The 114063-nt window shown below is 38.3% G+C and overlaps 2 protein-coding genes across 2 annotated transcripts; both read left to right on the forward strand.

Annotated features, from left to right (window-relative positions):
* Positions 1–3404: 3404 nt before the first annotated feature.
* Positions 3405–76084, forward strand: LOC118240059 (calcium-activated potassium channel subunit alpha-1-like). The gene is made up of 21 exons (XM_035533438.1): positions 3405–4280; positions 25321–25482; positions 37137–37198; positions 39845–39938; positions 40356–40467; positions 49900–49975; positions 50846–50921; positions 51170–51340; positions 52453–52544; positions 54483–54593; positions 54968–55073; positions 55583–55665; positions 55776–55845; positions 56535–56690; positions 57227–57336; positions 57420–57488; positions 57914–58000; positions 58922–58998; positions 60110–60258; positions 75386–75479; positions 76007–76084. Exons 1-21 carry the CDS (start codon positions 3999–4001, stop codon positions 76024–76026), a joined length of 2259 nt encoding a protein of 752 aa, XP_035389331.1. The 5' UTR covers positions 3405–3998; the 3' UTR covers positions 76027–76084.
* On the forward strand, positions 76059–85772 carry LOC113576350 (calcium-activated potassium channel subunit alpha-1-like). Its single transcript, XM_035533554.1, has 9 exons — positions 76059–76103; positions 76205–76429; positions 78659–78851; positions 79479–79589; positions 79894–79977; positions 82493–82623; positions 82785–82979; positions 84198–84316; positions 85637–85772. Exons 1-9 carry the CDS (start codon positions 76059–76061, stop codon positions 85770–85772), a joined length of 1239 nt encoding a protein of 412 aa, XP_035389447.1.
* Positions 85773–114063: the final 28291 nt, after the last annotated feature.

The raw sequence follows: 114063 nt of genomic DNA on the forward strand, positions 1-114063 counted from the left end.
TTCATTACCAATAATATTAAATGAGAGAAGTCATTAAACTCCTTTACAAAATACCAAATTATTGTTGTCTGTAGGAAATTAATATTTATTTTATCAATATACACATGGGTTAATGTTATATTAGAGAAGCATATAAGTTATTGATTTACATCTGGCAACAGGAACAACAATGGACTTTTTTCCACAAGCTAGGATTTTTTCCTTGTTCCAGAGACCATTTAAAAATATAATAAAATATAATCACTTAGTTGCTCTGCACAAGCATTGAAAAGTTTAATTGAGATATTATCTTACATTTACAGCATTTAGCTGAAGCTTTTATCCAAAACAACTTACAATTATGAGTGAGTACAACTTGAGCAATTGAGGGTTAGGGTTGCATCTCTATCCAAATGTGTTGGTTTACCTAAGCTTGTTATTTCCATATCATAGTCAGTGTCTGTAGCCATAAACCAGGTTTCTGTAAAGGCCATAGCCTGTGTTACTATAGTCTGATATATACTTGATGTTTGCTTGAAACTCATCTACTTTGTTTCGTAGAGACTGAACATTGGCAAGGATGATAGATGGTAAGGGATTGTGGCCGAGGCCATATTTTAAAATTCTAATCCTAACACTACCTATTTTCTCACACTTACACATTTTAAAATTATATTTCCATAAATTAGATACTGATGGCAAACTGTCAATCTTAAATAATTCAGTATCTGGATCATTTTTCCAAATACTACGGATCTGTTCTGGATTGTTACATTTCAGCAGAAAATCTCAAGAAGAACATCGACTTGAACCTCAGAGTTCTTACATGATAGAATGTTATCCAGATGAGGACTGCTGCAAATAGTTCCATTGTGCATATGATTAGCCCATAAAAGTTTGCCTTAAAAAATGGTAACTTGATTTTTAAAATGTTTAAAAATTCACTAAGTAACTTTCAGAAAAACTTCCCAAAAAACAAGATGTTCACATGCACAAAACACACCACACCTCCGCACATCCCTGCTGCCGATCATTACTAGTGCAGCGCCCTTGCCCATTTTAGGTTCCTATGCATTGTTTTCAATTTACAAAGATGTATGACATTGCAAGGATTTTCATTACATGTATGAGGACAGACTTGGAATAAAACAGCTAAAAAATGAACAAACATAAACATGGAAATAAAAAGGCTACTCATATAACAAACTAAAGAAGGGGTTCCCAACCTTGCTCTTGAACAAATCAAGCAGCTAAATATTAAATGTAAATACCTACTGCAGTAAACAGAGATATTGAGCTCCACCTTTTTAAAACTCTGGAGGTCAAATAACAATCTTATATCAGAGTTCTCTAACAGCACTTGTTTTTCCTTGTCCACATGGCAAAAACAGCCGAGTTTTCAGAATTACCCACTTTGGAGAGTGGATGTAAAAACAACATATTTTCAGTGGGTTTTTTTTTTCTTCAGTTTACCTATGGTAGTGTAGACTGGTTAATGAGCTGGATCTAGGCCCATATTCAAAAAGCTTCACACATTAGGAGTGATGAATGGGGATCAGATTTTTCTTATTTACTCTAATCTTGCAGACAAACAGATCACAGATCAGCACCCTAACTCTGAGAAGATTTGTGAACATGGGTCCAGGTGTGGATGCAGGCAATTCTTGAAAGTTTGTGAGAGGGTTGATTTAAGGGAACCAAGAAGTGGGACAGGAACACATACATTTACAAAACATGGATACTCCAGTACCACTAACACTATTTTCAATTTGTTGTTTGGCATCTTTGTAGCGCTGTAAACAGTAACAAAATTACTAGTAATAACTGCTTGATCATTGAGATTTGGGTCCTGATGATTGAATTTGAGGCATTATGGATATTAATTGCATTACAGGTTGATTCACAACATTGTACATCTTTCTCAGTTATTAAGGAATCATTTATAACGTTGCTTACCATTGAAAATGTCCTAATTTACCTGATGCCTTTTTTATACAAAGCAACTTACAACTAAGTATAACTTGAGGGTTAAGGGCCTTGCTCAGGGGCACAACAGTGGCAACTTGACAGTGGTGGGGCTTGAACCAGCAACCTTCCAACTACAAATCAAGTATCTTAACCACTGAGCTGCCCCTGCCTAACTTTTATAGCTTCCTAAAATGATTTGAAACCTATGGAATATTATCATAATATTAGAATCAGTGTTGATTTTATGCATATCAATTGTTGAATGGGCTTCTATCCAACACTGGAAAATTTGAATGATAACAGAATCAGAAACAATCAGAAAATAAACAAATACATATAAATTCCTTCACCAGTTAAATTAGGTGATAGTGTTAAGTAGGTTTTACCACTACAGAATCAAGCATTTTTAATGAAAGTCACTGATCTTCTGGCTATCATGCATTATGAACACATATCAGTTAATTACATCTTGTGGTCATTCTGTGAATTCATCTAGGTTCTAGTTCCAATTGCAGTCCATGAATACACCATGAATGTCAATTTCTCATGTATATGAGATGGTTTTGCTTTTCACTGCCACAGCATGGTAGAATTATGTATAACCTTATAAACATTTACATTTAAGCCAACAATCCATAGTTACCATAGTTACATTCCAGCAAGAAGCACCACTGAAACCAGCAATCTTTGGAAACCTAACCAAATATCTATATCCATAAAACACTTTATCTTGCTATTTGGGAACACATATCTTTAACATTACTGAACTTTAACAAAGACTAAATAGTAATGTTTACTTGGTAGCAAACAACCAAAGAAATAACAGACATTTCCATAAATATCTAAATGAATGGGAACACATTAATAGGAACACAACTTGTTCTAACAAAAATTAATATGAACAGTGCTTTCGTAGCCACTAGAGTCTGTACTGAATTGGTCTGGTCTTACCTGGTTTGTCTGTGATTGGGTGAAGAAAGTTCAAATGTTCTGGCTGTCAATAATTGGCAAATGGAGCCCATTACCTTATTAGGCACTTTTATTTCATTTCATAGTCAAATATGCCAGCGTATTTCATGAAAACTTCATTAATACTATATTTCACACTGTAAAAGATAAAATGCATTTGCTCTAAATATTTACCTGTTTGGCTTTCCATAGTATTGTGACCAATTTGTATTGTGACCAATTTGGTTTTCCATATTCCTCAGCTTGTAGAAATAAAAGTATAAAAGGTGTCCATTATAAAAGGACTGGAACAAAATTACACAACAGAGACGTTCAGTAGTCCTTCGTTTTATGTTTTATCAACCTGTTTCCTTTTGAATAGAGGACAGTTTAGAACAACAAAATACTTGTTGCGCGGTGTTTATTTTTGCTTTTATGTTATTTTTATGTTTTCCTGTATCACATCCAACTGTGCGATGAGGAATGTTTGCCATTTGAAGTGGTTTGCTGATTATATTCCGGGCAATAGATTCCGCCCTCCTACCTGTACTGCACCTTGGTAGCCTCTGGAGTACAACTGCTTCTTTGTAACAGCTGCCCTCTGTCAGCACAGTCGGTGAGAGACAGAATACCTGCCAACGTGCTACGCTCAGCTTTGGTGTTTTTAAGCAAACGACAAATAATCAAATTACAAGAACGAAAGACAAGAGCGATTGACAGCGTTCAGTCTGTCAGAGAACAGCAAGAACATCAGTGCATCGGTTAGAGTCAACAAACGTTGCTGGATCGCTACTTGACAGACTACTTGAGGACTAACATGAGATCGATGTATCTGTGCTGAGAAATAGTAGTTCGTTTTACGGTGAAGAATGTGAAACGCTTCGAATAAGTTAGCGCTTTAGCACACGTCTTGGGAGAGAAATTTAGTTTTCGAGGATTTTCTGCTTAGCCAAAGCCGTTCGTACGTTACAGGTTGCAGTCTTCTCATTTATCGCGGAGGTAATCGTGAGAGCGGGTGGCCCGCGCCCGGAGGAGAGTGGTGGCCGAGGCAACAACTGGATAACCGTTTCGGGCGTGCTGGTGCGTCACCTAAAATATCGTACATGTTTCCATCCGAGGATGACAACTTGTGGCTCGACACCAGTGACATCTTGGAGATAAAGACGGAAAAAGAAAGTACACTAACGGATCAGTTATCAGAAAGCCAAATGGAAATCCTCATACTCTACTCGCCAGATATTCCGTGCGCCGAGAGCGGGCAACGGATGTGGTGGGCGTTCCTCGTCGCATCCTTGGCCACTTTCTTTGGAGGTCTATTCATCATACTGTTATGGAGAACGCTCAGATATTTATGGACCGTTTGCTGCCAGTGCGGCAACAAGCAGGTAAGATAATTAACACGTGTTTATAACCAGTGAAACATTTATGCTACAGCTCGTCTACTGTAGAATCTAATTACCGACTACTTATTTGATGCTCTATTGCCCCTGGTACATGTTGGCTCTGCACGTAGTTGTTTTAGCATCAGCCACTATTCATAAAATGTATACAGCCTGAACAGGGAGACTTTATCTGGACCTTTTATATACCAACCTCCAGTCCTCTTCAAACACCTTAGCCATGTAGACTGACCAAGGTGTACTGATTCTAAGAGTGATTTGTGGTAAGGTTGCATTGGGAATGGTCATTTGGGTGTTTTGAATAGGTGTAGCCTTGTTGTCCAGGTTTTACATGGATTTAGAACCACAGCTGTAGAATCAGGCATCCTTACTGATGACTGTCTTTTTTTCTAGCAAATCACAGTCCTATAGGTCATGGTCAAACTCCAAACAGGGTTGTAAAATGACCACAAATGTTTTACAATGATTTGGTGGCAAACAGTTATTTGGAAATCATCAGTCTCTCTTTTTTTTTTTTTAAATTTTTTTTTTTTGGGGGGGGGGGGGGGGTAGATGTAGCATTAATTAGCTACATTTTTCATGATGTCCATGTCCCTACAAGGATAGTAAAATGAATGTGTGTGTGTGTGTTGGAGAGAGAGAGTATATGTGATTGTATTCCTCTGCAGAAATGAGCTGACCCTAAGTGTTATTACAGCATAATTAAAAATGATCAGTGTACCATATATAATAAGGATAATAAGGAAGTAATCACAACTGCTAAAATAATCACACCATTTACATAACTTGCTGGTATTTGTGAAAGAAAGAAGACAGAGAGAATTTGTGCTTATTGGAATTGCCATGGCAGCGAGAGGAAGGGACTGCTCTGATAACTTCTCTAACATACTAGAGCTGCTTATGTGTCCCATGTTTGACATCTTGCCAAGAGCCATAAATAGGTTTGATTACCTTATCCATTGTGCATATTACACGCACACACATGAACATACACCCACCCTCCATAGCTGCTGGTTTCATTGTATGCCCTGTCATACATTGAGTGTAAATTCTGTGAGACAGACCACAAAGGTCCCATCTGAAATGTGGGCGGGGCTGAGCATTCTCAGTGTAATTCTGGTGGGTGGGATGGAGCATGTTCTGTATATATGTTAGTAGTACTGTGCTGAGGGTTGCCCAGGCAGTACTAGAGTGTAATTTTATACATTGCCTTTTTGTTTCTCTCTATCACTGTTTTGAATTAAGGCTAGCCTTTTTTCTTCCTATGGTTATTAACTACAGCAAAATGGGGCATCCACTTCACTGGTTTTTTTTTTTAAATAATACTTGTGCAATAATGCACAAATTTCATGTATCATGACTGATGTTATTCAGTTGTTATTTTAGTTTGTCATTTTAGTTGTTGTTTTATTTTCTGGAGTTATGTGGAGGCAGTGCACAATTGCGTTCAGCTAACTTGGAAATAATTTATTAAGAATGAACCTTAATTGTCCTGTTTATTAATTAGTATATATTAATTCCCTTTTTTATTATCTCAACCTGTAGAATTAATGTTGAGTGTCACTGATTAGTCACTGAGTTAGGATTGGCCATATGAATGAATGTTATTACAATAAAATATGTCCCAGAATGTTTTTTAGCATATTGTCAGTTTTCTCATTAGTTCTAGAAACAGTGATCCACTGTATGTTTTATGAAAGAAAAATCATATATTGCCTGTAAACAACAAACAGGTGTCACACTATCAAAATAAAGGTGCATTAATATTTTTCTTGCCAATTCAAATAAACTGTGAAATGTGTAGAACATAAAAAGATATATGTGCCATCAGCACATGTATATTAGAAGCCTGAGGAAACCTGTTTGGAAACCCCTGAATTACAGGATGGAACCTTGTTTTGTGTTTACATTGACCTCCTGTTAGTTTCCATCTGTTTGGAAAACATAACAGAATTCAGTAAGCACTCTGCATCGCCAAGTGCTTAAACTATTTATTATTTATAGGTTTATATTGCACTACCATGTAACATTAGTTTGAAAGTGTAAATGTAAATGTAGATAAAAGGAAGAAAGATTAAAAAAAACTAAAAATTTCAAAAGAACTAAATGATGGAGTTATTTATTAGTGTCACAGAATGCTTACCTCCCACGAGTCACATGGTTTGGCCAGCCACGTGTAGTGGGAGGATCTGTTTGTGGCCACACCTGCACACACCTGCACCTTGTTTGTTTTTAAACCCGTGTTGAAGTGTGCAGAGTGTTGGTCATTGTTGACGTAACGTGTTGTTGTTGTTGATGGTGATGTTAAATGTTATACTCATCATTGTTAGATGTGTACGTGTTTATCGTGTTCGTTTATTGTTAATCGTTTCATGTTCTTTGTTTGTAACATGTGTGAGTGCCATTGTCTCTAAGTGTTAATAAATGTTCGTCGCCGTCGTTGGAGCCTGTGCATCCTGCCCCTCGCCCTGGTTATTATGTTAATTGTATAAGTTAATCTGTATGCTTTCATTTTGCAGTTAGGCAAAAAGGGTTACTCTGTAGAACAGGTGTTTGTATCAGACAGTACAGCTCACTTCACTGGTGGCCTCAGTGTGTTTAATTGTTCTACCAACACAGCAGGTTTTCATAGTAATGACAGATTTGGAATTTAATGTGTGTTTGCCATCACACTCTCCTTCAGAGTGACCAAATGCTATGCTGTGTAGTCACTGTATTAATGTCCTATTTTGTATACCCACAAAACAACTAAGGGTTGTTTACATAAACTAGGAGCTACTTAGTATCGCGGGGTGATACACATTTGGTGTGAAAAACCTGTGCTGTTATCATGAAATATCAGCACGTTAGAACACATTTCAACCAGACTGTGAGGTCTAAACTAACTGGTATAATGGATATTGGCCCATGCTCCCCATAGTGCTTATATTTCAATATAATACTTTACTTCTTTTAGTGTCTACTGTTTTGTATTTATTTCTTGTTTAAAGAAATATCATGCTGATTATTGATTTAATTTAGCCTCATTAGAAGCTTTTCTGTATCTCTGTGTTCATTGATGAGTTTTTCTGCTTTAGCCCCGTTTAAAAGATCAGGCTGGATCAGTTAATTCGTTTATGTCTCATGACCCTGCAGGAGTGGCTGGTCCTCCTCTGTGCTCTGGTCCAGCGCTAAGCCTTTCGTTTCCACATAACAGGATCTGCCTGTTATCTTTGGCACCACCTGAGATTTTGTTATTATTCTTAAGGTAAAGCACTTCGTAAACCTTGTGTTTTATAAGTAAAGCTTATGCTGGATGACAAAGGCTTGACCTACTTAAAAGTTCAGAGACCACCTAGAACCGCCTAGTGGTGTGTGTGTGTGTGTGTGTTTTGCCTTAATTAATTTATTTGGGTATCTTGGGCCCAACACACACAAGCAGAGTAACTCAGATTACTCCAGGCAATCCGTATCTTTGCAGATATCAGTATCCATTGAAATACTTGATCTGACAGTGTGCAGGTATCATTACACAAATGAGATCATATTAAATTCACTGCACTAGGTTTTATTCACCTACAGCCACATTAAAGTCACTGGATATATCATGTCCTTTAAAAGAGTTCAGTAAATTCAATCCCCTCTTTTACAGGGCTAATGTGATCTGTGAGAGCTTGACAACAGCAGGTGCTTCTTGTTGTCCAGTTCTGTATTATTTATTGATATTAGAAAGTATTTAATGTAATGTAATTAATAGAATAGTCATTGAAAAAAAGCGTATAAAAGTATATACAAATGTGAAGTACCTTTATATGACTACCAATAACACCTCCAAACATCAGTTTGTCTGTCCAAACGAGTCCGTTAAGCATGTCTTGAGTTTTATGTTTGGAGGTTCTGGGGTTTTTTGGGTTAAGGATTTACCATTACACACACACACACACACACACACACACACACACACACACACACACACACACACACACACACACACACACACACACACTGTAGTTTCCTCCATGTGTTCATTGTCTTTAATTACATTAGGAACATTGTCTGTGGTAATGCAGACTTGTGCATTATCAAGTTTCCACAGATCAAGTGCATCTCTGAGGCCCAGTGCAATTGTTTCTACAATATAATCATCTGGCGTATAGCTTGTCTGAAGACAGATACTTCATCTCCCAGTTATCAATAAAATTATAAGGCTCATGTACTCATATTACAACCAGTCCACAGATTGGATGTGGTTAAAAATAGGTTTTGTTTTTAAATTGATTCACAACTTTCTGTTTCACCTTGTACAGACTGTGCAGTGCTTCTTCTGCAAAGTATTTCTGAATGGTAAAGTCATAATTCAGATCCATTGTTTACATTTTTTACAGAGGCAATGGGAACCATATCTTTTGCTAAATGGTACATTATAGCAGCTGTTATTTCTTTTCATTTAACATTAATCTTGTCATATTCTATGTTGTTGCTAGTGTGGTTGTTTTTCCAGTATATGTGTGCTTATTCCTACCTTATGAAGAAGCATCACAGAATTTAATGCACCCCTTGTAGTTCATAAAGTGTTTTGTTTTTAAATGGCTGAATAAGTTTGTGTTGCCGGTCTTTGTTCCTTCCCTTTGCAAATTTAGTAGATAGCAGTTTGTTGTTCTATATCACTTTCACTTTTTTGGCATCAAATAATGTTTGACAGCACTACACATTTTTTTCCTTCTTCTCAGCCATTGTTTTTATATGTAAATGAAGTAGGCAGTCCCAGTTAAAATGTGGAGTTGGTGATGCACAGTAAATGCACAGACAGAATTTACATGCTACAAACTACCTTCTCAAATCTTCTGTTGAACCTCAAAGGAAAATAAATTGTGATAGTTTCCTTTTCAAACAATGCATAAAAAATATATAATTCACATCGTGTTACTGTGATGCAGGCCTACTGTGGCTGTCTCACAGTACTGTTTTTTGGCCAGTGGCCTACACCAGCAGGTTTGCCCTGTTTACTTCCTACTTCAGTTTGTGAAATGAACCACTGGTGCCTCAGTGGCTGCTGTATCATGAGCAATTCTGTGAAACAGCTTCCAATTTACTGTTCTTTATTTACACTTCTCTTACTCTTACAATCGCTACTCCATTACAACCAGTGACTTTGCTGGAAAGATCAAATTGCACTTTATTTAAAATTACTTTTTTTAGTTTTAGTTTTCAGTGTTGACTGCTGTAGTTGAGTTTGTCTGATCTGTGTATAGAGCTGGTGAAGGTGAGGCTGTAATACTGCATAAACTACCTGCTCTTCTGTGTAATTTGTGTAATTCAAAATGAATGAATTGTCCCAGACTACCACAGCAAGGGTGTGTGTGTAATTTTATTCCTGACTGTTGAAGACAATGGGGACTTTTCTAGAATGTTTTTGTTCGTCAGCTGTCCACAATGTTTGGTGTCAGATGCCCTCTTTCTCCTCCAGCTTTTACCATTTGTGTGCGTGTGTGCATGTAGATAAAATATCTGTTCTGCCAAACCATGCACGCAATCACCCTGTCTCACTTATGTCAGGAGTCCATGTACACAGAATGTCATTTAAGAAAGAAGTCAGCTCTAATGCCAGAACCAACCTACACAATATTTTTGTCTTTCTTAGTAATGATGATGGTGTCTATGTCAGATCAAGCAATAATGTACAACGTTTTAGTTCTGGCAGAGAATTTTGATAAAAATCGTAGAATGAGACCACTTCTATGAGGCTTGTCTACAAGCCACCAATGGTGGATGTCATGAGGTGATGTGAAATTCATTGGACAACTACAAATACTGGCCATGGCTTGGTCGTTGATGATGTATGCTGAATGTCATTTCCTTTAATCACACATCTATCGTTACAGAATCTGTAAAGTCAGTCTGACTTTAAAACACTCAATATCACAGGGTCGGACATAGAATTCTGCCAAGATTTCAATGGCACCATCATACACTCTAACATATAACAGTTTTATAAGACCACTGAAATTGCACAGTTTAATCCCAAGTTTTAGTCAGGAGACTGGCATCAGAATCTATGATGTTGGCATTTTTGTGTTCCAAAAATTTAAAGACAAAAAACAATTTTTAACCCGTTCTTGTGTTTCATGAAGCGGATGGTATGGACTGAGATTGTTGCCACAGCTTCTGTTCCTGTTTTCTCTGTCTTGCTGTTTGACCTGACATCTGCAACAGCTCTTTGTCTTCACAGTGGTTACATATGTGCATCAGAAATTCATCCTATTGGTCAGCATCAAGGAACACATTGTATGAGTTGTCAAACTAGGCAGGAAAATACCAAAAAATCTGACATGCTAAGCTTTTCCTCTGCATGTTTTGGGGCGTCCCATATGCTACATCGCTGTCCTTTCATTATGTCACACTATCAGGCATGTTCTTCCTTCCCAATGCTCATATTTGGGCCCAACACTGGAAATTAGTCAGCTACAACAAAATCATCTCAAAATCATTCTGAATTTGTGTAGTTGTATCCCAGCGTGAATCTGCCAACTCCACCCCGAACTCTCTCTCTCTTTCTCTCTCTGTCACAGATCTCTCCTACTCCCTATTACCACAAATCTAACTACAACCCCTAGAATTCCAAGCAAGGACTCACACAATCATCATCAGACTATTAATAATGCCGTTATCAAATTGTATCCTTTCTATTTATACATGTCTGTTTGGTTTCTTCCTTGCAGTGTATTGCCACGATTATGCATACTGAGCATTTTTTATGTTATTACTGCTGATTATGGTAACAACCTTGTTCATGTTTCCTGACTTTTGTCTATGCTTTTTTCTGCCATTTTGGATTTGTTTGCCTGATCTGTTTGCTTTGTTGGTATGAGAACAAAGACTGTTCTCATATGAGAAGAATTTTAGCCATACACACCAGCATGTTACATACATTTTTATTCTTTCTCCTTAAACTCCACAAAGTTGAGCTTATTAACCTTATGTAACAAACGTCTATTGCCTTTTATGCACAGACTCAGTTGAACACAGGAATTCACTTTCTGTTCTATTTATTGTAATGAACAGAACTGCACTTGTGTAGTAAAAGTAATGTCACAATTGGCCACTCCCTAGCATCCTGTCTTCTTGGTTACCCTGTCTCGTGTCTTTGTTTTGTGTTGGTTCCATTCCTTAGTTTCATCTTCTCCGTTCCTGTTCGGGTCCTTGTTTTGTTTTTCACTGTTTTCATTAGTTATCACCTGTTCCTTGTTAGCCATCATCAGTCTTAAACCCTGTGTTTTTCCCTGTTAGTTTGCTGGTCTTTGTTAATCCATGTCTCTGTGTTCTCTATTCATAGTTGAAGATACTGTGCCCTGTCAAGTTTATGTGTTCTTGTTCTAGCTGTGTTCTGTGTTGTACATTTCTATTTAGCCTGTGTCTCTTATTGTGGATTTGCCCTTAATAAATCTCATTCTTCTCAGTTTTTGAAACCAGGCATTGCCATTGGTGCTAAACTAGCCAAGCCCAGTATTTCAACAACTGACAACCTTACAGGGTTTTCACATGCAATGGTGTTGAGAGTATACTGAGAATTTTGAACTATGAAAAATGTCCAGCAAAAGGGGATCCTGTGGACATATACATCTCGTCAATGAAAGGGGTCAGAGGAGGATGTCAAGAATTGTTCTGAAGAACAGGTGGTGCATTGTCAATCAAACTGCAACCAAACCCAATGCTCCTACTAATGTGTCTGAACACACAAATAGTCATTGCTTAACATGGATGGGTTATAACAGCAGATGACCAGTTCACTGCCTTTGCTGTTTAAAGAAAATAGAAAAGCAAGACTCCAGTGTGGGTGAGGTAGATAGATTTAGTAACATAACCAAAATTTTACATCTAATTTTGAGCTGGGGCTTGATACATTACTCCAAAAAGTGAAAGTAAGGCAGCTGGATGATGAGTGGGTACAATGTTTTTACTGCAAAGCACTGATAGACACCGGATCACCCTTTGTATTATCACACTGTTATAATTATTAAATGTCATGCACATCTTAATGCTGCAACCATACTAAGCTAGTATTTAATGTTATTCACAGGCATTAACTAGCTGTATGGGGGCAGCACAAATCATGATTTTGTTCATGATAAAGCTTGTTGAAACAAGTTATTGCTTTATAGTTATAAATAAAGATGCATGTAATGCTAAAAAGAAGACTTAGTTTGCAAGTCAGTACTATAAACAATAACTCAAATGGTTTTTTTTTCAATCATAATGATACCTACAAGATGTTTTTTATTAAACTGTCTATTCTGTACGGTTTGTAGAGTCTATATACGTCTGTACAGAGAAATGTATAGCATCAGTAGGTTTTGGTGTTTTCTTTTAAAACCTTTTAATAGATAACCCATTTTTCTCAGCCACTGCTTGTGGAAGAGAAACAATATTCAGAATTTAATATATTTCAAAATATAAAGTCTCAAGTCACTGCCAATATTTACATCAATGCCACTCTAGGGTATGTAAAGGAAGACCACGATTCATCAGCATGCAGATGACCATACATGCAGGCTACCTGTACAAAATCATGCTCTAGTGCATCTAACTGGGAAATTTAGTCTGGAGCACTTGGTTGAGGTGAAGGTCACAATTGATAGTTATGGTTATGGTGGGGGTTACAGGTTATATTTGCAGTTACAGTTTACAGTTACAGTTGTAAGTTGAGATGATGGTTATAGTTGTGATTGAGGTGATGGTTACAGTTATAGTTGTCACGATTAGTCCCTCCCATCTTCCGTGTTCCATGTTTTCCCTGTCTTGTGTATTTTAGTTCCATGCCTTAGTTTTGTTTTCTCCACCCCTCGTTTGAATTTCCACACCTGTCTGTCATTTCTAGTCTTGTTAAGTCCATGACTTTAAACCCTATTGTGTTCACTGTGTTTTGGCTCTTCATTGTTTATTTGAATCCGTGCGTTTTTGTTTCTTGTGTTCATTTGAATGTCTTAATGCCTGAAATCCTGTATCTGCCTGTTTGTAAGTTTGTACTCTGTGTATCCTAGCCTTTGTGTTTGTTAGCCTCTGAATTCTTCCTAGCATCTTTTGTTATAGCCTGATTCCCCTGTTTCCCTTTGTGTGCCTTTGGTTCATTTATCCTAGCCCTTGTTTTGTGTATAATGTATCCCCGTACTCTCCGTGTTGGCTCTATGACCCTGGACTACTCCAACGACTCTGATTTTGGATTTGCCCATAATAAATCTTGCTCTTCTCTGCACGTGTCCACCATTTTACCGCTCACCGTTACAGAAGTGGTTATGGTGAGGCTTACAGTTTTAGTTATGATTGTATGATATAGAGTTATAGTTAACCTTGCATAAAATGGAGAAAAGTGTTAGTATATACAGAAATGTTATTATATGGCTACACACTACAATGCAATATACTTTGTGATATATTTAAGAAAAATTGATGCCTTCATATTGGCATGATTGGCCTCCCTTTTTAGCCCATTATGTATCACACCTGTCTTTTGTTATCATCCTTTTTAGTGCATGTATTTAACCCCTATGTTTTAAGATTATTTTTTGAATGATTTGTACTTCAATTTAACACTAGTTATCTGAACTTGTACATATTTCACAATGATCATTCAGGATTCAAATTGAAGTAGACACTTAGGACAAGACATCCATTCACATCCAGGCTTATTTTTCTATCATTAGGTTCAATCAAATTCCATTTGAGCTCATCTAATAGAGCCGAAGATGTCAAAAAACACAAAAAACCCCACCTTTTTGTTTTGGGGGTTTATAATGTATATTTGGATGCTGGATCTTCATTTTCAATCATGCTCTACATTTCCTGATTCCCCAGGGTCTTGTCCAATAAAGTAAACATTTTATTCCTATCTAGATCTTGAAAACTAAATGTCCATATTTAAGCTTTATTATTAGCATTTCAGCAAGTGGTGAAGTAGTAAGAAATTTGAACTCTGTAATGGCTATTTATGTGTTTTCATATTGTTTTTCACTTGCCCTTTTGGTGATTGCTAATTAGAGTGACAGGAGCTACGATCATCAGTGCAGTGGTTGCAGGTCCTGGTTTTTTCTCTAGCAGAGATGGCTCTTTGGTCTGGTGGTCAGAGCTCACGTTTACCTCGTGTCAGGCCTGTCAGTCTTGGGTAGGGTGGCTGCCTTCACCACATTGATGTGTTTCTTTTTGAGATTAATTGTAAGCAAAAGTCTAATTTTACACCCTTTATTTACAAATGGGCAATTAATTTTTGTTGAACTTGGACACCAACTCTTCAGTCCCAAGAGTCTCAACACACATCCTCCTTTTGTGGTGGTACGCTATGTTTCATGGTGATGATGTGCAACACACTGCAAGCCATGATTATCCTACAAACCAAAAATAATGAAGGTGCCCAAAGATTATAACATTCAAAAAGGTATGACAGGTTTTGACAATGGTAGTCTGTTTCTGCAAGAAGAAAACAATTTCACAGTCATTCTATTTATACACAATTTTGCTGGTTTGGAAAGCAGTTTGCCACCTGCTGTGTCAAACACATCCAGCACCCTTTTAAGATGCCAGTTGTGGAGAGAGTATGTGAGTGCTGCTGATTATAGGACACCTCCTGCTGAGACTGAGATGAGTGGTGTCACTAACCTGGGTACCAAGGGAAATCCTCAATCCCCTAATAAAGCAAGTCATTATAGGAATAGAAGCACACTGTTCTTGGAATTAACAATTATTCCAAGATGCATACCAATGAGCTATGCATCTCCAGCAGCTCCTTGTTCAAGTCATACGGCCTATTTGCCGTTTGGTACTTTCCGTAACCTTTAAAGTACACTCAGTGGGCCTCAATGTTGGTGAGAAAGCAGAGTTTTTGAAAACAGTAGCTAGGTTTGATTTCTCAGAATACAGACCATTTTAGTACTTCCTCAGTGTACAAAAGGTGATTCGCTAACAGTACATTTGTTAATTAATTAATTCATTCATTCATTCGAAATACGATTGTATGTAACATTTACTATAATACCTAGTGCATAGAGCCAAAAATGTAAAATGTAATGTCTCCGCCAATAAACATGACAAGAAATTGCTCTGGTATAATTCAACAATCTCACATAGTTAGCAAACTTGCTACTTTGCTAGCTAACCCGGCATAAAATAGCAGTACCATGACCATGACCTCCCGAGTCATGCACAAGCACCCTGCTGTGGACTGTTTGGACTCTGGCTAGGCATGATGTAAACATAATTGTTCTGTATTCATTAGAACCTGCTTGGCCTTACTGTTAAGAAGACACTGAATTCTGGGAGCTTATTCATAGCCTTGCCATAACTTGCTAATGACGTCAAGAAAATATGAAATAATACTTCAAAAAGTCAATTTTGACTTTTTCTAATTACCCTCCTTCCCTTCTACAATAGAAACAATACACTGTCACCTCGTTTTAATATTGTTTTGGTCTGAGCCCATCCTTTTGTTGTTACCGAGCCTAGTTTTTAACTATTTAATCTGTTTTCATCTTGATGGATATTTTGCACATATTTCACACAAGGCACGATGGGGTGTAGGAATATTGCATTTATGATTTTTAGGATTTCTCGAGGAATCATGTCAGCCCTACAACTGCAGAATTGAAGAAAACACATTAACCACTTATTTTGCAGAAATATGTCAGAACTCAGACGTGCTATTGAGTGTGCATAGATTCTGTTCTTACCTAAGAAAAAAATCTCTTCTTCATGAAAACTGTGCAAATGGGTTTTAAGAAGAAATTTATTCTTAAGAGCAGTTGAGCCCCATGAAACTACAAGTGGTTTCTATGGTATGTGCTGAATATACCAGCAGTGTTTCCTCTCCATTTACTCAAATGTAATGTACCTTCACAACCACAACTGCATGGAAACCACCAAGTTACATAAAAAATAATGAAATATGTCTCCACTTTCACCAAGTTGCACAAACAAGATGGGGCCAGTTCTTAGATCTGTAACCTGAACCAAATGCTGAAACAGACAAAGTTTTAGTGACTCAGTCCACTAAAACAAAAGACCAACATTTTAGTCCTTCAACCACTAAAGCAAAAACTAAGGCTTACAGCATTGAGCATGGACCATATCAGGGTACTGTATGATTAATTAGATTTGTCAGCAAGGTGTTGGCATTTGTTGCTTTAGATTTTCTTCAGTCTTTCCAACTCCACTGGTTTCTAGCTATCCACAGATTAAAACTGAATATGCACAGCACGAATAACAGAAATGAAATGAAAAGCAACATTTAGGTATGTTTCTGAAGAATATTGTAAAACAGCAGTAAATGAGCAGAACATGTAAATGAAAAGACTATAATAATCAGGGGTCAATTTCTTTTCTCAAATGCTTATACCAGCAGTTTCCAACCAATCTGCCATAACATTAAAAGCACTGACAGGTGAAGTAAATAACACTGATTGTCATTACAGTAGTCAGAGATGGGATATATTAGTCAGCAAATGATTATTTTATTGAGGTTTATGTGTTGAAAGCAGGAAAAATGGGCAAACATAAGGATGAGTGACTGACAAGGGCCAAATTGTGATGGCTAGACAGCTGGGTCAGAGCAGCTGCAAAACAAAAGGATTTGTGGGGTGTTCCCGGTATACAGTACTTAGTACCTAGCAAAACGGTCCATATAACTCTGATTTCCTGTGAACAGAGTATACAGGCCATAGAATAAAGCTTCTGGCATTTGAGAAACCACAATGCACTCACAACAAAGACCATTTACAATGTTAAAAATTTGCGAGGAAAAAAGGTGTGTGTGTGTGTGTGTGTGTGTGTGTGTGTGTGTGTGTGTGTGTGTGTGTGTGTGTGTGTGTGTGTGTGTGTGTAATGTAAAATGAACATTCAGGGCTTAAATTCAAATCAGAAACTATGAAAACCTTACTAGAAAAATGCCTTTCATTGGCTTAAATACCACATGATGGAGCTCACTTATTGGACTGTGGTCAAGATGGACAGTGCTGTCAGAGAAAAATGGATTACTCATTTCTGCACAACTTTGGGGAAAGCTGCATGGAAGCTTTCCCAGAGTGTCAGATCACTGTATTCTTAGGTATTATTGCTCTTTTGGTGATGCAATATATTTTCATGGCTTTTCTTACACTGCTATGCTGATGCAACTGTAACTAATCTTTTCCTTCCCACCTTTTGACACTCAGGTTTCCAGTCGTATCTCAGCATGCTTGAGTGACATCTCTTCATGGATGACAACCAACCACTTGAAGCTCAACCCCAACAAAACTGAGCTTCTGTACATCCAAGGAACTCCAATTCTTCACCATGACCTCACTGTTTCTTTCAAGAACTCCCTGGCCTTGCTGTCTGAAGCTGATCGTAGTCTTGGCATAATTTTGGACGAGTTATCATTCTTAACTCAGTCATGCAGATTTATCATTTACAACTTGTGTACAATTAAGTCATAGGATTTTTCTCACAGGAAGCTATCCATGTAATTGTGCATTCTCTTATAATCTCAAAGTTCAACTACTACAACTTGCTACTTGATGGTCTTCCTCTCTGGGCCATCAGAACTCTACAACTGATCCAGAATGCAGCAGCATGATTAGTCTTCAATCATTCAAAGTTCACATATCACTCAGCTTCTGCTTTCCCTTCACTGGCTTCCAGTAGCTGACCACATCAAATTTAAGACCCTGATGCTTGCCTACAAAGCCAAAAATGGACAAGCCCCTCCCTACAAGATGACAATGGTCAAACTCCGATCCATACCTGAAGTACGGCTCAACTTGAACCACCATGCTTCAAGTTTCATCGGAAACAATCATCAAGACAATTCTCTCTCCTGTCTCCCAGATGGTGGAATGAATTTTCACACTGACTGTCTAAACAGCAGAGTCCCTTGCTGTCCTCAAACACAGACTGAAGATTCATCCATTGTTGGAGTATATAAATGATCACTAATCCTGCACCTATGGAAATGTTGTACTACTACTAATTGACTAAATACTTCTAGAACTTATTGTTTGGTACGACACTTATTGTTGCTTGATATAGTACTTATGCTCATTTTGTATTTCTTCTAGAGATCAGCTTTGATTTCTTGTATTTAGCAGTATTATAGCCCAGTGGTATCTTTAACTGTAACCAACTGTGCTGGCAAGGATACATTCCATGAATAGATGAGAAAACACTTTTGGATAGTGCTGGATAGGAGTGTTTTCTAAATGCCAAAAATGGAAATGGAAATGATCCAGATTTTTATAAACCTGTGAAATTTGAGGTTTGGACAATTGGATTGCACTGGTAATAGTTGATAAATTGTATGAAGAACTCTGGGAGGCACTGAGTATGTGATATTGTGTTGTGTTTTTTATAGATTAAAATGTATATTGAAGTATAATGCATATTGTGGGGAAAAATGCAGCAGTATCATGGCTGTCTGCCTCATGACTTCTCATTTGGGTCTTGGCCCTGCATCTCACAGGAGTCACACAACATCACTTTCACTGATTGAAACTGAAATGTAAGTCAATCTGAAATGAGTGATTAATTAAACAACTATGTGGTAAATATAGCAGAGTTCACAACTCGGTCACAGAAATAGTGATTTGCAAGTTTGGTTAGTACACAGCAATATTGTGGAACCTCGCAATAAAGTGGTATGTAAGCTACAGCTAGCCTACCATTTCAGCACTAGCAACCTGAGGGTACATCTTGAAAATATGCACCCAAATGAGTATGGCCCATTAATATATATATATTTTTTTATGTTAGCCAGCATAAATATTCTTGTGTCAATAATTTAGCTAAGTAGACTACTTTTCCATTTTAACAGCACATTATTGTAAATCATCCTTCAGGGTAAAACATTTCTCTTAAATTCTTGCCTTAAATTATTTAAAAATACAAAAGTGTAGTCTACTGTACTGGACTAAACAGCTAGATATTGAAGGCTACAGACAGGAGGTTCATGCACGACAAGTCCCCAATAGTTTATTATTTCCTGTTTCATGTCAAGGAAAAGACATGTTTATATTGAAATAAATATACCGATATAAATAGCTAATTATGTCACTCTTTACACTCTTATGGACACAATATGAAAAAATAGATATTCGCACCATTTGAACCCATGTGTTTTCGTTGAAGGAATAATACAATTTGACCAATTTTGACAGTACTATTATAAATTTTGGGCAATTTTGAGAGCACTATTAGAAATATTGCTAATGCAAGTGTTGCTTCTATTACCACTACTGATAATATAGTTTTTTTCTATTTCTTCTTTGGAATTACAGAACAAATATCAATGCTGCTTCAACTGTTACAACCACATCTGTATTTTGGTTTTCCTGATCTGCCCCGTTATTTGGTTTCCCCACCTGTTCTTACCTGTTTCCTGTTCCTTGTTGGCTTGTGTATATATTCCATGTGATTCCCTCATCTTGTTGTTATTTGCTTATGCTTTCTTGAACGGCCATCTTCATTTTTGGACTGGAAGTAAGAGCTGTGTTTTCCACTCATATGTTTTCTCTGGGTTTCTCTAGTGAGTTGCATTTTCTAGAGATAATTCTGCCCAGGTTAATAGTTCCTCCCATCATTAGTCTATTTAATAACAGAAATAAGAATCTCCTCCCTCTCAGGCAACTCTCCAGTACCTAGCATTGTTAGCTCTTTGGATAGGTTAGTCTTAGCTAAGTTAGCACCATAGCTAATCAGTTCTCTGGCTTACACAAAGGTTCTATCCCTCTGATTTAATTTCTTTCCTTTTGTTGTTTTGTTTATTATTATTTTATTTATTTCTCTTGTCTCCTCTTTTTCCCATTTTCCCCCCCTCAGTTGTCATTAATTTGGGATTTGGTACACCTGAGCCAAGTCCACTATATTAGCTTATGACACCCGTTTCACGACATCAATAATTAGATTTTTCATTAATCAATAAACTTCACATTTACTCATCCAGTTAGTCATTGTGGCAAATATATTTGAAGCAATGTTATTCAGTTATTCACAAAATCTGAACTAATTTGGAATTGAGAAAGATATAACATCAATAAACCTTTGGTAATTCACTGGTAATAGTTGATAGTTTTCCCTAAATGTAGGGTGGTGCTCCCTTACAATAATTCATAAAATTATATATTTTTGCTACACTGCATTACAGAATAACCAGCCAACCAAGGACACAGTGAGAGAGTAAGACTCTGGTTTGTGGTTGTTCCACTGAGATGAAACTCTGAATAGTCAGAGTTAACCATGTCCCAGTGCCACCAAGTCAGAGAATCCCCTGCGATTGCAAGAAAAAGGGCATCATGTCTTTCTCTGAAAGCACTGAGGGAAGTTTCACTTTCTGATGATTTTTGTGACAAGAACTCAGGTAAGCGATATAGGCAAAGGATGAAAAATGACCTGAGGAGCAACCTGTACTGCAAGATGTGGCTAGATGGAAGGACTGTACAGAAAACCCATTCTATGGGTCTCAGCTCTCAAGCACCACTGCAAGCTTCCCATTGCCCAGCCTTCCTGTAGCCCAGGTGAGCCTTGGGAGCTCCTGAGTGGGTTCTGTTTCTGTGTGTTCCTCCATAATCACCCAGCCTGTTTCCATGGCTGTCACACTGGCCAATCATCCTGTTCACGTCCCCGGCGTTGTGGACGCCAGCCCGCCTGTTCCTGTCTTGAGGATGCTGCCAGACCTCCTGTCCCCATTGTTGTGGACGCTGTCCAACTTCCTGCTCCCATGCCTGAGATTAAAAATCAGAATGTCATGGAAGGCTGTCTGCGTTATACTGTTCAAAGTAGTAAAGTGAAAGCTTTTCAAAGGGCTCAGGTGAATAAAGAAGACCTTACATCCAGTCATTACTCCAAAGACTATAAAATAAATAACTTCTAGAATGTCTAGAATGGAACACAAATTAAATATGGTCAAGTGGCGTTTGACCTTATATGTGAAGACTCAAACATGTCTGTTTTGTTAATGAATCCGTGAATGCACATGTCTGTTGCAAATGGAGTTATATTTATATAGACCTTTTCAGTGAACCCTTGAAACACCACATGGCACCAATAATTTATGGTCAAGAACACATTTCACAACTGTGCAACTTAAGGGTTGGCTGGGCTGCAGCTTGGACTTTGGGAACTTACTGTAGTGCCCTAATTTCCCTCTTCTTGTGACAATTTACTCAAAACTGTCAAAATGCCAAGATGGACAAAAGGGTATCAGAGTATTGCCCAGTTATTAGACAAACCATAAAAACCATTTTAAAATGTGCCTATTTGAATTGAAAGGATATTTGTGTTGGTGGAAACTGTTAAGAAGGAACAAGTTTTCTGCTTCCTTTTGCATTTTGCAGGGGCCTTGGAATATCTGTTCTGGCAGCAGGTACAATCAAAGCAGCATATTTATAAATATATTTGTTGGATCACCATGAAATTGTCTAAAAATGTTCATGTTGGCATTAGACTTAGTGACCACATGATCAGTAGGTCTGCAGGGTATATGCTCTGCTTTTGTTTAGAAGGCATTTGAAATGTATTTGCAACTTCAGTGAGAAACTGAAGTTTATGTAGATGTTAGCAACTCTGAGAACAGATACATTTTAGTATTTATTATTGCATTTGATCACAGCAACAAATTTTTGATATTGTGCAGGCTCATTTATAAGAACTGACATATATAGAATTAAAATTCAGTGCAGTGAGAATAAAATGTTTTAAGATCTTTAAGATCTTAAATTTCGATTGGTCAGAGTTAAGAGGAAGGCTATTTTGCAGGAGCTGAATTTAAGGATGAGAAAGTCAAAATCTCATATTGATGTTAAATTGAGCTCAGTTATGTCTAGGAAAAATAGGCTGGACAAAGAAGAGAATTTAGAATTTTCCGTTCCTCATGGCAGTTCTTTGCTTCCAGGTTCTGGAGCACTAAAAATGAATACAACAGAGATCAGTTCTAATTCTGCATTCTGTGAAATATGTTTTTGTTTTGTTTTTTGATGTTTTTTGTGAAGGAAACATTATCAATGTGTGTCTAATTTCCTTTCCTGTGCATTTTCCTATATATAATTGAGCCAGTTCATGTTTTTTTAATTATAATGAACAATTATAAATTTCTGTAGTATAACTTGATTTCTAAGAAGTAAAATATGGAAAATTGTGATCCAGACCAAGCATTAAATCTCTGCAGGTTGACTGGTATTGATACCTACCTCTTCCTGGTAAGGCCTGGATGCTGGGTAATCCATTCAGTACCTGGGTAATCCATTCAGTTTTATTTTAAAATATTCTAATTATGAGGCAAAAAACTAAATTAAAATACAAAAAACATAAGGAAGGAAATTTCAGACATACTCAGAGGAAAAGAGAAAAAGTTAGCATGTCGCAAACCATTCATTCTCATTCCTGTGCTCTTTAATATCTCACAGGTGAATTGTGCCCCAGGGAAGTGATGTCAATTGGGCTCATCTGAATAAATCAATCTCTATGCCTAGCCATGTGACATGAACCTATTCTAACTAATATAAATCCTTGCCTTTAATGCAAATACTTTGTTTATGATGTAGGTGCTATTCAAAAAGTAAACAGTTTCATAAAGTTACTTATGAATTGGTGGAAATTTAGATAATAATATAATCAATTTTGATAATAAATTGAGCAATCAGCATTATATTAATAGTAATATTAAATTTAATAGCGCTAAAGTTCCAAATACGTGTTATAATCTTATCAGCCAGGTTAAATCTTTACACTCGGTTTTACTGTAGATAACATTAATAACATAATTTAATTCAGAAGACTATAGTTCAGTAATAGTTTTGGCTTCATGTTGTAACTGAATGATAACCACCCTGGTAACAGAGTTCAAACAAAAATACATTTATTAATCAAAACACATCAAACAGTCATAACAAATGAGTAAACACTGGTGAACTACTAGGTACTACTTCATGTGTGTGTATATGTGCGTGTCTGTGTGTGTGTGTGTGTGTGTGTGTGTGTGTGTGTGTGTGTGTGTGTGTGTACGTGCAAGTACGGATAGGATCCTAGCACATCAAGGGGGAAATAATGGCGCTTGATTCAAATACACTATAATCTTGTGATGGAGCTATGTCCATGAACACTTGGTGTGTTAGAACAATGGGTGGGTGTTGGACGTGGACCACACTGTGCAGCACAGAGAATTATGGGAAACATTACAACTATTCTATAATGTGATTACAGGAAAAACATAGACACAAGCTTGAGAAAACATATTGATTTGGACACTAAAGACGATTTAGCATTTATCTTTAACAAAACAAAAAAGAGATGGGAGATCAAATGGATAACACTGGGGTAATCATGAATTATTTGATGCCACATGCAGGGCTGAGGACTCACACGTGACAAGGAATGAAAGAGAGAGGTAGAGATCAAAGCAGCAGAGAAACAAATGTCTTTATCTATGATCTACTGTTTCATAACATTAAACTAAATCTCTACAGTTAACAGAACAAACCAAAAACAAACGTATATTTATGGATAGCAATGGATAACAATAGAGGCAATATTCTGACATAGTTCTGCCCAGACGTATGGTCGTTCTTCCTTTAATAGGCCAGTAGGCCATAGTAGGCCAGGTAGCTTTGTGAGGAGAGCCCTTTTCGTGCACTATGAGATGAAAGTTCCACAGAAGCACGTTATTACATTTGTGCTTTTGTTGTTTACCTGCCGGACGATAGGTGGTTTACCTTAAAGAACAGATTGCTGATTTATCCCCAGTGGAAGGTTGTAGTCATCATGGATGAAAAATTTGTGGAAGTTGGCTTCTTGGCGAACTTCTGACACAATTCTTTTCACTGTCTTTTTAGCAAAAATATCAGTTGAATAAACAAAAAAATGGTCAAAGACATAAATGAGCAAATTTGTTAAATGTCATGGAGTTTTTCTTGTCACACACAGAGTCCAGGATTGAGACATGTTGATGTGTTGTCTTCTCCTTATTGTAGCGACTAAGTGGTATCCAGCTAGAGAGTCCAGACCATGGGGGATTCCTTCTTTTAAATGGGTCCAACTAGTGACGTATAGGTCTACGTATATCCTATACTTAGGGTGGTACCCATCTTGGAAGAGGTGCAAAGCAGAAGAGCAGGGCTTGGGTGATTTGCGGAAGGTGATTTTCCGCAGGTGATTTGCGGAAAGCATTTAGTAAGGCCATATCACCAGAGAGAAGATGAATGATTATTAGTTTTATTTGTGAGCAGGGAAACAAGGCATGCAGCAGCAGCTTTGCAGGGAAAATGTAGGCAGACATAGATAGAAAACTACAGGGGTCACAGGGCATTGCTTTAACTTCACTGAGGCCAGATATGGTGTTGTACACTGGAAGTAAATAGATAATGTTAACAGTTCTATTTGAGGACACAGTTGATGAAGCTGAAATATGTAGACTTGGTGGCTGAGGTGTTGCTAGTAGTGCGAATACGACTCATTTGGTGAGGTGATTAAGCCTAATGGGTTGCTGTTGACTAGCTGCTAACATTAGCTGTGGTTAGCTTGATAGATAACGCTAGTTGATTTGACTGTTTTTAAGCACAGATATACACAGTAGATCCCACATTGGCAGTAGCGAGATGCATATCTACAGCTGCTGTCTTCCAGAAGTACAGTGCATACAGACAACATGCTCTGTTTTGGAAGAGAACCTGTTTGAGAGCTCCAGGCCTTCTAATGCATATCACCAGCTCAGGAGGATAACAGAGCTGTATGGAGGAGCTGGAACTCCAAGTGTCCATCCTCTCCAGCTCATACCACTCACTAGCAACAGAAACGCTGCTCATCCTCACCCACTCAGTTTAGCTAAAGGTGCCATTACACAGCAGCTTCACACTGTTATGTTCACAGCCATTTTCTATAATCTTCAGAAAGCTTGAAGTTTAGAGGTTTCTGACTGAATGACTGAAAGTATTCACTTTTAGTCATGTTTGAAATTTGAAGTTTTATGTGTTTTGTTGGTTAGGAGTTTAAATCTATGTTTAAATATATTCAAAATGTATATACATATTTTTGTGTGTAGGAGCCCCAGCGTGTCAGTGACCCCATAGAGGCTGCTAACTGTACAAGTGAGAGAGGGGGGGGGAAAGGCCAGGAGGTGGAGGTCCCACCTGACTGGACGACTTCAGTTAAGGACTGGGCTGAGGTCATGATCTGCGCACAGAACACAACTGGACGTGTGATGGTGAGTCCTACCTCTCCTGACCTCTGACCTCTACAGAGCCTACATAATTAATGTTTTGCCTCATGACTCCTATATGACCCCTGCATTCTCTCTCTTTTTCTCTCTTTCTCTCTCTCTCTCTCTCTCTCTCTCTCTCTCTCTCTCTCTCTCTCTCTCTCTCTCTCTCTCTCTCTCTGTGTATGTGTGTGTGCACATGCTTTGGCCTTTTTCTTTTGCTTTGACATTGTATATTCTTTCTGTAGACTTGCTCGAAAACCACAATAAAAATAATAATTTTTTAAATGGACAATGTGACATAAGGAAATCTGAATCCTGAAGCTGAATCCTTTTTATGGCACTAAATAAATACATACATAAGAAATGTTAAGAATGAGAAAGTGTACAATTAGTTTTCCCTGTGATCCTTGTAATATCCTAAGTGTGGGCTATGTGAGGTTCTAAGCTAACCAGCAGTGTGAAGAACAGGCATTTAGCTGTACTTTAATGTGAAGAGCTCAGGAAGACTTCAGCATTATGAGACAGGATCAATTAGTTAAAATATTGTACAGCTCCACTTAGAATTTTTGCATACCAGCCTTATAATTTTAGCAGTGAGTCTAATGTAGCCCTGGACAAAATTCAGAAATGAAGAGACAGAGATAAAACAAACTGTGTGTGTGTGTTTATTCTTCCTGCTAAATAAAAGTAATTCATTCAAGTTATGGTGTCTGAGATTCTTAATACAAAGAATTACGAAGGAAATATATAGTTCTGAAGTCTTGTCTTCTTCCCCGACTAACAGCATTTGTTCATGTACTACTAACGCTAAAGCTATCACTGTTGCTAAGAGACCAACGCAATATAAAATCACTTCATCTGAAGAACAGATTTGAACCACTTCAAAGCCTCAAAGAAAGAACAGTAAATGCCTGCCAGCCTGAGCGCTCCAGCAGAGCCACAGGGTCTCAGCCTAAGGATGCAGTTGACCTTATAATAGGAAGTGAAATTTAAGAAACTTATATTTCACTGTGAGCAAAACATAACAGTTTCTGAGTTAAATGATAAACTGCAAAAAATATTGGCTAACTACACAATGGTGAAGTGGCATTTTGTACATGTCAGTAAGAAAGAAACAAGAAAACGGGAGTCTGAGTTATTAATAAGCGAGTTTAATAGCTGCTACAGCACACTTAGCTTGCTGTTCAAACATTTATCAGTGGTCCTCTGCCTGCATTGAGATCAAATATTTTCTCAAGGTGATTTAGATTAAACACTTGGGTACAAAAAGCTGCAGGTATGCAAAAAAAGGTATGCATACAAATGCACGCAAATGCTCACACAAAATAAATACAAATACTGTATCTTAGAGAGCATAGTCTGGCCTTCAGAGCTGATGATTATTTTGGTTATGAATAAAATGAACATCATTATTACATAAGAGATTACACACAAATTAAGTAAGACCTACAAAATATGCTATCACTTAAATACATTTGTGGATGCTAATAAGATAGTTGGTGTCCTGACAAGTTTTAATGTCTAGGGTGATGGTAACCAGAGCTCTGAGATCATGCTCAGTGACAGCCAGCTCTTTTGACTTGAGCTGGACCAAAATAGAATGGTAAGAGTGTTTTGAGTGTATATATTCAGCCCTCACATTGTTGCACCAGAACTGTGGGAGGCTTACCAAATGTATTTTTTAGTGCCTGATCAAATGACAGCTGTACCAGCTGATTCTCTTCATCGCTTGACAACATGACACTTTTGATATTGGTTCTGAAGGGGTCGTGTATCTAGTAGTCATGCTTCTCTGGGAAGTAGTCGTGAAACCGAGCTTTTCGTTTAGTGAGATGCACCATGAGAGTTATTTTCAGGGCATTTTTGGTTACAGTGTCCAGCTGTTGTGCTTAATGTCATAATGTCTTTGGATACATGATTTACCCACATGATGATCTTCTTTGTGAACGCAGCAATTTTTATCAGACTGTTCAAAAAATATTGAGTTCCCTACCTTGCAAAGAAATATTTACGCTCTCACAAACCAGACTTGGCCATCAGACAGCTCAGTATAAGGTGAGTTATTCTCTGAGAAGAAGGAGGCGATTTCTGTTTTCTGTTTAAAAGTGTGATAGCAATTTTCCCTCAACAGCCAGCGAATGCTACAACACCTGTACATGCTCAGGTCTTTTGAACACCTTGTAATAAGCCCCCTCCCAAGCAGCCTCTATCAGGCATCAGCAACTTCAACGTGGCTCTTTGTTTACATTCTCTTTCTGTTTCATATATGCCTTGTCTGTTTTCATGTGATGCCATGCCTCCCTCTGGTGGTGTGTGCTGTGCCTCATTTGCCACACCACCTGGGGGCTGCTATGTTATTATATGGTGCCTTGTTTAAGCACTTTATGTTTGTATGACTGTTTGTCTGTCATTGATGTTATATTGGCTTCTTTTGTTATCATTAATGCACAAGTGATTCAGTTGGTGTCTCACAATTGCTTACAACTTTTTTTTCTCTGCACATTCTTCGCCCATGACAGAATGACTGATCATTTAAGTAAGCAGTAGTCCTTTTGGTTTTCTATTTTCGTTCCCCCTGCATTGTGGGCTTGCTCTTCTCTTCTCCTTCAGCAGGACTAGTTGGCAAATGTGGGGGGAATTTGTGGGGGACTCATTTTGTCCGGGACTTTCCATATATGCTGCGAAGCCATGTTCCTCACCCAGGAGGCATGGTAGTCCCACAGAGGGCTTGTCAGGGACTTCAGTGTCACCTCCAACATCAGCTAGGAGTCCTGTCATGGCTTCCTTGTGTGAGGCAGCAGGCCGTCATACCATCAAGGAAAAGAGGCCCCCATCCAAAGCCTGCTGAGCCTACCCCTAAAGATTGAGGGCTAGATATCAAAAACCCCTCAGTTCCAAGGGGTGTCCTCCCTGTAATTTCTTGGTATACTGTAACGATGCCCCATCTTCTCACTCCACATGCCAGCAGCCTCCATCAGGTGGCAGTGGGGTCCACTTGGCTGTTTGTTTACGTTCTGTTTCTATTTCATTCATATGTGTTGTGCCTCATTTGCCATACCACCTAGGGGGTTTTATGTTATTATATTGTTCCTTATTCAACCCCATTTTGTTTTGTATGACCATTTGACAGTCACTGATGTTATGCTGATTCTTTTGTTCTCATTAGTGCACTTTTATGTCTGGTTTCTTTTTTTGTTCATTTCATTAAATACATCAGTTGGGAGGCTCACATTTGCTTCCTCTTTTGCACCCACATTCTTTGCCAGTGACTCAGCTGTTTTTGGCTGTATAATGTGGTTAGCTACTTTGCTGAGATCTTTCAATGTTTCATCAAACACCAGAAAAAATTGGTTCAAAAAGCAGTTGTTCCATGTCGCATTCAATGTCTCCTCAAGAATTCTCATCATCACCCCTTGTCATGGAGGCATGTCATCAATTGTAATTCCCACACACTTTACTGAGCTCTGGCTCCCAAACCCAAGTACAAATCTACAGTGCTAAAAATGTTATTTGCATTTTTAGTGGTATAGATGGGTCTACTGTTCCTGGAAATCTCCTTCCTATACTTGTCTCACATAGTCCAGTAAAATTGAATGGTTGGCAATATCTGTGGATTCAGTCAAGGCATAGTAAGCTCTTGCCTGGATATAATCAGTGGTATGTTGTTTTATGTCACCAGACATGTCTTCAATGCATCTAGCTATGGTATCATTCTACAGTGTTATGGTCTTCAGCTTTTCCACCATTGAGTGATCCAGCATCTGTCTGACCATGTCTCTGGTGACAGGTAAGAGACATTCTTCTTCTATTGTATGGGGTTTCTTGGCCTTTGCGATATAGTGAGCTACATCTTAATATGAAGTGCCTGAAGTGCTTTTAATGGTTTGGAACATGATAATGTCAGGCACTTTTGTGGTGCCCTTCGATCCTAAAGTCATCTTTGAAACTATTCTACCAGTTTGTCTTTGCATATGAGATGTTTTAAATCTAAATAACATTTTAATTTTGATGGTTTCATGCTCTCTTGTGCGAGCACTTTCCATCACAAACTGGGATGTATTTTACGCATATCTATCAAATTAAAATTATTAAGAGTTCTACCTAAGCAATTAAAATAAGATTGTTTTTCTTTAGTCACATGACCCAACCCTGCAGAGCGAGTCCACAACCCACTTTTGTGTCACATCAGCTGAGAAAGTGGATTAGAGGAGTGTGCTGAGGTGTTTTGTTTCATAGGTTGCTATGGGCCAGAAGCATTTAGAATCACCATCTGTGAGTGGACCCAAGGCCTTCTGGCCCCTATAACCTTAAAGATAATTTTATACTCTATTCTCACTGATTTCATAAAATAACTCAATATTTTGTTCTGTATTCTCAGTGAGCCATTTTAACTTGTAATAAAAAGTAAACTATTTTCAGATATAAAACCATCCCTGTTTTCCCAGGAGAGGTGCTATGATTCATTTATATGCACACTAGGAAATGTGCATGGCCAACAGGAGAGGACGGGGCTATTGTTGTGATTATAAGATTGGTGGGTTGTGTTCTGCAAGCACAAAATGTGTGGCTTGGAGCTTCATGAAAGCTGAGGCAAAAGTCTAAATTTTTCGGTGTGTGTATGTGTGTTAGTGAACTGCATATTTGTGCTTACCTCACAGACAAGGTTTGTCTTATCCATAATGTATGCACTGAGCTGCCTGGGTGAAGAGGCAGGGAGGCAGCCCTTTGTGTAATTATAAAAAAAGATCCAAATAGGCCAGGCCTTCCCTGCTCATTACATACATTATGGAAAAAGACCAGTTTTCAGTGACTGTGTTATAAACATTCTCTCCTACCCACCCTAGTCGGATCTGTTTTGCCCTCTTACACTTCTTAATTTTGATCTTTCCTACACTGTCTTGTCTGATCTTTCTAGTACTGTTGTGCTCCATCAAGCACTGTTTTATCTTAACTATCCTTCCTTATCTGGTCTGACAAATCTAATCTCTTCCAGCATTCCCTGTCTAATATCATCTGTGCTACAATGTGTAGTTTACTTTGTCCTACACTTATCTCCATTCTTTTCTATTCTTTTCTACCTTACAGTTTTCACATGCTGTCTTGTCTATCTTCCCTGCTTTTCATTATCCAGTGTGAGTCATTGTTTCTTTTGTTTTGTATTGCCTGTTCTCTCCTTCCTTGTCTTGGCTGATCTCTTCACCTGACTGTAGGTCTATCTCTGTGTGTGAAATACCAATTACCATAAAAAAAGGGGAACAGGGAAATGTGGAGGGGAAGAGAGTTAAAAGGAAAGAGAGAGAGATGGGGTGGCTACAGAGAGTGATAAGGGGGAGAAAAGAGAAATGGAGTAGACATAAAGAGTGATAAAAGGGAAGGGAGGAGACAGGGAAATGGGGTTGGTATAGAGAGTGATAAAGGGGATGAGACACAGAGATGGGGTGGGTATAGAGAGTGATAATGGGCAGAGACACAGAGATGGGGTGGGTATAGAGAGTGATAAAGGGGATGAGACACAGAGATGGGATGGGTATAGAGAGTGATAATGGGCAGAGACAGGGAGATGGGGTGGGTATAGAGAGTGATAATGGGCAGAGACACAGAGATGGGGTGGGTATAGAGAGTGATAAAGGGGATGAGACACAGAGATGGGGTGGGTATAGAGAGTGATAAAGGGGATGAGACACAGAGATGGGGTGGGTATAGAGAGTGATAAAGGGGATGAGACACAGAGATGGGGTGGGTATAGAGAGTGATAAAGGGGATAAGACACAGAGATGGGGTGGGTATAGAGAGTGATAAAGGGGATGAGACACAGAGATGGGGTGGGTATAGAGAGTGATAAAGGGGATGAGACACAGAGATGGGGTGGGTATAGAGAGTGATAAAGGGGATGAGACACAGAGATGGGGTGGGTATAGAGAGTGATAATGGGCAGAGACACAGAGATGGGGTGGGTATAGAGAGTGATAAAGGGGATGAGACACAGAGATGGGGTGGGTATAGAGAGTGATAAAGGGGATGAGACACAGAGATGGGGTGGGTATAGAGAGTGATAATGGGCAGAGACTCAGAGATGGGGTGGGTATAGAGAGTGATAAAGGGGATGAGACACAGAGATGGGGTGGGTATAGAGAGTGATAAAGGGGATGAGACACAGAGATGGGGTGGGTATAGAGAGTGATAATGGGGATGAGACACAGAGATGGGGTGGGTATAGAGAGTGATAATGGGGATGAGACACAGAGATGGGGTGGGTATAGAGAGTGATAAAGGGGATGAGACACAGAGATGGGGTGGGTATAGAGAGTGATAATGGGGATGAGACACAGAGATGGGGTGGGTATAGAGAGTGATAATGGGCAGAGACACAGAGATGGGGTGGGTATAGAGAGTGATAAAGGGGATGAGACACAGAGATGGGGTGGGTATAGAGAGTGATAATGGGCAGAGACAGGGAGATGGGGTGGGTATAGAGAGTGATAATGGGCAGAGACACAGAGATGGGGTGGGTATAGAGAGTGATAAAGGGGATGAGACACAGAGATGGGGTGGGTATAGAGAGTGATAAAGGGGATGAGACACAGAGATGGGGTGGGTATAGAGAGTGATAAAGGGGATGAGACACAGAGATGGGGTGGGTATAGAGAGTGATAAAGGGGATAAGACACAGAGATGGGGTGGGTATAGAGAGTGATAAAGGGGATGAAACACAGAGATGGGGTGGGTATAGAGAGTGATAAAGGGGATGAGACACAGAGATGGGGTGGGTATAGAGAGTGATAAAGGGGATGAGACACAGAGATGGGGTGGGTATAGAGAGTGATAATGGGCAGAGACACAGAGATGGGGTGGGTATAGAGAGTGATAAAGGGGATGAGACACAGAGATGGGGTGGGTATAGAGAGTGATAAAGGGGATGAGACACAGAGATGGGGTGGGTATAGAGAGTGATAATGGGCAGAGACAGAGAGATGGGGTGGGTATAGAGAGTGATAAAGGGGATGAGACACAGAGATGGGGTGGGTATAGAGAGTGATAAAGGGGATGAGACACAGAGATGGGGTGGGTATAGAGAGTGATAAAGGGGATGAGACACAGAGATGGGGTGGGTATAGAGAGTGATAATGGGGATGAGACACAGAGATGGGGTGGGTATAGAGAGTGATAAAGGGGATGAGACACAGAGATGGGGTGGGTATAGAGAGTGATAATGGGGATGAGACACAGAGATGGGGTGGGTATAGAGAGTGATAATGGGCAGAGACACAGAGATGGGGTGGGTATAGAGAGTGATAAAGGGGATGAGACACAGAGATGGGGTGGGTATAGAGAGTGATAAAGGGGATGAGACACAGAGATGGGGTGGGTATAGAGAGTGATAATGGGCAGAGACAGGGAGATGGGGTGGGTATAGAGAGTGATAATGGGCAGAGACACAGAGATGGGGTGGGTATAGAGAGTGATAAAGGGGATGAGACACAGAGATGGGGTGGGTATAGAGAGTGATAAAGGGGATGAGACACAGAGATGGGGTGGGTATAGAGAGTGATAAAGGGGATGAGACACAGAGATGGGGTGGGTATAGAGAGTGATAAAGGGGATAAGACACAGAGATGGGGTGGGTATAGAGAGTGATAAAGGGGATGAGACACAGAGATGGGGTGGGTATAGAGAGTGATAAAGGGGATGAGACACAGAGATGGGGTGGGTATAGAGAGTGATAAAGGGGATGAGACACAGAGATGGGGTGGGTATAGAGAGTGATAATGGGCAGAGACACAGAGATGGGGTGGGTATAGAGAGTGATAAAGGGGATGAGACACAGAGATGGGGTGGGTATAGAGAGTGATAAAGGGGATGAGACACAGAGATGGGGTGGGTATAGAGAGTGATAATGGGCAGAGACACAGAGATGAGGTGGGTATAGAGAGTGATAAAGGGGATGAGACACAGAGATGGGGTGGGTATAGAGAGTGATAAAGGGGATGAGACACAGAGATGGGGTGGGTATAGAGAGTGATAAAGGGGATGAGACACAGAGATGGGGTGGGTATAGAGAGTGATAATGGGGATGAGACACAGAGATGGGGTGGGTATAGAGAGTGATAAAGGGGATGAGACACAGAGATGGGGTGGGTATAGAGAGTGATAATGGGGATGAGACACAGAGATGGGGTGGGTATAGAGAGTGATAATGGGCAGAGACACAGAGATGGGGTGGGTATAGAGAGTGATAAAGGGGATGAGACACAGAGATGGGGTGGGTATAGAGAGTGATAAAGGGGATGAGACACAGAGATGGGGTGGGTATAGAGAGTGATAATGGGCAGAGACAGGGAGATGGGGTGGGTATAGAGAGTGATAAAGGGGATGAGACACAGAGATGGGGTGGGTATAGAGAGTGATAAAGGGGATGAGACACAGAGATGGGGTGGGTATAGAGAGTGATAATGGGGATGAGACACAGAGATGGGGTGGGTATAAAGAGTGATAAAGGGGATGAAACACAGAGATGGGGTGGGTATAGAGAGTGATAATGGGCAGAGACAGGGAGATGGGGTGGGTATAGAGAGTGATAAAGGGGATGAGACACAGAGATGGGGTGGGTATAGAGAGTGATAATGGGCAGAGACAGGGAGATGGGGTGGGTATAGAGAGTGATAAAGGGGATGAGACACAGAGATGGGGTGGGTATAGAGAGTGATAAAGGGGATGAGACACAGAGATGGGGTGGGTATAGAGAGTGATAAAGGGGATGAGACACAGAGATGGGGTGGGTATAGAGAGTGATAAAGGGGATGAGACACAGAGATGGGGTGGGTATAGAGAGTGATAATGGGCAGAGACAGGGAGATGGGGTCATAAAGGGGAGGGGAGGGGGAAGATATGGATTGGATATAAATGTTTTGAGGTAGATGGTGGCTGGACTTTAAAAGCCTGGCCCTTTTTAGACTTCTAAAGTACACCTCTAAATGGCATTTTATGTGCTATCTTACCCAGCCAACTTCACATGGCAACTACAACTGAGACAGACTTTGCAGTGTACCTATACATGAGCTTGGCAACTTGATATACAGTACTGTGCAAAAGTTTTAGGCAGGTGTGAAAAAATGCTGTAAACTTTCAACTATACAAATAATTGTTTATTTTTTATCATTTTACAAAATGCAAAGTGAGTGAACAAAAGAAAAATCTAAATCAAATCAATATTTGGTGTTACTACCCTTTGCCTTCAAACCAGCATAAATTCTTATAGGAACACTTGCACAAACTCAGGGATTTTGTAGGATTATAGTCAGGTGTATGATCAACCAATTATACCAAACAGGTGCTAATGATCACCAATTTCACATGTAGGTTGAAACACAGTGATTAACTGAAACATAACAGCTGTGTGGGAGCCTTAAAACTGGGTGAGGAACAGCCAAACTCTGCTACCAAGGTGAGGTTGTGGAAGACAGTTTCATTTCACAGGTCATACACCATGGCAAGACAGCACAGTAACAAGACACAAGGTAGTTATACTGCATCAGCAAGGGCTCTCCAAGACAAAGATTTCAAAGCAGATTGGTTTTGAGATGTGCTGTTCAAGCTCTTTTGAAGAAGCACAAAGAAACGGATAATGTTGAGGATGGTAGACGCAGTGGTTGGCCAAGGAAACTTAATGCAGCAGATGAAAAACACATCAAGCTTATTTCCCTTCAAAATCGGAAGATGTCCAGCAGTGCCATTGGCTCAGAACTGGCAGAAACCAGTGGGACCCAGGTATACCCATCTACTGTACGGAGAAGTCTGGCCAGAAGTGGCCTACATGGAAGAATTGCTGTCAAAAAGCCATACCTCCAACATGGAAAGAAGGTCAAGCGACTCAACTATGCACATAAACATGGGATCTGGGGTGCAGAAAAGTTGCAGCAGGTGCTCTGGACTGATGAGTCAAAATTTGAGATATTTGGTTGTAGCAGTTTGTTTGCTGTAGGACTGGAGAGCGGTACAATAATGAGTGTCTGCAGGCAACAGTGAAGCATGGTGGAGGTACCTTGCAAGTTTGGGGCTGCATTTCTGCCAATGGAGTTGGAGATTTGGTCAGGATTAATGGTGTCCTCAATGATGAGAAATACAGACAGATACTTATCCATCATGCAATACCATCAGGGAGGCGTGTCATTGGCCCCAAATTTATTCTGCAGAAGGACAACGACCCCAAACATACAGCCAATGTCAAAGAACTATCTTCAGCATAAAGAAGAACAAGAAGTCCTTGAAGTGATGGTATGGCCCCCACAGAGCCCTGATCTCAACATCATTGAGTCTGTCCGGGATTATGTGAAGAGAGAGAAGGATTTGAGGAAACCTACATCCACAGAAGATCTGTGGTTAGTTCTCCAAGATGTTTGGAACAACCTACCAGCTGAGTTCCTTCAAAAACTGTGTGCAGATGTACCTAGAATTGATGCTGTTTTGATGGCAAAAGGTGATCACACCAAAGATTGATTTGATTTAGATTTCTCTTCTGTTCGTTCACTGCATTTTGTTAATTGATTAAAATAAACTATTAACACTTCCATTTTTTGAAAGGATTCTTAGTTTACAACATTTTTTTTTCACACCTGCCTAAAACCTTTGTACAGTACTGTATAAATTTTAACGAGAAAGGAAACGTTATGTACATAATTTCTGTGTTTCTGTAAAATGAACTACAGGGTTGATTTGTCAACTGCATTTTGAGGACTACTGGTCAGGAGGTGATGCAAAAACATGCCAACAATATTACATATAACAAACACATTATCCAAATAATCTAGAATCATATTAGTTTAATTAGTCTGACATCAATTATATTTGTTACACCAATTATATGATGTTAACATTTAGGGATCTTTCAGTTTCGTTGACTGGCTAACCCAGTAAGTCCCTACCTAAATCACATTTAAAATGGTTCATTAAACCTTTCATTAAACTTTCTTCACTGTGATTCACCCATTCATATCTGGGTTGTTTACCTTTCTCTTTGAATGTCAGCCACAACCATTGTTTATAAATCTCAGCATAAATTTAACAACAATTAAATGTACTGAGCTTAATTGCAGGTCTGTCTCACCATGTTTGTTAACTCATGCATCTCTGAATGACTGGAAAAACTGATTTACTTGGTCTTCACTAAAACCCCATCTCCCAAATGTTTTGTGGCTGGCCACTACCAGATTTGTCAGCTTTTCTCTAATAGTAGTATCGGATATATGCTTTGGAATGTCCAATGCAATTTACATGTTATCTAAAGTGTCCTCAGCTCAATGGGAGTCCATCTTAGCAGATGCCGGCCCAGAATAAAATGTATTATCTGAGAATTGTTGCCTGATATTCATCAGTATATTACCAAAGCATTGTAATACAAGCAGCATCTTAAGCAGTGTTTCTCAGGCCTGATGATTATGGTAGTGCTGTCCCATCTCCTAACATAATGATTAACTCCTGAAAGCACTTGTTTATTAGCTTATGAGACAAGCCTGGCATTGTTGGCAGCCACGCTGAAATGTCCTGTGCAGGGGGGACCTTCTGTGCCAGGGCTGGGAAACACTGCTCTGCAATGTGGTATATCACTGCCAGCTTACATGTTATTGGACTTTAAGTGAACTGCTTTGTTTGTGCTCCTGCAGGTGGTGCTGGTGTTCATCCTCAGCATCGCAGAACTGATAATTTATTTCATCAACTCATCAGAGTGAGTACATCTATGCTTGCAGGTGTCCTTTCAAACATATTTTTTTCCTCCTTCTCATTCTCAGCAGTCCTAATCTCAGTGTTCCTGTGCATACATCCTGAGAGCTCTTAAAAGGTGATTGATATAAATATACATTACAATATAGTTTTTTTTTATGTGTGTGTGTGTGTGTGTGTGTGTGTGTGTGAATGAGAGAGAGAGAGTGAGTGTCAGTGACATCTGATGATGGTTACATTATTGAAGAACAAAAACAAACAAAGTCTTTTAAATTGGAAAACGTTTACTCGTCCAATTTTCATCTTAAATATACATGTCTGCCAAGGACAGCTCTTTCTGCCCCTCCCCAAAAAGTAACAGTTCAAGTACAACGCTGTGGCATCGTTTCCACAAGCTTCTGCAATGTCACAACATTTATTTCTGTCCAGAGTTGCATAAACGTTTCCCCAAGATCTTGTATTAATGATGGGAGATTTGAACCACTGTGCAAAGTCTTCTCCAGCACATCCCAAAGATTCTCAATGGGGCTCAGGTCTGGACTCTGTGGTGGCCAATCCATGTGTGAAAATGATGTCTCATGCTCCCTGAACCACTCTTTCACAATTTGAGCCCGATGAAACCTGGCATTGTCACCTTGTAATATGCCCGTGCGATCAGGGAAGAAAAAAAATCAATTGATGGAATAATCTGGTCGTTCAGTATATTCAGGTAGTCAGCTGACCTCATTCTTTGGACATATGACATTGCTGAACCTAGACCTGGCCAACTGCAGCAACTTCAGATAATAGCACTGCCCCCACAGGCTTGTACAGTAGGTATTAGGCATGATGGGTGCATCACTTCAGCCACCTCTCTTCTTAGCCTGCACCCATCACTCTGGAACAGGGTAAATCTGGACAAATCAGACCACATTACCAGAGTCCAATCTTTATGCTCCCTAGCAAATTGAAGCCGATTTTGCCAGTTAGCCTCACTGACAAGTGGTTTTCTTAAGGCTACATAGCTGTTTAGTCCCAATCCCCTGAGCTCCCTTTGCATTGTGTGTGCGGAAATGCTATTACTTTCACTATTAAACATATCCCTGAGTTCTACTGTTGTTTTTCTATGATTTGCTTTTACCACATGCTTAAGTGATTGCCGATCACAATCATTCAAGATTTTTTTCCGATCACATTCCTTCCTCGAAGATGATGTTTCCCCACTGTCCTTCCACTTTTTAATAATGCGTTGGACGGTTCTTAACCCAATTTTAGTAGTTTCAGCAATCTCCTTAGATGTTTTCTCTGCTTGATGCATGCCAATAATTCTGAAACAGATTAACATCTTTTCCATGACCACAGGATGTGTCTTTCGACATGGTTGTTTAACAAATGAGAAGCTACTCACTGCTTCAGTTAGGGTTAAATAACTTGTTGCCAGCTGAAACAATCACAATCTCTTACCTATTTGCTTAGTTAAATCCATGTGGTGAACTTTTTTGGCCAGGCAGTGTATTATCAAGTTACACAGACAAACCAGGACATTTTGCATCTATTCCGAACTCTCAGGACCACACTTCAGACTTAGTTCTGTTAGAAGTCTTAAACATTTATGGAACATTTCCAATGCTTTCTGCCACTTTCTGCATTTGTGTCTGGGTGTCTTGTGTTGACTTTGGTTGATGCTGCATGGTATTTAACATGGGTTTTTCAAACTGTTGTAATCAACAATGGTTTTGATGATAATAAACATTTTAAAAGGTGTCGCTAAGCATTGGGAATTTTACACGGTCACCATTTCATCTTTAGTCTTTTACATGCGCTTCATTAAAATTAGAAATCTAATTGTGTCATAATATCAGATAATTAAACCTCCCTGATTGAACTGGGTGGTAATAGAGCAGGCAGCCAGGCTGTATCACTGGGTCTTTCATGTCACTGGGTCATCTTCCTCTCTCTAATGACTGACCTTAGCGTGTCTCTGCTGACCAGAGGAGAACACCTGTCTTTGTTTAGAACAGCCAGATCCACAGGGCCTGATCTGAATACACGTCAACTGCCACTCAGGGGCAGTCAGTGTGTTTTTATATAGTTTTTTTATAGTTCTGGCAAGGTTGAGCTGCTGTCTGAAATGAGTTTGGCCATACTCCTAATCCTGTGTTAATTTTTTAATGAAGGTTGTCTTCTATGGCTGGATCTCACTTACAATGTTTCTGTTGGCATCAGCAGTGTGTGCAGTAAGACAGGGTGTACTCTCTATTCACAGGAGACCTATCAGTCACCAGTCGGAAACCAAACACTTCACCAAATCTCCTGGTCCAGACACACGTTATTCATTGACTGCAATTAAATTCAGTCACTTAACTGGTTTTGCTGTATTTATATGTTCCAGAGTGTCTTGGTAATCCATAATACATAGGTATTATGTTTCTTTTGGCAAACAGATGATATGATACATGTTACTGTCTGTGAATTTCAAAATAATCTGCTTAAAGCTGCACTAGGTAATGTGTGTAGGATTCTACTGGTTTACTTCTGGTCAAATGAGTAGCTGTGTAAAAAACATCAAGTATTCTGCCACTGAGGTTAATAGCTACAGCATATTGTTGACTAGTGATTCTACTGAAATGTGAATATCTTCGGTATGAATAATGCGTTCCTTTTTGAACAGTCCTATAGAATCCTGCCCAGACTTCAGCACTGACTTCACCTTGCAGGTCGACATGGTGTTCAACGTCTTCTTCCTGCTGCACTTTGGCCTGCGTGTAAGGAACCATCACATTAAAAATATGCAGAATCTCAGTAAAAGATCCTATGAGATTCATGTGGCTTCTATTAGATACAAAGTAAAAGATATTTTTTACATTTTATAGCCCCTTTTCAGTATCTTTCATTTATGCTGTTTCACATATAACTTTGTATTGGACAAATATAGATCTTGTACATTATAAATATATTTTAATATCAAGGATCGTGTTAAGTTAAGCAGCCGTTATAATTTTAGTATGAAATGACGTTGCCGGTTCTATACCATGATTATTTTAAGGTATTTCATGGCATATATGTTAATATAGGGTGTATTACATAGCTTTAGCATGTATGTGAACATTTACACCTCTCTCTCTCTCTCTCTCTCTCTCTCTCTCTCACACACACAAATGATTCTTTATCTCTCTGTTCAGTTCATTGCAGCTAATGATAAGCTAAAGTTCTGGCTGGAGGTGAATTCTGTTGTGGACTTCTTCACTGTGCCACCAGTATTTGTGTCTATGTACCTGAACAGGAGTTGGCTAGGTAAGTGCTGATCATGAGAATTTATGAGCTCAGAACATCTTAACACTGGCCCAGGATCAGACTTGTTATCCCCATAAACTGGCATTCATTACAAAAGGCAAAACTGTTTATCGTACATAACTGTTCTTAGCTTAGCATTCTTCCTCTTAGTGGCTGAATATATGCAAATAATATAAGTGGTATTGAGAGGATCTTAGTATCCTGGAAAAGCTAGCCTGAATCACCACCTAGTGGACAATCCAGTTATGGCACACACACAAAAAAAAAGATTGATGAACATGCTCCTTAGTATTTGGATGGTAATTTTTAAATATTTTTTAATATTTTATTTTGATATAGCTTATTGAGATTCATCTGGTTAAGCATGGTGGATAAAAGTTATACTGTGAAAATTGCAAGATGTTATTTTTTATTTATATATTTATGTAATTATGGGGGCTGTGGTTTCTGATCTAGAGTACAATGTATGCAAATTGGCTGCCACTTCTCATCAGGTGTGTGAGTGTGTGTATAAAAAAAGGTATTTGTACCTTGACTTTGAGAAAGGCGCTATATAAATGCAACCAGTAGTAATAATAATAATAATAATAATAATAATAATAATAATAATAATAATAATAATAATAATTTGTTGTCATATGTAATTTATTGATATATTTATGTAATTTGTTATCATTCCTTTAACAAGCTGGTTTATCAATTTATGTTGAAGTTGGATGAACCTTCTTCACCTTTGCTCACTTCATTGTGTGTGTGTGTGTGTGTGTGTGTGTGTGTGTGTGTGTGTGTGTGTGTGTGTATGAGAGAGAGAGAGTGTTTTTGTTTCTGTCAGTTACACTTTTATTAAGTCACTATCATACTAAATGGGCTTACTCTGTAGTGGGGGGGATTTGCACTACCGCAGATATATCTGGCTGGGAATTACAGAGAGATTCAAAAGAGTCTCTCTGTAGTTCATGTCAATTGGCTCAAGTGTCATTTTATCTGCATGCTGTAGATCTCCTAACAATTTTATGACACTGATTGGTGTGTGCATTTGTGTGTGCTTGCAATGGTGGATGGAGGCTTCTATTAATCTTTTTTGATTTGGTTAATCATTTTTATTGGCCCTTTGTAACAGTAACTGAGACCAACATTGAGATGCACCATTACCTCAGACTGTTGGAAAGACACAAATAATAAAATCATAAGCCGACTCCAGGCTCCCTCCCACTCTCTGTCCAGTTGGTAAGGAGAAGTCTATCTGGTGTGCCTGCTTTCACACACATGCATGCATTTTATGGAGTTTATCAGTGAGCCTTTAGTTTATTGAGTGATTCTGAATCCCTTCTCAGTGTCCAAGCTGTGTAGTTAGCAGTTTAACTGAAAGACAGTCACACAGCCCTCCACTTAGCAGAGAACTGCAGGTTTCCACTCCCATTTCTAATAATGCCCATGATAATCAGAAAACAATCAGTAGATCCTCCCCAGAATACTAATTTACTTCCCCTAATTCCAGTTCACTGTGCATTTAAATACTTTCATTCCATTCTTGCCTTGCAAAGTATTGCCATTGTGTCTACACATGCATACCAAGCATTTCTCTGTACTACAGCCTCTTTTACTGCTTTTTCTGGTCTGGTTACTGTTTGAATTATCCTCTGGATTTGTTAGCCTGATATGCTTTTGCGCTTTATTTTGTACTCTGGCTGTGGCTCTGACACTCCTTTGGCTCATGTTTCCCAGCTCTCTGGTTTTGACCCTGTTTTGTGCACTGACTACTGTTTTTTTACATTAAAGCATATTCTACCATTCTGCGAGTGTCTGCCTGTTCGCAGTCCATTACATGGTTATATCTCATGATTAAACAGTGAGTAATGATTTTGTAATTTTTTCATGAGGCTCTCAAATAGAAACCCATCCACTAAAAGAGTTTTTGTTTATGTCTCATTGAGATGAGCTTCTGTGTGATGTAAATTCCCTGCCCTTGCTGATGATAAAGCCACAGAATGTGCTTGCCTTGTCCCTCCATTTTGTTTTGATGTGACAGGAAGTCAATAGAAGAGTAGAGGAGAGACAGCGCAGCCTGACTAAATGATGGGCAAAAGGTAGTACATTGCTACACCACTTTGTTTTGATTTAGGTGTTTTTTTAAAACCTTAAGTGGTTTGCTGAGGTAGTTTGTTATAATGTTACTTGTCTTTTGTTTTCCTGTTGGACCTGCAATATGTTAAGTGGAGTTTGTTTGACCGGGAGGAGGAAATTAACCTACGTTAGCTCTGGCAGTAAGGTTACTAGGTGGAAGTATAATTAGCTAGTACTAGCTACTACCTACACAAAAGCAAAGTTTCTGTGCCACTATTTCAGTTTAGAAGATGTAAACATAGCAGAGCTTGGAGGATATTAGGCTAGTGTTCACCTCTTAGCCCTGTAAATTAGCATATATTGTTGAAGTATGTAGAAGTAGGTCTACATTTTGTGTGATTGTTTTGAATTGCATTGACAAGGATTTAGATAGTTACATAACCTGTTAGGATAATCTCCTATTTGCAGACAGCAAGATCTATAGCTAGTTAGCTCTATTGTAAGCTCTGTTGTCTACTTAACAATGGCCACACATTTTTGCTACACATTTGCTGTCACCCAACCCCTACCCCATGCATGCAGACCCAACTGGTAGTGTTCTTCAGTAATTCATTGAAGAACTCATATTTTAACATTTACTAAAATTAATATTCTAAAATTAGAAGTGTAATAAAATTTGAATTTTAATTAGAATAATGAGAATAAATGTGAACAGAACACTGATATTTCAGCTGATAAGTTCTGTAATGAACTGGTCTGGTCTGACCTTGTTTGTGAGCAATTGGGCAAAAACTGGCAGGCGGAGCTCATTACTTTACTATAAAGTGGCGCTTTTAACACCATTGGAGGGACACAAAAAGTGCCACTTTAAGTACTGTAAAACTACATTTATATGCCATAAAATAGTGTTTTTGTTTGTTTTTTTCCCCATGTATTTTACAGTATGGCTAACTATAATGCCGTATTTAGCAGCAACTCCCAAAATTACGCTTTTTTCGCCGTTTTAAAAATAAAAAGCATTTAGTTTGAGGTAAATTTTGACTACTTTGGCTTTCCACAACAAGAAGCCTCATAGTTCAGGATGAGCTCTAAGTCACTGTGTGCATCCCAATTGCATACTATTTACTAATACTAACTACTTTTTGAGTATGAAGTACATAGAGTAGTTAAAATTGTTACATTTGAGCAAACTCATAAAACCAAGATGCATACTTAGAACTGGTTGGTTTTTGAGTATGATTTGAATGGAAACTATTGTCCCATAATGCACTGCAAAAAAGAAAGGGAGGAGCTACTCGCATCTGGATCTAGATGGTTCAGCAACGACAGTTGCATGCGAATGGTGTATAAATGTCAGTACAACTAGGATTTATTTATTTAAAACAGTAAAAATAATGAATATGTAATGATCACATAGGTTAAAACATGTACATGTGTATAAATCTCTTTCCTTTGAAAATTTTTTTTACTCATGTTTTTGGTTGAGCGCATACCCTGTGCTACATGAGTTTAGGGCTCATCCCTCACAGAGCAGATGATGACTATAGTTGGGACTGATTGCCCAGTGGGAAGGACGATCGTAAATGGAATAACAATGAAATAGGGTATCCCACAGATGGAGAAAAGAAAGAAGTAGCAGTTCATGGGACTTAACCAAGGGAAAATGTTTGCATTTTCTCCCTCTACATTCACGCAGTGGTGGGGGGAGGGGGGTTGCTATTAAATGTCCACCTTTTCTGCATTAATCTGTGTGTTCAAAGGTATTATAGTGCTAGAGTGTTAGTCACACCACCTGTCTTTGTTTTGTTTGCGAAGAAGTCCTGTGGAAAACAGGACGGACGTCACATAGTGATGGCCCATATGGAGATTTATATTACGTTTTGTAATGGTAACGACACACTTTTGGGGTTTGGCGTTAGGGATTTTTTTTGCATTGTGTTTTGTAACTGTTTGGGGTTGTTAGGTTTTTGGGTTTTCTTTTTTTTTTGGTCTCTGTTTCACCCAATTTTATTATTAGCCTATAAGGCTGGGCTGAGATTGATGGCCGTACTATGTTGCTGCACTTACTTGTGGGCACTCACACTATAGTACACCTTTATCATGGAGGCGGCCGGGAGTTTTGGTGAGACCCCTAAGCATGTGACATACAGGCAACCCTGCGGCGACATCTCTGAGGTCTCTAGTTTGTTGGAACAACTATACATAGATTAACCAAGGCCACTCGGATTACCAAATATGGAGTATCAAGTAGGTGAGAATGAGGATAATCTGGGCATATTGGAGGAACATGTCACAAAGCTCGAAGAGAGAATGGAGGCTGTGGGAGGCTGAGTGAAAGATATAGTTGACTCTTCCCTTGTAAGAGAAGAGGGGTTGAGGTCTTCCATGGAGAAACTAGCAGAAGATATCAAGACATACATAGATGAGAGGTTCAGTAATTTTGATCATGTGATTGTTGATTGTCTACACCATCGAGATTGGGTGTGGGAAGGGCAGATGAGAGAGAACATCCTATAAAGTATCCACCGCACGTGGAAATGGAGTTGGTGGTTAGCATCCAGAGCCAAGATAAAGAACTGGGCGATGTGCAAGTCCACATTCCTAGAAGCTTTTCTGCCTGAGGATTATTCTGCTGAGATCAAGGATCATCATCATGCAATGGTGCAGGCTCCGAACCAATGCCTCAGAGACTTTGCTTATGAATATAGGGCTTTGTGCCTGTAGTGGCAACCTGAGATGGCAGAGGAGGAGATGGTCAGGATGATTTTGAATGCCTGTGATCTTCATCTTGGTAGTGAGTTAAGTGGAGTGGTAACCACTGTGGACCAGCTTGTGAAAACAGGCTCCATGGTAGAGATAGGCTGGGCATCCTCTAAGGGGTACTGGAACAGAGTCCAGAATACAAGCAGTTGTGATTGCCATGCCTCCAAGAAACCTCCTAAAAAAGGTGGGGAGCAAAACAGCAGACATGTCTTTGCATAATATCACCCTCATACAAGAGAGTCTATAGAAACATATAGCCAGAGATAAAGATCTCCAATGTTGTGACAACCAAATTTTTGTGTTGGCTGATGGACAGGAGAGCCATGTTATTGGGAAGGCTCTATTGTTTCTCAGTCTTCATGACACCTCTTACGTTGGAGATATACATCAAGGACAACAACTTGTACATGCCTATTCTGCTGGAACTAGATTTTCTAGTAGTTAGCAAACTCACCCTCCAACCATATCACAAAAATATATATAACATCCAATGGCCACGTTCATCAGTTTCACTATAAGCAAACATCTTCACTAAGGTGTACTAGCACCAACTTTTATATGGCCATTAAGAAGGAGCAACCCTCAGCACTCCATCAGAACATCGTCTCTCAACCTAAGATTGTTAGACCGCTGCTGCAGAAGTGGTCTACTGTATGGACAGAGAGTTTAGGTTCTGCTAGGATTGTGCGGCATCAAATCTACACTACTGATGAGGTGCCAGTCAGGCGACGCTGTATACCGGGCCTCCTCCCATAAGCAGGAAGTGATTAAGAACCATGTCCAAAAGATGTTGGCTGAGGGAACAATAGAACCATTATCCTCTTCCTGGGTGGCTCCTGTGGTCTTAGTGCCTAAACCAGATGGGTCCTTCATTTTTGTGTAGATTATTGTGGTTTGAATGCCAAAACATGCCTGGATGCCTACCCAATGCCTCTGGTACATGAGATTTTGGAATCATTGGAGGGGACGGTATGCTTCAGTACTTTGGATCTCTTGAGTGACTATTGGCATCATACCGCATTATAGGTATTATAGCACTAGAGTGTTAGTCGCACCACCTGCTCAGGTGTGAGCTTGGGTTTGCCTTAACATGGTAATTGCAAAGAGTAATTTTACGTTTAGGTGATACTACAAAAGGAATACAGTAAAAGGAAGTTAAAAATTACAAATCATGTAAAACATCCTCAGGGACCGATGAAGACACTCGCCTTTCTGTTTAATTCACAGAAAAACAACCTTCTGAAAAGAAAACTTGAACCTATACATAAGGTTAGTAAATAAAGCAGCACGCTTCTACCAGAACGTCTTAAAGCAGTACGTTGTCGTAAAACAGTACAGTAAAAAGTATTGTTAATTTCCATTTTTTATTTGATCAAAGAAAATCTCTAACAATTTGTTGCTTACAGTTATGTATGTTGGCATAGCAACACTTCATCACTTCCTGAAACAAACTAATACATTAATATTTTGTGCTAACTCGCCAAACCCGTACTATTAAGATCAGTATATAGTATATAGCATACAGTATATAGTACCTTATAGTATTAGTGTATAGTACACAATTAGGATGCAGCCACTGTTTTCTCTGAGGGCAGTGCCTCATATCAGTTGATGAGCTCTGAGTCTGAAGCGGAATTCCATTGCACTGGGTCCCTGAGCAATTCTCTTGTATTCCCTACATAATAATCACATGATGTAGGGCAAGGGAACTGCAGTTGAGTAAATCCCTTTGTAGCCCCGGCGGGGAGATAAAGCGGATCTGAACTTAATCCAGTGTGATTTGATGTTATCCTTTAAGAATTTAAAAGACAGCGAGTTGATGAATTTGTGTGGAACAGTCTAGAATAGTCTATGGGTTGAATGATGTGTGAGTGTGATCGAGTGACTGGCGTTTAGTGTATCACTTAGCTATCCTTCAATTTAAATAGTCTGGGGGATAGACTTTTAGAGTAGAATGTTCAAGACAAGGGAGAATGTTCGAGGGAGTGACAGCTGATGAACAGCTGACTGACAGATCGGGAGAGAGACGTGCAAAAGAAGGCAAGAAGCTAAGTAGTACCTTAGAAAGTGAAGTTACAGCAGAATAGTAATTTTTTAGATTTCACTTGAGTTAACTTAAGGAGTACTTGATTTTTATACTTATGTGTAGATTTTTGTTCGAGTTTCACTTTCTGTGAGCTTCTGTGAGTGGTAGGGACTCATTAACATTTGGTTGCATGGGAGACCATAAGCTAGCAGTAGTTCATATCTCTAGGAGACTGAGGGATTAAAAGTAGCCATCTCTACTCTCCGAAAAAAAGAACCAGATTTTTTTTTTTCTCGTTTCAAGGTTACCTTTTGCTGAGTAAGGCGACTTGAGCAGTGATTTTCCCTCCCCCCCCCCCCTTCTTTTCTTCATTTGAGTGAAGAGGCTAACTGATTAGCCACACAGCACCCGAGCAACGGACAGGCCTACACCAGTTTGTGATTTGGGTGTGTGTGTGTGTGTGTGTGTGTGTGTGTGTGTGTGTGTGTGTGCGCGCGCACATTTTAGTTTTATGTGAATGTTATATACTTATTAGTTGTGATGTTGTTTGAATGTAACTTTAAATGTTAATATGTAACTGACATCTTTACAAATTTAAATAATTAGACCAATCTGAACACACATCATGAGAACATACAAAGTCTTTGCAGCACTGAGAATCTGTATAATGGGATGTTTAAATTTCCCTATATTTAGTCTGTTAGAGGTCATGAGTGTAATTCCAGTTTGAAGTCAGATAGATTATTCATGGTCTTTACTTGTCTTTTATATACATTTCACTGATGTTGAAGAAGCAATAATAATGTGCATAGTTTACTCACATGTCTGGTCTTAGTCATTTGAATATAGTTATTAGTAGTCATAAAGTTCAGGTATTAGTACAAAACCTGTAGCCTCATCCCTATAGGTTTTCGAACCAAGCTATCCTCAGCTCTAGGGAAAGGGGTGCTACACTTTAATTTGGAATGCTATGCGACATTATGCAGAATATATTATGTGTCTTCCATTTTTTTGTTTCTCTTGACAGCTGGACAATTAGGCAGTTCCTTTCTTTTGCTTAAGTGAACTGTGTCTATGCAATGGCGATTCTGTTGGAGCCCTAGGCAAAAAATTATCATGGAGCCCTCTAAATATTTTTTATCCCCATTATGTTATAAATAAAAGGACACCAACAAAAATTGCGAAATGTAAGCTTTTTTATTTCAGTGTAGTTTCTACATTCTATTAGCCTGCTTGGCTAGCTACAATAACAAGTCAGCTGCTTGTGTCCATACTCTGACATCATGGCCAGCAGAGCTGGACACAGTAGGATGCGCTGCTATCTCGGTTAATCAATGTTAAAGTTATGTTAATCAAGTTTATCTTCCCCACTGTTAAGGCTAGACTAGCAGCACTTAGTTATTTAGCAAAATTATTATTTAATTATAACTAATCATTATTATCTGCTCGTCATGCTTTTTTTCTCCTCTTACTTTTTCTTTTTCTTTCTCTTTTCACTAGTAGAATAACTCCTCCTCTTTTTTTGTTGACTGGCTTTCATTGTTAATAACTTGTAATTATTAAACAAACATGCACGCTACTTGCAACGGGAGTGAGTGGAGTCAGGTGGGGACCCCTTAGGGATTCAGATCATTGCAAACTTTGAACATTGCCATTGCTGTAGTAGATTCCTAAAGCCCAATATTTATCTCAGGATAATTAGAATTAGCTAAATAGGTCAAAGTTAACAAGCTTTAATGAAACTTTTGAAGCTTTGATGAAACTTTCCATCTGATTCCAGGAACTTTTCTGAACAGGTTACTTTCACATCATTGATAGTTTTCAGTACTATATATATATATATATATATATATATATATATATATATATATATATATATATATATATATATATAATATTTATTTATTAAAAGCACTCAATTCCCAGTCCTTTTGAACTATTGCCTATGTTTCACCATCTGTATACCAAGCCCTTTGATGGCTGCACCTAAGACCTCAGTTTCTCTTGACCTCTGCTTACCTGTACTCTGACTTTTGTCTCTGGTTGTTTTGGATTATATAAGTAAAGTTCCCTGTGAAAGGACCCTAAAACTGCATCTGAGTTTGTTTCCTCACACTATGGTCCTTGTGCCTGAGACTGCAGCTCCTTCAAAAACATATGCTGTAACATTCTAATTGGGTCCGTGTGGGTGTGGAAAGTCCTATTTTTTGGGCTGTAGTTTTCAGTTGTGCGGTCATTTTAGTGGTTTAAGTAGCAGCACTACAGGTATTTTAAGTTATTGTGTATAAATGATTCTGTATATGGTCAGTGCCATGAGACTCATGTCCTGTCTTCTGTTATATATATTTTCCTTATGTTGGCTAAGTGGTATTGTTGAGGTTTTTATCATCTATGAGAGCAGAAACAGTCAATATCATCGCTCACCATAGCTGAGGGATTTAAACTTGTGCACTGAATTTATCGGGAATAAGCATCTTCATATACACAGTGTGGGAGCTGGGAATACTTTGTTATATAATGGCTGAGTTTGTTCTTCCTGTTTTTTGTTTGTTTGTTTGTGTTTTTACCTTTCCATGCAGGATTGCGTTTTTTAAGGGCCTTAAGATTGATACAGATGTCGGAAATCTTACAGTTTTTAAATATTGTACAAACTAGGTAAGGGTAAGTTTTGCTTTTCTGTGCATATAGAAAGAAAAACATCTTAAATTGCTCTGAATGATTAACAACGTTTTGGATTAACAACAGTTTAGCTCTGGAATGTTCCTTAATATCCATATTAAATTGCTATCTCAGTAATCAGTAAATTCTTCAAATTCATCATTAATAAACTGCTGTGTACTGTAGTAAAAGGACTAACAGCAGTGTACTGTAAAAGATGTAGAGGTAGTCAAAATTGCATTGAAACACGCAAGTTCCCATAATTTAATTATATATTACACAACCCTTTATAATTGCAGTATTTAAAACATACATTTGGAAATTGGTGAATGTCTGGAATTACGCATATGTGTTTTATAAGTGTAATATTGTTGTGCTTGTCTGTCCCTTGTCCTTTCTTTCTTATGTATATAATTGAATCCTATTTTGAAGATTGTGTAGTAAACTTTTGTTGTATATAAATCTACAATGACAATAAAATATAAGGTTTTTTCAGCACTTGAACAGCTGATGAAGGACCGCTGACCTGTTTCTCTGGAAACCTTGTGTACTTCGCTGCAGTTTTGACTACTTATATGTACAGAACCAAGGGTTATATTTATGTATAGTAGGCCTGGTAAAAGCCCTAAAAATTGCTTGACAGCTGTGTTGAACTAAATGGAGAACCTTTTTAATCTAACTTTATAAGGATTTAGGAGTATACGCATCCCTCTGCATAAAGCACAATCCACCATTAATGTCCATGGAGACCTTACTTGCCAAGACACAAAACATGCTGTAAACATCTTTCAACTTTCTCTCTGTGAGATAAGGCACATGGATTTTTTGGGAGCATTCACTGATCTAACTGAATTTTGTTTTCTGCAGGGATTCTATAAAGTTGGTGAACTTGTGCTCAATCTTCATAAGCACATGGCTAACAGGGGCAGGCTTTATACACTTGGTAAGTTCATAATCCCAACATGTTAGTAAAGAGAAAATAGTGCAGCTAGTCAGCTTTTGCCAGTTTTTCAAAATTTCTACATTATCCCACTGTGAAACTCAAATACATATTGTGTACATACATGTGGTGGTGTGTAGTTGACCAATTATTTTTTTCTTGCACTATAAAACAAATATGTATATATAGGTGGCATGAAAATAACTCGGTGTATTTCATATAACATTCAAAGTGTTTATTTTATGTTCTAGGTGGAAAACTCAGGGGATCCTTGGAAAAACTTTGAAAATTCCCAGTCACTTAGCTACTGGGAATGTGTATATCTGCTCATGGTAACCATGTCCACAGTGGGATATGGCGATATTTATGCTAAAACAGACATTGGACGCCTTTTCATGGTGTTTTTCATCCTCAGTGGTTTGGTAAAACAACAAATTCAATAATTATTTTCTCCTCCTTGTCTTTAAGTCCCATGGTCACAGTAATCACATCCTTAGCCATTGTATGCTTGAATACAAGAGCTAGATGCAGATTCTACTTCATAAGATTCCAGCATCAATCCAAACTCATCCTACACAGTGCATACCTCTGAGAGCTTCCTCTTATGTTTTATGTGTGTTATGGTTCTTAGTAATAGCTCCTCAAAAATAATAAAAACATGTTTTATGTACTGTCATTATTATGCTTTTTATGTTAATTGGAACCATCTATTTATAGATTTGCTTTTTATTTCAGAATCAAATATGCAGTTATTCATGTCACACCCCTAGTTTTACTTTATTAAAGGTTGATGCAATAATAATGCAATGTTAGATTAGCTACTGAGACATCAGAATAGCTTACTACTAATGTTTTATGCTTATTATGCAGAAAATAAATCACAATACATATTACATATGAAACAAAATACATATAAAACAATATTAAAAGTAGCAGAAACTACTACGATTTGTATTTTCTAAGGCCATGTAGCTCAAATGCTATGTCCTAGCCCTCTATCTCAACAAGAATAGGGACACTGTACCCCTAGATGTAAATGTGGAAAACAGAGGGGTAAGGCTAAGTGTTAGGGGCAAAAAATTAAAATTGGACTGGACCTTTGTTTGGAATGGATAGATGAGTTTTTGTTTGCTTGTTTTGAATGGGTATAACTTTTGTGCAACTATGTCAAATCAGGCAGTGCTATCCACTAGTCATTTGTTTGTTGGATTAAACATGGCTCTTGAGGTGAACTGCTCCTGTGCATTATGCATTTCTCTACTTTAATTAAGATTCCCCCTAAAATACGTGGTTGCAATCATCATGCCATTAAAAAAATAGAAAGATAAGATTTATGTCTGTTACTTTATACTTCTCTTTCTCCTGTTTTATAAATATCCTCTGTGGCTGAATCCTTCACAGACATCTCTTATCTGTTTTTAGTTTTTTTCCTTGGTCCTTAGTGCAGTAAATTAGAGAACATAAATATTGTGTGTGACTGTTCCCACACAAAATCCCACATGCATGCCTCTGTGTCTCTGTCTTGTGGATGTAGGCAATGTTTGCTCGCTACGTGCCAGAAATCGCTGCTATTATCTTAAATCGGCAGAAATATGGAGGGACTTATGACTTGGCCCCAGGAAAAAAGTAAGTCATGCTAACTAGACAATTTTTTCTAGTACACTAATGCAAGAAGTTGCTCAATGTCTTTGGCAAAGGTTGACTCTGAGATGCTGGATAGAGAACTCTGATTTTAGATCAAGAAAATAGCCTCCTCTCTCTGAACTCAGAGATTCCACTTTAGCATTTGGGAGCAGCATCACTCTGTGTCTGAGGGTCTTGGTGAAATGACACAAGTCATTCCATTGCTTATTGTGTAAGCCACCATCGGTTGCCAAGATGCATTTGATATGAAACCTGAGCTTATGTGTTTATCTGTGGCTATTAGCACTGTAAACTATGTCTAAAATGTTTGTATTTGCTTTTTTAGTGTTCTGTTGATAAAATTATGTTGTATGCTTTCCATTAAGATACAGCCAGTTGTAGAATTAGTGGTACCCTTGATAAGGATGAACAATGATATGGGGTCAAAATTCAATGTAGAAAATAATGCAAATACAGACTTTTATTGTAGTAAACTTATTGTAAATATAGGATCAGGAAGATGGTTATCAAAGCATTTCAGTTGCTTGGTTGGGGTCAAGCAGCAGTTTAAGTTTGTTCAAGCAACAATTGCATTTTTAATTTAAATATCATTAACGTCCATATAAGCTAACTCTGTTTAAATAGTATGTGGCATGTTTAATTTTAAAGTCAACACATGAGTTTACATGAGTTCACTGCAAGCACAAAGCCTTGTGGTGGTGTGTTATAAGATCCAAATTAGAACTGTATCCTGAACCAGTTGCTGGTACATGTAGATATCAGAACAGGGCTGCACAAAATGAGATGAAATGAGAGTGGCATGTTTGTACATTACATCCACCACAAAATATGGTGGTTAGCATTTTTGTAGTTTATTGTACTAATTTTCTTCTTAAATGGTCTTGACTATGCATTCCTTCTGTAAAACAAGTTCTATGTGTGACGATTGGCCACCCTCCTGGTGTCATGTTTTATGGTTTCCCTGCCGTGTCTTTGTTTTCCTTCCCTCCCTGTACCGCTCCTTAGTTTCGTTTTTGCCACCCCACAAAGACCTTCACAATAATAACACCTGGGAGAACAGAGATGTATATATGCAGATGGTGGCTAAGGGCAATGTGCGAATTATACAGTAACAGTTGGGGAAGCAACCTTTTCTACAGGATGTAACGGGAAACCAGTACAGCGCAGACATCTGCTTCAATGAACAAGTCTTACAATCCTTACAGTATCATGCTTGTTTAATGTAATGTGTTTTCAATATCATTTCTATGTCCTAATTCTAACAAGTTTCAACTTTTTTTTAGCACCAAAATAGTGCCTTTTTTTTTTCTCTTAATGTTGACTGTGAATGAAATTTGATTTTAGTTTAAGAAAGTAGCCATAGTCTTACATTTGAACTAATATAATAACTCATCTATAAACACACATGGATTAATATTGTTCAACCACCCACCCAGAGGAAACCCTTGAATTCCTGAGTGAAAGCAAAGGGGGTGCCTATTAGAAAAGTCTGAGTACCATTGTTGGCACCACCACTCAAATGATTGAGAAATTTGACAAATTCAAATTCAGTGCTATAGTAGGCCCCAAAACCAAGATTTTAAGATACGAGTTCAGATAATTATTTAACTGGATGGACCTCTGCTAACAAAACCAAGAAATGCAAGGTTGGGGATTGGGCTGTACTGAGAAGTCAGCATTTCATAATCAGAGGCCTCTCAATTGATCATTTAAATGAAATTAAGGGATTGTTTTATTTCAATGAAAGACACAGAATGAAATAATTTGAAATCATTTTAGTAAAATGTTTAGGACTGCATGTGCCCCTCCCCCTTTTATACACAGAACAGTCAATATTTGGAAATCTTTTGCAAAGCTGTGATAATGAGTGTTTATGATATATATACACAAACATGACTGTTAATGAATTTTGCCTCCTAGGCATATTGTTGTATGTGGTAACATTACTCTGGAAAGTGTTTCTAACTTCCTGAAAGACTTCCTACATGAGGACAGGGATGATGTCAATGTAGAAATTGTTTTTCTCCATCAGTAAGTACTGTGCAGAAGTGTAAAAGAAAATCACTGCAAGTGTAAAATGTGAAAAAACATAAATTGTGGCTACAATTTGATAACACCTTCTATTACAGCACAAGAGCTGTTGTGTTTGTTTTAAATTGTAAGGGTTGTAAATACTAAGCCTTTGCAGCATAAAACCACAACACACACACACAATTTAAATTTTGGGAAAAAAAAAACTTGCCAGCAGAGATTTGTTCTTCATATGTTACTACAGAGATTTGAAGAGGTGATTAAAGTCTTTGTCATTGTTGTCCACTGTGATTAGACATCAGCTACATTACTGTAATCGGACACATCTGCATTAATTTGTGTCCCTATTTGTAGTACTCTGTTGTGTGTTTCAGTATTGAACCTAATCTTGAGCTGGAAGCCTTATTCAAACGCCACTTCACTCAGGTGGTGTTCTTCCAGGGTTCTGTCCTAAATCCCTATGATCTTGCTCGAGTCAAGGTAAGGAAGTGTGCTTCTTGCAGAATAGATTTTACTCATATTCAGGTGTTAGAAATTGGAAATGCTTCAAAATTCCAAAGAAATGTATTGCATGTTTTAAGGTTTATTTAAAATCCTATAACCTGAAACTTCTAAAAGAAAGAAACTTGTAAAGTATATTTTTCTTCCAATTCATTGTCTCTCTTCCTAGTCCATTAGTAGGTCTTTGTGCATCTACAATACAGCCAGTATGTCTCCATGTTTATAAAGCCAATGAATGTTGATAAATGATGAACACTTACTGTAGATTTGTTCAAGGCTTTTGTGTGCTTAATCTAATTGTGTGATTAGACTATACAGTCTAATTTTGACAGTCATTTAGACATGTTACAGGCTAAAGGGAAAGAGCAACTCATTCAGCTCTTCCAGTAAGAACTCCTACACTTATGGGTATTTGGCCATAGGCAGCATTTGGAAGTCACCAGAAGCTACTTGACAAAATCTTCATGTCTCTTTGTGTACTGTTGTAGATTGAACTAGCAGATGCCTGTTTGATTATAGCTAATAAATACTCTCCAGACCCTGATGCAGAGGATGCATCCAATATCATGAGGTAAGAAATGTTTACCAATTTTAAATAATGTAGATTTGAATTGGTATTTGCGTGTCTCATTTATTAGCAGAAAATCTCCAACAAAGAGATTTCCATGTGTATTGCTCTAGAGTGATATCCATCAAGAACTACAATTCAAAAATACGTATTATCACCCAGATGCTACAGTATCACAATAAGGTGAGGATGTTGCATTACGAGGATGCTCTGATTAAGTTACAGCTAGAGCCTAAAACTCATCTCTTTGCCAGGCACAGTTTATTTTAGTCACCTTTTAGCCTTCAGCTATGCTCTGGACTATGGTTGGCTGGGTGTTTTGGATGGTGAGCCATTCTCAACCCATCAATGACCTTTTATGTATAAAATTGCTGTGGTCAGAAACTACCCAGTGATGAGTGGGATAGAGGATGGCTGACAAATTGTGCATGGTAACAGTCTGTAAATGGAGACCAACAAAACGCACCTGTAAGATAGGTGTACCCAATGATCTGATAGTAGAGCAATAATAGGTTTTAGGTAGGTGCTCGCAATGAATGTTTAACTTTCAAAGTTTCAGCCATAACATATTTATGACTGATTTTGTCAATCAAGGTTTAGATACTAAGACTATAATTAAACACAGTGCATGTGCATGTAAATGTGTGACTTTTAGGCTAACAGCCAATAACAGCATAAAACCTTTGGGGTTAAGCAGCTTGTGTTTCATCTGTGTGTCTGTGTGTGTGCGCCAATACATGGGTAGGAGCTGAAGTTCCTGTATGTGGACATGGTCATAGATGTTTGAGTGCATGATGTGTGCACATGTTTGCATATCTATGTGTGTGTGCCTGCATGTGTCTAGCCAGTGCTAAGTGCATCTCTGGTCCCAGGCTCACCTACTGAACATCCCCAGCTGGAACTGGAGGGAGGGTGATGATGCAATCTGCCTGGCTGAGCTGAAGCTGGGCTTTATTGCTCAGAGCTGCCTGGCCCAAGGCCTCTCTACCATGCTGGCCAACCTGTTCTCCATGAGGTCCTCCATGCAGGTATCTCCTCCTGAGGTCTGGCAAAATGATCCCCTTTGGGAGTGTTTTATGCTCACAGGATGTGCTGTGTGCTGAATTGGGTTTATGGCCATTGACATAGTCTAGGTCAGAACCAGTGACTGTAAGTGATATGTATAGTGGCTCCATTCATAGGTTCATCACATAGCTTTGGATCTGATGCTTTCAAAGTTTTTTTCTTTCTCATCTAAGGCATGATTGGAAAAAAGCCTGTATACTCAAATGAGCCCCACTTTAAATGACAAATTAAAGCAGTTTAATGTGGACATGTAAAATAGACCCATGTGTTTTTTAAAGATGCTGTATTTCTGTTTCTATAATGGATCTTATAGACCTACCACTGATGAGGCTTAAATGTTTAAAGCATGAATTGTTTTACTACCTTTAGTACACTTGAAGAATGCACAGTGCAACTGGATTAAATCAGATGGGCCTCTGTCATCACAATCTCAATAGTAAATTATGTGATATTAAACTGAGTGATAAATAACTTGAATATAAGATATGGTCTTTATCAGCTTGAAGAGGAGATATGGCAGAAGTATTATCTGGAAGGAGTATCTCAGGAAATGTACACAGATTACTTGTCTAGTTCATTCGTGGGTTTATCATTCCCTGAGGTTTGTGAGTAAGTATTCTATTCTATTCTGTTATACAGAACATCTAGACATCAAATTCCCTTTAGAAATGCTCACTGTTGTTTCCTTGCAGGCTGTGCTTTGTGAAACTAAATCTCTTGCTGATAGCCATTGAGTTCAAATCTGGTCAGAGAAGTGTGAAGTGAGTGAACTTGTTTTTTTTTAATGTGTGTGTGTGTGTGTGTGTATTCAGTATTTTAGTCTAGTTATATGATGTATAGTACATGTTTGCTTTCAGCTTGATCATGCCATGCTGTGAATATCAGCTGGAGTGGTGTGACTTGCTAAATTTCCTTTAATTTTTTACTGTGAAATGAAGTGTGAAGGATCTAGAAAGCTCTCCTTACCCACTATGCTGATTTTCTAAGATGATCCTGGGGAGGTAGTTGCTAATATTGGCAGTGGATGAAAATGCAAAGTACTAAAATGCTCATGTCAGTCAAATTTACACATATGCAAGACAAAAAGTAATCTAAATCCAGTCTTGGTTGGTTTCTTTACACTTCGTGCGCGCGCGTGTGTGTGTGTGTGTGTGTGTGTGTGTGTGTGTGTGTGTGTGTGTTGAAGTTTGATGATTAATCCAGGGAAAAATGTGAAGTTGCAAGAGAAAACACTGGGTATCTTCATTGCCAGTGATGCCAAAGAAGTGAAGAGGTACACACACACACACACACACACACACACACACACACACACACACACACACACACACACAGAATGGGGAAAAAGACACTAAAATAGTTAGTGGTACAAATGGTAGTTTATATAAAATGTTTAAAAAAAATTGACTATCCTAAAACTTTTTTGTTGGCTATTTCCACAGTATAGAATGCAAGGCTCATATCCATGGACATCTGGTATAAATGGACAAGTGGGGCTAACCCCTTGCTGTTTTCAACTAATAAAAACATAAGAAAAATCTATTATATTTTTGTCATCCACAATGTTTTATTTGCTGCTAGGAAATACCTTGAAGAAAATTATTTTAGACTTCTATGAACTTAATATTACCACCTAAATAAATAAGAAAAATACGAATTGGATTAAAGTGAGCTGACTTTATCTAGCCCCAAGCTGTAGATTCACATTGCCTATCGGGCAAGTATTTGTTGATGTATTAAACACAGTGGAATACTCCTTTGATTAGAAGAGAAAAAAGCTAAAATAAAAATCATATCATTCACATTTTTTGAGGAGTGTCCTATTATTTCTTCCTTTTGGGTAGATGCAGTAATGTAGATCAAATCAATAACTAGCTTAGAGTAATTTTTAGATCTGTCTGTAAAGCATCCTTGTGTCTGAGAAAGGCACTGTATATACTTAACTAATAATAATAATAATAATAAGACACATTAAAACACACCATGCACTTCAACATGACATCCTAAAACCCACACTATAGAATGCTAAATGTCTGTGTGCATGTGTGAATGTTATAAATGAATGTGTGCTCGAGTGATGGAGTGTTCACGGAACACTGCACTGCTTTGAGTTTGCTACCTTAAACAGGTGATTGGAAAATGAAGTGCACTGAGATGTTTCAGCAAAACGCTGATGTTATTTTCTTCTCCTTAGGGCCTCAGTGTACTGTAAGGCTTGCCATGATGACATCTCTGACCCCAAACTGGTCAAGAAGTGTGGATGCATGCAAAGTAAGTTTTCAAAAACAGCACCTGTTATAAAATGAGCACATGTCATCATAATTTATGGTAAAACCCTGCATGAGATGTGATTTCAATGTCTCCTGCCTTGTGGATGACAAGCTGTACAGACTCGGAGATCTTGGCATGCTGCTGTCTCTGGTTTATTTTGTACTTTGTGCCCTGTGTTGCCCTTCTCATGGCTTTCCACTGCACCACGGGAACTTTTACAAATGCAGATAAATCACTTTCTCAATTAGTTCCTCAAGCAGCTTGAAACCATTTGGGCTGCCTTGTATAAGAGCTGTGCTTTCTTCATTGTAATGCATGCTGGCATTATTATTCTTGTATTGTTTTTTGGTTTTTTTTTCCTTCTGTGAGGAGTAATTGGGTTTAGTGAAATCTAATTATTCCCAATGTGAGATAGTCATGTCTGTTTCAGAATTTTCTTTTAACAAATGACTTTTAAGGAAAAGAATGAATTTATTAACAGTTTTGACTTGTTACCCCCTTTCTGCTACCTTGGATTTTCATGTTATCATGTCTGAGTCACCTGCATTACTGCAATTTTTAATAAAGACCATGAAGTTCATTGTTACTCCAAGCATTTATTCAAAACTAACCACTAGAGGGCAACCAAGTACGCTTACTAGCGGACACCAAACTCCTTTAAAAACAAAACAGCAGCAGTTGAATCTGTGGCACTGCTGTCAGGCATATCCTCTATTTTACATATGCATGATGCATTAAGGCCTTGAAAACCTGTGCACCCATGAGCACGTTATACCTGTAAGAGAGAAAGCTGGCTGACAACTCCTGATGTTTGATCTTGACTACAAATAAGTCCTTACATTTTTCCTCCTGTGTTCCACCACATCTTCCATGTTGCTGAAGAATAAAACATGCATTTACTTTCATTATGTCTTACTGTTCTAGTAGTAATATTAAACCGAACTTGCATAATGTCATGCTAGGAAACTCATCAATCATTATGAAGGTGTGCCTCAGGGCCTAATACTAGACCTCTCCATAGATTGTTCTGCTATGCCATTTGGAGAAGTTAAGAAAATCCTACCCATTAACATGCTCCTCTCCCTCTCCACTCCTCCACTCTCAACTCCAGCTAAGAAGGCTGGCATTCGCCGGATGCGCCTGATGGGCTGTTTAGATTGCAACAAGGGGGAGCATGGCTGTTCATGTGTCTCCCGCAGTGTCCATACAAGCGTGGAGATGCCACCACATGCATTTCCCCTCTCTTCCACCTCTCTTCCTGTAAGTCTTCCATTGCCTCCTGCTTCACCTGCTCCTGTGCAGAGTATACGTGATGTGGCAACTGTGTGTCTGCTTTTTGACGCAGTTGTACTTGTCAGTGTCCTGTATCTGCCATGTGGCCGTGGGCTTTGGGCCACTTCTGCATGTTTTAACTGTGCTCTTGGTCAGACAGTCATTCAGATCATGACATATTAATGCCATATCATGACATAATAACCCTATCTTTTTCATCTTAGGAGATTAATACAAGTAATGCCATTCAAATGAAATCTAATAAGCTTTCAGAGTTGCAATTGAAAATCTATTCACATTGTACACATAAAATTCAGGACCATTTTGTAATTTTTAGCTTTTCATGATCTTTCTTGACCTGAGGCTTTCATATTATTTTATTTATCACCGGACCGCCTGTGTGGTTGCATTGCAGATTGCACATTTGCACATGTTTACATCAGTGGGTATGTATCCAGAGTTTCTGTCCAGCTGTGCATTGTACATATGGTATTAATTGCATGCAGGTCACAAGTCCACAAGTCCATTCATGTGAATGAGATTTGCCAGATAACAACAGACATAAATGTTGATTTTTGGGAGAGTGTTTGTAGGTATCGCCTGTTTTTTGGAGGTTTGTTTAAAACAGGGGTGAGTGGTCACCCAATCTTATGACATGCACAAACACATGGAAACATGATTTTTTCATGGGAATTTTTTTTGGCATCTGAGGCATGAGACCCTCTTTCCCCTAAACAGTACTCAATTATATGCCATCTGGCAAAAGTCTTTCTCATCATGTCTCTATGTGACACATACTAAACATCCTGGATGCAGTCATGTGTTTTTCAAATTGTGTACTCATTTTCAGAATGTTGGTTAGCATATGAGACAAAACCAGCTAGTTTTAAAAGGCTGTCTTTATTTCTAAAGATATGTTCCAACCCATTTAACTATTCTAATGATTAAATAACATGTCCTATATTACATAGAACCGCTTCTGACACAATTTCTATAACAAAATGATCAAATGCAAGTTAAAGTGGTTCCTGTGATATATATATATATATATATATATATATATATATATATATATATATATATGTTACAGTGGGGTTTTAACCTTCAAATAGCTACAATAGATGCCATGTGACCTCTTTGTCACAATAAGAACTAATGCTAATGAGCTACTCAATTAAACCCATACAATTGTTTTGAATCAAAATATTTTCTGATATTCAATTCAAATCATATTTAAACAAATGTAAGCATAAAAGTAATGTCAAATCAATTAAAATATGTTTTAGCATATCAGTACTTAAATCACTCCTTACTTTTAATAGGGATGCTTTACTTGGTAAATAAAACAAACAAGAATTTTACTCTCTTATGTTGAGCCTATTTCAACATCATTTTAATTGCTTGTAGTATGAATACCAAGAGCCAAGAGAGTCTTCAAGATGCACTCAATATCATCACTGGAGATGACAGTGAGTTTGAGGGATGTGAAGATAGGTCAGATGAAGACCCTGATTACACTCCTAGTAGCAAAGACATGGAGAGTGATGTGTCAAGATGTTAAGATGAGTCTGATGAATCAGATAGCAGTGAATCAGATTATTTAGATTATGTACTGCAACCATACATGAACCACAGACAGCAAAATACAACCATCCAAAGAAAAAAAAAAAACATTCAAAAGGACAGACTGTCACACCTCCAGACAAAGTTGTTTCTCCACTGGAGTACTTCAGAAGGTTCATAACAGCAGAATTGCTTCAGTTACTGGTCATTTTAACTCCAAATATACAGGATATTCAAAACGATGTCTGACATGGTACCAACTTGAACTGAAAACTCCAAACTGGCTGTGATGACATGCCATCATTTAAGACGAGACAGTAAGGCATTTCAAGTGGTGGGGCTGGGGCAATTGTAAGATGGAGACAGAAGTGGAGACATGGACTTCAAGGGAGTGGAGATTATGTTTGCAGAACAGGCCCAGGCTGCAGCAAGCTGTTATCAGTTTTGTGTGTGTGAGAGCTTCAGAGGCAGCAACAATGTCTTTGGTGGATTTCTTTGCAAATTATGGTAAATGCAAAAATTGCCAATTAGGGAATAGTAGGAGATTTTCACTGTGGTAGAATTCTGAATTTTGTTGATAGTTTTTAAAAAATTGGCTGATATGTAAGTTGATTACTATAAAACATAAATGTAAAACTAATCTCAACCTAAATGAAACCATGATTAAGTCACCAACTGACCCGTGTTTTGTAATTCACTTATGGCATCTTGATAAATGTGAATAATGAATGTAATTGAAAAGAAAAATATATTTTTAGCATATATTTATTTTAATTTGTAAGACGTTTTTATCCAAAGCTGCTTAAAACAAAAAAACAAACTCATTCCTGATAAAACAACCAATTTCGATATAATTACAGTCGGACAGGGTTTCCAGTATAATCAATCAGACAGCCTACAAGGGCATGAAAGATATACAGACTCCGCTGCTAAGGATCAAGAACAGTGCTAGCAGTTATTAAGTTGCTACAGTGATGTCAAATCAAAAGGCTGAACAACTTGTATGGATGATCAGAATGTCATTAGCTAGTAATTCTGATGAATAAAAAATAGTGAGTTACTGGTCTGATTTGTCAGTTTTCTAGTAGCACAAGAAGGTTCAATCTAGGTATCTAGTAACCTAAATTGAAACATGGAAAAGTCTCTAAAGGCAAGATGAAAGAAAGGTTCAAATATTCTTTTTCAATTGCACTTAGAAGTAAGGAAAAACCATTTATTTTATGGTGGGATTGATGGAATTCTTTGTCTTCAAAACTATATTACCACTTTCAGATATGACCTGTGTGATGGGCTTAAAGGAACTTACTGTTTGTTTTTATAAGTCAACAATAAATGAGAATAAAAAAACTTGATGTCTGTCATTTTTATAACTCCACAATAAATTCAAATTTGTCAGACATCACCTGGTGATGTCATCTGGTGTCAATAGAGTGAGAAATGCCATACCACCTGTTGCTACTAAAAACAAAACCAGCAAGAATGAAAATTTTCACACTCCCACCAGAACAGCTGACAGTTCATTCTTCTAATTTATAAAGTGATATATGATGGCTATATATGCATCCTTATGTCAGGATTGGCCACCCTCCTAGTTTCCCTGTTTTCATAGTTTCCCTGTCGTGTCTGTTTTTCTTTACTCCTCGTTTCGTTTTCTCCACCCCTCGTCTGTTCCTTAATTCCAGTCCTTGTTTTGGTTTTGCCTGTTCATATGCTCACCTGTCTCTGGTTAGTGCTTGATTGTCTTGGTTATTTAAGTCCTATGTTTGGTTTCCAATGTTGTCAGTTATTTTGGTAAGACTGACTACACACATGACCAATGTCATTATCTCCATTATTGTCTTTGTTTGCTTAGTTTGTGTGTTACCTTGCCTTAGTGTTTTCCCTGTATCTCTGTTTTATTTGCCCCCCTTGTGTAGTTTCCCTCATTTATTAATGAACCTCTCTCACCTCATCCCTGCAAATATGTTGCAGAATAACTGACCACATGCGAAACCAAACAAAGGGCTTAAATAACCACGCCAAAGGAAAACAGACACGACAGGGAAACTATGAAAAAAGGGAAGCTAGGAGGGTGGCCAATCATGACACCTTGTGAAGAGATGTTCACATGTTCCATTCTTTGGCCTTTTCTTTTGCCTCTTTGTACTCAACTTCCACCTTACCTTTGAATGAATTTCAAGAATGCACTGTACTTTTCAATGATTTATGAGGATGTAAAATACCTACAAACTCCCTAAAACCAGCATCATCTACAATAATGAAGGGCTGTCACTTTAATTCATTTTCTATTTTAACTTGAAAGCTACAGACTAATATATAATTTGTGAATTTGATTAATATAAAGATTACCAGTAAACACAATAAAAAGTGGCTAACAATTTTTTTACAATAAATATGATTTAAACAATATGTAGAGGAATAATTATAATGAATAACAATAATGAACAAATAATGAAGAGAATAAGAAAACAATGTACAAATGATTAAATAATAGAAGCATACACCACAGTTTGAGGATTACACCAAGATAACCAGTCATTACTTGAGGTTATGACAAAATTTGAGGTCATAGTGAACATCACGTTAAACTTGCTAGGAATCTTGAGCAACAGGGGTCCTGGTTCCTGTCAGATGAGACAACTCAACCCTAACAAACCAAACGTTTTTAGCAGAATAATGTGTAATCTATATTCGCTACTCATTCTTAGGGATGATGGGGTGGTAGTGTTGCTGCCTTACCCTTGCTAAATACCTCTGCAAAGTCCTTATACTCCTCAGGTATAGAAAAGCTGTCTACTGATTTAGGGCTCTTCAATGAGATGAAGGTTACAATTAAATGAGGCCCAGTTCTGTAAACAAATTCAACCTAGACCTAATACTAGCTTTTTCCAAGGAGATTTGTGAATTATGATTCTGTAGCCTAAAACTATGGAGTTATAAGCAGTGAAGACTATAATCTATGAAAGGGTCTCCTCATGTGTAGCACTGTGGCAGGGTTTAATGGGAGACATGCAGTGCGTGACCATTGCTGAACCAATTGCCACCCAGGGAGTGCAGGTGACTTGGGATCTTAGAGATCTTCAGGCTTTTCAGAAGGTCCTCTGTGATGAAGTGGTTCCCAAGTTTGTCAAGAGATGGCTTTTTTGAGGTACAGTAGTGTGAAAGTGTTTGCCCCCTTCCTGATATCTTATTTTTTTGCATGTTTGTCACACTTAAATGTTTCAGTTCATCAAAGAAATTTAAATATTAGACAAAGACACAAGTAAGCACAATGCAGTTTTAAATGAAAGTTTTTATTATTAAGGGGGGAAAAAATCCAAACCCACATGGCTCTGTGTGAAAAAGTGATTGCCCCCTAAACCTAATAACTGGTTGGGCCAACCTTAGCAGCAACAACTGCAATCAAGCAATTGCAGTAACTGGCAATGAGTCTTTTACAGCACTGTGGAGGAATTTTGGCCCACTCATCTTTGCAGAATTGCTGTAATTCGGCCACATTGGAGGGTTTTCAAGCATGAACCACCTTTTTAAGGTCATGCCAAAGCATCTCAATCAGATTCAGGTGAGGACTTTTGACTAGGCCACTCCAAAGTCTTCATTTAGTTTTTATTAAGCCTTTCAGAGGTGGACTTACTGGTGTGTTTTTGGATCATTTTCCTGCTGCAGAACCCAAGTGCGCTTCAGCTTGAGGTCATGAACAGATGGCCGGACATTCTCCTTCAGGATTTTTTGGTAGACAGCAGAATTCATGGTTCTATTTACCACTGCAAGTCTTCCAGGTCCTGAAGCAGCAAAATAGCCCTAGACCATCACACTACCACCACCCTATTTTACTGTTGGTATGATGTTCCTTTTCTGAAATGCTGTGTAACTTTTATGCCAGATGTAGTGGGACATACACCTTCCAAAAAGTTCAACTTTTGTCTCATCAGTGCACAGAGTATTTTCCCAAAAGTCTTGGGGATCATCAAGGTGTTTTCTGGCAAAACTGAGACGAGCCTTTGTGTTCTTTTTGCTCAGCAGTGGTTTTCGGCTTGGAACTCTGCCATACAGGCCATCCTTCTTATGGTGGAGTCATGAACACTGACCTTAACTGAGGCAAGTGAGGCCTGCAGTTCTTTGGATGTTGTTGTGGGGTCTTTTGTGACCTCTTGTATGAGTCGTCGCTGTGCTCTTGGGGTAATTTTGGTTGGTGGGTCACTCCTGGGATGGTTCACCACTGTTCCATGTTTTTGCCATTTGTGGATAATGGCTCTCACTGTGGTTGATTGGAGTCCCAAAGCTTTAGAAATGGCTTTATAACCTTTTCCAAACTGATAAATCTCAATTTCTTTGGCTCGCAGCATGCTGTCTAACTTTTGAGGATCTTTTGGTCTACTTCACTTTGTCAGGCAGGTCATATTTAAGTAAGTTCTTGATTAAGAACAAGTGTGGCAGTAATCAGATGTGGGTGTGGCTAGAGGAATTGAACTCAGCTTTCCAAAGATGTGATAAACCACAGTTAATTTATGTTTTAACAGGGGGGCAATCACTTTTTCACACAGGGCCATGCAGGTTTTGAATTTTTCCCCTTAATAATAAAAACCTTCATTTAAAAACTGCATTTTGTGTTACTTGTGTTATCTTTGTCTAATATTTAAATTTGTTTGATGATCTGAAACATTTAAGTGTGACAAACATGCAAAAAAAAAAAAGATATCAGGAAGGGGGCAAACACTTTTTCACACCACTGTAGATGTGATATCAAGCACATCTTTGGCAGGGAAACAGGAATTTTTCAGGCCACGTAATCCATTTCTATAAACACATTTTCCTGTTTTTCATATTTCAACCAAGATTTTCTCTGTTTTAAAGGCCTTATCCATTTCTTTTGCAGCTACTGTTCATAAAATATCCAATTTGTTTTCTCACCATCATAGTCTTGTAAATCTAACCTTGCAGAACTCTCAGCAGTTCTGAAATGGTGACAGATTTGTCCATATAGTTTTGGTCATAAACCTTTCTCAACCTTTTTAAATGTTGTAACAGTGTCACTGACTTTACCTTGCATCTTACCAATAAGTGGCTATTTTTCCTGACAGGAGCTTCTGTGTTTTCGACAGGCAGGTTATTGGTCTGTAGTTAAATGGTGTTTCGCCCTTGGAAACTTGGAGTCCTTCTGTTAGTCAGCCCAGATGGGAGGAGGTGGTTCATTTGTTCTGCTAGTTGACCAAGAAGAGATACATTTTTCTTTAGCTTGTAGGCATGGATCATATCAGGACCAAGGGCTGCCATGTTCTTTTTGTTTCTGACCCACTCTTGAACATCTGCTTTTGCAATATCAACTGTTTCTTGTTCTGGATTTTTTCATTTTTGGTGATCTGCTTCTGCTTTGAGATCTATTAACCACTGTGCACTATGTGTGTTATGTGATGCTTCATTCTCCCATTTGCTCTTCCTTTACTGTTATGTTTCAGGTCTTGAGGGATCCACAGTCAGGGTATACTTTGGCTGGTTCATTGGTGAAGAGGACATTTAACCTTTTGGCTGCTGCATCTTTTGTTTATCTCTGCAGTCTTGATGTCAGTGCTGTTAAACTTTGTTTAGCAGACGCTATAGCCTCACCTATGAGCCGCCCATTGTATTTCTTCTATAGCAAGACCCCATTGTTGAATTTGTGCCCTTCTGAAGCCCTGTAAACTTTATGACTTCCTTATGTGTTGACTTTTATCTTGGCCTCTATTTCCAAGGGGGAAGTGGGAGTGTCCTGTGTCTTGTATTGTATAGCCTAGTACAGTGGCATATACCAGTTTGTTGGTTTCAGTTATAGTGGTTGTTGTGCTTATTTCTGTATTCATATCTGCTAGCATACTGTCTGCTGATACCTTGCCACTAAGTCAGGGGAGTGTATAGTGATGGCTGGCAGTAGTTCGCTTAGCCCTGATAATATTCTGCATGTCCACAGCTGGACCACACATGTCCACGATACATTCTTTCTCAAATGGAGTAGATGTTTTCTCTGGGCATTGATATTTACTCTTTATTTAATTTCTCTCCAGTTGTGATGGTAGTCATCATTACACAGTGTTTGAGTGCTGGTTAATTAATTGCTTGTCTGTGAGTGTGGATGAAGATCCTCTCATCCATAGTTTCCTTATGCCCTTCATGTAGCCTTTTTGATTGGGTCATACTGCTGTAGTAGCATTCCATTAGATCCATGTTGTACAACATCAACAATCTATAGTTTGTTTCAGTAGCCTAACAAAATAGACATTTTGCAGCATTTTATCACATTCCAGATTCCTAGAGTAAAAATGACTGAAAGATATACATGTCATGGCCCCCTCCACGATTCCTCCCCCCAATCCCACTTTGCCTCTAGGCACATGGCTTTAATCTGTGTGTATCATTCTGGCTGTGTGTGTCTTTCTCCTCATTACTATGCCCCTCCCTTGTTAGTTGATCATTTGTTACACCTGTCCTCAGTTACCATCCTTGTTAATGTGTATATTTAAGGCCTTGCTTGTATTAGTCCTTTGTCTGTCTTTGATCCTGTGCATGTCTTGCACACTGTGCTTCTTGCCAGTCTGCCTGTCCTATTGAGTGCTACCTGTTTTACCATTTGTAGTGTCCTATTGTCTATTGCTGTTCATTGTGTTTGGTTTCAGTTTGTCTGCTTCAATAAATGTCTGTTTTTTGTACTATGGAGACCTGCCTCAGTATCCTGCCTCAATCTCACAATACACTGAGTATGTACAAAGTTGTTCTTTAAGAATATGGTGGTACAATCTAATAACAATTTGACTGGTTGATTTTATAGAGCTTCAAGATGTGATATATAGTAAACTGAATAGTGTTGTATTTTGAATACATTGGAAAGCTGCCTTCAAGGATATAGTAGAGTAAATTGATAATTTGTTTTTCTTATGCAATTTTAAAAATACTATAGTTAGCCAATTAGCCATTTGCACAATTTTGCTATATAATTTCTCTGCATTCTCATAGTAAATACATAAGGAATTATCATGAGTAGATAGGTAAGTAACCTTTATAAGTATAGTGGATTTAACTGAAAAGATATAGATTTTAACAAGGAAGCTTTGAATTTCCAACAAATATAACACTTTTATACTAGACGTGGGTAGTATAAAGACGTGGGTAGTACAAAATCTGTCCTCAAATAAAAGTACTGTTCTTTAAAAATAATATTACTCAAGTAGAAGTAAAAGTAGTCATTTAAATTATTACTTAAGTAAAAGTAAGAAAGCATCTGTAAAAAAGACTACTCAAGCAGCTAGTTTCTTCATCATAACTCATTTAATGACACCACAAATTTTTATGCTGAATTCATATCTAAGGCATTGTTTTTAAGTGAATTTTACATTAAGTATATATTACTTATTCATAAATGAGGCTTTTATTAAATTTAAAATATGTACAATGTTAAACATCTTTCTTCAGTGTCCAGTAATATTCTGCCAACATAGAGGGGCTCCACTTTGCTTGGTACCAATTTTCCATAGGTCTGCTATCCAAAACAATATGTGAGTATAGTTGGTTGTGAACTATTTGTACTATCTAAGTAGACAGCTAAAAGCACTTTGGTAGATCATATCTGCTAAATTCCATATAGTAAATGTAAATATAATGGAACAAAAAAGTCTAAGGTTAATAGAGAAATTCTGAAAACTCGTGTTTTTATGCTACTGGTGTCACAGTTGCCCCTTGTCATGATTAGTCTCTCCCGGGTTCCGTGTTTTTCCTGTCTTGTGTTTTTTTGTTCCGTTCCATGGTTTCGTTTTCTCCTCACCTCATTTGATTTTCCACACCTGTCCCCTATTTCTAGTTTTAAGTTCATGCATTTAAACCCTGCCTGGATCCCAGTGTTTGGGTGTTCATTGAATGGTTGCGTTTATGTGATTGTGAATGTGTTAATTTATACTCCGTGTATTCTAGCCTTTTGTGTTTCTTAGCTCTGAGTTTTCCCTAGTCTTTGTTATAGCCTGCTTCCCCTTTTGCCTCCATGTGTTTGTTTTGTTAATCATGTATCCCCATGCTCTCCGTGTTGGCTCTATGACCCTGGACTGCTTTAATGACTCTGATTCTGGATTTGCCCATAATAAATCTCCCTCCTCTCCACACATGCATCTGCCTCCTTACCGCTCAATGTTACACCCCTCCTATGGTATCATGGTTCCCATGGTGATGGCCTGCCATGTGGTCTTTTTTTTTTTTTTTTTGGTTTCCTGTCTAGCCATGTGATTTCTGATTGATTTGGTTTTGTGCCCCAAATTAACCCCACCTCCCACCTGTGTCTCTTCCCTTCCCTATTTAATCAGTTCCAGGTGTTTCTTTTTTTGTCTTTGTTTTTCTTATATCTGGTCATTGATAGATGTGCTATGTTAAATGTTGGAAGTACTGTTAAGGATGTTAGAAGGATGTTAGACATTTCTTGTACAGAGCTTTCTCTTTGTGTTTACCCAGTTTTTTTGTATGGTGTTTAGCCTTCATGTTTTGTTGGCGATGTATTCCACTTCTGTTTCATTATCTGATTCCTCTGGATCTTTGACCTTGATCTGATTGCAATTCTGAATTTGCCCTAAATAAATATGCTCTTCTCTCCAAATGCATCCTGCCTCTAATCACTCAGTGTTACAGAATGGCCAGCCTACTAAGAACACAGTTAGACATTCCAATATGTAGTTCTTCTGTTGGGATGAAGCTATTTCACTGACACCGTCTTTCTTAGTTCAGTCATGCTGGAGAGCCGGCGCTGTAGGAACAAGGCTGACTTGTCCTTGTTCCAGAATGTCCATTGTAGAGATTCCTCCACTGGACTTCACGTATGATCAGAGCCCAGGTAAGTGCCCAGAGTTTATTCGTTGTTGCCTGTGTTACTTTAGGGAGCACCCCATGGCACACAAGACAGCGAAAACATCTTGTTCTGGAGGCACTTACTGAAGAGGCAAGGAAGTTGAAGCATGAGCTGACATACCTGACAGGTTGGGTTGCTTCGCCCTTCAGCTAGGTTCCGGGCACATCTGTCCTGGCCTCCTGGGGAAGGCTTCCAAGAATTTTGATTTGCATACCTGTGGCTGGCTTGACAACTCATTCTCATTCAACTATTTTATTTAGCATTAGTACTATCCCACAGAACAATAAACACTCTATGGCCTGTTTCACTTTGATTCCTCTTTGTCACAACTCCTTACTATTCTCCCACTATTCTATATCACTCATCAACTCTAAACGTCACCCTCAAAATGCAAACCAATACACTTATGACAAAGTCTCAATAATTTCCTGTTATCCACAAACCAGTGCATCAACAAAAGAATATAAACATAAAATATCAGACATGATCACACAGAAACATGCAATTCCATAACTCACATACAGCAACTACTTTCCTTCTCTATAAGTGTAAATGCACACACTTCAAAAGTCCCTTTCTAATCATGAGCTGTGTTACACCTAGAGCTTCTTTTTTCGAGCAGTGCCTTCTTGTCTTTCTGGAAACAGTGCTCATCTGGGTTTTCAGGGTAGTGCTTGGTCGAGCTAATCTTGACAGCTGTCGTCCATCACTCACTGAAGGATGTCACCCCATTTTCCCTAGTTGAAGAGGTGCAATGGAATACCCTTCCCTACCTTAAACCTAGATCACACAAGTTCCTTCCTATCCCTAACCAGAAATCATTCTTTTACATTTATACCAGTGTTTTTCTCTTTTTTTCTTCAAACATTCATGTATATAAAACATTTCACCTTTATCATATTTTCACTTTAACTTTCCCTTTATTCAGCTTTTAAGCATTCATGCATTTTCCTTTTCTCCTTTCTCCACTTTCGTGGCTTCTACACATTATTTGTTTTCTCTTGGCTCCAGAAGCTTTTGGGCCATGAAGCTCACCATCCACCCATGGACCAGGCCTGGCCTTCAATCTAACTTGCAGAATTTGATAAAACAGTTTTCTGGTTACCTTCACTTATGGTACTACCTGGCTTTGTCCTGACTGACTTCTTTTTTTATCCGTATTCATATCTCCAAGAAATGTCCACCAATCTTCAATATGCTCCTTGAATTTATTACCACTCCCTTCTTTTGGACTGGCAAAAACAACATTGTTTATCCTTTCTTCATTGAAATAAAGACAACATCAGGCCTGGGCCTGATGCATAACCCATATTCCATATTAACAGGTGTTAAGAAAACTTCTAACCTTGAATATTTCAAACAGGGTTGTATGGCTATTGTTTCAGCCTTATTATATTTCATCTGAACATAAAAATATCCATCACATGGATATGTCAAATCCAGTATGTTCTTTTTTCCCCTCCATTTGTTTCTTAGCCTACATTGTTGTTTTCCTTCAGCCTACTAGATTCATCCAAATGGAATCTAGGCTCAATTTTCCACTGGCCTTTGACATAAATTTCTTTTAATGGGATTTAATTGTTTGTCTAATAGTTCTTAAATTTCAGTTTATTGGAAGTGAATATAATATTGATTTCAATAGAATTCTAAAATACTTTTTGCTAATTTATTTCTTGCATGTGTTTTGTTTGTTTGGTTTGTTGTTGTTGTTATTTTTCCTACATTTTTGATCAACTCCATATTTAAAATATATTTTTGTCAATGAGGTTGATTTAACCTGGGCAAGAAACACCTTGGCTATTGATCACATTGTCTTTTGTGCTTACCTTTATGTTCTAGTGTGATACTCCACAGGTGGAGTATGTGGGGACAGGTTTGAATGCTCTGTTGAGCATTTAAAGAGGGTAGCCGAGATTAGTCCTTTCAGTTACTCATTAAGCAGTGGTCTTGTGATAATAATATTAATTAAAATAATGATGATGATGATAATAGTAATAAAATAACAAGAATTCTATTTATAATATGCTTTTCCTAAAGCCAAATAATTCATAAGGCCTGACTCAGAGATTATGGGTTCCAAGATTATAGGATCCAGTATGGATGTAACTTGTTTCTCAAATACCTATTGGCCACTTGCTTTGAAATACATTTTTGTTTTCAGAATTTAAACCCATTACATGGTCTCTATGATGGCTTTAATAAAAATTAAATAAAATTTCAATAAAAATTTACAATAGTAAAAAGGTTTTGTCTAATGGCAATTATACTACCAATCAAACATTTTTACATTTATAAGTAAAGACTATGAACTGAAACATATGGCATTAGGACAAATAAAGTGTTAAACAACACTTCAAAAAATGTCAGATTCTTCAAATTTAATTACTATTAAAATGACTGATTTAAGTCAACTATTAACATATATATGAGGTCACATTAAATTCTTGCTACTGTAGCCTGTAGAAGCTGTTATTTTGTTTTTAACACTGCATACAAATTTCCTTTATTTTCTGCTTATATTCTATTTGTATAATATATATATATATATAGAGAGAGAGAGAGGTTGTATAGAAATCCATGCCTGGTTGGGCTTTAATGAAGAGAGGAAAGACTTCTAAAGATCTGAGATGCAAGTTTGGAATGTTACTGCATGAGTCTGTTCTTGCATGCAAAACTTGTGTGTACTTGAATAGCATCATGCAAACATCTGCAGTAATACCCAGCCAATGAGAGGTCCAGGAATAATCAGGTTTACTGTGCTTCATGAATTAAATGACTTTCTTATTCTGGGATTCAGTAATGTGGACTGAAGTCCAGATTCATGTAGACTGAATTGCATGCTTTTTCTAGTTTCAAGCAATAGTTGCTGGTACGTGTCCACTAGCTGCAGAGTGTGACATCTCCAAGCATCAATTAACTCAAGTCCTGTCTCATATTGTTGCACATGGCTAAAGTAAGAATGAGAGAGTATGGGTTATCTTCATGATAGATTAACCTGGATGGAGTCACAATGTATATGTGGATCTCATCTTTTCAAAATTCTGTGTTAAGAACAGACTTTGACCTATGCATGTTTTGCATCTCACTGATAGGAAAATGAAGAAAAATCTCAATTTCCCTATTTATTTGTGGATGAACTGTAGTGGCTGTTGCCCATGTTATGCATCTATAGCATGATTTTCAGTACCCAAAGATGCTGTACAATCAACACATGATATTGTCAACCAAATTAAATTGTAAACTGTAAATCTGTAAATTGTTCATGTTAACTAAGACTTATTTGAGAACATCCTGCAATGAGGTTGTTTTACAATTACCTACTATTGTCAGCTGATTTTCTGCTTTTGCCCATGTGGATGAAAGTCTTGTCATTAGGCTTATTAAGGCAGGCAGAGCTACTACCTCTCATATAGATGCTATGCCCACTCCATTTATTAAAGCTTGAACATGCAGTGGCTTCCCAACTGAAGAAATGTGTGTCTTCTAGTTTCAGTCTGTGTTTAGCATTAACCATAGTTCTGAAACTGCCTTGGTCAGAGTTATAAACGATTTACTGTTAGCAGTTGATTCTGGGTTGCTGGACATACTTGTTCACCTGGATTTACATACTGCCTTCGACACAAGCTACAAAAATTGCTTAAAGCGTGTATTAACCAAATACATAGAGTTGTAAATGTAACCCCAATAAAAACTAAAAAAAAACCCAGTAAATATCAATGTAGTCACACAGTAAATATTGTCGCTACTTTGTAAAAAGCAACAACAATGAGAGTATATGAACCTTTAAAGTGTTAATTTCTTTTTGTTTTTTTATACCAATAATATGTTTAATGTGATATTTTGATGTGTTTAATATCTGATGTATTCCGAATGACTCTTGAAAATGTGATGCATGATTACAAGCAAACATTTAGCAAGAGTAGAAATGAAAATGAGAAGAAATTGTGTACAACTTATTTATTAAATGTAAAAAGGATGCATTTTTTGGTTTTACAAATACTATTTTGTGATGGCCAAATCTATGCATAGTTGGCTAAGAGTGCAAGGTAACCATTGCACCAAATAAATCTCCACTCCACTGAATCTGTCATCAATATGTATATTTTTGTGTATCGTCTCTATCTATGTATCACTGCTATTCACTAGGCTGGCTGCCATAAGATACCCAAAAAAACAAACCATTAAGGCCTCCAGTGTAGTTATTTTCATTCTTGTCATCCTCAGTAACACTACTGATGACACTCGTTTTGTTTTTTGGAAATTAATATAACTTAATACATTGAAATATTAATTTCCTCATATACATAAGAATACAAATGCATACACACACACACTCGTGTGTGTGTGTGTGTGTGTGTGTGTGTGTGTGTGTGTGTGTGTGTGTGTGTGTGTTGTCTTTCTGTGGCTATTGCTAGTTCTGTGTCTGTTTTGGTGCCATAGAGAAATAATCAGCTTGACCTATCATTTGGCAGATATTGCTGGAGCCTCTGTACTGTTGGAGACTATACAAAACTTTATGGATTTTAGTGGTCATCAGAACATTTACCTTCTGAAAACTGGGCACTACTTGTTCTGGCTGTGCAGGTTAAATAAGCAGGGAAGTGAGGTGACTTTAGGTCAAATAAGCAGGTTAGCGACGTGACTTTAGGTCAAATAAGCAGGTTAGTGTGGTGACTTTAGGTCAAAATGTCTTTGCAGGTGAGGCAGAGTCCGATTCTCCTCTGTCATCTAAGAAAAAAAAGAAGAATGAACAATTGGGGGAATCAACCAACCTTTCTCCACAAAACTCAAGGTAACTCTTTCTATGTGTGGGCATACTGCTGTGGTGATCACTTTGCCTCCCTGCAGGCAGTACACCTAAGTTTATGGACTCTGAGCAATGAAAGAGCTGCTGCTGAATAATGGAATGCATCAACAGGGATGGACTGAGAAAAAATAAATGTTTCATTAGAGAAGTTGAATGGGAAGGACTGTTGTCCTTCTCACAGTGGGAGATGAACTCTGATGAGGATTTCACTTAGCAGAGTAGAAATAAAAACACAACGAAAGAGACACTGAAGTTAATATGGAGAGAAAAAGCAACACAGAGAGAAAGGAAGAGAGCAAGTATGTGTGTGTTTGAATGTGGCCTAATAACATATGACGTCTTCCTTAGCAGAATCCTATAACTGGGGTTGAATCAACTGAAAAGGATGGAAAATGTTTGCACCTCTTCCTTTAGGAGTGGTGCACTCATGCTCCCACCCCTACCACCACCACAATGGTTTAGCCTGTCATTTTCTCTGTTTCTTCCTGATATGAACCTCTGCTGGTCACCAGACAACCACTGGACACGATAGACGACAGTGTGAAGAGGTACGACTCTACAGGAATGTTCCACTGGTGCCCCCCCAGAGATATTGAGAAGGCTGTATTGGTGAGTACAGCTGTAGTCTAATACACAGAGAGGAAGTATAGTTGTTGCTACCAGCGCTGTTTTAGCTGTAGCTAACAATGCTGCTTTCTCTTTCCACTCAGACCCGCAGTGAAGCAGCAATGACGGTTGTGACTGGCCACGTGGTGGTGTGCATCTTTGGTGATGTGAATTCGGCTGTGATGGGCCTGAGGAACCTGGTGATGCCTCTCAGAGCCAGTAACTTCCACTATCATGAACTGAAACATATAGTCTTTGTGGGCTCACTGGACTACCTAAAGAAGGAGTGGGACACAATCAACATCTTCCCCAAAGTCTCCATCTTACCCGTGAGTCTGCTCCAATTGAGAGCATTGGATTGGATCTGAAGTGCCTTAGCTGTATTAACATTTGGCAGTTATGAGCAGGCATAGTGATGCTTGAAAGTTTGTGAACCCTCTACAAGTTTCTAATTTCTGCATAAATTTGCCTAAAACCAGATAAAGAGAACCAAATAAAAATGAATGAGACAAAACTATTAGACTCTGTAATTTATTTATTGAGGAAAATCATCCAATATTACATATCTGTGAATGGAAAAATTATGTGAACTTTCAGGATTATCAGATAATTTGAAGATGAAATCTTCAAATCTTGAGTCAATTGTCAGTCAATAGGATAATGATTGGATGTGAGAGAGCACCCTGTTTTATTTAAAGAACAGATCTATCAAAGTCTGATCTTCACAACACGTTTGTGGAAGTGTATCATGGCACAAACAAAGGAGATTTCTGAGGACCTCAGTAGAAGAGTTGATGATACTATTTAGGCTGGAAAAGGTTACAAAAGCATCTCTAAAGAGTTTGGACCCCACCAATGAAAACTCGCCAAAAGTGGTCAACCAACAAAGATCACAGCAAGAGCAAGGCATGTAATATATCATGAGGTCATAACCCATGGTAATTTCTCAGCACCTAAAGGCCTCTCTCACATTGGCTAAGGTTAATGTTCATGAGTTCACTATCAGGAGAACACTGAACAACAATGGTGTGCATGGCAGGGTTGCAAGGGGAACATTGCTGCCTGTCTGCACTTTGCTAAAAGTCACATGGACAAGCCAGAAGGCTTTTGAAACAGTGTTTTGTGGACAGATGAGACCAAAATTTGGACCAGGATAACTTTGGACTAGGACAGCTTGCCATCATTGATAGAAAAATATACCAGCAAATTCTGAAGTAAAATGTCCTTGAGCTGAAACTCAGTAGAATGTGGGTCATGCAGCAAGACACACATGTCATTCTACCAAAGAAGGGTTAAAGAAGAATAAAGTTAAAGTTTTGGAATGGCCAATTCAAAGCCCTGATCTTAATTCAATAGAATGTTGTGTAAGGACCTGAAGCAAACAGTTCATGGGAGGAAACCAACCAACATAACTGACTTGAAGCTGTTTTGTATGGATGAATGGACTAAAATTCTTCCAAGGCTATGTGCAGGACTAATCAATGATTACTGGAAACATTTAGTTGCAGTTATTGCTGCACAAGGTGGTCACATCAGTTACTGAACACAAAGGTTCACAAACCTTTTCTACTCACAGATATGATATTGGACCATTTTCTTCAATAAACAAATGACAGAATCTAATATTTTTGTCTCCTTTGTTTGATTTGATTCTCTTTATCTACTTTTAGGACTTGTGTGACAATCCGGTGATGTTTTGGATCAAATGTATGCAAAATATAGACACTTCTAAAGGGTTCTGTAAGGGTTGGTGCCAGGCCGAGGCCCCCTCCCGCCACCAGAGGGAGGCCTCGAGTCAGGCACACCACTAATCAGGCATAACACCCAACAGCTGTGCTAGACCTTATATAAGCCCAGTGAGCCAGTCATTCAGTGTTGGGTCTTTGCCAAAGTTCTGAGCCAAGCTCCTAGTCGGTAACTTCAGGTATTGAGTTCTGTGAGTCCTTGTACTACACCTCACTTCTTCTCTGCGAAGGTGTTTGTGTTTTTACACGTCCCCTCTCCAATTTTTCCTCTCGAGTCTGTCTCTCTCCCGAGGCTTCCCTTAGCCATTCAAGTTCCTCCCTGTTTTCTGGTTTTGTTTGGGAAGTTTTAGTTTGGTTTTCCCCAGTGCATCAGGTTTGCCATTTCTTCCCGTGGCATCCTTTGTTCTCCCTTTATCCACGCTCAGTTTGGTGTTTTTATTTTTCCTTTTGTTTTACTAAAATCTAACTGTTCTGCACACGGGCCCACCATCATTAGAGTGTCATCACCTAGCTGACCTGGGTTTGAGCCCTCCTTACAAGTTCACAAACATTTAAGCATTATTGTATATCTGTGAATAAAGTCTTTCCTGTGCCACATCAGTCTATTGCTTCAATTAAAAGATTTAGCTGTATTTAGGCTATACCTCACCAATATTATTTAAAAAGATCAATAATATTTACAAATTACAAATGTTAATAACTGAACTGAGTTATAACAGAAGTCAACTAAACTAAATTATTTCAAATAGAATCATGAAAGTGCTTACCTTGCATCAGTGTCTAATGTTTGCATTATTGTTTGTGTTTGTGAAGGGCTCTCCTCTGAGCAGAGCAAATCTGAGAGCTGTGAACATCAACCTGTGTGACATGTGCGTCATCATCTCAGGCATTCAGAATAATGATGAGGATACATCAATGCAGGATAAAGAGTGCATTCTGGCCTCACTCAACATCCAGTCTATGCAATTTGAGGACACCATAGGCCTTCTGCAGGCCAACTCGCATGGTACCGATACCCACCAACAGTACACACATGGCTGTACCAACCAATGAGGCCAAGGATTTTTTATTTTATTTTTTTAGGCATACTTAATAAAAGTGAAATAACTGGCTAACAGATATTGTGCTGCAAACAGATATTGTACAAGGCCAAGATAATCAGCTGTTCTGATCACCAGCATCATTACTTTGCTGTGGGTGGAGTGATTTGATCTTCTCATATCTACAAAATCTTTATTTAACACAGTAGTTCTTTGATTATGTCAAAAAACTGGACAGGCAAAAAAACTAAAGTTTGATACAGGTAACTAGAGTTTAGTTCAATGCCATTCTTCCCCAGACATCTGATGTGTCCTAATTCCTAGTGAGCTGACATGATACCGGATTGTTAGTCTCTCACACATGCACACCCTCCCCACCCCCACAGAAAAGCACACCAAGTCACACACATGTAAATGCATGCATGCATACACTGTCTATACATAAACGTGCAACTATCCACCCAAACGTAGACAATGTTAATATCCTAAATACTTTACTCTGACCTGGAGACTGACAGAGTCTTGACAGTTTTGGGTAATATAGTGGCTTTTGTGTGTATGTATGTATGTGTGTGTTCATGTGTTCGCTACAGGCTTCATTCCTCCAGGTATGGACCGCTCTTCTCCTCAGAACAGCCCTGTGCATGGCCTGATGAGACAGACCATGACCATGGAATGCAATATCCCCTTCATCACAGACCTCGGTACAATTCGCACATACACACACAAACACACACACGCATAGCATACCTTACATACTCACGTACACACAGAGGACAATACAGTATCTAAAGAAGAATGAATTAGAACACAGCTAATACAATATATACATATATGTATTTAATATATAAAATCAAAGTTCACACACATATATACACACATACACACAAACACATTGTTCGCAAGCACACATACAAACAGACAAGCACATATACTGTACACAAGCTGAGCCCTTTTTTCTCACAGGTTGCTGAATACTGTGTGTGTGTGTGTGTGTTTTGTTCCTAGCTAAAGCAGACAGATTGCTGAACTCGCTGTGCGTGATACAGGATAGGAGCAATGGAACCTCAATCCCTATGATCACTGAGCTTGGTAAGATGCTCTTGTGTGTTTTGGTGATACTGGTGATCACTTAAGTGTGTGTGTGTGTGTGTGTGTGTGTGTGTGTGTGTGTGTGTATTTGTGTGCACATGCGTACATTATGTGTATGTGTTTGGTTAATATTGTTGTTGCTTTGAGTGTATGCATGTTATATGTTTATCGGGATGTACAACCTTCTCTCAACATTCTGTACAACCTCTGCCAAAATTATAATACTTGGGGATATGATCAGACATGTCAACACCCCTTCCTATCACTGCAGTTGAATTTCTCCAATTATTGGTCTGTTTTAATCTCAGACAACTTTGATATCCCCACTTACATCAGCGGGCACACTCTTGATCTGGTGACTACTAACTCCATCTCTCAGCAGTCTATTTGTAGATGATCTGGGTGTGTCTCTAAGGCTGTCTCTGTGGAGTTGCCACTTTTGTCTCCCTTCATTAAGCCCCGACATCTAAAATGTCTTTGTTTTAGATATTTGAAAAACATCAACTCAGAAACATGACAGTTGACTTGCAGCATCTCCTTCATGCAAACTTTACCAGTCAATGGTACAGTGGATTTTTATAATAAAACTCTGAGCAGTATTTTGGATCTTTATGCTCTGGTTAAAACAAGAACCATCACCATCTTGTTCAATCCCCTGGTTTACCAGCAAGCTACAGAAAATGAAGGCAGCTGGGTGTGCCCTTAAACAGCATGACAAAGCTGTTGAAAAGTTTATCGGGCACATCAAAAGATCTGCTCAAAGTTGCTTTTACAGGCACAATCACAGTTTTATTCAAACATCATTGAAATCAGTATAGGAAATTCCAAGCAGCTGTTCTCCACTATCAATCATCTCCTCAAACCACAAGCTCTTTCACTCTCTGAAATTGCAGATAAGCACTAATAATTTTATGACAAATCAGAAGTTTACTCAGTTTGCTCTGTCCTTTCCATTTCTTTCACTCTACCTGTGCACACTACCTATTCACAGTTTGAGGTCTTTCAGCCCCTTAACTGTTTTCTAGGAGTCTCAGAGCAATAGGCTGAAGACATCATCAGGAAAATAAAACCCTCCACCTGTGCCTTAGACCCCTTCACTACAGTCCTAGTGAAAGTTAGTGAATGTTCCACATGCTTTAAAATTGCCATAATCAGACCACTTCTTTAAAAAAACGCTCTCGGTTCTGAAGTTTTTGCAAATTACCGGCCCATCTCCAACGTTCCCTTTTCTTTGCAAAGTACTGGAAAAAATAGTTGCCACTCACCTTTAGGGCCACCCTAAATAGAAAAACCTTTTTGAAAAATTTCAGTCTGGATTCCGCTCCGGTCACAAATGATCTACTGATGGTAGCTGACACTGGCTCACCTTCCCTCTTTATTCTCCTTAATTTGACTGCCGTTTCTGACACAATTGACTATGGTATACTCCTTAACTGGCTATATCACACCATTAGACTCATGGATACAGCTTTTACTTGGTTTCAGTCTTATCTCATTGACAGAACAGAGAATAGTTTCTTTGGAAATGCAAGGTCTCAAACACACACTGACATGCAGAGTCCCCCGGGGGTCAGTCCTTGGCCCCATCCTTTTCACTTTATATATGTTATTAGCCAGTATAAAGTTTAGACTATTTAATTTATAAATGCTGATGACATACAACTTTACATGAAAATTGACACACACTCTTCTGCAGCTTTGCCATATTCATCATCAACCTCTCTATCAACACTCATCACCTGTCTTAAGGAAATAAATGTATGGATGAAACTTTCTCCAGTTAAATAGTGCCAAAACTGAATCAATCTTTGTTGGCACCCTGCATCAGATTCAGTCCTCCTTCTCCATAACTAGCATTACACCACAACATTCCCTCCTCCTCATGATTAGTCACCGATGACTTGACCCTCAACTAACCTATGAAGCCAATATCAAACACCTCTGGAAGATCTCCTTTCACCAGCTCAGAGATATTGCCAACGTTCATCCCACTCACACCTTATCAGATGCTGAAAATCTGGTTCACACTTTTGTCTCCTCCTGACAGGATTATTACAATGCACTTCTCATTGGGATTCCTAGAAAGAGTCTTCAGAGATAACAGTACATTTAGAACAGCACAGATAGAATACTGATGAGAGTACAAAAAATGTGAGCACATTACAACCATTCTCTATTCTCTATTATGGTTGTTTGTGTGTTCGTATTATATGTTTATGAATTGTAACGCGTGTGTGTGTGTGTGCGTCAGACATCCCTCAACTTCTTTCTGTTCTGGTGCCATATAGCCTGACTGATGTGTCATTTGGCAGATAAAACTGATATTAAGGTTATACAGATTTTTCAGCATCAGTGTAAATCCCATAAAAACCTCATAATGTCTCTGTAAATTTGAGTGATATTAAGTGGTTATAAATATTTGTATGCTGTGCTTGTATTGTGTGTAAATTAGTGTGTGTGTGTGTGTGTGTGTGTGTGTGTGTGTGTGTGTGTGTGTGTGTGTGTGTGTTCATAGTGAATGATGGTAACGTACAGTACCTGGACCAGGATGATGATGATGACCCAGACAGTGAGCTGTACCTCACACAGCCCTTCGCATGTGGGACAGCATTTGCTGTCAGTGTGCTCGACTCTTTAATGAGTGCTGTGAGTGATTAAATACACACACATTTCATGCATAAAGCACACATACTTGCATGTGTTCACAAACAACTACACACAGACATAGGTGATGAAAGATCTTATTTTATCCAATGCTGTAATAAACACATGTTCTGTCTCTCTCACTTTCTGTTTCTCTCAAACAGACTTACTTCAATGATAACATTTTGTCATTGATCCGGACGCTGGTCACAGGTGGATCCACTCCGGAACTGGAGAGTTTGTTGGCGGAGGAGAACACACTGCGGGGGGGCTACAGCACCCATGAAACATTGGCCAAGAGGGACAGGTGCCGTGTGACCCAGGTGGCCCTGTGTGAAGGACCCTTTGCTGAACTTGGGGTGAGACAGAGCAATAGAGATGAGAAATAAGAAGAGAGAGAGAAATACTCTTCCAAACAATCAGACCAAATAAAGTTATAACCAAAGATAAACAAAAATATCACTATTGGAAAGAATTCACAAAATAACAGCACAAATTTCAATGCTATTTGGTCATAAATTGAGACCATACATTGGCAGGTTATCTGATCATGATTAAAGACAAAAAAGGAAGCATTATCAATGTACAGACAGTCAGCTCAGCCTGGTTATTGATACTGGCTATCATAGGCAGAGCTGGCTGTCCAGAGAGAACAGGATGTACTCCCACTGCAACCTGAGAGTGGTGGACACAGAGGTGCACTTCCTAACTGAGTGTCTCAAAGTGTCTTTATTGGAAGCCCCCAACCTCGGATCAGCCGGCGGTGGAACAGTGGTGCCAACGCAGTGAATGAGTGTGGGCAGAGAAAAGCTGCCCTGTATCTTAGGACAGAAGAGTGGGCTGATTATAGAAGCAGTAAGGTCCATAGTATTTTGTCATAGCCTGACATCCAGTAATCCTTTTTTTCTACAACTTATCAATATTGTTGATTAATAACTATTTATTTTATTTATTTTGTAAATAATGTATTTTTGTTGTTTTCCTACCAATTTCCCCTTTTTTGTTAATTTGTTTTGGCAATAATGTAACTCATTACATTCTTGCCAATTATAATGTTTCTTACCCGGAATGAGGAACAGGTGCTTTAGGATAACCATGACGCATGGAGCACACTTGCATCAACACAGACACTGGTGTGGGTACTCTGAAGGGCTTGTTTATTTTCTACATCGACCAAACCAAGACAGGTCAAACAGCTACTAATGATCCATTTATACATAAAGGAAACAGTATGGAGCACCAAACAGCATTACTGAAAATGTTGAGAAAGCTAGCAAATCAAGTTTTTGAGTTTTTTCACAGCATCCCACTATCTTCCTAACTGAACTCTCTCTCTCCCAGAATACACATGACCATAAATCTGTGGATCTGTATTTAACAATATTGTAGTTTTATATTGATAAAATTGTAAATGACAGGAGCTCCTTGAGTATATTCAATTCTAGACCAAAGCCTGGTGTTTGGAGAATGGTGAATGCTTCCTGCCCTGATTGTTACAAGAATGTTACACACATGTATTTGCTCTTATAACTTTTACTGAATAACTAGACTATACGTGTTCATTGTTTTATTTACAGAAAGGAGGTTTATATGGGGAATTATTCCGCAAGGCAATAAAAACTTACAACATGCTGTGTTTTGGAATATACCGACTGCTGGACATGCCCCGGACCACTGAGACTGAGTGTACGAAGCGGTGAGTCACCTGCAGCTGCACATGCATGCCACATGTTTACATTTGACATGTTAGACTCATGCAAGATCACTGGGTGTCATTTCTTAAAAACATCACAGTATTCAAATACATCGCAGATGTAAAAGAGTCTGGAGACAACTTGGTGAATGTTATGCTGCCTGCAACATCATCCAACATGACTGCTTTGGCAGTGAGTCAGTGATGGTCTATGGACATATGTCCTTGGAGGGTCGCACAAACCTCTAATTGATAGTCAATTATATCCTGACTGCGGTTAGTTATTGTGATGAAATCATCAGCAGTTATTGTCTGACCCTACATTGGTGTAGTGGGCCCTGGGTTCCTCCTGGTGTGGGACAATTCTTGGCTTCATGTGACCAGTATGTAGTTCCTGGATGATGAAAGCATTGTTGCCCTCACTTTCCCCAGACCTGAATCCAATTGAGAACCTCTGGGATGTTATGTATCAGAACTACACCAATTAGCACTACAGACTGTCCAGGAGGTCACTGATGCCATGGGAGGAGATCCCCCCAAGACAGCATCCACAGTCTCATCAGGGACATGCCCAGACATTGTTTGGAGTGCATACATGCACATGGGGGCCATACACACTACTGAGTCACATTGAGTTGCCGTGTTGAAATTGATTCAAATTCAGCCTGTGATTTAAAGTTTTTATCTTTTTACAATTTTTGGTATGATTTTGAATCCATCCTACAGTGGGTTGAGGATTTGGTCTCTATTGACTATCTCCACGAAGTATGCAATTTAAATAAGCAAAGATTTTGAACTTGAATTGTTCCTTCATAAAGACCTGATGAGTGATTGAAGTGTTCCCTTAATTTTTAGAGCAGTGGATATGATGAAGGTATGGAAGCCCTGAAGTGTAACGTTAACTTTTTTTTTTTTTAATTGTGTGCTCTCTGAGTCAAAGTTCTCCCACTAATTGTTTTTACCCTCAAAATATAAATGTTTTGTATTCTAGCTGCCCCAAAGAGTAACAAATAAAATTTAAGTGTGTTCTGCAGTCAGTGTTAATATATGACATTCCCCAAACAAGGTCAAATACATTTTAAATAAATACAGGAATAACATAATGTTCAGTTCCAGATAAAGTTCTGCCAATCCTGAGAAAGGATTCTGAATTCAGTACAAGCTATCTGTGGCTTTCTAAAAATTTATTCTTTTTGGGTATAAAATATCTGTTTGTTACCCTTTAAGATTTCCATATGAGGGCACCAGATACCTGGTGTGCATTCTTTACACACACACAAACACACACATTCACTCTTTCTTTCTCTTTTTCTTGTGTCATAGGTTTGTAATCACCAACCCTCCATATGATTTGGAGCTGATACCTACGGACATGGTCTTCTGCCTGATACAGTTTGACCCTGCGGCGGGTCATTCGTGTACCACACTGTCCCACTCCTCAAACAAAAAGAACTCGTAGGACAAACAGAAGTATGTGCTCACTGCACCTTCTCTCCTTGACTCTCTCTCACATACACACACACGCGCGCGCTCCCTTTTCCTCTCCCACACACACTCTCTTACTATCTTTTTCCTTTGTCCCTCTGTCTCTTTCATGTTCCTTCTCTCTCTCTCTCTCTCTCTCTCTCTCTCTGTGCCTGTCTGGTGTGTCTGGACTTGTGCTGCTGAATGCCTATATGAAGTATGTTCTCTCTGTGTGCCTGCAAGCATGCACGCATGTTCTGCTGCAGCTATGTGCCATTTTCATGTGAACTCTGTTAGAAAATCTCCTTTGTGAACACATGATTGGAAGTGAAACTCCATCCACGTTGGCATCCATACCTCTTGAAAGTTTCCTACCTATTCTTTGAGCTGCAATGCAAATTGTCTATGAACACACATTACATTAAATTTAACAGTGGTATCTTTATCCTTCACTGAGGGTGTCTTATCTGGACTAATACAATCTGCCTGAATTTCTGTACAAAGCGATGAAACCATTTTGCACTGAAACTGCATTTTAAGCATCTCATACAACAGTTAGTTCTGATCTCACAATCGGATTGATTGAAAAAGTGTTCTAACTGTGCTGATAACAGCACAGTCTTTTCACACAAAAACCAGATCACCCTGATGTGTTGCTAATTAACAGCTAGATTTATGCACCCAACCCTTAGTTGTTTTGTGCCTGTACAAAATGGGACATGAACACAGGGACTTGACCTGCAGCCCATTTGGTCACTCTGAAGGAGAATGTGATGGCAGACACACATTAAATTCCAAATATGTCAGTACATTTAAAACCTTAAGTTTGGCTTGTGTGTTGGTAGTACCATTAAACACACTGAAGTGAGTAAAGCAAGCTGAACTGTTTGATACAAACACATGTCCTACAGAGTAACCTTTTTTTTTTGTCTAAGTGCACAGTTGATGCAAGTGTAATACAATAACCATATCTTTTTAATTCTTTAATAATTGTATTTTTAGTTTTTGTCTTTGCTTATTTTCATTTTGTATTTCAAACTAATAATACTTGGTATTGCTATATAAACTATTCCTCTTAAGCAGGCAATTGTTAGTATTGCATAGCAACATGTAATTTGTTGTTGATCATAGACTTTATGTTGAGGAACTATTTTTAGGCAGAAGGAGTTGTCAATATTGCAACATTTAAAATTACATTTTGGGCTTCTTTATTTTGTTACTTTATTTTTTAGAACTGCTGTATAAAAATAACAACATTGCATTATTACATATAACATCTACAGCAATCTTACCTGCTCCCAAATCACAGATGTGATGTTATTTTGCGATCATGCACTCCCTCTCGTTCTATTGCTTAAACATCATTATTACAGCACTGTTGGAATTATGTCTGTCAGTTTCTTGATTAAATCAATTCACTTGTATATCCCTTTTTGGGTAGCAGACCCATGTTCCTCCTCATGTAAATCCTTTTTCCCTTGGCATGGCAAAATCACGTTTAAAGGCCTCTATATTGGAAATATAAATTTCCCCTACCTTCTAGAAAAAAAATCATTTTGAAGGTATTTGAATATGTAAATATTGTTTTAAAGAATAAAGTTTAAAGATTTTTTAAAAAGTTTAAAAACACACCATTCATTAAATTCAGTTTTTATCCTGACTTCCACTCCTGTTAAAATCAGCACATGTACACTATAGTGTTACTGAGGACAAAACAATGTTTTTTCTGTTTAAAAATACTTTAAAAAAAAAAAAAAAAGATGATGTTTTGATTTACTGAATATGAGTAACTGTTTGTCATGTTGGAGCAGTCGAGAGTCCATGCAGTCCATGCCCTCAAGTTATCCAGAACTGAGGCTTCTGAAAACTCTTCATTATCTTCACATTAACTATTAATCTCATTGTCAACATTTGTGTCAGACATTTTGTCACAGTTCGCCCGGCACCCAGTTTGGAGGGACTTGCCAACAGCCACACATACACGCCCACACATACACGCAGCACCTTCCCCATTCACAGTCCTCTGATTATTGATTGCTTTCACCTGTTCCTTGTTTACATTTTAGTTTTTTATCTACTTAAGCCCACAGGAACGCTCATACAGTGCTGTGCATTGTTTCTTCACTGCTGTTACTAGACACACTCAGTGTTTACCACTGCTCTGCCATGGCTCAGACCCGTGAGATTTACTGCCCACACTTTTGCAATTACATTTGCATTTTATCCAGCTCACCGCTGTGCTTCTTTGCTCTTTATGTAAAAAAGACATTCCAAATTTGTTCCTTAATTTCCGTTGCATACTTTATATGAATACATATACACATTTTTTTTTTTTTTACCAGTTACAGAACAAATATGGAGCTGTTTCTATGGTTAGTAAGGGGACTTTCAGGTATTTTCCTATATCTTTTGTAAATTTCATTTTCACTTTCACAAAAGGAAAATTTGCTTGTGTTCTCTTGCCCCTTGAAATATGATTTCAGTTTGAAGGCTATTAAACGCAGCTAATCTTTGGTGGTACTGCAGTGGATTGGGCAGGGTGTGTGGTTGGGGCCAGTGAAAATCCTGGGGTGGCACACTAAAAGTTTATAACGGAACAGAGGAATTTCAGGATATACCAAGTTAATACAAAGGTAAGACACTAATTTATAATGTACAATAATTTGCATAAATTCCTTGGCTGATCTCATGCAAATATCATTATTACCCTATAAAATACCACTCTGAATGCATCATCAATAAATCAAGGGTATGAGTTGTTAATATTTAATAATATTCTATAATATTTAATAATACTCAGTAAAATATATTAGAGTTTTGACTTTAAGGTATTACTACTAGTCTATAAATTGCTTGATGGTACAGGACCAGCATATCTCATATGCTGTCATTTTATAACCAGAGCAGAACACTCAGATCATTTGGAACTAGTTAGATACTCTTTCCTAAGGCAAAAACTGCATGGAAAGGCAGTATTTAGTGATCATGGAGTTTTGTAAATGGAACCAGTAGCCACGTAAAATCAGAGTTTTAAAATCAAAGCTAAATACATTCTTATTTGGCTAGGCATTCGACTCAGTTTAAACATTGTTTCCTTAGATCCTGTAGCACTGCACTTTTAATCTTGTGTTTTTCTACTTTTTAATTTGATTTTACATACTTAATCTTTTATTAATTATATTTGAATTAAACCTTTAACATTCTATTGTTTCATTTTATTTCTTTAAATGAATTTTACTTTTAGCTTATCTATTTAAATCAAGTATATTTCAGTATATATTAATACATTGTTTTTGCAATGTTTTCTGTTTTTTAATCTTAGCAAAAACCTTCCCGAGATGATGGATCTTGGGATGTAATAAACTTTATTCTTCTTCTATGTCCGTGTAAAGCACTTTGAATTGCCACTGTGTATGCAAAGTGCTATACAAATAAAATTGCTCCAAATACAAAATACAATGTTCTCCAATGTACTGACCTTAAAACAAGCTGAAAGATTTAATGCAAAGTCCAAATTTGAACATGGTGTTTTTTGTTTAATTTGCTTAGTTTTTTTTTGCCCCAACACTAACTTGCATCACTTTTGATGGATTTTACTTTTATTTTAAATTTATTTGCTTAGAGTTTTGACATTGTATTTTTATATTTTACATTCAAAATGACAAAGTTTGCCTTTCTCTTCGAAGTGGAACCAGGATGAGTAGAGAGGGAACTGGCATTAACACTGACATGCCCTGCTCCAGTGGAACTTATGAGTGGAAAACAAATTCAGTGAAAACCAGGGGTTGAGTGGAGCTAGACTCTCAGCACAGAGGGGTCGACACATTCTCGATGGGCCCTGCTGATAATGTCATTTTAAATTTCACAAATGTAAAATAGACTATATTGAATGGTTATAGCTGTTTACATTACTACACGACCTGAACAAATCCAAGTAGACAGTCTACATCATTGCTGGATACAGATATGCAGCAAAATGAGTTAAAACAACATACAATCTAGCTAATATTCTGACAAATGTTACTCACCAATTACTCACGAGTTGTTTCACTCACCAGTTGTTGTCTCTGCTCAGCCATCTTGTAGTTTAGTGTAGTCCATGTATTCTACCATCCAGAACAAAACAATCCCAACAGGTTAACTAAAGAACTGCTCCTTACCAATGGTTGGGTTATCTGAAGATAAAGCATAATTTAAAGAATTTAGCTAATATTGGACTTATCTCTTCTGCAAAACTTTTATAGGACTCCCCTGGGAACCCATCCACACCCAGTAATTTATTATTTTTTATGTTTTTTTTTATAGTATCCAACATTTCATTTAGTGAGATTGGTTGTATCATTTCAGCTGCCTCCTCTGTCAATGATTAAAAAAAATCATATTTATCAAGAATGCTTGAATTGTCTTCTATAAGATTGTTTTAAGTCATCAGATACATTTTCATAATATTCTGTAAAGGCTTCCAGTATCTCCACTGGTTTAACCATAATCTGACTGGAATTGGGCCGTCCGGTTTTGTAATTATCCTATTTGTTTGCTTTTCGAAGTGGAAATGCTTGTAATTGACTTGTCCCATCTGATTTGAACTGATACATTAGCTCTGCCATTTATTTTAAGAAATACCCTCTGCCCAGGTCTACTGTTAATATAACAGAAGTGTAATCACTTATATTTTCCATACTATTGTAATGGTCTGAGCACGTGCAAAGACGAAGTCACTCGCAGTAAGGCGAATGCAGATTTATTAGAGAACACGGGAATTCCACAGACGTAATCCAAAGTATATAAGCCAGGGATAAAAATCCAGAAGGCAGTCAATGAAGCAAACCAAAACAGACAGGAAACAGGCAAAGAGGGTTATCCAATGAAACAGGCAGAGATCCAATATACCAGAAGCAACAAACACTATGATAAACGGCTCAGAAATGTATTTCGGGTAAACAAGACTAAGCAAGGAAAGATAAACATGGGGGTTAAGTGCAGTGACTAACGAGGACAAACACGATAAAGGTGATTACAATAACTGGTAGGTAATAAAACTTACTAGAAACCAAAACAAGGAAACATGAGGAAACCAAAACTAGGAAGTAAATAAACAGAGGCGTTGCTATGGGAATCGCAATGCCAGGGAGGGGCAAATGTGACAACTACATTTCTACACTTCATGTACATGTTGTTGAGACAAACAAATAAACAAAAAAAAATCTGTCCTTGATAGCTAGGACTTGAGTAAAGATTTTATTCCTTTCCCCTAGGGTTCTTATTTCTCCACGGATCTACTGGTTTAGAAATTCCTTTCTCAGTTTTTTTTATATTCACCCTCATCCAAATGTGTATTTTTGCAGCAGGACAACTAAACACTAGTTTTTCAACTGATTTATAATCCTCATTTTAGTGAGATGATGGACGCCATGAACATTATAAGATACCAGATTGAACCGTATTCATATCAGTTTCATTTGAAGCCCACCAGCCCTGTACCTCTTGAAAACTAAAACAACTATACAAACCACCACATAATAAAGAGAAATCATTTTCACAACTAATATACAACAACAACAAACTCCCAAAGGCCTGTAGCCAGAGAGATGTGGCGAATTCTCTCTTCCCATCTAATATTCAAAGTTAGCTCTTACTCTGTCTACACATTATTTGTCTTTGCACATTATAACCAATAATACTCTGTCTACTTTGCACATTATAACCAATAATTAATTTATTTAATTAGTATACCATAAACCAGCTCCATTTCTATGTACCATATTAGACATGTATTTCAATTGTCCACATTTGTTTCAGGACCTTATTTGTTTGTTCAAATCCTAATTCTGGTCCTTACCACTACAACAATGTTAATGAGTTCAGTTTCATTCTCCTCACTAATCCCCATGCCCTTTAACATGGGTGCTGCTTCCATTAGTGCAGTAAAGGTCTTGGTCACTTAGTCCAAAAACACCTTCAGCTGTGCAGGATATGGGGTCTTTGCTTTGACTTTTTTTTATTACATCCAGAAGTTGGGGCTTCTTGGGTTGTTTGCCAATCATATAATCTTGATTCAATAGATAGTCCGTACTTCATATAAATTCCTTTGTTTCCATGCTTGCTATATTATATAATCTTGCACTCGACATTCTAAAGAGTGAATAATCACTCACAGCAGGACAATATTCTCTTTTTGGACAATCTATGAGCTATGTGGTCTTTAAATGCGAATATCTGCATCATGTGAGATTTATGATGAATTAATAAAATCAATCACAAATTCTATGGAATCATTTTCATTTTTTTCTCAGATCTTTCAAGGATACCATGTATATAAATAAATATATTATTATGCCTCGACCTTGACTCCAATTTTTCCAGCTGTGCTGTCCTGTTTTCCAGATTTCCCAATCTTTCCTCTGTTTTTGTTGTGTTGTGCCAGTGAACCTGTTCTTTCTAAAAGTTCCTTCAAATTAGCCTCTAATCTTGCCAAAGTCTTTTGTCATTGGTTTCTTCTGAGTGTTCTTGTCTTAGTTTGCACAATACCACAATTATTGTATTATTGAGTCCTGTTTATTTGCCAGCATTTTCACAAGTGTGGTTTCTTTCTCCCTATCTGTATATCTATCTTTCAGGTTATCCTGTTCATTAGATATGCCTCTTCTTTTTGTTTATCTTTTTCTTCTGCTTTCTGCTGTTAATATAATTGTAGAGTAAGATTTACTTGTATTAGCATGATATCACTGGAAGTGTTGTTATCAGAGATCAATTATTATTATTATTATTTTTTTTTTAAGATTCTTAAGGTAATTTCTGCCATAGCAACAACTGACAATGCAAACAATTATGTCATTAATGCAATGCCCAATAGTATTAAAATGTCTTGCCACTGGAAATGAGAAAAACATAATTCTGATGGTCCAAAGGTGTTCAACAAAAATCAGCAAGCCTTCTCTTCCTTTCTCCAGTGTAAAGCTGATTTCATATCTTTCAAGCAATACAGTAAACAACTCCCAGAACAATTAATGTGGACAAATAGATTATAATCAATCCTTTCATGCTAGTTATTCCAGGGTCTGTGTCATTAAATCCTCATGCAGCACATCCAGTACTGCAGTTATCTGAACTGTCATCTAGCTCACTGTTGATGAGAATGCCTTTAATATTATTGTTTTGTCTGTAGGAGATCCTAAAAGGGATACAGTCTCTGCATCCTCCTGGAGGATTCGGAAGTGTTCAAGCACATCATCAGCCACTGTTGTTCTCAGGAAAACCAGTTATAACCAGACTCCACGGGTTTATAACAGATGGTGGTATTTAAACAGGAACTTGAAAACTGAACTAAAGCATCCAAAAAGGTCATCCTCATGTCAGGATGTGCTATATTCTATGTATATTCCAGAACTGGTTCCTCCTCCTAGAACCCCAGAAGCACTTTGCTTGCAAAGCTCATAAAAGGACCTCTCCGTTTGTCTGAAAATGTGTATAATCTGAGTGAACTATATGAAAATCATCTCATCTTTCCAGGAATTATTGACCACAATTACAGCTCAATCACTGATAGTGTAAATGTGGTTAGCAGAGTTAGTTATTTTACAGTTTCAGTGTCGTTACATTTTATATCTGCTTTCTTTCATCTTATATTACATCTTAAATCTGTATTTATTGATCAATGTTGTTTCTTTTGGTAATTTCCACTCAAATGTTCAAAGCAGTTTGAATAAATATTGTGTACAAGTAAAGAAAATAATTAAGTACTCATAACCACAGTATCTAAATGATTTTTTATTGTTTAAAACATTTCATGTCCTGTTAATTAGCCTACATGTGCTTTGTGTAGCTGTAATCATAGGCCTCATTACATTTATCATGAGTCTGTGTTCTATTCCAATTTGTATTAGATACATTCATTTCACTTTTAAAAAGGCATTTTCTGTTGACTATGCCAGTGCTGACTATGCAGTATACTGTACCTCTTTGTTTAATTGCTAGTTAGTGTCAGGGTAGGCTATGCTGAGATCAGATGTTTCAGCTTGGAAGTCTTGGCTTCAGGGACGTCAAAGACAATTACATTATTTCCAGTTCACTGAAAGTAACTTTCAATCAATCACCAGTCAAACAAATAATTATGTTCACAAATACATAACTAAAATATTTTAACAATTGTATTAATTTTATTCCACCCTGAAATGTTCTTTCTTTTGTTTGTTGTGTGAAAAGGTCATATATACATTGTGCAATAGACATTGTGCAATACATTGTGCAATAGAGAGGTTTCTCAGTTGTTTTCCTTCATTACACACAAATCAAATTTTTCATGTAGATAGTTTGCAAATATGTATATGATTTCAGTTTGTCTCTCAGAATAAAATGGTGTTTTGTGATGTAAAGTGTGTTGGTGTATTGTTTATTAGGAGTAGACTACAGTTTCCACAGCAGTGAATGCTTATGTATATAAAAATGGGATGCTTATATTGTTTACCCGCCCCCATTTCAGCATCCATCTACTAAATAAGCTTTCATTAATGCATCTACATCCCATGTATATTAGTATGAACCTGCATGTGAAAGGCTCCTCAACATCAGTACCAGGTTAAGTAATAGTATCAGTATCAGCATCAGTGTAGGTATCAGTAACACTATTCTTGCCAGTCAGTGCCAGTTATTTAACACTATCCTTGCCAGAGGCAATAGTATTGGAAACAGTTTGGCTAGCACCATTTATGCAACTTTAATGCAGTAGCACTGGTACCAATTGTGTAGGTACAAGGCCTCAGAATTAGATTATTAGATTAATCATCAGTCTGTAATAAATCAGGTGAATACATTTCTGAAGGAAATTCATTCTTTTTATAGACATTGGTATAGTCCTTCAGGTTCCAGTCCGTCCTCTGTAGCTGGATCCCTGGTGGTCTAGTGGTTAGGATTCAGTGCTCTCACCGTCTAGCCCTTGATCTCCTTTCAGAAAAGGAGGGAGTTGTCTGCAAGGTCATTAATGAAACGTGTTGCTTTGATAGCCATAGTTAGTAAAACATTACTGACATCATTTTGCACATGAAGATCACTATTGCTGAGCCTCCACCGGCTGATGATTCTTGGTTCAGTTGGTTAACTGACCTTGTCAGCCCTTGGGGATTATGGCTCATAAACATATGTTTTCCCATACTGCTGATTATTGTGTTGATTCTTGTTTGTGGACCCTGCTTATTGTCACTGCTGTCTTCTTTCATTACTGACATTTCTACTTCTGTGATTAATCATGCTAATGTTGCCTTGGTGCCTGTGTATGACTGATATGTGATTCCTTTGGAATCAAAGGGGGGAGTGGGTCTTCAGGCTCCCAGTGCAAGGTCTCTGCCTATCAGCCATGACATTGCGGCTTGACCGCAAGCTGGTCGCCTGAGGTCACTGCTCCCTCTTCTTGTCTCCTTTACCCCTCCCTTTCTCTTTCTCTCTCTCCCTGTCTCTCTCGAAGCACAGGAGTGGCTCATGGCAGGCACGAGAACAGTTCGTGGCTCGTTCATGCAGAGAACATGTAATCTTTACTAACCTTGTCTCTTTTCTTTCTACGTAGACCCTTAGAACATGCCTCACTTTCCCCTGTCATCCTGTAGATTTAGATAGTAGATATAGGACACATATACTCTGTGCTTTCCTCAGGAGGAGATGGCACTGAGGTTTTAATGAAATGTGTGTGGTGCACACTGTTTGAATGAAAATATACCCAGGTCTGTTTGTATCTCTGCAAATGTGAAATGATCCTGAGAAGCTCCATATACAAGTTACTAATGTAAAGATCACATGTTAAAATGAAAGATCTTATTCAGTGCATGAACTTTTTTTTAGATGACTGCCCTAAATTAAATGGAAAGGTTTGCTAAAATCAAGAACTTGGTATGTTTAACTTTACAAGCTTAGAAAGTTATTTACTTAAGCTATGCCCAATCAATACAGTTTAGTCTCACATACTTAATATGTGCCTGTATCTGAGATCTATCTTCCAGTATGTTTGATGAATTCAAGTTCGACTCCCTCCATATCTCATCACATCACCACTAACACTTAGTCCATTACAAAGTGTTGGTCCCACCATATTACTGCCCCTCTGGATAAACAGGAACTCCAACACTATGCTGATAACATTCTGATGGCTGGATCAGTGTTGTGCCTACTAAATATCTGCTGTGCTCTCATACCCTGTCAATACTCCATCCTGCCTGAGACAGAGGTAGACTGCCAACCATGGTGCAGTAACGCATTTACTCACAAACCATCATGGTGTGTAGGGTCACAGTACAACACAGCTTTCTAAACACCAACATATATGTTACAGCTTGAGATGAATTTGAACATTTCTGGTCTTGGTGATTACTAATCAGTAATCTAGGGGCATTTGATGACAGCACCTTCACTAAATTTGTGAGCCATTGCTCATCAATTTAATGACTAATTCACTTAACTAGCCACAGTATAACATTATGGGTATAATAAGACTCTCATGTTATAGCTGCCATGCAAGCTAATGTTACATTTACAATTGCAATTCATAGCCTTATACCACTGATGTTTTACCAGAGCCATGACGTTTTAGTATTTATTGTAGTTTTATGATTCACTTTGAACAATAACATAAAGGCTCAAAAGCATATCACACATGAAGAATAAATTTGTGTCAGTGGCTTTTGACAGAATTGATAAGGCCATGTAATTCATAATTCTTTAAAAGGCCCAGATCCCAATATGGTGCAATTGTTACAACGAAAGCTTATGACATTAATTGCTACACTATTGACTAGCTGGCAGCTACATGAGAAGGGAGACAGGCAAGGTAAGTATATCCTCATCTCCATCAATGACAAATGCCTTTCCTCAGAACCCTACTGCTCCTAGCAAAGAGCCAGTCTGCTCCTGAGAGTAGGGGTCCCGCTCTAAATGGGACTCGGTGCAGTAATCGGCTTGATTACTATGAAATGTTATATAATATACATTAGTTTAATTAATAATTAGCAATTACTACTGATTATAGTATACTGCACTCCCTGATAGTTACTGAGTATAGTATAGTGCATCCTCATTGACTATTACTGAATGTAATATACTATACTATGATTACAACCAAAATAGTGTACTATACATGAGTGATGTACAACGGACTAGTATACTGAAAATTCAGTGATTATTACTGACTACAGTATTCTTAACACTGTGTGTATCTAAGTCTTTCGATCATTACTGATGCTCAGGGATCTGTGGTTGACCCGGATCTGTGGTTGACCCAGATATTAGTATATTTGAACCTAAATTTGAGGGCGAGAAGAGTGCCACAGCTATGGAAAACATCATGTGTGGTACCAGTACCAAAGACCCAGAATCCCAGGGATCCCAGCTAGACTGGTAGTGCTGACATTGTATCTGATGAAGATCATGGAGAGGCTGGTTCTTGCCCATCTCCGCCTACTAGTGAGCGCATCAATGGACCACCTATAGTTTGCCTACCAACTTGGCATTGGGGTAGAGGATAACTACCGCCATCCTATACAGATCTCTTTCTCATCTGGAAAATGCTGGGAGCACTGTGAGAATCATGTTTTTTTTTACTTCGGTGTGTTTAGTACCACAGAGCCCATGCCCTTTAAGGACAGGTTGGCGCACACAGGGGTGAATCATAACCTCATAGCGTGGATACTGGACTACCTCACAAACTGACCACACTCTATAAGGTTGTGCACAGGGGTCCCACAAGGAACATTTCTTGCTTCCTTTCTGTTTACCCTATACACTGCAGACTTCACATACAAATCTTCTAACAGCTACCTGCAAAAGTTCACTGATGGCTCAGCAATTGTTTGCCTCATAATATAGGGGAATGACTGGGACTACAGAGAACTGACCTGAGATTTCATGCTATTGGAATTTCCTGCAGATCAATGTAGGGAAACCAAAAGAGCTGGCGATGGGTTTGTGTAGACCTTCGAAATCTCACTTCACACCAGTGAGCATCCAAGGCAGGGACATTGAAGTAGTGTCTTCATACAAGTACATAGGTCTTCATATGTACAACAAATTAGACTAAACAGATAGCACTAATGCAGTCTACAAGAAAGTTCTGGGCAGACTTTACTTACATTTTGGAATGCAGGGGCACTCCTGAGGACCTTTTTGGCATCAATCATATTTTATGGTGTGGTGTGCTGGGGCAGTAGCATCTTCACTGCTGACAAGAAGAGACTCAACAAGCGGTTAAGAAGGCCAGCTCTTGATCCACTGGAAGTGATGGGAGGTAGGAGAATGATGGCTAAGCTATAATCCATGATGATCATCTCTCACCCCATGCAGGACATTCTCAGCTCACTGGGCAGCTTCTTTTGTGACAGGCTGATTCACCCAGTGTGTGAAGATGAGATAATGCAGGTTCTGCATTGCTGTTTCTGTCAGGCTTTTAACAAGACTGCTCTCAGTAAGAGCACCAAGAACATTAAAACTGACAATCTAGCTGCCTATGTTAGTGAAATAGTGCATATGCCGTGATATATATATATATATATATATATATATATATATATATATATATATATATATATATATATATAAATTTTATTTTATTTTTTTTACTTTCTCCAAAATATTCTATTTTTAAATCTTATTAATATTCAAATTAAATTTCTTGCATACAATGTCTGAGACTATTGTACTGTCCCCTTTTCTGCTGTAACACTGCAAATCTCCTTTCTGTAGGATTATCTTATTTGATATTGTTCATTTATATCATATTTAATGTCAATACATGTTCATTCTCCAATTGTTGGATCAGCACCATATTTGCCTGTGTCCATGGACCCACAGGTTTCATTGTCCTCCCTGTAGTAACCAGTAAGTCAAGCTGACACACAGCCCAGTCCTCCATCAATGCCCAGAGTCCTCAACCAATCACAGCTTCCCATACTTGTAAGCCCCTCCATACCAGAGTCACATGCTTTGACTGAATTATTATGCCTTAATGGCTTACCAGTTAGAGTGAACAGTGAGTGATAAATGAAAGAGGGCGGATGTCAGGCAGCATCAGGATGACTGACAGGCTACTGACTGTAACCTGACCTGACTGTGTGCATGTCGAAACTGTGAGGGTAGGGCAGAGATTACAAAAGCAAGTAGGATTTGGAGCTGTGAGAAAACAGTGTACAATAAATAAGGGCTTCTGGTTGTGTGATTGGCAGTGTGGTCTTCAGGGGACTTTTCAGCGCTTCAGCAATGTGGTGACAAAGCAGACAATGAAAACGTGACAATAGTATTATTTTTAAATACACTGCCTGGGCAAAAAAAAAAAAAGGTCACACACTAATATTTCGTTGGACCACCTTTAGCTTTGATTACGGCACACATTCACTGTGGCATCGTTTCCACAAGCTTCTGCATTTATTTCTGTCCAGAGTTGCATTATCCCCCCCCCAATATCGTGTATTGATGATGGGAGATTTGGACCACTGCACAAAGTCTTCTCCAGGACATCCCAAAGATTCTCAATGGGGTTCAGATCTGGACTCTGCGGTGGCCAATCCATGAGTGAAAATTATGTCTCATGCTCCCTGAACCACTCTTTCACAATTTGAGCCTGATCAATCCTGGCATTGTCATCTTGGAATATGCCTGTGCCATGAGGGAAGAAAAAAATCCATTAATGGAATAACCTAGTCGTTCAGTATATTCATTCTTTGGGCACATAACATTGCTGAACCTAGACCTGACCAATTGCAGCAACCCCAGATCATAGCACTGCCCCCACAGGTTTGTACGGTAGGCACTAGGCATGATGGGTGCATCACTTCAGCAGCCTCTCTTCTTACCCTGATGCGCCCATCACTCTGGAACAGGATAAATCTGGACTCATCAAACCACATGACCTTCTTCCATTGCTCCAGAGTCCAATTTGCAAATTGAAGCCGTTTTTGCCAGTTAGCCTCACTGACAAGTGGTTTTCTTAAGGCTACACAGCTGTTTAGTCCCAATCTCATGAGTTCCCTTTGCATTGTGCATGTCGAAATGATCTTACTTTCACTATTAAACATACTCCTGAGTTCTACTGTTGTTTTTCTACAATTTGATTTCACCACAAGTTTAAGTGATCGCTGATCACGATCATTCAATATTTTTTTCAACCACATTTCTTCCTTGAAGATGATGTTTCCCTACTGTCCTTCCACTTTTTAATAATGCGTTGGACATTTCTTAACCCAATTTTAGTAGTTTCAGCAATCTCCTTAGATGTTTTCTCTGCTTGATGCATGCCAATAATTTGACCCTTCTGAAACAGATTTACATCTTTTCCATGACCACAGGATGAGTCTTTCGACATGGTTAACAAATAAGAACCTACTCACTGCATCAGTTAGAGTTAATAACTTGTTGCACAGCTGAAACAATCACCCATGCAGTAATTATCCAATGGGAGGCTCTTACCTATTTGCTTAGTTAAAGCCAGGTGGGGACCTTTTTTTTGGCCAGGCAGTGTATAATAAAAGCCCTCACATTTTGATATTGTTTCAGTGACATTTAACAGTCTGTTGAAACATCTCTACATTAGAAACTGACCAACTAGTTAACAGGTTAAATCTATATAATCAATCAAATTCAGACTTTTATGTGCTTGAGGGAGCTAAAGTTAGGCCTTGCCTTTGGTGTCTTTCACTAGGAAACCCCTTAAACATACACAGATGTTACATTCATCAAATTCCAGACAAAAAAAAGCATCCCACTTTTCAATCAATCGTTTTTTTTATTGGAAGAATCAGAAGAGCAGGATTGTTGGTGTCATTTTCCTTTAATTTGTAGGTGATAGTACTACCAGAAACAACACGGTCACCTCTCCCATTTATTTTTGTTGCTGTTGACATGATTAGGCAAAATCTCCCCTGCAGGTGGCGTATGCATATACGCATACAATCAGATTGGCTTCTCTTCAGTTCCCCACTGAAACTTTATTGAATTCTGACAGGCGTGATCTTCTCAAGGCTCATTAATGATTGTCTGTGTATAAAAGCATAACAAAAATGGCACCCATATTTTTAGTTGGTCTGTTTTTTACAGTTGTTTTCCTTCATAAAAATATCCTGGCGATCAGAATGAGAACAAACCCATGACCAGTTCACGGTTTATCCGTTAGAGGACGGTATATACCAGCAGACATAAGGAATCTACAGTTATGCCGAGGGGTAAAAAGCAAAGCAAATACACTTATGGCCAGAATCCATTAGGTTACACATTAAATGGTGTTAGATTTCTTTTTCATTTTGCTGGTGGGTAAAATAGCTTGTTACAAAATCAACAGCGTTCGGAAGTTGTACCAATTGTGTGAGGTGTTAAATGGGCCATAGAATGCATTTATTGAGTATTATTCTCTCCTGTCTATACGTATGGTATGTGACTTTGATCATGGCAAAAAAGGCCGAGATGCTGTTATATACACCCATTTACAACACTATGATTTGGCCCTAGCTAGAAACAAGCTGTTTTCATTTTTACAACCTTTTTTGATGGCCTCATGATTAATTGATTAGCTCTGATTGGCTGGTTTCTAGAGGCCTTACTGTCTCACATAGACGAGTTCAAAGTCAATCGCTAGCTACAACTGTGAGAGGTGAAAGACGTCTTTGACCATGTGTCAAACATCTCTCACAGATGTCTTGTCAAACTTATTTGCTTTTCAGTGGTTGAGAAGCTAGCTGATGTTAGCTAAAAGGTGCGAGTTAGCTAGCTATAGGCCTAGATTGGATATCTCCAACTAGTTATCTTATATTTATATGATTACACAGTATATTTCTCTGAATGAGACAAAGGCTGTTACTTGGAGCTTGCTATTAGCTAACGTTACTCATCGTTAGCTATCTAGAGAGCGGTTAGCTACTTGCTTTAGATCTCAACACTACAAAGTAAATGACCAAATCTTGACTTGTTAGTTCACTATGAAACTTTCAATGTAAGATGGTTAGGTTTCAACCTACAAAAATGGAAATCGCAGCATGTATGGCTAGCTACTTACGCGGTCAGGTCGTGAGTCCTGTCTTTTAAGTGACAGTGTCAAATGCCTTCTTGATATTGTCTAAGGTTTGATCAACTGCCCAGAGTGAAACGTGCAGAACCAATTAACAACTTGTCCAGGATCCTGTTATATATGAATATGAACCACCATTGTTTTTGCTCTTCATAAGTGTTGTATTTTCAGCTGTTCCTGGGATAGAACCAGAGACCTAGAGATAATTATAATGTCTTCCAGGTTTGTCAGACGCTACAGGCGCATTTCTGCTACACCCGTCAATTCACCGACTAATCATCAATCAGTAGCAGAAATGCGTCGTACTGCCTAAAACCTGTAGAACAAAAAAGCAATATACAGAAATATGCAAGTTTTCTGATATTTTGTACTGTAAAACATTCTACTTTTCAAAATTAAAGCAAGGTTCTGGCAAAGTGGTTGAGAAATTACTGTGTTTTTAAGTCATTTTTATATAATGCGAATAGGATGTGAACAGGTTTGGTAGAATATGGGCTAGTGTATGCTAATTTTAGGAGTGTAATTTTTAATCAGTAAGACTATTAACCAATATGGGTTAACAGTTTAGAATTGGTCAATTTTTTGGAATTGGTCAATTTTACGAACTATTTTACTAATGAGGGATTTATATTTGAACGAGATGACAACAGTACTTGAGGTTCACGGTTCGCCTGTTCCATGTACCGAACTCTCCTTCAGTTATGCTGAGGTAAATGAAGTTTTCTGTTCTGTGGCACGTTGAACTGGGAGAAGTGTTAATGGTTGCTGAGCATTTTTTAGAACAAAGTTGTCTGGGCTAATTTTAGCTCTGTATGTATGCTAAAGCATTGTGGAAGACACCAAGTACACTGAATACGTTTGCTTAAGTTTTAAAAGTAACTAGAAATGTGCGTAAGTCTTGTTTGGATCGGTATTAAGTTGGTTGTAGCCTTGGAATTGTGTATTATTTTGTTCATGTAATATGTTTACTGCAGACAGGATTTCCCGTTATAAATAAAATGGTAGTATGTATCTATGATCTGTTCTATATTAATGCAAATAATAAAATAATATCTTAAAGATGATTGTTCTCAGATTAGGAATAAAGTGCATTATTACCAGTGCTCTATTCCGGTGTTAACTGACATATGGCGAAAAGGCTGAGACAAGCTATATGTTATGGTTTAGGGTCATTTTTTCAACTTTGTCATATGTGAAAATATCATCACAGCCTCTAAACCTCAGGCACACAGGATATCCACTCCCCTAGAACAAAGTTGTTTTTCAGTATAATTTACCACATCGCCACCCTTGAACAGGTTCACTTGGAAGTAACCCTATTCCTTCCTGTTAAGGAAATTCCTCAAGGTATTGGTGCTTCACTCTCAGGTTTCTGATTTGATTAGGACATGCATGAGAATTCAGCCCCCCTGCCACAAGATGCATCCGCTTCCCGGGAGCGGTACGACATACATTTATTGCATTTAACTGACGCTTTTTCCAATGCGATTTACAATTATATCTGAATACAACTTGAACAATTGAGGGCTAAGGGCCTTGCTAAGGGGTCCAACAGTAGTAACTTGGCAGTGGTGTGGCTTGAACTGGCACCCTTCTGATTACCGTCAAGTACCTTAATCACTTTAATTTACATTGATCAAAAGAATGACACAAAGATTGCACATTTCGGTTAACAGTGATGGAAATTGCTGATTTACGGATTACAATTGTTGTGGTACAACTTCCAAAGCAGGTTTTAAAAAATGAACCTACGATCATACGTTTCAGTCACCACAGTGTATTTTATTTCAGCATTTTATAACTGACATGTAAATATATACATTTTAAGGTGTTACATCCATGAAACATAAAATGGTTATTCGTGTCTGTATGGCTAAAATAAGACTATGGCTAAAATAATTTTGAGCTAGGAGCAAGCCAGAATTAAGATGGGATGCATTTTCTGGCAGGTGGTTTAGTTTACATTTAGTTCTACTTTGTAATTTAATCATTTCCATCATTTGTAGAATATTTAAATGACCACTGATCCTGCTCCTATGATGACTAACTGAAACTAGTACTTATTGTAGGGTATTGTTGACTGCTCCTTTGTTGACTAACATACTCTAGCACTTATTGTTTACTGTTTATTGCACTTATCATTGTCTGAGATAGAGCTTATGTATTTCGCACTTCTAGGCATCAGTATTAATCCCTGTATTTCAACAGTATTCTAGTTCATTGGTATCTTGGACTCTAACCTACTGTACTGGCTATGATGTATTATATGAGTAAATGACAAAGCACTTTTGTAAATCGCTCTGGATAAGATCGTCTGTAAATGGCGTAAATGTTGACTGAAATGTGGGGTCTATGTTTCATTCTTTTAATCAATATAGACCTAAAGTAAACTGGATTGCATCCGCTTTCGAGTGAAAGTCATATTGCTCGTGCTCCGCAGTCAGTGTCTGTTTTTCAGTCCTTGGTGCTCCATGGTCGTCCCGCTTCTTCAGCAAGTTCGGTACACGAGCGGCGAGGCTACCATGTACTTTTCTAGCTCACTAACTCTCGACTGAAATCTAGGATAGCAACTTAGAAAGTACAATTCGGAAACGCTACTACCCGACTTAAAATTTGTCTAGACGACACTTATTACAAATAGCAACTAACTTCAGAAGCCTCGAAGTAAAATCACACAGCCAAGCTCTCACTGCACACAAACCCCCGTTTCTCTCTCTCTCTCTCTCTCTCTCTCTCTCTCTCTCTCTCTCTCTCTCTCTCTCTCTCTCTCTCTCTCTCTCTCTCTCTCTATCATATATGTCCAATTGAAAATGAGAAAATAATATTGGCAAGTACACATACAACTAGGATGTACTGGGCACATGCTCACTCTGTACATCCCAAATCAAATGTACACAGTGTTCATTGCTATAAATAAAATCCTAACTTTTCCACCTTTTTCCAAGTTGACTTACCCGTCCTTCCTTGCTTTCTCTATCTGTACCTACAGGCCCGAGCAATCATTATCAAATTAGAAAAAAATAACATTAATCCACCAAAGTCTAACCTTTGAGGTTTAAATTTTGAATAACCCACCACAATTTCCTTAATAAGTAAAAATCTTTAAATGATTCAATATCAACATCCAGATAGCTAACCTAACAACAGTTTAAAATAGCTTAATAACAGTTTTAAAATAATAAAAGAAAAGACCAAGTTCTCACTCCTCAACACAATGTATGGCATAGTTCCTCCTTGGGTAGTTTAATCATATGTGCAGAACTGCAATAAATTATCCATTAATAGTCTAAAGACTACTGGACCTGCATTTAAGCGCATTCCTGAGTCAAAGATATCTTACTGTTTAGACTACTACACTTACTTGTGCTTAGTAAATGAAGGAGGGAAGGAGAGGAAGATTTGGGTTTTAATTTGAATTGGACCTTGGACATGTGGCAGGAAAATACATAAAGTAGGTTGCTGGCATCTGTCACTAGCACCAGACAGAGATACTATTGCAGTTGGAATAAACCACTTCACCACAGTTTTCAACAGTTTACACTAATTTGTCATGCCGATGGTGCTCTCTTTAAATGCAGTGTAAAGTCCAGAATATTTGCTGTGTCACCTCAGACCTGAAATGGCAAACCACTGGTTATTATACTTTTTTTATTCTTTTTTTGTTCCTTGTATGTTTTATTCATTCAAACACTGAGCCTGATTCAGAAAAAGATCATAAGAGCTCACTGTGTAGTGAGGGACTCTCAGATACACCAATTCCACTAACCCTTCAGGATGGCATTGTTCTCCGGGAACTGGTTTGCTGAGCCAGCAGTCACATTCTCTTTATATGTGAAAATTATGAGATAAATCATAATGAGAGTCCTCATAACAGCTTGATTTTCTTTTCTAACTCACTTTATTTAGACACATGCAAAATGCTAAATATGAGCTTTCTAACTATCTGAAGAGTTGAGTCAATAGCGGAGATTTGCAGGTAACTGGAAAATACTGTATAATCTTTGTTTGTGTTGCTGGAGATTTCAAGGAATGACTCATCTAAGAAGACATGATCTGTTAATTATCAGGGTTTCTGGGTAACGTATTTTCCAGGAGTTTTTGGTCTCATTTTTATCACATTCATGTCACTGACTGCCTTGCATATTTTTTTCAAATTTATTCTGGTTTGATATGTTTTTCAGATATTAAACATTATGATGTCTTTCCCTAAATGGCAAATATTTAATCTTCATCAAGTTGATTTAAACGTATCTCAGGGTGCACAAAGAATGCATAAAATAAATATAAACATTGTCAGGTCTTAAACGAAGAAGTTATCGTTTTCTATACTTGGTCATTTCATTTATCTTATATCTGGACTGTATCCTGATAAGATTTTACCACACACAGTCATGTTAACAAATGTATCTAGTTATCCAGATTGAAATTTGATTGCTCAGTGCCATCTGGTTTTGTTTTCATTCTTTTGTCCCCACCTTGACTGGTGATTTTGTGCATCTTTGTTGTGTTTCCTGCCTTAGTTGTCAGTCATTATCCAAAAAACTATCCTCCTTGTTTGATAGCCTGTATTTTGATCCCTGTTCTTCCCTGTTGATTATACTGTTTGTGTCTTTGTTATCTGGTTTAATTTCATTTCAAGTTCTGGCTCTTCGACTGTAGACTGTTTTAATGTCATTATTGGATTACACTTAATAAACATTGCTCAGCTCGTCACAAATTTTCTGCCTGACCTTCATCCTCATCCAATTTTTATTATTATTTTTATTATTGTATATATATATATATATATATATATATATATATATATATATATATATATATATATATATATATATATCAGGGAACTTCTACTCATGTACCTGATCAAATTCCAAGTTATTTCTCAAAAGAAATGAGAACCTTTTTTGAAGTTTTTATTCCACAATAAACAAATAATAGTTATTGAAAAATCATATTTAAGTTTTTGCAGATACAGGTCTAGTAAACTATGATTTATGTGCAATAAAAATAACTTAGCAACTCTCATAAAACCAACCACTATAACACAACTACAATTTTGTTGACAATGAAAGTCTCAATGATTTAAACAAATAAAGATACTTATCTACTAAATACTAAAAGTATGTAGAAATTTAACTTGTTCAAACCCTGAGAGATTAAATACAGCATGTCATCTTGATTTCAATCCACTGTTTTTTTTTTGTTGGTTTTTTTTGTTTTGTTTTTTTATTTTGTATGTAGAACCTGTCAGAAAAGTCGAAAGGCTGGGTTTGGCTAAGATGATTTAGGTGTGATGTTATTTTCATGGTTTTTTTAGGTGTCCTGAAAACAGAGGAGAATGTTTTTTTTGTTTTTTTTTTGACAAGTCAATATTTGTTCAGTTTGAAGAATAAGTTGAGAGCTTTTGCACATCCCTATTGCACATCAAACAATGACTGAGGAAATATTGCAGCATTTCTGCTGATCTATGTTTCTGCTCTTCTGAACTAAGATTGATATTGTCATGACTGATATTGTGGGACCATACCTCCAGCTAAGGGGTAACGTGCATGTGTTCCTATCACTGATGGGACAACTTTCATGTTAGCTCTTCAAATACAAGGGACTGAAATTAGATATATTACAGTGCAGTACACACGATTTTCAAGGATAAAGGGATGTTTCAGACAGAAGTCCTTCATCAGCTGTGGAAGTATTTTGAAATCCTTTTTTACTACACTGCAATTTTTACTGCTACATATTTATATCTTTAACTGCAGTATATTGCAGTTATTCCCTGCAATTGTTGATATTATTAGATATATATTCTATCTGATATCCGCATGGTAGTACCTTTTTCCATGCATTAATGTCACTGTTGAAATAAGAGTGATCAGTATCCTAAAAAAAAAAAGACGACACATCAACGTATCTCTCTATTAGATGTAGAACACCATGCAGCTGTCTGCTCAGCTAAGTACATACATAATATTTGTGAGCTACCAATGACACTTGTAGATCACAATAATAACCTAGCCCAGTAACCTAGCCAAACAGCTAACTCCTTTTTATGCCTCACTTATAGGCTCCTAATATCATTCTTCACAGGAATATAAATACTGTTTGTAGAATGTGAACTAGTTATGAAGACATATTGATATTATATGCATGGATGCTGTGGGCTCCAGTCTGACAAAGCTCATTATAATTGGATATAATACAGAGCTCAAAGTGAATCATATGCTTGGCTGCATGACAGATCTGGAGTGTGTGTGTGTGTGTGTGTGTGTGTGTGTGTGGTGGGGGGGGTTATTTGGCTGTGATTAAACTGAATGAAACATGGCCTTGCCTCTAACACTTATCTTATTGTAATGTAATAATTACAGCCAGAATGTTTTTTTGTCTGTGTGTATATGGCATTTGTCCATGTTTAAACTGAATTAACTGAATTGTCTGTGTTTAAACTGAATGACTGTACATGTCATCTTTGTCAGAATGTAATAATCTCATCCAGATAATTTAAATATATGTTTGTGTCCATGTGTGTGTGTGTACAAGCAAGACATCTTATAATGTCCTCATAAAGCATGTGGCTGTGTAGACAGCTCACTGCCGGAGTAAGCAAGGTGATTTGTAGTTCATCTGCTCTCCTCCAGGGCCCTGTGCACCTCCAGTTTGATTAAGAGCTGCTGCACTGATGTTACAGGCAGTCAGTCACCCTAGGATACAGCCCACTGGCAATGCTATCTTCGCTGCCAAGGTTATCTGACTAGTATCAGGACTCCCTTCTGCTCCCCTCAAGCCATCTTGCAGCCACCTGCTGTGGTAAAAAGCTGTGTGAAGAGGTACACTCATCCTCCTGTTACAGTGGTTTTTCACAGCCTGTGAGGAACACAGTGCAGCGGTTTTCACATTAAATAGTACCATTAAGAGGCAGGGCAGGTTATTCTTTTCATTATTTTGGTTGGTTGGTTGTTTTCGATGCAGCAGAGACTCTCATACCATGAACAACCAAACAAACAAAAAATACCAAAACAGTGACACTTGTTAGTGATAGGCATCCACTGCATCTCTCAACCTAGTGGCTTGGGGACACAGTGGTTTCAGAGCTGTTTCACCCTGGAGCCTAGCTAATGGAGGAATATCTGAACATCAAAGACAGGTATGCTGAAGACAGGTGTGCTGGATCTGACTTAAACCTGAGTTGTGCAGAAGTGTGAAGCAGCAGCTTCACCTTAATGATCCCAGATGAAACTGCAGAATTAAAAGACCTGGAGAATAATTTGTCATCATATACACATGTACACAGGCCATATTGTCATTGGATGGTGCTTTAAGACAACAACTGTTTTATTAATCGTTATATATTTTCACCTTTACACACCATTTCACTGCCAGTTATACTGTGTATGACAATGTATGTGAGAATAAACCAAACTTGAACTTGAACTATGAATTTCGATGCTGCCATAACATTATGCTCCAGCAGGGGGCATAAAATATCCATTCTATTAGCACCTTCTGTGCAAGTCAATGAAATATCACATATCTGCCCTAAAACTACAATAGAGAATTTATGAATCAGCCCCAAGACTGCTGCCAGCCATCAGGTCTAAACCTTTAATATGGTCAGTGGTGAATTCCCTCCTGCCCAGTGTGCTCTCATACAAAATTTAGCTCCAGCACTAACCCATTACACCTGACTCTAATATAATTATATATTTTATATATTCTGCATTCTGCATTCTGTTGTGAAGGTTCAGGGGTGGAGCTAAACTCTGCAGGAGAGTGTATTTCTAGGTCAGGTATGGTTTATCACATCATTTCTCAGAACAGACTCTGTCATGTTAGCTTTAAGTGCCAAAACACTTGAATAAATGAGTGAAAATGGGTGCCTCATCTCAGGTGTATAGTCAACTAAACCAATGACTGGAACATCCAGATTTTTTATGTCACACATTTAAATTTAAGTACTATCTTCCAGGAAGATGCTCCCCATACACATAAAATTTGGAATGTTATATATTTTTTGAATAGCGAGTAGCAGTAATGTTGAGTTCAATACCCATGTTTAGGTCTGCTGCATTAGGTCTGCTGCATCTGAATGCATTTGCTGACTTGATAATGAGTTTAATAAACAAAATTTGCAAAACAAGATGATCTGAAAATATGCTATTAGTTTAACTGGAATCCAGAATATATATACCTCTATAAAGTCTTTTTTCCTTCAAGCCCAAATCTTCTGGGAGCTTGAGAGTCTTGCGTAGTACCATGGCTGTTCCTTAGCTGTATCTTAGCTGAGTGACTACACTCTTCTGGATGGAGATCTCAGATGTTGTTCCTGGGATCTGTTGGAACCATTCTCACAGTTTGGGGGTCACAGCCCCTAGTATTCAGATTATCACAGGAACCCCAGTTGCCTTCACCCTCCACATCTTTCTAGAGCATCTTTCAGTACAGTAGCAGCCAAAGTTTTGACACTTTTTTCTAATATCGTCTACATTTTAGAAAAACAGTGAAGGTATCAAAATAATAAAATAACAATAATCACAGTAGATAGACTTAGCAGCAGGAGCAAGGCATCTGGCTGTTCCATCATTCTGACTCTCCCCCTCGAAGAAGCAAGAACAGCTGCAGGTAAACATTAGCTGTATCCAGTCTGCGTTACTGCGTTATTTATGCAGCTGGAAATTTATGTGGAACTGGGGGGGTGGGGGGGAGAAAAACCTGGAGAAGAAGTGATTCAAGATGCTCTCTTGAATTCTCTCTTTTGCTATATTTACAATCAATGTGATGTGTGTGTGTGTGTGTTTGTGTGTGTGTGTGTGTGTGTGTGTGTGTGTGTGTGTGTGTGTGTGTGTGTGTGTGTGCGTGTGTGCGTGCATGCGTGTGTCGATCAGAAAGATGAATTCTCCTCTGTTTGCATCTTCCTGCCTCATATATTTACCACAGCCCAGGAAAGTCTACTGGTATGGTGTCAAAGGTCAAAAGCTGGTTCTTCCTATGACATCATCACAGATCAGTCAACAAGCTTTAGAAATCTGTGTGTGTGTGCCTGTAAGTCTGTTACTGTATTACTATAGCTCAGTAGATAAGGGTGCCCACTGCATGAACAAGGCTTTTAAAATGTTTATCCCTCATGCTTTGATCATTTAAAGGGTACACTGTTCTGAGAATTATAAATCATGATGATGATAGTGAAAACACTATGGAAGACCCCAGTGACTGAAGAGCACAAACATGAGTGTATCCTTATACACATCAATGTATCTGCACATATACATCATTCAGGAATCTCATTATCCTTCTACTCATTATCCTTCTGCTGACTCATTGTTCCTGTTAAACTCACCAATTCTCCTCTTTCTGTCACTGTCACACACACACACACACACACACACACACACACACACACACACACACACACACACACACACAGCAGAGGAACAAAGAGGCAGGGGCTGGAGGTGTGTGTTCACGTTTGTGTGAAGCATTCCATGTCTCTGATGCTGGGCTGCTGTCAGTCTGCTTCAACACATCCATCTGCCCCAGGCAGAAACATATACACACATATGCATACACACACTCTCACACACTTTAGCTGAACACTTCTACATACAATAAAGCCTAAGAGAGAAAAAGACTGGCATGATTGAAGTGCTTTGACAGTGTGATCATAGTGGTCAATGAACATACCAAGCCAGACGTCCATCTCTGAAATTCATGCTCATCTTCATTATCACCATCATCAGTTTCATACCACTATTCCACTTTTCTGTGATGTCAAAGCCTCATCTTCCACAGATCAGTAGCAGCTCTTTCTAGTGAAATAAAATCAGTGTTATTAATTTTGCAGAAACACCCAGGACATTACAAAACATAGCACAGATAAAGGGGTATTGCATGCAACATTACTGCTACCCACAATTCAATAACCTGTATCCTGCAGCTGTGTGTGTATAGCACTACTACAGCCTGTCCCCATCAGACATGACACTACAACAGCAGTGCCATATCGCATGGCGATGTGAAACTATGTTAATACAGTATCATTCAAAACAATTGCAGGCATGCTCACACACAAATGCACAGAAAATATCCTCTGCAATTGAATCCTTATGACTTTTGTCTATGGTAAATCATTACTACAGATGTACTTTATTTGGGAAAAGAAAGCACTTAAGGGTAATAGTAAGTAGAACAGATTCATAAATAATTGTTAGAGAGAATAACAGCACTATGCCTCCTACCAGCAGCAGAATTAATGTGCCATGTCGTAACATTCACTGTGCAGAGAAATTTAGCACAGGGAATTCACCCTTTCCTCATGGTTACATCTTTCAAGATTGTATATAATTTATTCCAGAAATGTTCACTTAAAATGATCACTTATCTTAAGAAAGGGAATTGTTTTTTGTTTGACAAATAAATGCACATACAAACATACAAACCTTCCAAAATGGCATCAGGAATGTGTGTATATGTGTGCCTGAGGGAGATGGACTGTTCTAAAGCTTTACAGAACATCACAGTGCTCTCAGCCTTATTAGTGGGCTGTGCTGAAATAATTCAAAACACTAACAGAAACCAGACAGAAACAAGACATACAGTGTATCTACCTCTAAATGCATTACACAACATTATGTGTTACACAACATTACTGGACAGTCTTTGCATGAGTATTTACATGTGTGCATGTCTGTGCACACATGCACACGCGCACACACACACACACACAACTGTTGTGGAGTACATTTACAGCATTTGACAGACACTCTTATTCAGGGCAATGTTAAGAGGTGCTTTGTTGTTTACTTGGAAACCATTTACATGTTGGCATATATAGGCTTGGGTCTAAAGATACCATCATGCTAACTCACTGAGTCAGGAGTCAGTAAAGAAAGAGAACTTGTATTCATAATATAAGTGAACTGAATCATGACTGATCATGAGCATGCTCTTTGGAAGGCGGGGTTCAGAAGGTATTTGAAATGGGAGACAGAAGAAGGCTATTCCACTAGTTGGTGGGCAACCCAGAGACAGGGGCTTGATGCTTGTCTTCACTGTCTACAGAGCAGTGGTGCTGGTTGGAAGGAGCTGGCAGGTTAAGCCAAGCTGTACTCGCATAGGGAAGGGGCAAGCTACAGAGCGCTATTACCGTTATTACCATAGTTAAATAACACCGTGCATAGTCCTACACCTAACTGAAACCTTAACTAATAACCAAGAGGAAATCCTTTGGCTCTTTTAGTTGGTTAAATGTTTACATTTTCTGCATTCAGCAGACGCTCCTATCTCTCATGAGAGCTTTCAATCTTTACTTATGAATGCATCCTAGCTAGTACAACAGGTTAGATACCTGAATATTGCATTTAATTTAAAAAAGAACAAATTCACCCGCAGTGTCAAATGTGTAAAATTTTGCGAGCATCAGCAAAGATATCAGGAAGTGCCTTCTCAACACACACTGCAGCAGAAAGTCAGAATTCTTCATTAATATCTAGCTATACAGTTTCACAAACATTACATTAACATTTCAGTGTATATTGCCTTTCCAGTGCCAGACTAAAATAAGATTGCAACACATTTTAACATTTCAGAATCACATGCCTTTTATATCCCATCTTTTTCCACTAGAGGTCACACTGCCAAAAACATTATAATACAATAGTGAGCATTTTTAACAAACAAAAAAGACACGAATCCATTTTGAACATTTTTCTGAGACTTGAGTATGAATTTAAATGCACCTACACTCCCCTTAACCACACCAGGTGTGGTTTGACAACTAACCAGAATTCAGAGTCAGGACATCAAACATGATGTAAATTCATGGCTTGTGAGGTGTCATATGAGGTTTCCTACATCTCTGAGAGACAAAGGAGAAATACACCTGCCTCAGTGAGTGATAACAATGCCTGACAGGTGTCAGAAAGCAGGTGTCAAGCACATGTGACCAACTTGCCTCACACAACTGCCTCACACAACTTACTCACCAGTACAAACCATCTTCATACCACTTCCTATCTTTATACAAACACACACACACACACACACAGTCATTATTCATTATTTTTGTTTACAAATGGCAAACTGCAATAATTATTCTAATTATTCTGCTGGTTTCTATCCCCAACTGGCCAATAAATACATCCACACCCTTCTCAAAAATAACCTCAACCATCCCCTGTCCTCACTTGTGCGTGTGTGTGTGTGTGTGTGTGTGTGTGTGTGTGTGTGTGTGTGTGTGTGTGAGAGAGAGATAGAGAGAGAGAAAGGA

Source organism: Electrophorus electricus, chromosome 14 (assembly GCF_013358815.1).
Source record: "Electrophorus electricus isolate fEleEle1 chromosome 14, fEleEle1.pri, whole genome shotgun sequence".
Lineage (NCBI taxonomy): Eukaryota > Metazoa > Chordata > Actinopteri > Gymnotiformes > Gymnotidae > Electrophorus > Electrophorus electricus.

Bases quoted from the DNA above. Each gene is read 5' to 3' on its own strand.
- LOC118240059 (XM_035533438.1), top strand. From the start codon at position 3,999: ATGTTTCCATCCGAGGATGACAACTTGTGGCTCGACACCAGTGACATC. The intron at 40,468-49,899 runs GTAAGTGCTGAT...CTTTCCATGCAG, and splicing joins CCTGAACAGGAGTTGGCTAG to GATTGCGTTTTTTAAGGGCC. The intron at 52,545-54,482 runs GTAAGTCATGCT...TTTGCCTCCTAG, and splicing joins GACTTGGCCCCAGGAAAAAA to GCATATTGTTGTATGTGGTA.
- LOC113576350 (XM_035533554.1), top strand. From the start codon at position 76,059: ATGTTCCACTGGTGCCCCCCCAGAGATATTGAGAAGGCTGTATTG. The intron at 78,852-79,478 runs GTACCGATACCC...TGTTCGCTACAG, and splicing joins TCTGCAGGCCAACTCGCATG to GCTTCATTCCTCCAGGTATG. The intron at 79,978-82,492 runs GTAAGATGCTCT...GTGTGTTCATAG, and splicing joins CCCTATGATCACTGAGCTTG to TGAATGATGGTAACGTACAG.